At 36.9% G+C, this 101,122-nt stretch overlaps 6 protein-coding genes across 8 annotated transcripts in view; 2 read left to right on the top strand and 4 right to left on the bottom strand.

Moving 5' to 3' along the window:
• Positions 1 to 3,557: 3,557 nt before the first annotated feature.
• Positions 3,558 to 13,184, bottom strand: mep1a.2 (meprin A, alpha (PABA peptide hydrolase), tandem duplicate 2). Its single transcript, XM_088909672.1, has 14 exons — positions 12,615 to 13,184; positions 12,497 to 12,521; positions 12,206 to 12,259; positions 11,664 to 11,704; positions 11,497 to 11,572; positions 10,722 to 10,839; positions 9,868 to 10,043; positions 9,530 to 9,751; positions 9,268 to 9,414; positions 7,981 to 8,196; positions 7,086 to 7,535; positions 6,126 to 6,293; positions 4,790 to 4,991; positions 3,558 to 4,261 (listed from the first exon to the last, which is right to left on the bottom strand). The coding sequence occupies exons 1-14, from the start codon at positions 12,699 to 12,701 to the stop codon at positions 4,108 to 4,110; spliced, it is 2,136 nt and encodes a 711-aa protein (XP_088765798.1). The 5' UTR covers positions 12,702 to 13,184; the 3' UTR covers positions 3,558 to 4,107.
• Positions 13,185 to 18,990: 5,806 nt separating this feature from the next.
• mep1a.1 (meprin A, alpha (PABA peptide hydrolase), tandem duplicate 1) lies at positions 18,991 to 31,103 on the bottom strand. The gene is made up of 14 exons (XM_088909628.1): positions 31,001 to 31,103; positions 30,882 to 30,906; positions 30,554 to 30,607; positions 30,113 to 30,153; positions 26,188 to 26,263; positions 25,356 to 25,473; positions 24,642 to 24,817; positions 23,835 to 24,056; positions 23,327 to 23,473; positions 22,792 to 23,007; positions 21,966 to 22,427; positions 21,530 to 21,703; positions 21,194 to 21,297; positions 18,991 to 20,395 (listed from the first exon to the last, which is right to left on the bottom strand). The coding sequence occupies exons 1-13, from the start codon at positions 31,076 to 31,078 to the stop codon at positions 21,227 to 21,229; spliced, it is 1,860 nt and encodes a 619-aa protein (XP_088765754.1). The 5' UTR covers positions 31,079 to 31,103; the 3' UTR covers positions 18,991 to 20,395; positions 21,194 to 21,226.
• Positions 31,104 to 46,953: 15,850 nt separating this feature from the next.
• On the bottom strand, positions 46,954 to 52,046 carry ankrd66 (ankyrin repeat domain 66). Of its 3 annotated transcripts, none has more exons than XM_088909725.1 (5): positions 51,796 to 52,046; positions 50,764 to 50,855; positions 49,711 to 49,875; positions 48,565 to 48,793; positions 46,954 to 47,397 (listed from the first exon to the last, which is right to left on the bottom strand). In XM_088909725.1, exons 3-5 carry the CDS (start codon positions 49,847 to 49,849, stop codon positions 47,142 to 47,144), a joined length of 624 nt encoding a protein of 207 aa, XP_088765851.1. In that variant the 5' UTR covers positions 49,850 to 49,875; positions 50,764 to 50,855; positions 51,796 to 52,046; the 3' UTR covers positions 46,954 to 47,141. The 3 variants fall into 3 exon arrangements, with proteins under 3 accessions (XP_088765851.1, XP_088765850.1, XP_088765852.1); XM_088909724.1 differs by having other exon boundaries at positions 50,764 to 50,846; XM_088909726.1 differs by having other exon boundaries at positions 48,565 to 48,788; positions 50,764 to 50,846.
• A 156-nt stretch (positions 52,047 to 52,202) lies between these two features.
• pla2g7 (phospholipase A2, group VII (platelet-activating factor acetylhydrolase, plasma)) lies at positions 52,203 to 79,036 on the top strand. The gene is made up of 11 exons (XM_088939285.1): positions 52,203 to 52,330; positions 53,835 to 53,959; positions 55,713 to 55,863; positions 58,486 to 58,579; positions 59,184 to 59,252; positions 72,606 to 72,759; positions 73,870 to 73,983; positions 74,517 to 74,608; positions 75,017 to 75,187; positions 75,713 to 75,861; positions 76,032 to 79,036. The coding sequence occupies exons 2-11, from the start codon at positions 53,864 to 53,866 to the stop codon at positions 76,145 to 76,147; spliced, it is 1,206 nt and encodes a 401-aa protein (XP_088795411.1). The 5' UTR covers positions 52,203 to 52,330; positions 53,835 to 53,863; the 3' UTR covers positions 76,148 to 79,036.
• A 1,560-nt stretch (positions 79,037 to 80,596) lies between these two features.
• On the bottom strand, positions 80,597 to 92,925 carry tdrd6a (tudor domain containing 6a). The gene is made up of 7 exons (XM_088904598.1): positions 86,697 to 92,925; positions 85,436 to 85,551; positions 84,699 to 84,788; positions 83,781 to 83,841; positions 83,305 to 83,393; positions 82,971 to 83,025; positions 80,597 to 80,781 (listed from the first exon to the last, which is right to left on the bottom strand). Exons 1-7 carry the CDS (start codon positions 92,923 to 92,925, stop codon positions 80,597 to 80,599), a joined length of 6,825 nt encoding a protein of 2,274 aa, XP_088760724.1.
• Positions 92,926 to 101,051: 8,126 nt separating this feature from the next.
• sf3b6 (splicing factor 3b, subunit 6) overlaps positions 101,052 to 101,122 on the top strand; it is a 5,218-nt gene continuing 5,147 nt past the window's right edge. Inside the window, exon 1 of the mRNA XM_088937748.1 lies at positions 101,052 to 101,122. This exon is cut by the window's right edge and continues 1,188 nt beyond it. The gene's annotated coding sequence lies outside the window, so the exon portion shown is untranslated.

The following is a 101,122-nucleotide window of genomic DNA, read 5'->3' as shown; positions in this document are numbered from 1 at the left end:
ATTACAGACCAGTAGCACTCATATCCACCATAATAAAATGCTTTGAAAGGTTGGTCACGAGGCACATTAACACAATGGTACCTGAGTGCTTAGACCTCCCTGGAGTTTGCATACCAGCGTAACAGGTCCACTGATGACGCTATTTCCCTGGCTCTTCACACTGCCCTGCCTCATTTGGATGATAAAGACACAAAAATCAGAATGCAATTCATTGATTACAGCTCTGTATTTAACACAATAGTTCCTTCCAGACTAGTCAGGAAGCTTTTACAGGTGCACCATTGATGGTGTGCTCATGTCAGAATCCAGTAGGGCTTATTTGGACCCTGTGTGGGGTTGGAGTGAATAGTTGAGAAAGAGAGTATGAATTCCGTTACTGAAGTCCAAATCGTAAGGCAATACCGTGGTCAAGAAGGATGGCAGAGACCCGTAATCCAGAGAGCAGAGTCTGAAAACTAAATCCAATCCATGAGGCAGGTGCATAGTCGATGGGGAGACTAAATCAGTAAACCAAGAGTCGGGAGAGATTTCCAAATCCAAATCGTGAAGCATGTCCGTGGCCGGTGTCGGTGGTAAGGCAGTGTCCGTAATCCACAACGTTGCTAGACAAACAGGCGAAAGGAGTAGCTCTAGTGAGTGAAACTCAATAGTGAGCATAAAAGGTGTAGCAGAAAAGTTTAGGTAGGGAGAAAGGGAAAAGAGGTTGGATAATTGATTAATTGCATTGAACAGTGCACATTGGAATGCAGCGGCGAGTGCATGGATGCGTGGTGACCCTGACAACTTACATGTGGGATTACAGTGTGGTATGGCAGCAGGTCGTTGTCTGACTGGAAGGCGTTACACGAGGTGATCAGTCCCTCATTGGACTACAGATCCCCTCTATTGTGGAGATTTTTACAACTCATTGTCTCAGGAAGGCTGGAATTATCGCTAAGGATACCAGTCATCCTGGTTTCTCATTTTCTCATTTTCTCAAGCGTTATAGGAGCATAAAGGCACGTACGTCCAGATTCAGAGACAGTTTCTTCCCACAAGCTGTCAGATTACTGAACACTATCCCTACCACTGGTTCACATTGATGTTTTTTTTTTCTAAGATACATGTTATTTGTTTTTGTTGCTGCCGCTGTTCTGTGTTTTATGTTTTTGGTGTTTCCTTAATGTCTTTGTATTGGAGCATTCATACAAATAAGCATTTCATTGCACTTGTGCATAAGACAATAAACTGAACTGAACTGAAATATTCAAACGTGCTTAAGTGTCATCCATATGCTAAAAAAATAATACTGAAGTTGTAGTTATGGCAGCAGATGCCCAAAAAGTGCTTGATCATTTCAAATGATATTATGTATTTAGTTTGATGGAATCTTTTTATTTTACATGAGAAAACTATTAATTTGATATTTGAAGATGATGTAAATTAATATAATCTTCAAATCTCCAATGAATATTTGAAATAATACTCTTTCTGAAAAAATAAAGTTAGAAAAAGGACCCAGGACAAGGATGTCCATTGTTTCCTCTACTGTTTACTCTTGCCATTTAACCTTTGGCAACAAATTAAATCTGTTTCATATTGTTCTAATGTGAACAAATCTGTCCTATTTAAATCTGCAGCTTGGAAAACATTTCTAGCATTTCCATGATAATATTTTTGTTGTACACTATTTTTTGGTAGCAAGTATTGTTAATAAAAATTAATAGTGTAATCTTTCAACAAACCATTGTTTGCCCCCCATTATGCAATAATATAAAGTAGATCACTGTTATGATAGTATAGCTTGCTCTGTACTGGAGTTCGTTTTTCCGTTTTTAGTAGGGTAAAGTACTTTTTACATCTTCTTTTATTACTATTAGAAATGCAGCACTACTGTGCTGTAATAAAAGTTTCTAATTAACAGACAATACAGTAAATTAAGTGAACTTTCTCACTTCCCACTCAACCAACTCACTCTCCTGCTCCTGCTCAATTTGTCTCATTTTCTTTCTTCTTCTATTTCTTTTATTATCATTTTCTATGAGACAAACAGGAACTGAGACAGTGATCATCAAAATCACTGAAGATTTGATTCTTTCTTCTTTCCTGTGCTTGAACCGTACTGTACATCTTGTTCACAATTTTCAGATCTCTACTTTTAAGATTGTAATTGCCTCATGTTTTGTTTCACTTCAATCATTCCCTCTCTGCTTTGATTGTTTGAAAATCCTAACTTAATACAAGCATTTCTTTTGGTTGGTCTTCTGACAAAATGAGGAAGGAAACTGTCTTTCAAAGAAAGCAAGTAAAAAAGAAATCCCTATGTTGGCAAAGAGAGTCTCGTAAGGCAGTGTGGAGAGTAAAAAGTCGAGGAGACTTCTTGCAGGCTCAAAGGGAAGCTTTATTGCCCTTTGATTTTACAATGGGAGACAAGCATAGAGAGGGAGACAAGTGCTTCCCTTAAGAACATGAAGGAGAAAAAGTAAGCATTGTCTTTTAACCCTTATAGGGTGAAAATGTGGGAAAAAGTGACCCTGGGGAGAAGGGGAAAAGTCACTGAAGCAATTCTAGAGCGGGATGCTACAATATTGTTTTTTTAACAAAATGTGAAAGGAAAGTTAAAATCTTCCATGAGAGCTACTGTACTTCTTCCATTACACGTACTGTACATAATATAATGCTGAAATATAAATCATATATGAATTTATGTGTCTGTAGTCCTAATTATGGTTAGGCATAATCCTAATATTGTTATAAGTTTGACCCATATACTCATGAGTCATGTTACGACCCCAAGTGTCTAGGGGTAAAGGAGTGTAACATTTAGAATAATTCTTTTGGAAGCAGGTGGGTTTTGGTGAGGGACTAGGAAGCGTGATAACAAGGGTAAGGAACTAGAGTGGTGCCAAAGGAAAGAAAATAAACAAAAATGGAGCTGGCTAGGACAGTGAGGGAAAGCTAATCTGACTACAAAAGAAAACCCGAAACACACGGTCTTCGGCGTCTTCAACACCCTAGCTAACCTGCACTGACTACCCAAAACCATACAAGACAAATGGCACTCACCCGTACTAAACTAGTGTACTAATACAAAATCAACTAAGTGTGTAAAGTGTACCCAGCAACCTAAACTAACCTTATATACAAAAGTTCACACAAAAACACAAGTGAACCAGGAATACAAATAAGGGAAAACAAGAGTAATCAACAGGAGCAGGGTACAAAAGAACACAAAAGTTGAACATGTAACATTGGGGCAAGGTAATGGCAAAACAAGGATGAACACACAAACAAACGAAAGTACAAAGAAACTAACAAAAAAACAAAGCCGAAGCAATACGAAACACACACACACACACACACACACACACACACACACACACACACACACACACAGAGCAAAACAAACCAACAAACGAAGCCGAAGCAATAACCAGAAGCGAAGCGATAACCAAAACCAAACAGGACCAAAGTCAAACGAAAGGCCCCTTCTTCCTGAAAGCCTCCATGTTATATAGTGAATAAAATGAGTTCTGATTGGCTGAAGGCTGATTGATGATGACATCATACGGAAAGTGTGGTGTAATGGTAGGCCAATGGGAGAACAATCAAGGGTCAGCAGTGTGGACATAACAGAAAAAACACACACAGAACACACACTAGGGCGTAACAACTCACCCGTACTATGCAAGGAAATGTAGCTTTAATAAAACCTTAGCAACAACATTACAGCAGTCACTTACTATGGGACCAGTTCCTGAATTTTGAGCAAACATAACATTTAATTAAAAGTTAATAAAAAGGTGCTAATCGACCATCCCCAAGTTGGAACATCCCGTCTATAAAGTCAATGTAACATTTGCATTAATCATTAATAATCTTAGAAATTTACATGCAAAGCAAAAGACAAGATGAAAATACAATCTGAGATGAATGTTCCTATAAAAAGAAATAATGGTGGAACAATTTAGTATTGGAATTTAAACATCTTGGGTTTCAATTATTTTTCAAACAGAATTTACAAATATTTTAAAAGTTAATTCCAATGGTGTTATAACTCAATTAATGGCTATGTTTCATGCGTGATATACTGTATGGATATATATATATAAGGAAGACAAGTCATGTTTAATAACGTCTTTTAAGGATGATTGCAATGATAGTTATCGTCAAGGCAAGTGTGCCTGTTGCTCCTCCGATCATCACTCCCACAGCGTGCCCATTGACCTGCTGCTTCTCGCACCTCTCACCAATGAAGACAGACATCTGGCCCAAAGCACACCTACCAGAACAAACACATTGTTTTCAAAGAATACATTTCACTCCTGACTTAATCTGTTTACTGAAGGTGTCTCTAATCTGTCTGTTAGAGATAAACATAAAGTTCCCATCAAATTTGAAAAGAAAGTTGAAATTATTGTAAATATTTTTGCCAATAGGTGCACAGTGGGGCAGTGGTTAGTTGCTGCCTCACAGTGCTGGGGTCCTGGATTCAATTCCTAGGGTGCTATCTGCGTGGAGTTTGTATGTTCTTCACATGTTTGTGCGAGTTTTCTCCAGGTGCTCCAGTTTCCTTTCATAGTCCAAAGATATGGATGGCTTCTGTAAAAACTGGACCTGGTGTGAGAGTGTGCATGTTTGTGTCTGTGTGTACCCTGCGAAGAACTAGCATCCCATCCAGGGTGTATCCTCCCCCATGACCCTATTGAATGAAGCGACTAGAAAATGGATGGATTGTTTTTGCAAATAAATTCTATACACAGCTGCTCTTCTGTGCAGAGAGAAAAGAAAAGAAGATTAATCTCCTGACCTGCAGATGGGTTTTCCATTTCTTGTCATGCACACACCGCCATTGAGGCAGAAATTAGGGTGGCAGCGTTCAGTGGGTGCAGATCGTACTTGTCGTGGTTTTGGGATGTTGACAGAGTATAGAGCATCTTCCATGGGGTTGCGAATGCCACTCGGATTCCTCGGCTTAACAGGTACTCCTGTCTTCACCAAGTGAGTCAAATCTTAAAACAAATAATGCAAATAAATACACATTCACAATCCATGAATAGTTTCACGTCTTCCAAGAGGATGAGTTTTAGCTTATACTGACTGATTCTATTCATTTTTAGAACTAAGGTTTCCCAATTTAAACAAGAAATCAAAATGAAATAGCCTTTACTTATTTAATTTTATAAGATCTGTTAATATAATATGAACTATGTGTATATAGTTTGGAATAATAATGTAATTATTATAAAGCACTGCTATTAAATATCTATTATTAAAGGCTGAACTAACTGTATGTAAACAGATCCACATTGACTGTGTTAATTTTACACAGTGTTAGACTTGGGGGGGAGAGTGTAGAGTGTCACTTTGTTCCAGGACACCTCAGAAAACTATTTATTATAAAACATTGTCATTCCTCCAGGCATGCTGTGAGTCATCCTTTGTAAACAATTTAGTGAAATATTAATTCAATATATCATTTAATTTTTACCTGTTGATCTTTTGCAGTTCTTTTGTTCTTCACTATTCTATATAGTTTGTTCTTAAACTAAGAATTTGGTATAATGAGTTTTTAAACCTTTTGTAACATTAATTAAGAATTTATATTAGTTTAATAGGACCTGGTGGAGGTGGAATGTTGGTTAGCACTGTTGTCTTACAATTTCTCAGTTCAGTTTGATTTTGACCTGAGGTATCTTCTGGAATTTGTATATTTTCCCCATTTTCACATAGCCTTTCTCCTTCCATTAAAAATGTACAGGCTAGGATAATTTGTGTGTATTAACTGTCCATGTGTGCTTTGGTGCTCCCTGTGAGAAGACTACTGTATCCCAACCAGTGTGTAGTCCCATGCTGTACTCTAAACTTCAAGTAAAGACTTCAGAGTGTCAAGATCCTTTCTAGAAATAAACCAATAAAGCCTCATTCACACAGTACATTTAAACATCATGAAAATGGTAAATTCTATGTACAGTATGTCTTACAAGATTTACATTTTGTAGATTATTTCTTATTGAATCTAACATTTCTGGTTATATAGATATACTGTAGAAAATGAATAAATAATGTATGAGGATGCATACTGTATACAGATGTAATGTATAATGTTAGTAAGAAAAATGTTTAAAGCATAATGTCAGAAATACCTTCAAAATCTATAAGTAAAATTAGGTCATTGTTTTTCAGGAAACTCCTTCTGAATAACTGTTGATGTGAAACAAAGGTGTTCCATCCAAATTCATGTCCTTTGGAACAGTTACATACTGGATCCCATTCTCCATTTATGGATGGCTTGTTCCACACTGATTCTGTATCTGCAAAATACCATTATGAGTTTATGTAGATAATGTAATCAAATAAAACTAAAACATGCTATGCAATGTACAGTACATGAGAAATTTTAGACTGTTTACAAGTTTTATTAATCCAAAACCATACTATTTAATAAGCTGAAAATGTATAACTTATATATGCTGAATTACTAGTAATATATAAATGAACATGCAGTCTTGCCATAACCTTTAGTATTTCTTCATTTTGATTTGTGTACAAGGAATTAGCTTAGTATGAATCACCATTTGACAGGAAATCATTAGACTGAGACTGGTATTCAAGGGATAACTGCATCAACCTGATGTCACCCTTTCAATGATTGGCTCAATTTGAAACCCTGTGTTTTAATTCAGTATTTTTAACAGTAAGGAGGTTAGATTAAACCTTAAATTTTTCCCAATGCGTAGACCTCAGGACTACCTTGGAAGGAATCGCAAAAGGCAAGCTACCGTAGCTAAGTGTATAATGCTGGATTGATATGTAACCGATTTATTTTGTCAAATTCCTCGGTTTGTTACTCAAGGCATAGTTTAAGGGTAATAGTTTAAAGTCTGAAATGCTAATAAATGCCATCAATGATCAAGGTACCTTACTCCCAATGGATCAAATCAACACACTATTACACAGTGCACAAGTGCAGACACCAATATTGGCTGGAGGTTAACCTGCAATGATCTAATCACTTTGTTCTAGCCAGAATACTCCCATCCAGAGGTAGCTTTGTATTGATAATTCCCATAATGCTGCTGAGCTTTGAAAAGATTTTAACTTACTGGTAGTGAAGCTCCTGCTGACTGACATTCTGAGTCTTACATCAGGGTCTTGATCCATGGCAATGATTGTGACTTGCCTGTTCTGTGCTGGCCACTCCAGAGCTTCATCATTCTCACCGCTGAACAGGTGAAAGTAAACACTTGTGTAGTTGACATATGTTGAATTAATTGGGCCATGAGAACGTAATGTGATTCCAAACCTGTAGCCTTCAGGGCTGTAAAAGATTGGACTTTCCTTTACATACGCTGTTCCAGGAGTCTGAAGAAGACTGGTGAAGTTCTGAATTTGCCAGACAGCACCAGGGCATTTAGTTTCTGTCAGAGTGACATCATCAACAAAAATACCACCAGCTGTGTTTTGGGATCCCACAATACCCTGGAAGATGTAACGAAATTTGCTTCTGACATTTAGATTCACATGAGCAATTTTCCAGGAGTCCTGTCCATCACCTAAAATATGACCATACATATATGTTATTTGGATTGAACAACAAATGATTCGTTTCTTTTTAGTTGCTTTTTTAGTTTTTAGTTACTGACTGTGACTGAAGTATATACAACAAAATGTACTGTAGCATAATAAGTGCAAATTAAATTCTTAAATAATAGAAGACACCTGCAGAATTTACTGAACTTAGCACACAACTTTCAACTAAACACAAGCATTCATCTTTTTTTCTACCTTTCTCTTCCAACATTTTCTACCTATGACCCCAGTGGTCCCTACATCAACAGTCAAGGCCTACCTACCCAGTGCCCCTAGTAGATGCCTACAGATGAAGTAACATTTCTGCATGAAATTATCCTTTCAAAAGAATTTCCTCAAAAAAAGCAAAATTATGTATCTGGTTAATAATATATATTCAGAATATCAAATGTAATTAGATTAGAGTACCTTTGATAGTTTTTACTTTCACAAGTTTCCGGACATTCCCAGAGCCATCATCCATTTTAATCCAGATCACCAGCAAATCCTCTGGTTCTCCTTTTATTTTGTAGAAGAATTCAAGGCATTGTTGGTTTCTCTTTGGGTACAGAATACGAGATTCCAGGAGTGCACTTCTGCCCACTGGTCCATTAGATGTATCAAAGTGCATAAAATATCCAGCATCTAAACACATTTGTATATGCATACAAAAGTAAAAATTAATATGATTCTCCTATCAACCTCAGTAGCAACATAAAAAATAAGGACAACTGGTATGTACAGGACATGTTCTTTGGTCTGGTCTCGTTAGTCCATTGTAGCCATGTCTGCAATGAGCTCCATTTTTTGTTTGTTCTTCTTTTCAGGTGACTTCCCCAGCTTTTTCCATGATATCCCAAATGTTGTATATACAGTACACTCATCTCTCAGTTTTACGAATAATAATTTTCCCTACAACAAAGCATATAACTCTATACCCATTTTTCCATATATAAACATATTTTTGCTAGAATCCCTTATGGTGTGGTCTTTGGACCAGAGAAGATGAAATAAGTGCAGCCTAGCTGGAGCTGGGAAGGGAGCCACTGAAGGGAAGCAGGAATCCAATGGGCTCGGGAAGAAGACCTGAGTTTCAAGTTCCTGGACAACTGGGACTCTGGGTAGAACAGTTTGTGTGATTGAGCCCACAGAGCTGACTGGGTGGCCAGGAGGACCTATGTGAACTGTGGCAAAAGAGGAAATGAGAGGAGAAAGAGACAAAAAAAACTCTGCACCGCCTATCCAAGGAGGGATGACATCAGGAGGAGCTGAAAAAGAAGGGCATATGCTGTATCTTGGTGACTATGGTGAGCTGTTTATCTTTGGACTGCAGGAAAGAGAAATGGAGACAGGGGGCAGACAGCATATAATCTTTGAAGCCCGCGGGAAATGGAGGGAAGTTGGCTCATAATCATTTGGGGTGGTAAGGGTTCTGAAAGTGGATCGCAGACCTGAGTAACCTGCAGCCTACTTCGGAGCATAGCAGAAGGGCTGCTGCAGAAACAGAGAAGAGGCAGATAGGGGAAGGGAAGAAGAGACATTTCTGGGAAAAAATAAAACAAAATGGGAGCAGGTTAACGTACTCAGAAGCAACCACAGAAGGGGCAAGAGAAAAAAAGGATGGGCATACATGGTAAAATGTATACTTTTTTGCAATCTTTTCTCTAGGGATCAATTTCTGTTGATTGCAAAAATACAGAACAGCACACGTCCTACCTCTGCACTGCCCGAGTAGAGTGTGATCCTCTATTCCTGGCACACTCAGAGTATGACCCCAGTTTGCGCTGTCCTCCTCATTTTGTATCATGCCACAGATATTGTTTAACTCAAAGGAGCACTGGTCAAGAAGTGTAATGGAAGAAGCTGAAACGGGTTAAAAAACAAGAGCACACAGCAACACAGATTAGAAAATATGGGACTGGAGTGCTAGTTTTGGTAATTTTACCAGAGTAAAATGTTCTTAGCAGTGACTACTTACTACAGTTGTACATTCGGTTCAGTCTAACCAAATCAAGAGTACTGAAATCCAGACGTTGCCCGATGATGTCATTAAAAGCTGGTATTACAGTTGTAATGGTTGGCACACTTTCATTTTTGTTGAAGGAAAGAGGTCTGTAATGCATTATGGATTCATAATCATACGGCGTGTTCAAGTCAGTAATGAATTCATCATCGTATTTGACAAAGTTGTGTTCTCTTCCTGTAAAAAATAAAGTGTTTTGTAGAATATTATCCACTGTAAGCTACTTATACTTACAAGTCTGGTGACATCTTACTAAATAACCATGTTTGCATAAGAATTAATTAAGGTCTTACCAGGAATAATTTCATCCCACCAAATTTTTACATAATCATCACGGTCTGTCCTGGATTGTTCATGATAAAAACCCAGAGCATGAAGTACTTCATGCTCAACAATTGCCTTTGTGTCACACCTTTCACCAATGGACACATTTTGACCTTCATGGAAATCTCCAACATAGGACCAACATCTGTGGGCATAATATTTACCAACAACCTTTAGTAACTGTTATCTGAGAAAAAAAATATTTCATTAACAATATATTTAAAACATGGGAGGGAACATGACATAATTAATCAATTGTTTAATTTAATTGAATGCAGTATATTCATATTTTTGAGTAATAGTTTTCAGGAAACTTAATGATTGACTTTTAGAAACTAACTTTATTTTTATAGTATTTTATACTATATATATAGTATTTTTTAGTAACCATTTCATGCAGTAACCACAAGCATCCTGAAATTTTTGCTAAATTTGGACAATCTGAGCCACAGAAAACAAGAGGACAAAATGGAAATGTTTCTTCTATAACTGAGTAAAAACTATCTATAAGAGAAGGATAATATTCTGCTTTATGAACAGTGACAAAATGCAATTAAGCAATTTTAATATGTAGTGTATTGGGAATTGTACTGTTGCAGACTAAAGAAACAAGGACAAAATAATCACCTCATTGTCTACCTTCTAATTCTTTATAATTTAAAGTATATCTTAGCTCAGCTTGTTATCAGCTTTTCACATTGGCTTGTGCACCTTATATACCTCTATCATATAAACAAACTTGTACATTTAGATTTGAAAATGACCATTTATTGCAAATCCTAGTGAGAGGCAATGCTGCTATTACATTCCTGGCAAAGCTCACCCATCTAGCTTTTGAAAGGACAGGAATGTTTGCTCTCCTTCATAAGGCTTGAAGTCCACACAAGATTTCAAGCGATACATTTCAAAAGCTTGGAGAATGACACCTTTTGCATTTAAATCTGGAAAATAAAATACAGGTTAAATTACAATTGGTAACTATGCAATGCATACACGGCTCTTGTAAAGATGTTTATTCATCTCATACTGATGCAATTTTAATAAGATGCGAAAGGAACAAGTAATAGGTTTATTCCATGTTGAAAATAAACCGGGTTTAGGAAAGATAGATTGTCTATCTTTCCTAAACCTGAAGAAGTCTCCACAGACGAAACGTTGTCTTATCTTTCTTCTCTTTTCAGCATGGAATAAATCTATTACTTGTTCTTTTGCAGCCTAGACATGCTAATGCAGCTACCCACCTGAAGTATTTTAATAAGATGGATTAAATCACAAAGAGCTGCCTATTTTTTGTGAATTTATGAAGAAATGTTCAGGAGAAGGCTATGAGATGAGAGTGAATGATAATCTTCCATTCTGTGCATGTGTGTATTTCAGTTAAAATTGCCTTTTGATTCCTAAAAAAATTGCCAAAAATAAGGCAAGGAATAAGTTGGAAGGCTATAAACTGACCAGGATAACTCACTTTTCAGGATGAGCTTAATTATAAACTGTGTATATCTGATCATTCCTTTCTTTACAAACACTGGCCAATAATGCTGACCGAGTTTTGGATTTTTTTTTTTAATGCAAAAAATGTAAAAAAATATCTTGTTTACCTAAAGAATCAGTCAGAATGTAGGGAATTGGAAACTTCCATCTAGTGGTTTCATTTCTGAGTGCATTTCTTCCAGGCTGTAAATAATATTATAATAACCAATTACAGTTGATGTTTTGTCATTGTTTTTCTTTGTAATAGATATTCATGTACAGACTGTCTACTTACATCAATTGCAATATCGCCTTCAAACAAATGTCTCTGAGAAGCTAAAGAAAAGAACTGTATTATTATTCTCCTTAATTAATAGTATATTATACAGTATATAAAAAATATGTGCCATTGTAATTAAACGTTATTTAAAGGACGTGTTTCACTTTTGCCTTTACTGTTTACTGTAAAATGCATGTATTAAATACTCTGCATTGTTAATATCATTTAATTCAGAAAAAACAATGTTTGGCTTTCATCAAATTCAAAACAATTTAGTTGCTTATTTTCTGTGAAACACAAATTGTTTCTTGCCTAAACTGGTAAATAATTAAAACATCTTAGAAATTCGAATCAAATTCATTTATTTTTGGTTTAGCATTAGCTGATCACTCCTTTAATATATATTTATGAAAATCAAAACCTTGTGTTTTAAATTCTTAATTGTTACCTGGTAGATGAGAAGCAATTTATAACACATCTCAGGCAAATAACAATAATAGTAATAACAGTGTTATTGGGAGCAGGTTTGAAAATGTTTGAAGAAATTAGTGTGTTACCAAGATTAATGTCAAGGATATCCTCACGTAATTCTCCCGCATCTACATTATTAACTGTTAAAAAAAAGAGAGAAAATCAGTATGTTTAAGTCTCATATTTGTTACCATCTCTACTATAGACACAATACTGTATTACATTTACATTTCATTAAACATTTTATATGGAAATATATATAATCTGAAATATATAGAAATAACAGGTAAACTATTTGAGTAAAAATAATAGCATATCCATTAAAATGTATTTGTACATTTACACATGTACATAAAATATTCTAAAAAACTTCATACCATAAACTGATGGAGCTGCACCAACCTAAAAAAGAAAGAGTTCTATTTATTTTTCAGGAATCCAAAACTTAATTAAAACATAATACAACTATAAAAATATACAATTGAATACACCTACTTTTAATGCAGGACAAAATAATATAAAGGATATGATCTTGAATAGAAACTTCCAAGAGCCCATGTTTTGTCGAAAGAGCTGATGCATGAGATTCTTTCACACTATAAACATCTCCCATAAAACTCACAATATAGGACTTTGCACCAAACGTCAACAAACAATAATGAATAGGTTTCAAAGATCATCTTATACATACAGTATCTACATGCCCAGAAGTACAGAGTGTAGCATACAATAGGTACTACTGAAAATGCATACTTATACAAAAGAGACCTCAAGAACACAACATCCTATTCATCTATATCGACACATTGTATTGCAAATAAGAACATAACACAAAGTCAGTGCATTTGAGGATTTTGAATACTTGTATCACATCCCCTCCTAGACATCTGTGTTCAAGATTAAAAAATAGTCTGTAGTTTTAGCCTGTGAAAAAAGAACATTATCATGATCATGAAAAACTGTACACATTTTTCTAAATCATACTAAATTATTCTACTAGTTTTCTACTAAAACTACTGCTTTATGCAGTATACTAACTAGTCTGTTATACATACTGTATCATCCTCGTCCCTATATTTAAATTTGACACTTCTAAAAACCTAACATTTTGTTTAACTTGTTATTGGTTCCACGTTTTGTCAGGTAGGTATAAACAATGTGTCAAACCTCGTGTGTCTTTTCTTAAGACTACATCATGTTCCAGGAGTTTGTCCAGTCTTAAATTTTATCTAAATCTTTTTTAAAGTTTGCTGTTTCTACAGTCTATGCTAATTCCCCTAATTTGGTTTTATCTGCAAACTTGACAAGTGCATACCAGCATCTAGATCATTCATTAAAAACAGTGGTAATCAACAGTGGTAATGCAATTTTTTTCTGAATACTTACTGTGTACAATGAGAGAATTAATCTTTGATGAGGAGCCTAATCAAAAGCCTTCTGAAAATCTAAATACACTAGATCATATGTCTTTTATGTACTCATTGTTGTTGCTTGTTTAAGAACTCAAGTTGGTTATGCAAGACCTAACTTTTCTTCACCCATGTTGACTATTTCCAAGAATTATTTCCATATATACTGATGGAAACAAGGAACGCAACCCATCCTCCACACTCTAGCCCTCCCGTCTGCGTGACACAGGCTGAAAACTGACTCATCCATGAAGAGGACCTGATGTCACTGCTGACGAGTCCATCACAGCCTCTAATTTGGCCCAAGCCAGTCAGGTGTGACGTCTAGGAGGTGTTAGCAGTGGGCCTGCAGCGTGGAGTCTTACTGTCCTGTCACTGATTCGGGCATTGTGTCTGCTGGCAGTTTCTGCAGCAGTACAGGTGGCAGATCTGAAGCTATCTCTCAGATGGACCAGTCTGATGTGTCGGTCCTGCTCTGGTGTGGTCACTCGAGGGCGACTAGATCTTGGACGGTCATCTGTCCTGCCAGTCTGCTGAAACCTTCATTGTAGTCTTGTCACAGTGACAGTGGAGCGGCTTACTCCATAGTGTCTGGCAACACTGGCACATGACATGCCTGCAGCATGCCAATGGCCTTCTCCCTTGCTTCTGGTAACATTCAAGGCATTATGGAATGCACAGAAAACTGACTGTGTGACCTTTTTCTTGCAGTGACCTAAGCTTTGAATTAAGGCCTTTTTAAAGGTGACCTGACCTCGTTGGGAAAAAGTGCACCTAACGAGCTTTCGTGTGATTGGCAAGTTCTTGTCCTTGGGTACTCCAGTCCTCCAGTCCTTGGGTACTAACACTGTCCTGAGAGACTGGTAAAATAGTTGTGTCTATGTCTTCCGAAATAACATCTCATTTCCTTCAGTACAGTTAATAAATTATTGTTGGGCCCTGGAGTTTAATTTATCTTGAGCTTTTCTAATACCTAAAACATATATGCTTCTTCTGTTCTTATACTGTTAAATAAAGAACTTGCAGTACATTTTCTCTCTGATGCATGTTGTTGACTTCTTCTTTGTGAACATGATAGTGAAATACTAGTTTAGTACATCTACCATTTAATGTAAGCTAGCAGTGAAATAACTGATGATCAAACCGAGTTAATGTCATATATACTGTGTTCTGCAATGTGCTTCTTATCTTTTGTGCACATATTTTACAATACATTTGTATGAAGAGACCTATTATAAGTACTAAGGTCTGGTGACCTTATGAACTAATGTTATCGCTGTTGCCTGTTCTGTTCAGATTGCTTTATAATAATTATCAAGATATTTATGGTATTGATATGGTATGACATGGCATGGCTTAACTTGGCTTTAATTTCACATGAAAAATTCATGTAAGCCTGAGATGTCCTATACAGTATTTATATAAAATACATGTACTGTATTACATACATATTTCTTTCACATATTATTTTATTTAAATTTAAATTCTGAATAGTGGGATCTCTTAATCCAGATATTATTGTAAGAATTGTATATTACTTTGCTTGTTTGCTAGGTAAAAACAATACTTCCTGTTATAGCTTGCCTTTTTTCTTCTTTTCAAAACAGTAGAGAAAAATAGTTTATGGTTGATGTGAACTTGAGTTGTAAGCAATAAGTATGTGATCACATGTATCTTGTAGACATATACTGTATATGTGTGGGTTATATTAGGTGTAACTTTGTAAGCTATAATAGATGGCATAGAAACTTCAAAAGAAGAGGGATCTGACTGCTGTACAATGTACCTGTTTCAACCACATTCTATCAGGAATTTCACTTAGCCAATCCAAATTGAAAAATTTCTTCTTCAACTGTTCTATTGTTAATAGAAAATATGTTTAAGATTATTGCCTTTCTGCATGATCCACGGCTGACATGTGGATGGCCAGATATTCTTCTCCAGAATTTGAAGATATAATGATGAATTAATGATTCCATCAATAACGGCAAACCATGTAGGTCCTGAGGCAGCAACACAACACACCAAGCCATGATACTCCTTCCACCAAGCTTCATGGCAATAATGACGTACTTCTGCTGGAAGGCTGTATTTAGTTTTCACCTAAAAAAAGTTTGAAGTTCAATTTTGGAACCCACTGTTCAAATGAACATTCTTCCAGTTGTGACACTTTAGTGGAAAGACTCGTCGTTGTATATAGCGGAGAAGACTCGCCTTACAATGTGACTACACACCGGCACACCACTCGCTCCCTGGCTAAGGAAAAGAAGCACTCTGCCAGTGCTCAGGCAGTCCACACACACTCCTCACTATTACACAGTGGTCTTCAGGTTTGTCCGTGTGCTCTTTGATGAACTTGAGAGGGGCAGGAATTTTCTTTTAAGAGAGCAGTGGTTCCTTTCTGGCTATCCTTCCATGAAATCCATTCCTGTTAAGTCTTTTCCTGATGGTTGGGCCATGAATATTGACATTAGTCAAAGTCAGAGAAGCCTGCAGATGTTACATGTTACTATGGGGTTCATAGTGACTTCCTGGATGATTTTCCAGGTTTTTCTTGAGATGTTCTTGGCAGGACAACCTGTCCAAGGTAGAGTTCCTGTAGTCTTTGATATTTATCATTTGTATCTTTCTGACAGTGAATGCACAGAGCCCCAAATGTTCATAAATATTTTTTTAAATATTAATCTTTCTCCAGACTGATTGGTATTAACTAATCTTTTTCTGAGATCCTCTGAAATCTCTTTTGATCATGGCAAGACATGTTTCCACTAATCTGTATGGTGAAGACCAAACTAACAAGTCTCTGCCCATTATATAGGATCATTATTTTATATAGGCCCATTATATATATATTCTTTTTACTTATTACCAATATATTTAACCACCTGATACTAATTACCCCCAATAAATTTATGTTGAGTAAACTGGGGATTCACTTTACTTCACCGAATTATGTAATGTACAGTGATTTTTTTTCACCCTTGTACACCATTACATCTCAAAAATATTTAATTGGCCAATGTAAACCATTTGGGTATTTAAGAAAAAAAATAAACGAGCTTAAATTTAATTTAGGTAAGTAGTTGCAATTCCCTTAATTACAGTATACTGGGATAATTCTATACACAATATTTTTTATCAGCACTTTATCTTCAAGCTTGGAAGAATAAAGAGCTCTATATTTTTCCTATATTGTATACTGAAATAATATGCCAAATAAATTATCATTATGAAAATTTGAAATAAGATTACATTATTTATTGTTAGTAGAATATACAAATATTTATATTGTATATAAAAGATATATGTATGACACTTCAATATTGTAACGCAACAGGGGTTCAGGCGGGCGCCCTTGCCGCATTAGGTCGGCCCCTAGAGAGCTAAAGATCTCTCTTTAGCTCACCGGGCTGGGTCCCTGTTGAGTGACGCGGGAGTCCCGGGTTCGAGCCCCCGTCAGTGCGGGGCTGACCTAATGCGGCAAGGGCGCCCGCCTGAACCCCCGTTGCGTTACATTGGTGTCAGCAGTGGGATGGGATAGCCCTTCACCGGGGACGGCGAGTTAAGCGGGGGAGAGTGTAACGCTTACGGCCGACAGGTACTGTGTAAGAGCCGGCTTACCAGAGCAGGTGACGTCACCGCCCTTCCCTGAGATAGCAGGACTACAGCTACTGGGCTGTAGAGAGATCTCTCTTTAGCTCACTGGGCTGGGTCCCTGTTGAGTGACGCGGGAGTCCCGGGTTCGAGCCCCCGACAGTGCGGGGCCGACCTAATGCGGCAAGGGCGCCCACCTGAACCCCGTTGCGTTACAATATGTTTTACCACACTACGGTCAGGCATGTGACAGTTTGTGGTATAGCTGTAATAATGGGTGTCAGCTGATTAGAATGTAGTTTTGTACCTCCATGTCTTCCTGCTAATTAGAGTCTTTTCAAGAGATGTCATAGTTGCCCGTTTAATTTCTTGTTTGTCCTTTTACGATTAATAAAATCATGTAAGTCTCAGTTAGTGCTTAATTGATACATCTTAAGGTGAGGTTTAACTTCTATAGGGTTACTTACCACAAAGGGGCTTATAAAATTAAAACGTTTCTTACCATCTGATTATATTTTACTTATATATTTGCTGTAGTTTGTTGTACTTTGTAGTGGTTTTGAGATTGATAAGATAGTACACAGCTTGTTAAATGTGTGAAATATATTTTATGATAGTAAATAAAAACCCAGTGTCATAACTTTAACATTCCAGTATCAGTCAGCAATTAATTCAACTTTCTAATACCAACGTTCTACATCCAATCTGCTGGTTTTGTCATTGTTATTTATATTTATACTGTATTTAGTATGGTATTAGGAAGTATGGTTTTGGAAACAATTAGTAATGCAATTTTACACAAGCAGCTATACAGTATGTGTGCACATGGAGTGCACTTCTAAAGGAAAGATACAGTAGTGCAATTTGCCTTGCAACCTTGTCTCATCCAGTTATGAAATCTGTGCAGCAGTGCTTAGGACCAGGGTTTTATTACTATAATTACTGCCTCCTAGAAACCCAACTCTCATCTGGAAATCAGCAAAGAATTCTAACACATTGAGCTAAATTCTCTATTATCATTCATAGCTGAGTATTTTCTTGCTCAGATTCTTTCTCGATACACAAAATACAAATTATTTTGTGAATCGAAGAAATGATCTCCTTGTTACACTGTAAACAATTAGAGTGCTCTGCATCTGTTTTATATACCCCCATCAACATTTGTGTTGCGAAACTAAATACGTGCTTCAAAATGGTCCTTTTACTTTTCTGTTGCTGTTTTCTTATAATGTAGGATGGCAAAGTGTTTTGCTATGATCAACACATTTATCATATATTGAGCGTTGAAGAGTACACAACAAGAGATTTGCTACAAATAAGGTTTAAAAATAGCTGACGGCAGTTTATTATTGTGTTGCATTGTTGCAGAAAGTGTTTTGAAAAATGGCTGTGTGGTAGGTATGAAGATTTGTGCATGTTTATAATTATGCATTACAGTGTTTAATACAATGCGATACTGGGAGTGGCACATTTGCTAGCAGTGTTGGGGCCCTGGGGTCAGTTCCAGTACTGTGGTGCTATCTACATGATGCCCATTCTCAGGTACTCTGGTTTCCTCCTGAAACCCAAACACATACTGGTAGTTAATCAGCTTCTGTGAAAATTCGCCTTGGAGTGAGTGTGTACAGGTCTGTGTGGACTGGTGCCCATCAGGAGTGTATCCTGCCTTGCAACCTGTGCTTGCCAGGATAGGCTTAAACTTCCCTGAATTAGATGAAGTGGTTAGAAAATGGATGGATGGGAGATCTTAAGCACTACTCTAAATTTTAAGATGCTTCCATTGTGAGTGCAGACACATCTTTCTCAGGTGAAACCAGTCTGAAGTTCATTACCAGAATAACAATATTAAAAAATTCAACAAACAAGGCTAAGGGATTGCTGTCACTTATTCTTTTATGCATACTGTCTTCATGCAGAAATTACAGACATAAAAAAATACTATATTAATTTCGACAAATGGATTTATGCGTATAACACAGAAATCATGAAAACCAGCAAAGAATTCCATTAATATGGTAAGGTATTTCTCACTACATTTTTCCTCAGACAACATAGTCTGTTTCATTGTTGAAATCTCAAATGTGACTTGTTTCAAATAACCAAATATTCCCTGAATTTTGTGAAAGGGAAGTGTTTATTTTCTAAGCCCAATGTGAAGTAGTGAGTGAATAATATTTGAATACTGCCTGTTAATTGGGAACTAATCTGCAGAACGAGGCACTGAAGGGCTGAATGAGTAATTAGTAATTAGGAAATGGAGCTGAAAGGAAAGGCACTGAGTGGAATTAGTTGCTCCTCTGAGCTAATTAAGAAGCTTATAAAAATGGCTGGGAGGAAAAGATTTCCAGTCTGCTTCTAGGCTTCAGCCTTGAAGGAGTGAGTGTGATAGAGACAGTTACAGAGGAGTTCTCATTAGTATCAGATTAAGCTGGTTTACATGTCTGTGGGATTTGGTTGGCTAGGTATGCTTAAGACAATACAGCTTAGGCTGTACAGAGGGGTGTCACAGGTTGTAGACAGGTAGACTGAGTAACAATTCATTTGCCTGCCTCAATGGAGATATACTGCCACTGGCAGTGCACTGCAAAGAAACGGGCTTGGTCAGCTGGCTGGAGGTGATAGTGGAATTGTTTGGCAAGGTATCGTCTAAGACAAAGAGCAGCTTGGATGGCATAGGTTGACTCCTGAGTACTGCCTGTGCATTACCATCAGCAGATAGATGGCCAGTATCAGAGATGAGAGCAAAAGGACCACAGACCACTGCTATTGTGTCAGGGATGCAAGGTTTGTTTACAGAGAGGCACCCCTGACCAAACAGGATCAGCTGATAAGGTCAGCTATTGGAAAAAGTTATTGGTGAAATCTTGTACTTTGGGAAGAGTAAGAGCAAAGTGTTAAATTGAAAGAATTTTGGTAAACATTGCAATTGGGCAACAAATTTAATAAAATTGAATACTCTTGTGCCTTATGTTGCGTAGTAAATGAAACAAAGTGTATATTAAGAACAGGGGTTCATCAGGTTGAATATTCTAGTGAATATTTAAAGATAACAAAATGTAGAGTTACTGGGATGATAAGAAAATTTATGTGAATTGCTGATAGTTTTGGGATTGTGGTGACTTGTGCTGGTGTTCATCATACCTTGCATACAGTTACAATCATTAATTAATTAAATGATTCAGAAAGATGTGATTACTAAATAATAAAACAATATTTCGAAAAGATGACGACTTTTATAAAGTCTCTCCTCAAAGATACCACAGTCCTGGAATCCTGTTATAGAAAGAAATATATATATATATTTGAAAACACTAGTACATTGGTAAGAGAAAAAATATTGAGCAGCAGTTTTTCAAACTTAAAATTATTCATCTTAATTAAAATTATACAGCTATTTATGTACATTATCTGCCTTTAAAATGTATTCAGACCCTTCCTGTGGTGACCCATTTTGTGAAATTTCAAAATGGTGCATGCTCATTTTTAAACTTAATCATATCTTCAGAATCTGAATGCTCTGAATGTTTGTTTTTAATGCTCATTAGCCTTCATGGTTAAACTTATGCTCGATATCTCTACCTGACTGAAGGAACTTACAAAGACAGATGTAATTATTCAAAAATTATGTGAATCATTATTCAACCATTCAACTAATTGTGTGGCTGGTAGGATCGTTTTGTGCAAATAAATTAATTTAGGTTTGCCATAAATAAACAATTCTGACCTTCCTATCATTATTTCTAAAATATATAATTTTTATTTCACTAAAAGTGTACTAAAAGTGTCATGATTGCATACTTTAACCAACATAATATGAAACTTGTGTAAGGGTATGAATATTTAGCAAGGCACTGTACAATATATTTCAGTCTTCTTGGGTAATGTGTCAATCATACCAGAATTGTTCATTATTGAACTATTATTGTTCAGTATAGAATCATTGTTGTTCAGAAAAATTAAAAAAAAGTAAAACGTTTAAAGTTACGATTTTTATATAATCTGGTATATTATTGCAGGTATTTAATAAGTCATTTGCTTTGCTGCTCTAGAGTATTACGTTGAACATCTTACCTGATGTCTTCTCCATTTAGGAGAATCTATGCCTTATTCTTCCACTATACTTGATTCACTCCTTGGTTTCACTGGTACTTCACTTTTAATTAGTGGTGTCAGATCTTTTAGAAAAAAAAAGAAAGAAAATTCACAAATAGTGTTTTTACTTCCTTAAAATAATACATTTAATAATATACTTGCACATAACTTAACCTGTAGTTAATAACATATTAGCTAGACTCTCTTACTGTATGCTGTGCTGCAATGCAAACTATATTGCTTTTAAATTAATAGAACACAGGCCTAAATTTTAAAGTTCCTCTGGAGGTAATAATGTTTTTTTAGAGTGCATACCTTCAAAGTCTATTAAAAGAATCAATTCATCATTTTTCATGTAGTTTCGGCGATAGAGGTCACTGTGAGGAAAAATGCCATTCCATCCCCAGGTCCAGCTTCGGTAGCAGTCACAGGTAGGGTCATATGTCCCCGTTTTTGAAGGATTATCCCAAAACAGCAAGTTATTCGAACCTAAAATCAAAGGACTCCTTAATATTCTTGGTATTTTAATTTTAAAAATATTTTTATTTTTCATAGAACCAAAGGTTAACGATGGATTAACTCAGGTCATTCGGTCAATCTGTGTCTGTCAAAGCGGTCAATAAAATCTCAGATTATTTTTTATTTATTACATCGGTTGATCAATCATTCTCTGGTATAACAATAATTGTTCCCAAATATTGTCTTATTCCCCAGATTCTGTCTCAGCTTTTTTTTTATAATCCTTGCTCACCTGGTATGAGCTGCTTTCCATTGGTGGTGAAGCTCCTGGCAGATGACAGCCTAAATCGGATATCAGGGTCCTGGTCAACCACAGTGATTGTGACTTGTCTGTTTCCTGCTGGCCACTCCAAGGCAGCATCATATTCCCCACTGGTCAAATGGAAGAAAGCACCTATATATCCATCTGCATAGGAGTTAGGTATAAGCTGTATCCCATATCCGTATCCCTCAGGGCTGTAAAAACGAGGGCTTTGGATGTAATTACCAACAGCAGATGTTTTAAGAAGACTGGTGAAGTTTTTTATCTGCCACACCCCACTAGGACAGCGAGTCTCTATTAGGTTGATATCATCAATAAAAATCCCACCAGTGGACTGAGTTGGGTCTCCTCTGATGCCTTGAAATGCATAGCGGAATTTAATGTCGGCTTTTAGGGGCACATGGGCGATTTTCCAAGAATGGTCTCCATCCCCTGGAAAGGGTTTGAATACAGTTATTGGTGAACATTTATGAACCAGTTTAATGTTTGTAGCTGTACTATCATTTGTCTAATTACAGTTCATTTATTGAAATGGTTTCAAGATATGCAAGTAAAACTGCTACATAAACCCAAAAATACGAACTCTGTTTAAAAAGACCACTATTCAGTGCCAAAAATACATTGTAACATCGCACTAAAGAAAATGTCTTTTCAAAATGGGATGTCAAATCATAAATTTAAGTCTTTCATATCTTAAATCATTAAAATATCTCCAACAATGCATACATGCTGTATGTCAACAATGTAAACGGTTTATTTTGATTTTCAGAAACTTTGCTGTTTGTATTGCACTGACCTGAGAATGTTTGTACTTTCACTAGTTTCTGGACATTTCCTGCCTTGTCGACCATTCTCACCCACACAACCAGCTTGTCCTTTGGACTTCCAGTCATTTTGTAGAAAAATTGGAGACACTGCAGTTTTCTCTTGGGATATAGTGTCCTTGACTCCAGAAAGGCAGACTCATCTGTCTGCCCAATTTGAGTGTTAAAATACATGAAAAATCCAGAGTCTGCAGAATTGTAAGGAAAAACATCAACAGTGCTCTTTTTTTCCATATAATAATTACAAATAATTTTTTAATAAATGCAGATTCTCCAAACCTTCCAGATTCAGAGTTCCAAATGATCCCTCTGAGTCATTATATAGATTCATACCCGCAATGCTTTTATGATTCATTGTCTTTGTTTAGTTTTATTTTGTTTTTCATTAATGCAGTACATGTGCAAGGCATGGATGCTATGTTTTTTTTATTTCCAGGTTTAAATTCTTTAACAATTGTTCACCCAGCTCTCTGTTTTCAGCTCATACTTACAAACTTCTGGTTTTACCTTTGCACTGGCCAAGGAGAGTGTGATCTTCGGCCTGGGGTGTACTCTTGGTATGGACCCAGTCATCGTCATCATTGGGATTCTGGATCATTCCACAGATGTTAATGTATTCAAATGCACACTGGTCCAAGAGAGTGAGAGATGATGCTAAGAAAAAAATGTTACAATATATGTTCTAAGTCAACATTTTAATTTTATATAAATTTATAAACTTTAAATAATACATAAATTAACAGAAATGTGGACTTATTAAATATGCCTGAGAACACAGTTCCAACTTGTCATCACAGTTCTGTGCGAAAGGAGTTCTAATTTGTTCACTCTATTCATCTAAATGTATCACAAGTCCAACAAATTCTGCAACTTTGCTTATGTCAAAATTTATTATAAAATGTATTTATATAATTAGTATTGGAATGATCTTTTTTTAATTCCTTATATAATTCCTCTGCCAAATCAAAACACATGTTCATTTACAGTATGTATTTATATATGAATGAGTACTCACAGCAGTTATACATGCGATTCAACCTGAGTAAGTCAAGCTTGCTGAAGTCCAAATACTGTCCAATGACACTGGTTAATTCTGGAATCTTGGCAGTAATGCTTGGAACTCCTGGATTCTTGTTGAAGGAGTAAGCCCCATAATGCATGATAGACTCGTAATCATAGGGTGTATTGAGGTCTGTTATGAAACTGTCATCATATTTAACAAAATTATGTTCCATGCCTGTGAAATAGTAATTCAATAAAATTATAATTAAAAGCATATAAAGAAGTTATAAATATAAAGGCTGTACATAGTCTCTTTCATTCAAAGATAGAAAGTGTATGTTATCAATGTAATTTGTGCTGATGCGTTCATATACGTTTGATACAGAAGTATATGTACATATGCATATCATACATAAAAGCTGAATATTGATACTTGTTTTTTCATTCTTAAAATGAGTTCTGACACATGCAGTATAAAACAGAACAAGTCAAGGAAATAATGGAGAAGGTTTTTGTTTTCTTGTATACTTAAAATGTAAAGTACTTCTGCAATACATGTGCTATTATGCATCGTATTACAGTGTGTATCCTAAATCGTTATTAGCATAAATTCCATAACAATAGGCTAAAGTTTTTAAGCATTTTAAACTGCATTTTTAAGAGATTATAATTTGGTATTATCTGACATGGGCTAATAAAATTTACTGTGTCACAAATAAGTGGTAGAGTGCATTGTATTGAATTTAAAGAATCCATGACCCAAAATTTAAATACAGTCATATCTGGAAAATGATTAAAATGAACTGTATTAGAAGCTCACCTGGAAGTACTTCATTCCACCAGATATTGATGTAATCATCACGGTCAGTGCGTGATTGCTCATGGTAAAACCCCAAGGCATGCAGTAGCTCATGTTCAATGGTCGCTTTGTAGTCGCATCCTTCACCAAGTGACAACTGCTGTCCTGTCTGTAAATCCCCAACCTGAGACCAACACCTACATCAAAACATTAGGCCAGTGAATTCTACGTACCTGTTGTACAGTTCACTTCAGAATTTTTCCACTCCTATAGGGACAGTTCTAGCTGGACTGAGGATGGAATCATTTCTGAAATCTGAGTTTAAGTGTGTTTGACAACAAGTACTTTACTCTGGATCTGCTGCAAGCACTGCGTTTCTTTCTCCTCTTGGCCTGTGCCAAATGGAGCTACATCAGCTTCATATGACCACCTCATGTATCCACAACAGTTAGCATGTGTGGCAGAATAGAGCAAGTATTAAGTTTGGAGTGCTGAATCCACAGTCATTGGTTGCACAAGTTCTGTATGATCTTATTGTATTTGTACAGAATGTGTAACAATTTCATTGCTTCATAGTGCAGTCAAAATGTGAATGCATACAGTATATACATTACTTCTTTTGCTTTTATTATTCTGACAAATATCCTATTACTATATTCAGACAGTTTTCCTCTTATTACTAAAACCTTTCACATTTTAAGCATTTCTGTGATCCAAAGAGTAGATTTTACATACCCATCTAATTTTTCAAACTTTATGAAGCTTTTTTCTCCTTCATAAGGTTTAAAGTCCACACAAGACTTAAGTCGGTACATTTCAAAAGCCTGAAAAATTACCCCTTTAGCATTTAAGTCTGAAAGATAAAAATATGTATTTATATGTAAAGCATTCAATTACATATATTTAACTTTTTACTTTAAAACAATTTACATTAGAAAAAAACTAGTGAGTATGTGAAATAGAAAAGCGTATGCTATAAAAACAGATCGGGCTGAATACAGATCCCATGAAAAGCCTTTAGTGTGAGTTATGTTATGTTTAGCTGATACTTTGTGATAGTCAAAGTGATACTCACTACCATCTAATTTTGTGTGGACAAGGACAAGGGTGTGCCACTTTCCTCCAGCATTCCAAAAATGTCTTGGTTAGATTGACTGATGTCTCTAAACTGTCTCTAAACAAGCACATTGTGCTTGTGTGTTTGTGTGTGCTTTTTGATGGACTGGTCAGATCATCCAAGATCCAAGATGATCATCCAAGATGTGGTCCCACCTTGTGCCCTGTGTTTCCAGGATAGGTTACCATAATCCCTTATCAGAAATAAGTGGATTTCTGACAATGGGTGAATAGATAAACAAGGGGGAAACAGTATTACGTTACAAAATATTTTCAGATACATTTTATTACAGTCTAAAATGCATATTGAAAGTTGGCCTCATTTTTGTGCGAGAAGTTAAAAATTCCTACAGTTTCTATGAACTTGGACTGAGATGTACTGTATGTAACATTTACTACAATAACATACTCTTTTTAAATTTAGCTTCCATATTTACAAATTAATATTTACCCAGACTATCAGCCAGAATATAAGGAATGGGAAATTTCCATCTGTAGGCAGGGTTTATGAGAGCATTGCGACCACGCTGTAAAAATAAATACATTACATATTATTAATTATTACACTTACACAATAAAATAAACTTTTTTTTATTACGAGCTGTAAGATATGGTTATCATTTACAATTAAAATAAGACATTCTAAAACCATTTCAAGAACAGTAGAAAAAGAAGCAACATAAAGAGATGTACTGCTACAGTCGTCAGCATGTGCTGAATTTGATAATGGACTTCCAACTGTTATGCTGGGCAGCCCCATTACTTTCTGGCAGTAGGACTTACACTCTGAATTTTGCAACTTCGTTAAAAACCTGTTGACCACTTTCCCAATTAATAGTTATATCAAATCATTAAGGTCTGTGTTGGAATGAAAAACATACTTCAAATTTGCATGTCAGTACTGAGCTACCCTGAGATAGCAACTGGCAAAAGTCATTGCCATACCAAAGTCAAGTACAGACCTTGAATTAACAATTACAGTATATGCCAAGATACTGAACATAAAGGTCTCTGAACATCTAATGTTCCAGCTTGTAACCATACAAGCCACTCACCACTTATATAGAAAATGGCTTACAGAAGAACTTGAAGACATTTTTGTACTATTGGCTCTCGTAACTACCTATGACACATTGTGGCACACAGGTGTATTTAAATAGGTATTTCCTATTTAGGCTGTGAAAGCAACTGTGGACTGTAATAGGCAACTCAGAATCTAACCTTAAAATGTTTACAAATGCACATGTGGAAGACAGGACATTAGATTACTGTAGCACTGTGTGCTGGAGTCAGTTCTATACAAATGATCTAGGTCATGTTCATGTTCAAGTTCATGTTGACAGCATGTTTTGCTGTGCTGTTTAACCTTCATCATTCCATTTTCCTGACCATGAGCTCGTGACCACTTTTAAAATTTGCTAACTACCATAGCAGAACGCATACTAAAACACTATGTATCTCACCCTCTGCCATGCTATAGTCAGCACAGATGTGCTGTGCACCTGTTTGGTGCTAGTCACTAAAATAAATTAAAAAATGAATAAATCACTGTTTGCTTCTACTCCTGTCTCCTTGTCCTTGCTGACCTCACTTCTCCACACATCTATTGGCACCGAATAACTTGCAAGCTGGTAAAAATCTTCCAAGCGGCTCCTCAACTACTACTCTACAATAATTGGCCTTTATCGTGCTGCATACCTGACCATGATTGGAGACACAAATTGGACCGAAAAATAGGAATAAATGGAATTAAAGAACACATTCTTCATGCCTGGTGACATACATTGACCAAATCATGGGTGCAGACCATTGTGCAGTCAATTTTCACTGCTGGGTCTATGTACTCTTTGTGAGGTCTTGGGGAAATGTAGACAATTCTGCATATTTTGAGGGCTCTTCTTTCACAAACCTCTGGGGCTTTTTAATAATACTGAACTCAAAAATGAATAAGCTATTTCTTGGTTCCACTGTTTTGTATTTTAGCAAATATCTAAAACACGGTAATTCACTAATTTATAAACAAATAAACATAGTTTGTAAAACTACTGCTCCATGATAGCTCTTCAAAATTTGTTGAACACATTCATCCTAGAAAGTATTGAATTCAGTTATTTAAGATACAGTACAGTTTCAACACTCACAACTGCAACAATACTACTGATGTATCATGGCCTTTTAAACAAATGGGTTTCTATTCCTAGTGTATTAATTTGACTGGTAATCAAAATTAGTCAGATAGAGCAAACTAGAGATAGAGGTATGCAAAATCAAGGTTCTATATATTACAGTTCAAAGTAATTGCAGTGATGAAGAAGGCTAGTGAGTTACTGTATGTATTGTACAACCTAATAAACCTAACCTTTAACATCCAGCCAAAGGGTGGCTTATTCACCAGTTTTATTAATTTATTTATGGGGCACTTTAATCCTGTCAATGATTCTATGCAGAGGTCCATCATTGCAAAATTCTTTTACAATGAATTTTAAAATGCTGACATCAATAATTCAATAATGTGTCTGATTATTAAAAGTTATCTAATCAGTATTTTGGAACTGTTATGCAGGATTTTCAAAATTAATAATTAAAAACCAAATATGGAGGTTTAGCTCATTACATTAAAAAATGTATTCATCCATGTATTAATGCATGACCTTGGGATCTTTGGCTATTCTTAATCTAATCTTAATGCCTGTGGGAACAATCTTAGGTTTCTTCACTGTTAAACATTAAAACACCTAAGGAACACCTAAGGAAAATTATTTATGTGTGTGAATATTTTCTAGATAAAAGCATGGCTGCACTAAACCAAAAGACTTTTGGAGCTTGATAATAACTGTTTTATTATAGATCTCAAATGCCCATGCATGGTAATTGCTGCAGATGCTTAAAATAAAATGTAACAATTACACTTGTAATCACAGTACAGATACTCATTATTCATTATTTTAAAATTGTATCGCCTTTTAGTAAAGCCACTGACACTACAAATTCATTTTCATATCATAGATCTAGTGATATACAGTATGCTTCTGAAATTAAATGTGACTATATTTTTAAATGCATATTTCCATGTCTTGTATATTGTTATGGTTTGCGGTTAACTAATCATTTGTTGTTCCCAGCAAAATTACCTTATTCTCTAGGTTTGATACGGTAGGTATTGTCTAAGTGTTTACACGGTTGTTCTTTGTCCTTGATGCAATTAAACATGGTCAAAAATACATGGGACATTTTTTCTTATACTGTATATTTGCAGAAAGGCTGATTTCCTAGTTGTGTATCCTCAGGCTAAAAGACATCTCTCATGTTTTAGTCGTTGAATGGTTTAAATATTGAAAAAGGATACTATCTGCTTAGCTTTATTTAGAATGGTTTAGTCTGGATTCGAATCCTTGTTTATTACAACACAGGTTCCCTCCTTGCCTTGTTTACATCTCAATTATAGGGAGAATTCTCAGGTTTTGCAGTCTATAATAAAACAGGACCTTGATACTCACAGAACTGTAAAAATCTGTATATAGCCTGTTATATGCTTAGTATTCCTGAGTTCAGAGAGTAAAATTAGAATTGATATTTTCCTGTAAAGCCAGCTGGTGTCAAAACTTAATTTTGGTTGTGATAACTCCTAATTTTATCATTTTAACATCCCATTTTTTATAACAATATTTACAGATAACATATGCATAATTTGTAATTCAGGGGTATATATCTTTTTGTTACTACTCCTGAACAAAGATACATGTTTATTATTTAGAAGAGTAGTCCATAATTGTAGATGACTCTTATGAGACAGTACTGGTCCTATTATGAAGATCAAGAAGTGTGAAACCTATCGTAGAGTCACTTACTCTTAATGTGTTATTACAAACTACAGTGTCAGCTAATAACAGCTTATAGATTTCATGTACTGACTTATGCACAATGTGAAGATTGTGTACATTATTGGTTACCACATTCTAAAAAATATCATTGTCATGCTGCTGATCACAGTTAAAAAAAGGTAAGTTTAATTTCTATTATAAAGGGATGGATTATAAAAATAAGTTAAGGAATAGAATATCTTCAGTATTGAAGAGGACATAGATTGTGATTTAATACAAGTACTTAAAATCCTAAAGGTTTTAGACAAGTCAACCCAACCTACTTCAGAACAAGCAGTGGAAAAAGGGCCTGAGGGGACGAGTAGAATTAATAATGTGCACACCCCCTCCTCAGGCTTGTTCTGGCTTTTAGGCATGAAACATGGTTTAGTTGGGTGCTATAGAACCCTAAAGAAGTCTGGTTTACGTTAGTACTTCTAGTTTCATAATTCTTGTTTAAAATAATTGTAATTTATTTTAACAAATATAGTTTTAGAATAGTTTTATAGTACTTACAGGCAATGCCATGTCTCCTTCAACAAGTGCCGTTTTGGATGCTGTTAAAAATATTTTTAAATCATCACAAAGTTTTTTTCATTTTATACTGGCTTTTGAAGACATTTTATTCACACGGGTTTATTTAATAGTGACAATAATAATTTATTTTAGCCTAAAGACTCCACAGCCAAAACTTTGTGTTTCTTTTCTTCCCTTTTCAGCATGGAATAAACCTTAACTTGTTTCTTTGCAGCTTACACATGCTGGTGCAGCTACTTACTTGAACATTTATCTAAACATATAAAAAAATTCAGTTAAACTAAACAAATCTGTTGTGTACTATACTACTGTATATACATAATCATGGATTTCTAAGATCTCTTTAATTTTATCTTTTGATACTTGATAAACAATTGACGTGGGTAAAAATGTAATAATAAACAATGTAAAAAGACTTACCCCGATTAAGGAAAGGAATGTCATATCGTTTCTGTTCCTCATCAATTGCAAATGCTGGGGGGAAAAGATGTGTTTTTATTTAAACCCTGCATATTACTGATAATAATAAAAAAAACTACAATCACAAAAAAACCTTTACAAAAAAACAGTTTCAACATTGCATATACACTGTACACAAAACAGCGTGTGAGCACATCTATAACATTTACTGTAAGATTTTTAAAAGCATGTCTGTCAATATACAGCATGACAGCATTATTATATAATATTTTTCACACTTATATTCAAAGATATTGCACAGAATAAAAATATAAAAGCATTAACATACATTTTTCTCTAGATGTTCGTCTAATCTGAAAATAAATGAAAAAAGGTTATTAAAATGAAAATATTGTGGCAGCTATTAAAATTCTTAAAGTACAGTGTACACAATTTAAATGACCTTACTGTGAAAGCAAAAGAGAAGGTGAACAGTCCCACAAAGCTGATGAATCTGAGAATTTTCATTTTGTAGTGGGGAGTCATTAAGGCTGACTGGTATTAATAACAATTGGGGATGCTTAAATACCTTTTCAGAAAAGAGTACTTTGAACTAAATGGGATATTGATAAACTGAAATATAAAAAAATGATTGTATTGCCATTTACTGATAGCAACCTGTTTGTAAGGTTAAGGTCTAAATGTACAGGTCTCCTGGTTTTACTGCTGTTTGGGTCATACCAAAGTTCAATAACCATAAACTGCTTAACACTCCCCTGCTCCAAAACAATCATTAGCACTATACACTATGGTTTACATATATGCATGTATATTGTTAGGTAATCTTTTCCATCGCGGATGGAATTCTGCAGGTTTAAGAAAGAGTAATAATAACAATAATAATAAACTTTATTTTATATAGCACCTTTAAAGGTGGGTTCTTAAAGCCATGACATCAACAATAAATAAAAGAATACACAAGATAAAACACAATTACAATACACAGAGGAGACCGTGGATGGTGGTACTAAGTATAGTAGGAGCAGAGGGGTAAAGAATGGAACCAGTTAAGTAAAGGATCTTCTGAAAAAGAAGGTTTTGAGTCTGGATTTGAAGGAGTTTAGAGAAGGTGACTCTCTGATATCCTTGGGGAGAGAGTTCCAGAGCTTGGGGGCATAACAGGAGAAGGCCCTGTCACCCATAGAATGTAGACAGGCTTGGGGGAAAGTTAGGACACCAGGATTAGAAGAGCGAAAGTTGCGAGGTGGGGAGGTGGGCGATAATAGTTCAAACAGGTACTGAGGTGCCAAGCCATGCAGAGCCTTATAGGTGAGCATGAGGATTTTAAAGTCCACACAGACTTTGACAGGAAGCCAAGGCAAGGACTCCAGGATAGACGTAATGTGATCACTTGCACTAGACCTGGTCAGGATTCTGGCTGCTGACTTTTGGACATACAGTACTGCAGTAGATTGTTATGACCCCAAGTGTCTAGGGGTAAAGGGGTGTAACATTTAGGATAATTCTTTTGAAAGCAGGTGGGTTCTGGTGAGGGACTAGGAAGTGTGATAACAAGGGTAAGGAACTAGAGTGGTGCCAAAGAAAAGAAAATAAACAAAATGGAGCTGGCTAGGAAGGTGAGGGAAAGCTAATCTGACTACAAAAGAAAACCCGAAACACACGGTCTTCGGAGTCTTCAACACCCTAGCTAACCTCCACTGACTACCCAAAACCATACAAGACAAACGGCACTCACCCATACTAAACTAGTTTTACTAACACAAAATCAACTAAGTGTGTAAAGTGTACCCAACAACCTAAACTAACTTTATACACAAGTTCACACAAAAACACAAGTGAACTAGGAATACAAATAAGGGAAAACGAGAGTAATCAACAGGAACAGGGTACAAAGAACACAAAAGTTGAACATATAACACTTTAGGGCAAGGTAATGGCAAAACAAGGATGAACACACAAACAAACAAAAGTGCAAAGAAACTAACAGAAACCAACAAAACAACAAAGCCGAAGCTATACAAAAATACACACACACAAAGCAAAACAACAAACCAACAAAGCCGAAGCAATAACCAAAACCAAGTAGGACCGAAGTCAAACGAAAGGCCCTTATCTTCAGAAAACCTACATATTATATGCTGAATAAGATGAGTTCTGATTGGCTGAGAGCTGATTGATCATGATGTCATATGGAACAGTGGTGTAATGGTGGGCCAATGGGGAAGGGAGAACAATCAAGGGTCAGCAGTGTGGAACATAAAAAAAACACACACAGACTACACACTGGGATGTAACACAGATTTAAATACCCCAGCGAGTAGAGCATTACAGTAGTCAATTTGGGAAAACACAAATGTGTTGATCAGCTTTTCAGCCACAGTTAGTGATAATACAGTCTAGCGATATTTCTGAGGTGAAAAAAAGATGTTTTGACAATATGCTGCACATGTGGGTAGTATGTTAAGCCAGAATCGAATATCACCCCAAGGTTTTTCAATTTAGACAGAAGCTCAAATACAGAACCATCTACAGATAGGGTTACAGGATTGGCTTCTGAGTCACTTCATAAGTAATTTTATGAAGTGAAATCACTGTCCTAGAGTACTGTTCAGAACTTGAGACAGTGCTTTCACTTCATAAAATGATTCTATCAATTAAGTAACTAGTCAGCAGCTATATCACCCTGCAACTCACAACTGGCAACCCACTGAAGCCAAGAAGGTGTGAGCCTGGCCAGTACCTTTATTAGCTTTCCTGGGAAAACTAAGGTTGCTGCTGGAAGACCTGTTAGTAGGGCCAGTAGGTGGTGCCCACCCTGCTGTCTGTGTGGGTTCTAATGCCCCAGTATAGTGATGGAGACACTATAATGAAAAAAGGTGCCGTCCTTTTGATGAGATGTAAAACCAAAGTCCTGATTCTCTGTGGTCATTAAAAATCCCAGGGCATTTCTCGAAAAGAGAAGGGGTGTTACTACTCTAGGGTGTTACCCCAGCATCCTGGCCAAATTTCCCATTGGCCATTACCCATCATGGCCTCATAGTAATCCCCATCTACGAATTGGCTTCATCACTCTGTTCTCCTCACCTTAGATAGCTGATGTGTGGTGAGCGTACTGGCACACTATGGCTGCCGTTGCATCACCGATGTGGGTCCAGATTTGGGTAGAGTAGGAAGGAAGATGATGGTGGGGCCTTCCTCCACTGCTCTCTGTAGAGTTCCTGGAGTCCTCACCTAGGTGCTGTGATGTGGCAGTGTTTCCTTCTGTTTCTTCTGTCTGTATCTTTTTGTCAGACCACTGACGGGGGCTATGAATCCCTTATCTAGCTAGAGCTCAGGACTTGATATTGGTAGTGTGTATTGGGAGTGTGTGGAAAGGGCCTTGTGATGTCTTGGTTGTGGGCACAGCTAACAGCTCATGGCTCATTGCAGAGGGTAACAATGCACTGTGTATTCAAACTGTGTTCTAGAGCACTCCTCTCAGTCTGAGGCCCAGTTAGACCTGTCTTGCAATCCCACATTACTTCTGAACTGAGTGGTACTTAACAAGCATCTGTGCAAGACAAACCTTTGATCAAAGGAAGGGAACAATGGGAAAAATCCATCAAGGGAGACACTGGTCATTATACTACGTTCTACTGTCCCAGAAAAACATAGACTCTATAAGGCCCAAACAGTCCAACAAGAGAGATATGCCTTGCCTCCTAAATAAAACAATACAACCACATTCCACAAATTAGGAACTCTGAATTTCCCTTCATTCTGTCCTTCATATCTTGTCTTTCTGGACTGATGATGACCCTTTGAGTTTCCAAGAAATTAATTAACTAGAGTAAACCAGAAGATGTCCTCTGGTCTTCAGCATTTACCAGTCCTGCAGCTGGTTAAACTACCTATTGGTTTTTAAACTCTAAGAACTGCAAATGTTAGCTTAACATCTTTCCAGCGCTAATAACTGAAAGCTTTCTGCAGTCTTTCACATTACCTCTTTACTTTCCAGTTAAAATATGGCCCTCAGTCCTCCAGAGTTCTTTGAAGATGGATCCAATCCCAATCAACACTGGAGCGGTTAATAATTCCACAGATGCTTATGTACTGAAAGACACACCAGTCCAACAAAGTGAGAGAAACTTGATATACCACATTACACTTTTTAACACGGTATACCGTAATAAAATTAAAGTATAGTGAAGGACAGTGTGAGGATGTCACGCCCTCTACATCTAGAGGGTGCTCCTTCTCTGTCCTGTTCCTAGTTTCCCTGCTTTATTTGTTCTTCCAGTGTGTCTCATTGTCTGGGGCTATATATTTCTGCGTCTCCCTATCTTCCTCGCTCGGCATTGGGTTCAGATACCTTGAGCCCGGCGCGAAGCCCCCGTGTTTGCTCTGTTCCTGCCGCTTCGCATAGGGTCTTCCCGTCATGCCGGTCTATCTCCGCTGCTAGCCTCTGGCTTCCATGACAGAGGAGTTACTACAGTAAGTTACTGCAGTAATAACAAATATTCAAAGCATTTTCCAAATCAATTCATGGTATCACACAGATTACCATTGTAGTGTCACATAAAATGACAGAGTCCTGATGTTGGTGAAAGAAGAGTCATTTATTAAGCTTGCAAGCAGGAGAGTAGCTTCCCACAGCCAGTCTCTCCAAATGGTTAAAGTTAGTCTTTTTATATAGTGTAACAAAGTATTAGCACATACATCATATGACTTGCTAACTATTGACTCAGTATTTTCCGTTCTTATGATGGTCTAACAGAAAAGACCTCCTTATGGCACTTTGCCAGAACTCAGCATTCACAAAACAGGATGTTACAAGTTCCACATTGACGTTATGTGAAATCATCAACGGACAGCACTTGCTTTACGTTTCCTGCTGACAGGCAAAGAATATGCAGCTTGATCTTTAAGAGATAAGTTGTTAAAAGCATTTATTCTGGATTCCTCACCATGTTATTATTATTTTCCAAAACAGAGAGTGACCACTAAATAAATATCTGAGTGACAGGAAAATCTGAGGCATGTGAGAAATTGCACAGGGATTTTCTTTATTCTCCAGCACAGTTCTGGTGAAAATAAGTAATTTAATTGATAAAATCGATAGACAAACAGGACAAATATTTATTAACAATAAACAACACAATTTATACAACACACAATGTTATACAATAATATATAAAAATGCCAATGTACCAGAGGCCTAAAGAGTTAGAAAGCCTGGATTTTACACCTGTAATCTGAAAGCACTAGGCACTGCCTTAACAAGCCAAAAAGAGAACAACTCTGCTTCAGTTTTAAAAAGAATATGACTAAATCTCCCTTACGACAACATGGGTGCTCAACAATGACTGGGAATCAATCCCCCTATTCTAAAAATGTATCACCAACTAGGAGAGAATATTTTTAGTCTGAGGATTCCACAATAAAGGAAATCATAGTTTTCTAAAATGAATGAGGGTAACAGACTCTCTAAATGCTGAGATTACAAAACCAGAATCTAGTCTCCAGCACTAATCAGAACAAGGTCCTTTTGAATGGCACAAGCTTTGAGGAAGAGGAGTGTGATGGGTGATATTCCTTTCTTATTCTTGTGTCTTCTCTATCTCATCTTTCTTCTTTTTTTGCTGTCTTCTGTAGCTATTTAAGGTTCTTATGATTTACCATAAAGTTAATTAACCAGAGTAAACCAGCAGGAACCCCTCTGATCATCTGTGTTAACCCGCCTCTTAGCTTAACTGTAGCTAGGTAAACACTTCAGATGACACCCATTGTCTTAGTCTTTCTGAATAAGGCCTCGAGTAGAATGTAAATGCAAACATTATAGTGTTTTATACCACTAGCTCCTAATATGTGTACCTTAGTAATTATTTCAGTCCTTCTGGGGATATAAAAGTGATATCCTGCCTTGTAAAAGACGTTGAGAGATATTGTACTTTACAAAACACTGTTCCTTTCTGATACTTGCAAAATATTATTATTAGAAATAATAAGATTACTGTTATTATCATCTTAATTAATACATTGCATGTATTGCCCTTCTATGATTTCAGCTTGCACATCTGTAATAGTATAGTTCATTATATTTTCTTATTTTAACCTTTGTGTGTAGCCATGGCTAAAAGCTTTAAGTAACAAACAAGAATATACAGTAATAACAACAACCATGAAAACAAGTAATAATTATTTTTGACTTTCCTCATTTCAAATAACACCTCACTTGCTTATTACATGCCCAGATCTTAAAATATTAAAAGATATTGAAAAATCGAATTTATTGAAATGTAGGTACTTTACCATTTGATTTGGTTGTAAAAAACGTTATGCAGCTTACAGAAACCAATAAATAAAATGAAAACACATAATGCCATGATGTCAACCTGATGTCTACATAATCATCTTGGTCAGTACAGACCTTTTCATAGCAGAAGCCCTCTGTGGTTACTTTTATTTTACTTTTACTCTGTGGGAGAGTTTCTGGCCTGTTTTCAAGTCTGCAACGTAGGACAAGTACCTAATGGAACTTTTCAGATCTAATCTTTTATCTGAGTTTATGCTCTATGTTCCTTTGTAGATGTTTATTACAATTTAAATATTAATCAAGTTTTTTTTTAACATCTATTCCTTAAAATTAAACTACACACCAAGAGGACACGTGAGACAAAAGCTAAAGCACTGCAAAATAATACAATTTGTTGCAGTAAGGACTACAGCATTATTTACATATCCCATTTAAGTGCAATAAACTTGTGAAAAACAGGTTAGCTATTTAAGAAGATTTAAAACATACATGTATAGAGGTAAAACTAAATTCTTGTGTCCAGAATGGTTTAGCGCTGAGCAGGACTATAAAATTTCTATGATGATTCAAATAATAACCAGGTAAACATTATAGTATATAATAAAATGTTTTAACATGTGGTGTACAATGACTTTTAAAAAAACTCTATAATATACCTTTAAAATTACAGCACCTTGGATAATTGTGATAATAATTGTAGTACTTCTTCACACTGACCCTAACCTGGAGCAATAAGTGTAAAATACATTACTGTCATTTTGCTTCACTGCAGTTTTTAATCAAGATAGGGTAGTTAACTCAATGCAATTCTTCAAAACTGGTTTCAAGAACTTTGAACTTTTACAGATGTTTTAAAGATGATTTCAACCTAATCTGGATTGCGTAAAAAAAGCACTGTGGTACACTGAGAGCATTTGTATGTGATACAGTATTTCAGCAAGTACTGAACACTGTCATTTACTAAATAAAACATTTATTTTTTAGCATTTCTATCCATATAAAACTTTATATACACATTTTTTTTTCCATTAATATGGTTTAAAATCTACACAGAGTTTAGGCAGTACATTTTTAAATGGATATACATGGCTCCTTTGCCATTTTAATCTGAAACACAAAAAATGGGACCACTGCTGCACTCTTGAACTGAATTACCGACTCATATAGGGGTGCTTCCTATAAGCATTTATTCAAATGTTTGTAAATACATTCCAAATGAAGGTAGTACACTAAGCTGTGCAAAAAACTGCCTTGCAGGAGCACAAATGGTAAATGTACCTTGCCTGAAGAACTCCTTGCATGGACTAACATCTTGATTAAGGTGGAGTTTGAACCACTGATGCTTTAGAGGAATGCGTGATCTGCATGTTAACCGGCGAACTTATGTTTCACATCTTTTTACCAATTCTAAAATGAAAGTTCCCTTAAGACAAATACAAATTAATGGCCAAAGTAGCATTGATAAAATATACAGTAATAATTACAGTTGCATGTTCAAATCTGAATTAAGAAATAATTCAGAAGTTTTTACAAAGCTCTAACATGAGTATGGTCAATGTTTTATCTTTGTTACCTACAGTAAATATACAAACAAATGTGACCTAGTTTTCCAAAATCACTCTTTTTCAAGATTAACCCTAAGATGAATTTATTGAGTGTGGTAAATTCTTTCTGAATAATAACAGATATTTCTGCAATAGAACAGATTTTGACCAATTTTCTATTCATAAAATGCATCCAATTATAATGATTGTCAATAAAACAAAGACACTCAGAACTAAGTTATAAATATCAGAAAAAAAACAATTATATAATTAATTTTATACAAAACAATATAATCAATTTCATAAGTTATATATAATGTTTAGACTCATGAATTTCAATGGGAACTATGATGGAACTATGCTGCTATGATGTCTACCAATATTTCTAAGGAAACCACAAACAGTAGAGCTCACAGTTGGTATTATTGTTCTCAAGTTCTTTTGCTAAGTATAATCTGTATATATACATAATACATCCCCAGGTTGAGTACTGTACAGTATATAGAGAATCTTCAGATATTTTTTTCAGTTTTGGTTTGATAGTTAATAACAAATGTAAAGTTCACAGGAACAGGTACAGTATGTCAATGATTTAAGAGTTTGGGCATTGTATTAAAGTTGAATTGGGTATAGCAAATACTACACCCAATTAAGAGAAGTTAAGGGAAGTGAAGAGGCTCAAGGAAGGTTTTGATCACTACCCTAAGCTCTCTGTATCAGTAAAAAAAAATGAAACCAAGAAGTTTAACCATCTAAAGTCGTCTCTGCTATGGAAGCCTTTTAGTGCCTGTTACGTCCCAGTGTGTGTTCTGTGTGTGTTTTTTCTATGTTCCACACTGCTGACCCTTGATTGTTCTCCCTTCCCCATTGGCCCACCATTACACCACACTCTCAGTATGACATCATCATCAATCAGCCTCTCAGCCAATCAGAACACATCTTATTCAGCATATAACATGGAGGTTTTCAGCAAGGAGAGGCCTTTCGTTTGACTTCGGTCCCGTTCGGTTTTGGTTTTCGCTTCGCTTCTTGTTATTGCTTCGGCTTCGTTTGTTGGTTTGTTTTGCTTTGTGTGTGTTTATTTTCGTATAGCTTCGGTTTTGTTGTTTGTTTCTTTGTACTTTTGTTTGTTTGTGTGTTCATCCTTGTTTTGTCATTACCTTGCCCCAGTGTTACATGTTCAAGTTTTGTGTTCTTTTGTACCCTGCTCCTGTTTATTACTCTTGTTTTCCCTTATTTGTCTTCCTGGTTCACTTGTGTTTTTGTGTGAACTTTTGTATATAAGGTTAGTTTAGGTTGTTGGGTACACTTTACACACTTAGTTGATTTTGTATTAGTACACTAGTTTAGTACGGGTGAGTGCCATTTGTCTTGTATGGTTTTGGGTAGTCAGTGCAGGTTAGCTAGGGTGTTGAAGACACCGAAGACCGTGTGTTTCGGGTTTTCTTTTGTAGTCAGATTAGCTTTCCCTCACTGTCCTAGCCAGCTCCATTTTTGTTTGTTATTTTCTTTCCTTTGGCACCACTCTAGTTCCTTACCCTTCTTATCACGCTTCCTAGTCCCTCACCAAAACCCCCCTGCTTCCAAAAGAATTATCCTAAATGTTACACCCCTTTACCCCTAGACACTTGGGGTCGTAACAGTGCCACAGAGATTTTTTTTAAAAAGATGTGACATTGTGTTTGAATGTAATGAAATACGAGAATGCAACTGTCAAAATTCAAAAACAATTCAAGGACTCTACACATATTACTGCCATAACAAACAGAGTAATGGACATACAGTATGAAGAGACTCCTACTGATGGTGATGTGTTACTGTCACGACCAACACGTAAGCGAGCTAATCAGCACCAGCAGCGGATTACTACTAACAAGCGCCGCCGCACGAGTTAACACACCTGCAATTGCTCTACCGTGCGGCACGCCGGGTTATTTATACCATTCTTACCTGATTCCCGTTGCTCGGTATTGAGTTCTCTACTTGTTGCTCAGCCTAGCGTTCTTACCCCTCTTTTGCCTTCCTGGAATTCTGCCTTCACCTTTTGCCTTCGGACTTCGGATCTCGTCTCGCCCCTTGGATTGTTTGCTATCTTTGCCTGTTTTGGATTTGACCCTGTAGCCCTCTTTTTGACCACGATTCTGTCTCACGTTTTTGGATTGTTCGCCACCAGTGCCTTTACCGGATCTCGACCTACCTTCGCCTTCGGACTACGACTCAGCTCCTGGATTTGCTCGGTACGCTTACTTACCTCCCTGCGACTCCTGCATCTGCATCGGATCCTTTTCACCTCTACAGAGCAGCGTTACAGTTACCAGCAGTATTATCTCTTTGAAGCACAATAGATTTTGCATGGACATGCAAGGTTATCTTATTTAAACACATTTTTTTCCAAAGTGCTAAAAAGCTTCCATACTTTCCTTGGAGGATAGGAGGTTATAACTACAGAATGCACAATGATCATGAATCACGTAATTACAACTGATACAAACTAAATGCATTACCTTATTTGTATTAATACTAAATTAGGTGTACTGCCTCATATTTTATAACACAAGAAGAAAAACTTTAGTATATTTAATAATGAAGCTTATAATGATGAGATTCTGACTTTACACTGACATTTCAATTTCAATTCCAGCTTTATTATCCCCTGTGGGAAATGTGTTTTATAGCAGAGTCCCAAACAACAATGCAACAAAAATCAACAAACATCACCAACAAAGAATACAGTGCAAAAGAGACAGTTAATTTTACATTGTTTAAGATTGCAGAAGGGATGAAAGATTTCCTGTGTTTATTACCATTACACCTGGGGACACAGAGTAAATTCCTAGATCAGAGGACTGTCATAGTAAAGGGAATGTGCCACAAACTATAATTCTTATAGCTTTCTTTACAAACCTCTATCTGTAAAGGGCATTTAGGTTGATCTGATTTGCTCCTTATCTCTACTAATTGTCCCAACCTATTACTATTTATGGTACTAATGTTGCCAAACTAACGCTAAGATGTTACAATAAATCATTTGTAGACAAATGATAAAATAGGCTGCAAAGGAACAAGTAATAGGTTTATTCCATGCTGAAAAAAAGAAGAAAGAGAACACATTTCGGCCGTGGAGCCTTCTTCAGGTGTGAGAGAGACAGGGCAGTCTCTCACACCTGAAGAAGGCTCCACGGCCGAAACGTTGTGTTCTCTTTCTTCTTTTTTTCAGCATGGAATAAACCTATTACTTGTTCCTTTGCAGCCTACGCATGCTGACGCAGCTACCCACCTGAAATGATAAAATAGTTCTGTCTACTACAAAGAAGTTGAGTTTCCTAAGAAAACAAAGTCACTGTCTGTTGAACTCTTTTTATAAATGCTCTTCCAATATTTGTCCAGTCTTAGGTTTTTGTCTATGACCAGCATTGCAAAGTACCTGGAGTCATTGACAACCTTCACAATATGGTTGAGGAGTGTTTCATTTTTCCTCAAATCGATGATTAGTTCTTTTGTTGTCAAAACATTTGTAAACATTAGTAAAATCATTTCGTAAAGGACCATGATGATATTCTGGTTACCTTCATAAGCTGACTAGGGCTATGCCATCAGCAGACTAAATGAGATGTCAATCGTTGGTGTAAAGCATTTTGAAAATAACAATATTATAACTATATACTGTATTCTAACTAATAACAATAACAGCAGTGCAAGAAAACCCATTTCCACAAAGGTCAGAAGGTTTTTACATGATCAAAAAAGCCAGTATATAGTGTATACCAAGCTGCTTCTGTCTAGTAAGATACTGAGCATCAAAAGAGACTTAATACTTATGTGACAAATTCACAAACATATTATTTATTTCTATGAAGGCAGTGACATTTAATTATACAGACATAACAGGTAAATTCTTTATACTGAGTAACATTCATCAACAGTGTCTACTTTGCTAGTAGATAGATAGATACTTTATTGATCCCGTGAGGGAAATTGCAGTGCAACAGCAGCTTAACACACACAACACAGCCACAGTGTAACGAATTATATAATAATAGTACAATACATACAATACAATACAAGAGTTACTCACAGTCCGGACGCACAAGAACAAACTAGAACAGAACAGTACACAGAAAATCGTATCACACTCATATCACACATATGAATATAAATATAGATGTAACTATAGATATAAATATAAATGTATTGCACAGGTCCCTGGCATATATTGCACAAAAAGTGGTTGTAAACGGGAAAAAGAAAAAGAAAAAGAAAGAGAACAGATGTAGCAGTAGATGTGTAGATGCGTTTAGTCCAGAAACAGGTCACTGTCGATGTTGCCTCTGCCAAGACGCAAGGTGGATGCGTTGTACAGTCTTATGGCAGACGGCAAGAATGACCTCCTGTAGCACTCCCTGTCGCACCGTGGATGAATCAGTCTATTGCTGAACGTGCTCTTCATTCCTGCCAGCCTGTCAAAGAGGGGATGGGAGAAGTTGTCCATGATGGCCTCTAGTTTGGACCTCATTCTCCTCTCAGCCACTACCTCCAAGGAGTCCAGGTCAAACCCAATGACAGAGCTTGCTCTCCTGATGAGCTTGTTCAGCCTTTTGGAATCTACTGCTCTAATCCCAGAGCCCCAGCACACCACTGCGTAGAAAATGGCACTCGCTACCACCGACTGATAGAACATGTGTAGCATCTTACTACACACATTGAAGGACCTGAGCCTCCTCAAGAAGTAGAGTCGGCTCTGTCCCTTCTTATAGATGGCCTCGATGTTCTTAGACCATTCCAGTCTATCGTCGATGTGCACTCCCAGGTACTTGTACGAGTCCACCATCTCCACGCCACTCCCATGGATGTAGACAGGAGTAGGTTTGACCTTTTTCCTCCTGAAATCTACCACCAGTTCCTTTGTCTTTGTCACATTCAGTTCCAAGTGGTTCACCCCACACCACTCCACAAAGCTGCTGACCAGTCCTCTGTACTCCTCCTCCTGCTCACCCTTGATACATCCCACAATTGCAGAGTCATCTGAGAACTTCTGCAGGTGGCATGACTTTGAGTTGTACTTAAAGTCCGAAGTATAGAGGGTGAAGAGGAATGGAGAAAGAACTGTCCCTTGAGGTGCCCCTGTGTTACTCACTACCTGTTCAGACACACAGTTCTGAAGTCTCACAGACTGTGGTCTGCCTGTCAGGTAGTCAGTGATCCACGAGGTCGTGGAGGCATCGACTTGCATCTCCTCCAGCTTCCTCCTTAGAAGTAAGGGCTGGATGGTATTGAAGGCACTGGAGAAGTCGAAAAACATGATCCTTACAGTGTTGCCAGCCCTGTCCAGGTGTGAGTAGGCCCTTTGCAGCATGTAGATGATCGCATCCTCCACACCAACACTGGGCTGGTAGGCAAACTGTAGGGTGTCCAGTGATGAGCTGACCAGGGGTCTCAGGTGGGATAAGACCAGCCTCTCCAGTGTCTTCATGATGTGAGAAGTCAGTGCAACTGGTCTGTAGTCGTTGAGGACAGAGGGGCGCCCTTTCTTTGGTACCGGGACCAGGCATGATGTCTTCCAGAGCACCGGGACTCTTTCCAAGCGCAGGCTCAGGTTGAACAGTCGCTGGAGCACTCCGCTCAGCTGATCAGCACAGGCCCTCAGAACTCTGGGGCAGATGTTATCTGGTCCTGTGGCCTTACCCTCGTGCAGCCTCTTCAGCTCCTTCTTCACCTGGTCAGCTGTGATGGTCAGCCTGGCCTGGGGGATGGTGCTCATACTGCTTTCAGTGCTGCAGGTGTTAATGGCGGAGGTGTTGGAGAGTGGCAGCTGTGGGGGATGGGTGGGTGAGTAGCCGTCGGGGGTTGTGGCTGTAGGCGGCCATGTTTGTGGGGGGATGGAGGAGGTATTGGGCAGTCGCAGCTGTGAAGGGTTAGGGAGCGTGTGGCAGTGGGGGGATGGGTGTTGCGCCACAGAGGACCCAGAATCAAACCTGTTAAAGAACTGGTTCAACTCGTTGGCCATCTCCAGGTTCCCTTCTGTTGCACCCCCAGCCTGTTTGAAGCCAGTGATCTCTCTCATGCTGCTCCATACATCTCTCACCCTATTCCTTTGCAGCTTGTCCTCTATCTTCTTTCTGTATGCGTCCTTGCTCTCTCTTAACTTCTGCTTTAGCTCCCTCTGTACACGCTTGACCTCTTCCTTATCTCCCCTCCTAAAGGCTCTCTTCTTGTCATTCAGAAGAGCCTTCAGGTCGCTGGTGATCCAGGGTTTGTTATTGGAAAAGCAGTGTACGTCTTTGGTGGGGATGGTGTTATCTACGCAGAAGTTAATATAGTCAGTGACACAGTCCACCATACTGTCTATGTCGTCCCCATGTGGTTCGCACAGCACATCCCAGTCGGTGGCCTCCAAAGCACCACGTAGATCCTCCATAGCCTCCTGAGACCATCTCCTCACAGTCCTCATGGTCACAGGTTGGCGCTGGACAATAGGCGTGTACAGTGGTGTAAGCAAGACAAGGTTGTGATCTGATCTGCCAAGGGGGGGAAGGGCTGTGGAACTATATGCATCCTTAGCATTGGCATATAATAAGTCCAGTGTTTTGTTTTCTCTGGTCGGGCACTTAACAAACTGGTGGAAAGTAGGCAGAGTGGTGGAAATAGATACGTGGTTAAAGTCCCCTGAAATAGCTATAAAAGCGCTTGGGTGCTTTGTTTGTAGCCTGGCTGTGACTGTGTTTATGACGTCACACGCTACCTCTGCATTTGCCGTAGGTGGAATGTAAACAACAACAAAGATGGCGCATGTAAACTCCCGCGGCAGATAGTACGGACGCAGTCCTATGGCTACCAGTTCGATGTCCGGGTTGCAGACGCGCTCCTTAACATGAGTATGTCCAGGATTACACCATCTGTTGTTTACAAGCACCGCGAGCCCCCCTCCTTTCCTCTTACCGCTCTCGGTGTTTCTGTCCGCCCGCACCGTCTGAAAGCCGCCGATGGTAACGTTCGAGTCCGGAATAAGTTCCTGCAGCCACGTCTCGGTGAAACACATGATACTGCATTCACGATACTCCCTCTGGCTTCTCACCAATGCTCCCAGTTCGTCCATCTTGTTCACTAAGGACCTCACATTTCCCATGATGATCGAAGGAAGGTAGGGTTTAAATCTCCTTCTCTTCGCCTTTCGCGTCGCACCAGCCCTACAGCCTCGGCTTCTCCTCCTCAGCTCCTCCGGCACCGATGGCTTCTCTCCAGTGAGTAGAGCCGGACGCGCTAGCGCGATCAGCTGGTCCCGCGTGTAGACAATGCTTCTGTGGCTATCAGCATTGCAACTCGATAGCCACAGAGGTCCAAGTATCAGAAAAAACAAGAAAAAGTTTCTCAGCTTCCTAGTATCCATCATGTTGTGATCGCAAATCTAGTTGCCGGCAAAGGTATGAAGAAAAAACACTAACACACTAGCATTAACTAACTGAAAGAAACAAAAAGACAACAAAAAGACACAGAGCTGCTGTAGCAGGCTGCCACTAACACGGCGCCATGGCAATATCATAGTGTCATTCTACATCGCCGAAAGTAATACAAGCTGTACATCTCCAACTGTTCCTGCAAGAAAACCCTTAAATGTCACTTTTTTTCAGTCCTGGAAGGAAGAATAGACCAAAATTGCTAAAAGCAAATGTGAGAGACTGATAAACAATTACAGGAAACATCTAATTGAAGTCATTGAGGCTGAAGGAGGTGTCACAATTTATACTTGTTAACACAAGAATATTTATGGTTGCATAATTTTATTCAACTCATCCAAATTTCTATTGAACTTTAACAAAGATCTAATTACCTTTTAAATCTAAAATATATGAGAATAATAACCAATCTAAAGGGCTTGCAATGTTTTTCAGGGTACTCTAGTCCAATAATCAATAAGCTTAAACCCTTTCATATTGCCACTGATTTAGTTACCATATTGCTTTTATTACTCAATGCCATAACAGTTAGAATAGTGCTATTCTGTCCCTACATCTGTTTGGAATAGAAGATTAGCAGCATAGGAATTTCAAGTCACCTCTATCTGTAAGGTGAAAAAAACATTTTAAGTGCTATGTTGTGTCAGAGTTAAATGCATAAAGTAACAAAATAATGAGCAGGATCCTGATATTGAAAGAGTTAATATCACAGCAATTCAATTTCAGGTTTCTAAATATTTCCTTGTGTTTAAATCCCATTTTATTAAAGAACAGTGGTTATAATCTACTTTTCAACAGCAATCTGAAACATGAAATGAAGAATTTTAACAACTGTTTTCACTCCGATTCCTCTAGCTTTTCAAAGTTGTGCCTCCCTAGTGAATAAGGGGTAAATATATTTCTAGTTTTGTAACTGTAATGTAAATCTGACTAATTTGAAATATGTTTGTTGATCCTTTATATTTTGAATACATTAAATTAACATACAACATTAAATTAAGTGTGCCTCTCTGTTAAAAACCAGCCCAGTATGTTTCATGTCAATTACAATCACTGCATACAATTTAAATGTATAATTAAATTAAGAAATACAGAAAAGGGAGAAAAAATGTTTTACTGTCAGTTTAATTTAAAGCATGAAAATCCTTTAACATTAACCACAAATATTTTTCTTATTTTTGGTTAATATTTTGCTTGCTAAAAAAACAACTAAACTATAATGTCAGACAGGTATAATCCACAGTTGAAGTGCAGGTCCATCTATTTTAATGTCATTAAAAAAGTATGTAGTGTATAAATTATCTCTTAGTTTTCTGTGTTCTTGAAGAATGCATTCTGAGACTTGCAGTAAGAATTTTCTTTATTGGTAAACTAAATTTTGGATCTGTTTTGTAGGCTAATTTGATACCTTCAGTCTTTTTTAAGATTTGGCCTTGGACAATTTTGTTTTCTTCCATTTCTTTCTTCTTTTCCTCCCATTCTTCATCTGTGTCATCCAAAGGTGTGCCCCTTAACTCTGCCATTTGCCGAAAGTCCCTGGATTCAACCTCTGCACTGTAAAACAAACAAAAACCTGTCGAAAGACACTCATATACAAATAAAACCAGAGTTATCAGGAAAGTGGACTTTGTTTATTAAATGATAATGTCATCGTCTTTGTATTTTTGATGCATTCAGAGAAGCCAAATATCTGATAGAAAAAAACAGCAACCTATTCACCACCCAAGTTCTTTAAATATTAATAATAATTCCTAACACTTATATGGCGCTTTTCTGGACACTCCACTCAAAGCGCTTTGCAGGTAATGAGGACTCTCCTCCACCACCACCAATGTGCAGCATCCACCTGGATGATGCGACGGCAGCAATAGTGCACCAGAACACTCATCTGCTCACAGCAGCTATCAGTGGGGAGGAGAATTGAGTGATGAAGCCAATTCATAGATGGGGATTATTAGGAGGTCATGTCCGATAAAGGTCAATGGGAAATTTGGCTAGGATGCCAGGGTAACACACCTACTCCTTTCTAGAAACACCCTGGGATTTTCAATGACCACAGAGAGTCAAAACCTGGATTTTACATGTCATCCAAAGGACAGTGACTTTTTACAGTATAGTGTCCCCATCACTATACTGGGACATTAGGACCCACACAAACCACAGGGTGAGAACCCCCAACTGGACCCACTAACACCACCAGCAACTGTAGTTTTTCCCAGGAGGTCTCTCATCCAGGTACTGACCAGGCTCACACCTGCTTAGCTTCAGTGGGTTGCCAGTTGTGAGTTGCAGGGTGATATAGCTGCTTGCAAAATCATGACCACAGATACAAAGGAATAAGACCACTTTCACAGATAGATAGTAATGATGATACTAGCAAAAATTTAATGCCACAGATACTTTATATACTTTAAAGTTGATAATAAAGCTGACATTAAAATTGTGAATAAAGAACATCATAATATGGTGTTTGGAAAAGCAGAGAAGTTATTTTCATTTAAGAAATAACCCTGAGTATTTAAATCAATCAATTGTATTTTTACATACTGTAAGCATTGTGTGCATGATATTTAGCTGCTCATTGTAAAGTGATAAGATGAAACAGAATTAAAAACAAGTCACCTTTTGATTATTGTAGATCTTCCCTATTATATATGCAGGCAACATGGGTCATGTTGCTGATATAGTATGTACAGTATATGCAAAGAAAATGCTGCTTACATTTCTAAGAACTTAACACAGTCTTTATGTCCATAAATTGCTGCCAGCCTTATAGGCTTGTCACCAGAGACGTCCTCCTTATCTATTGGGCCATGCAGAGAGTGCAGCATTCGGAGAACCCCTAGTCTTCCTGATTCAGCTGCAAAATGTGCTGGAGTCCATCCAGAGTCAGTCCTGAGGCAGGGACGAGCCCCATTTTCTATCAATATCTTTACAGTTTCAGCCTGCCCTGAAGAAAAACACCACATAATTAAAAATTACTCCACACAATACAAGGCAAATTACTGTTGGGAATTGTAGAAAACTTGCTATAAACTTGTAAGTGCTGTTGTTTTTGCTCACAGCAATGCAAAAAAAAAAGATGATTTCATCGTTAGAGATCTCATTACATAGATTCAGATGATCTACTGGAGATTCACTGGAGAGGCCCAGCCTAGCAGATTATAAAGGTAACCATCTAAAGACTTGGAAACCTTAACCATGATCAACAAAACAAATGGCATGTTCAATTTAAAAACAGAGTGAAATTTATTTATAATGATGGTATCCTTCAACCCTCAAGGACCAGAGTCCCCCCTCATTTAACAGAATACTTGCATTAATAGACCAATAATTTAAACTATTGTTCTTAATCTTTAAATAACGGGGGGTTAGGGGACAATGCATAAAACTAACTTGATTTAAACTGTGCAGAATCAGGGTAGGAGAGCTCTTAATCTATGGTTAATTTATGCCCTCTAGAGGGGATTTTGTTCCATACTCTTCTGTTACAAAATGTACAGTTAATGTTGCATTTGCTAAGCATGCTAAGCATAGGTTTTCTGTATTCTTTATAATAGCCTAAAACAGGCTGTTGGTTTTTAAATTAAAACCATGTGTCATTTTTTGCATTTTTGTTTCTTTATGTATGTTTGTCATATAAGGTACTGAACATTAAAAACAAATGCACATGGCCTAGCATGTTTTCACTGTACTTTAATTTGTACTTTTACTGTAGGCTACAATTATTCATTTTCATTCATTTATTCATTTTCAAAGACCATTTATCATGATTAATTTTATTCCAAAGCCTGGTCGATGCAATCAAATCAAACTGTGTAATAACAAAGAAGAAAGCAACATGTCAAGAAAGATGGAAATGCTTACCTTTGGCTGCTGCCCAGTGCAGAGGAGTCCTACCATCCCAGTCAATGTCTTTATGGTTAGGATTACGTATATTCCTTTTAAGAATATCCTCCACTAGGTCATAATCCCCAGCTGCAGCAGCCTGGTGAAGCTCAGTCATCTCTCATCATAAATCCACAAAGCCGTCTTTTTGAAAACAAAAGTGTCATTATTGTTGTGTCCAACAAAGGAGACACGATCAGGGTGTGTATGAAGCAGGCATTACCTTTATTACGTGTGCACATGGGAGCCAAAGCCGATGAAGCACTGACTCAATTCATTGATACAAAAGGATGCTTTTTATACAAAATCACAAACAGAAAACCCACCCAGAACAGTTCCAGTACAATTCCAAGCCATATATGGTGTAAAGGCTGCTAGCGTTGGTACTGTACGTGATCAACTGTAAGAATATTTTTGGGTTCCTTTGTTTTTTGTTTAAGCAGGCAGTATGTACTTCTAGATTTTGTTAATCATGTCTTAAGCAGATATCAGGCGCTCTCAGTTCTGGTCAGGCTGCCCGAAGCTGGCTCTGTCCTTCATGTTCCAGGCACGTAGCCAGCTCACACTTAAGTTGCAGTTAGTAATTTTCCATAATTCTAGCAGGATAGTTAGTAAAATGATGATAGTAAATTATTTACAAAGTAAAAGAAAATTAGTGAAATAAGAGAAATAAATGTTTGATCCTTCATCATCAAAGTAATGATAACATGCCTGTAAATTAAAATAATATTATTTTACCTCTACCTGTAACTGCAATCATTTAGTATTCTTATTGATTGATGCTGTTACATCTTTAATAAATGCTTTTGTGCAACTGACCCAGTAGAACATAACTGTCAGTATTATTTGCCACTTGTTTTTATTAAGATTCATCATGTTGTAAATTCATTGTGACGTACTGCAGATCGTGAAATGATACTATGTAACCAAACTTTCTTGGCGTGTCAAACATTAAGAAGCCGTTCACACTGTCACTGTAAATGCCCCATGTACGACAGAATTACCCTTTGGTAAAAAAAAAAAAGCACTCACCTACAGACATTGAGAAATGAAATCTGTCGTATGTTCTACTTCAATAGGTTATTCCAGCCCGAACTCTGCTTCCAGTTGAATTTCTATACACCCTCCAGACAAATATCAAGAAGAGTATTTTGGGAATTTAAAGAACATCCTCCTTCCATGCAAATATACAGTATATAAAAGACCATATCCTTCTTGGCACTTAATGGATATTACTTTTCTTTGATCCAGCGTTTTCATTTCACTCGTATTTTTTGCGTCATGAGGTTAATACCGCGAAAGGCTTTAGAGAAGTACTGACTAGATATACTGTAGCAATCCCCAACTAACCAACAAGCTTGCAAACAGGTGGCCTAAATGTTAATTTCTACAAAGTACTACATGTGCCACAAAAACGTTAAACCGAATAAATGAATAAAAATGTATATTCACTAAATTACAAATTAAATCATAAATTACATTGCTCACACCAACACAGTTCAGACTCCTCTTGGTTTATCAGCTTGTACCGATTACTTGTTATGGTGTTATGGTGCAGATTATTTATTTCTTGCAAAATAAATCAGATGACAAGAGTTTAAATGGTAACATTTTGCTGCTTAAATTTACAAAATAATAATTTAGCCGCTGTCTCCAGCACCAGATTTCAGAAGCACAGACCGATATAAGAAGAAAAGGACGAGGCAATCAAAAATAAAAAAAATATCCCAGTCCAGTGATTTGTTTGGGCTGCACTCATGGTAACGAGAAAATCCCGTTCACGAGTGCTGGAGCCACCAAGTGTCAAAAAGCAGCAGAATACTGTACAATACAGAGGACACAAGATCTTTAAAATAAAAGTTTTAAAGACCGAAATAAAAGTTGATGAGGAGTTTAAATATTGTCATAGGTATAGCGCGTTTAAATTTCCAGAACATAGTTCAGTTTATCTATGCAAACTGTCGTTTACATTATTAAATATTTGAAAACAAAACGTCAAGATGCATAAAGTGCATAATCCCAGGATCTCCAAGAGGTACAAGAGGACGTGCAGCGGTTACTTACTAGTTCATTGCATTGACGTGGTTCAATGGCACATCCCTAGCTGGGCTATACAGAATCCTGTAGTTTCTAAACTGGTACGTAAACGACGTGACGACGACGTCGTTTTCATATTACAGGAAAAAAAATCTTATTATATTTAACTCGATTTATAATAAAATCCTCAGAAGTTAGTTTTGCCTTCCTCAAGCAAACCTGTTAGTCCACAATTTTTCGGTTCAACACATATCCCTTGCACAACCACAATACAGGCCACCCACACATTTCGCAAGTTACTGTACATTTTAGAAACAAGATATTCAGCCCGCATCTCTGCACTGTTTGCCGTCTTCTCCGATTTGCCAAGAACAAGGAAGCGGTGTCAGGCCCCTCCCTCAGGCAGTGGCAGGCCTGACTAGTGGGAGCACTCAGGCCAGTTGGTGAGAGACAGGCGAGTTGTTGTTGTGTGGAAATGATTGGGGTTCTCCCTGGAAGGTGGAATTAATTTTTACCTGACTTTATTACGGAAAAGTTCCCATTTTTTTAAGGAAGAATACAGGTATGCAAGTTGACACCTTTAACATGATTTTGTGAAAAATTTGCTATGCTTTGTCAGAATCGATGTGTTTTTAGTGAAGTCTATTAACTAGGTGTTTAGTCACATTGAACGTATGGGAAATGTAAATCAAATTTTAAATGCTGTTACTGGAGACTTTTTATTTGTAGCTCAGTTGGCAAGCTTCTCGTTATCGATTCCAGTCCAGCAGGATATTTTCTTATTTAAGAAAAAGGTAGCAGTAAAATCAGTCCTTCGCAGATGAAACTGCTCGTGTTATATAACTGAACCTTAAAACTATGTTAAATATTAAATGATTAATCATGTTTCTTGGCTTATAAGTGATGAGACATGTTGATAACTATTAGTACCTTTGGCGACATAGGTAAAATAATGTCACATTAATACATTGACATGATCAGTGCCACCGTGTATTGTCGTTTCATTTTCTTAGAGATTAGTGTAAAATGAATAAGTGAATGGAAGATGATAAACCTTTACCTTATTGTTCTAAATGTTAATAAGACTAACTGTGCAGCAGGGCATTTAACTAGTGCAATCTGAGTGAGGTACAGTGCCTTGCTTAAGGGTACAACAGCAGTTCCCACATAGCCAAAGTTTGAATATTGCCAAATAAAACTTCTGTGGTAATTTGAAGGTGCTTAATGGATGGCACTGTTTACTTAACATCATGGAAGAGCTTTAGAATACAGAGTTGTGTTCACACTGCTCTTGCATCTCATTGTACCCTAGAGGAGTTGTTTCATCCTGTGTTTTCGTATCTTCTCCACTGCCACTCTGCATCTCGCAAAAATGAACTTGTGTTCTGTGTAGGTGTATTTCTGTATCATTTGCAATTCTCTTATGACCAGAGAAAGTGGTCTCAGGAAATTTCAAGGCTGAAGTTTACATGTCTTTATAAAAAAAAAGAGCTTTGCATTTGAAAATTGATTTAAGACAGTTAATTTTACTGTAGAAAACTGTAGAAACAAGCAAAAATATAGCTTTTCAAGTGTTGCTACTATAAAAAGTTAAATATCTGCTTTGAGAATAGCAGATATAGGAGCAGAACAAAAATGTATCATAAAATATATATACCCCAAATAAATGACAGGTTATGCAAAATCATTCCGAGCTCCATTAGGGATTCATGTTACAAAGAGTTTTTTTTTTGCAGTCTCCATGTTTGTGTGTCTACAACATTCAGTATTAGCACTAATGTCAGAGAAATCAAGGAATTAGAAAGGGTTGCTAAAAAAGAGATTGGTGAGGTCTGAAAGTTTTATGATAGCTATTGTCTGCAGAATATATTATACTATTTGCTGTACCAATGTAACTCCCAATGTATTTTTCCTAGTATGTCTCAAGTAGTTTCATGTGCAGTTGTCGACTGAGAGTCATTTTGTTCTCATTTGGCAAAGTTCAAACATTGTGATCGTGAAAGGATTTAATCACTAAGCAAAACATTCTGAGACACCTACTGATGGATGGCGTCTTTGTTTGATAGGTTTGTAATACCAGTTGTGCAGTGGGGACATGGGTAGTATCTGGAGTACTTCCTTGAGAATTCCACCTGGAAAAGGACCAAATCATGTAGGGTGTACAGATCTTATGATGGACCACACACCGCAGGTAGGTTCACAAGATTTTTCTTGTTTAGTTCACATGTACAACAGAACAAAGCCTGAAATGGAAAAGTAAATGCAATTTCCTGGACCAGCAAGTTCCAAGAATTTAAGAATATTTACACATAGGAAAACTACAGTAAAACCTTTTTTTCAACATGTAAAAAGTAAAATGAAACAATCTTATCTAATATTTTCAGGGCATTTATATTTTTTTACAAATAATTTAGTAATGCACTTTTTAAGGTAGGCTAGATTAGTAGATAATTTTGTTACTATTAATCAGTTTTACTTTATAGTTCCCAATAGATGCCCAAAATTGTAATGAAACCTGATGATAGAATCTGATCTTTATTTTAAAAAGTAAGCTTGCATAACACATAACACAAAGAATTTGGAGGTTCTGTTTCACTGGAGATTTTGTAAAATGATGGAAGTTTTAACCATTGTCATTCTTTTTGGGAAGATTTGATACGGTATTTTTCTCAGAAAAAGCACACAGCTTTTTGTACACATAGATGAAGGACATGTCAAGACAAGAAGCAGAGAAAACATTAATTTAGCCTGAGAACTTAATACTGGATATGTATTTGGAATAGACAATGCTATTACATCAATGACACCACTTCTTGTCCTACAGACACTGAAATGGTGGCATGATTTTGTATTTGAAAACACAGAGCTATTTAAAATAGTATAAAATGCACAATCTTTTCAATGCACTAATTCACTCAAATTGGCTAACTTCATCAATAACCATAGCTTTGCAAAGTAGAACTTAGAAAAAGTTACAAAAATGGCTGCCAGATTGACATTTCTTTCTCCCCATTGTCGATACGCAGCCTTTTAGCAGTCAGATCTGCTGATTAAAAACCACTGTCAAAAGTAGTAGTGATAATTATACATATTCCTTAGTATTAAGTTAAATTAATGTTCAAGTGGGTAGGTCCTTGCTTGGACGCTTTCAGAAGTGTTCTGAGTTTTGTAGTTATTTTTATTATTAAAGACTCTGTTTAGGACTGGATGGTGGTGCAGTGGTTAGCATGACTGCCTCGCAGTGCTGGGTACTGTACTTTGCAAGAGAGGACTCCAGTCACAAGCACAGGGAGAACCAGATAGTACCCCAAGGAATTGAACCCCTGAGCCCCAGCACTGTGAGGCAGCAAAGCTACCTATTTTACCACCATTCCACTTAGATATCTGTTAAATATATCATACAATATAGAGTCTTACTTCAGTTGTTTTGATAATGTGAAAAAAAATGCTACTCCAATTTATTCAGTTCACATTTATAGTGTGATCTTATCTCACACATTTACATTAGGCTATGAAGTTGTTTATTTCATTAAGCAAATCATAATAATTGGAAACTTTTTCATTTAAACTTTTTAAATGCCACCACTTCTAAGAATACTTACAGATGTTTATTAATTACTGCAAAACATTTCTCAAGTGCCAAATGAGAAGTACAAATTGAATTCTGATCACCACCAGAACCAGACATGGGTTTAATGAGATACTGTACATTTTAATGAATAAAATGTTTCAAGTATTAAATATTTGTTCAAGGAACTGTTTTTTTAAAATAATATTCTTAGTTCAATTAAAATTGAAATTTACCTGTAAAGTGTTAATATTTTTTGCTGTGATTTTATCAGCATTGGCAAGCTACATAACTTCAATAAACATTTTATGTCATACAGTACTGTACCATAAATTTGTTGTTGGCCATTTTCAATGTGCTTTACCTTTTTTAACAGGGAGCTTTCTTTCGGCTATACTACCCTTGCGAAACACCAACAGGCTATGAAATGCCACGCTGGATCCCCAATAAAGAATACTTTAATGGGCTTGCTGACTTCCTGAAGTTAAACAGATGCCTGTCTGAAAGGATTTTTAACTATCTTTATGGCAAGCAAATATACACATTTTATTTGAAAAAAAGTCTGTGGTTTTTATGTTGCTTATGACACTAACCCAAATTCATATACCATACAAACCAGAAAAACAAAAAAAATGAAATGAAATTAGGAGAAAGTTCATCTTCTCATACTATGTAGTTTTTCTGCACTTGCTGTATAACCGATTCATGAACTTAAATTAGTGCTTCTGATCATCTGCAGATTGTAAATTCCAAACCTAGTAATGGATGCCTTAATGTTTAGAAGCAAAGGCTGCCGGTGTCCAGTGTTGGGTCTGTAATTTGCACTTGTTTGATGGGTTGAAGTTTCGATTTATAGGGGTCAATGAAGTAAAGAGATGGAATTAACCCAGAAGAAGAGATAGGGTGTTGACTCAGCTGGTCAGATTAAAGGCATTGTTATTGTTGTATTTTTAACAAACAGGGGACTTAACATGCTGGAGAGAGAGGGAATAAAAAAGGATACAATTTGGATCCATTATTGTTGTGCTCTGTTGCAGAATGAGTTACTTAAGTTAACACTGTAGTCCCTGTTTCTCATTTCATATATGCATTTATTAAATACAATCCAATTTAACACAGCAATTTAAACTTTGAAAATATTAAAAGTGAAGTCCATGTCAAAATAGTTTATATCAGTGGTTCTCAAACTGTGGTACACGTACCGGCAGTGGTACGTGGAGTGCCGCCAAGTGGTACGCCAAATGACCCTGGAACTGTGTCGTGTGCACTGAAAAATCGGGACGGGTTTTCATATTTTGTATTTTAATACGTGTCGAATACGCAGCGTACGTACTCCGATACAGTGCGCGCTAATACTTCAGTGGACATAAGAGATACTCTGTAATTCTATACCACTCTATAGGAATGCATGCTACGGACGCAAGTGACCAATTGTATTTAAAAAAAGCTACTGTATCTCCAGCAAATAGGGAGAAAGGAGAATGTGCATGATTTTGGAACAATGCCAACGTTGTAAACACAGGAATGCATAGAAATACGTGGTACGAACGCAGGTAATCTTGTGAGCACACGAAAGCGTGATAACAGAAAAATATTTAAGAACTGTTCTAATTTGAGAAAAATACACCGAGCGTCTCTGTGTTTCGCTCCCATGCGCATGAAATAAAAACTTTAAATAAATACGGAAATAAAAACGGAGACGCAGAAAAATGCAAGCTTGCAGATTGCTAAAGCAGGTAAGCTACACTATTTTTGAAGAACCTTATTTACCGTTGGCAAAAGAGCTGACACGTATTATGTGTAGAGAAAAAGCTGCTAAACAGCTCGACCTGCTGCCCCCCTCCCCCTGAAAGACACAGTCACTCATAGAATTATTGAAATGAAGGATTATATCAAAAGTACACTGATAGAGCGCGTTAAGATGAGCAGATGTTTTTCACTGCAATTAGATGAGTCTGTAGTCGATTTGGCCAATTTGCTCGTTAATGTTAGATACGAGTTTGAGGGTACGTCCTATGAGGACTTTCTGTTCTGTAAGACGCTACCAACAGGAACTACAGGAGAGCACATATTTCAGCTTCTGAATGAATTTATCGAAGTTAATGGCCTCGACTGGATAAAATGCGTCTGAGTTTGTACAGACGGTGCTAGAGCAATGACAAGCCGACATAACGGTGTAGTTGCACGAATTAGATAGGTTGCTCCAGAAATTAATGGACGCATTACAACATCCACCGCGAGACCTTTGCGTCAAGAAAATGCCTGACGATTTAAAATCTGTTAGACTCTGTTGTGAATTGTATCAAGGCTCGAAAAATTAATTCACATCTGCTTTACTCAACTAAACAGGCTCACCCCTCTCACTGAAATGGTGCTTTTTTATTAGTTGTTGTTAATGTTTTTTTTCTGTAAAAAACTTTGAGAAGCCACCTTTAAATGCGCTATATCAAATAAAGTTTATTATTATAATATTTATTATATGTATGTGTGAGTGTGTGTGCACGCGCGCTCATATTGGTCATTGAGAATTTCTGGGGTTCCTATGAGATGATGACTTGTAGGTGGTACTTGGATGCTTTGGTTGGATTAGGGGTGGTACTTGGTCCAAAAAGTTTGAGAACCACTGGTTTATATAATTAATATTTTAAGATTTATTTTGGAAGAAAAAAAGGTTTTGAAGGCTTTATTACTTTTACTACAGTGTTCAGTATAAAGTCTACACCACACAATACAGTGCAATACACTCCAGTTCACTGTGCTGTTATCTCTGGTATTTTCCCTTAGAGATATGCATCATTAAAATTGAGAAATAACAACTGGGGAAATTATAAGATGTTTCAACTCTCTAGACCATTTTTGTACCTTTGTCAGCTTGGTTATGAAAACTACTCTGTTAGTCTAATGTGTCCCCGTACACATTACATGAATATTTTGTAACTTAAAAAGAATGTGAAGTCCATGTGTGTATAACCTTTTACAAAAATGAGAATATTCTTTATTTGCTCTTTTGACTTATTTATAGATTTTACTAGCTTAATTACTATACTATAATTGTGCTACTGTAAATAACCATTATACTAATAGTGATAATCAGACTCCATATTTCAGTTTCATTCTATTAATGCAGTGCTTTTATTTTTCCCCATCAGGATCTTTTACAATTCCCACTGCATGGAATGCACCTTTTAAACCTGCAGACAAATATCCACTAATTATCTTCTCTCATGGACTGGGAGCTTTCAGGTATTTTTAGTCACTTATTTGTTCAATAGTGGTTGAACTGCAGTTGTTGAAGAGTCTTTTTTTTCTGCGACTATTGATTCAATTTTTTTTTTCGTTTTCACTAAACTAATACTTATCTGATGATATCAATAATGTGTTATGTTTCTATACAGTACTTGTAGGAGGAAATGCCTTGCTTGCTTTTTCGTCATATATCAGTACAAAATACAGAAATGATTGTCTTATACATTTTATGAGAATGAAGATATAGATGGTTTTTAATTAAACCATAAATCTAAGAAAAAGATGAAGCACACCATGAAACAATTAGTTAATATAGGAAATGAATACAGTTCTCAGGGTGTAAGTTAGAACCGAAAAGGTGTGGTATATTCTGCTTCCTTAGGTTCTTCTTACTTACAGTACAAAGACTTTCTGCATTTGAAATATTTCATGCAGATCTCTGTATACTGTATATATTGACTGCACCTGTCAATTGGATGAATTGAGCTGTAGTTCAACTGATTGCCAGTATTGAAAGTAGGCATTTTGTCATTGCAAACTTATTTGTAAATGCTCAATAAAACTTGTAAATTAAGGGGAGTGCCTTTTTTTTTCTTTTTAGGACTCTTTATTCAGCTATTTGCATAGAAATTGCCTCCCGGGGTTTTATCGTTGCCGCTGTGGAGCACAGGTAAACCTTTCAAGAATGTCTTTTCATCACAATTCAGCAATGGAAATATTACTTGGTTCCACATTCTCAAAGAAAATTATGACTTTGGGTAATAGAGACTAAGAGTAGTGCCTGGGAAGAGAATTATGCCGATTCAACAGTAGCCGTTGTTAAAGAAACATGCTAAATGTTTCTGGGTCATTGACTAAATTGAACAATGGCACAGGATACTCCGTAAATACAGATGACTGTGGTGTTATTTGTCTCAAAATAAGTGTGCTGGAGGTCTGCAGACAATAGTATAAACTAGGTCATCACATTTTAGCAGAATGGACTGCTAGGACCATATGGATAACATAAAGGCCCTAGTGTGATGTGTCATGTGTGATGCTGAATAACCTCACTCTGTAGAGTAATGGCTGTACTACACTAGCTACACTGTTCAGCTGTGCATGTGCTTTGTCACCATTTGAATGTACATAATGTCACTTAACATGACTTTAGTATGATTTGACAGCATGTATGATGGGGGGAAAAAAAAACAATTGTATCTACAACAACCCTGTAGATAATGCAGAAAATCTGACAGAGTTGATGATGAAAAAAAATTAAGATTTGAATTTGAATGTCAAAGTTTTATTATTTCATTAATATTAACATTTCATTTAAAAATACTTATATGAATAAAAAAGATTTTTTTTTTAATTTGGCGGTAGGATGATAGACTAATTCCAAAATTTGTCATTGTCTCAGAAACACAGAGTGGAACCTCCTTCAGCTTCTGAGCTATAACTATAATTAGTTATATGATGGGTGTATATAACTAATTATATGATGGGGGTTCATTAATTAAGGAAGTGTGATAAAAAGAATATGATTCTAATTATAGAATAAATAATAAATTTATAGAACAATTCCTTTCGATTACATGAAGCCAAAATGTCAGTTATTTAGTGTCAACAAGAATTTTTTGTACTAGTTAATGTAGAACTTAAAAAATTCAACCAAATTAAATTAATAAGGTAGTAATAAAGAGATGTATTAGTTATTAATTAGACATTTAATATTTTTTTACTTTATATAGAGAACATAGCACCTTCAGCTATGGAGTTGTTGCAACTGGCTGTGACTATAATCAAACAAGTAATGACTACACATGCTAATAAACCTCCCAGTGCATTTGTATAAGTCTGGGGTCTCTCTGGAAGGTTTATACAGATATAGCCATTCAAAACAAGCGGGCGATACCGCATTATTTTGCGGTGCACTTTACGCAGTCTACCGCGAGTTACCGTAAATTCTCCTATAGTACCGCAAGTAAAATAATAGTATCTGGAATTTCCGCAAGGTGGAGCTAATAAAGCTCAACCTCTCATGTTTGAGCTGTCGCCATCAAAGTCTTTAACGAAGATATTACTAATAGTATTAATAATGAATGACCTTGACAAGCTGTAAACTCAAAGTATTGCCCTGGTCCACATTCTTTTTTTCATTGACCGTCTCTGTAAAAGTAACACCGCAGCATTTCGCAATCACGCATTTGTTTCCAATCATGCAAAGTACGGTAATTTTTGAGAATCTCCGATTCACCATGCCTTTCACATGCTCATAAAAGAGATTGATTTAGGAACATAAACGTATTACTGTATGCAAACTGTACTGTATACAGTATGTATATGTATATTTAATGTCTTTACTGTGCCCGTTTAAGTATTGAATATTTATATGGAATTTTACCACTGAAGGGAAATCTTAGTAGCTGAGCATAAAAAGAATAGGAGCATACTGTAACGCATGTGAAGGCCATAAACGATATTAATTTTGGAACATAAACATACAGTATATGGCTGGTCTCGGTACTTTAAAGAAAACATACACACCAGTATTCCATTTCTCCCTAAACATTTTAAGCATCGAAGTCTTTAACTAACGTGATACCGGAGTCAACAAGCATACTTTTAGAATTTGATTAAAAGGAAATATAATATGGAATCGCGTATCTAAAGAAATTAATAACGATATAATTATATTCATGTACCGCAACACAAGAATAGTACACGCTGTACGATGTCTGTTGATAATGTTTGTAGGGCTTTTTCAACACTCCTCATGTGACTGTGCCAGTGGCGCTGTGGGTTAGGTTCCTGACTCCTACATCACACGTTGTGTGTTCAAATCCAGCTGGAGCCATGACTTTTTTTAACAAACATTTCTTTGAAAAAATAAAACGTTTCCCTGGCTCAGAGATTAAATAAAACTTCACTCGCACCAAACAAATTTATATTTCTAAATATCACAACATGATCGAATTTAAGTCATTTTAATAACAATGAATAGTCACCTATGCATTACAATATAAACATTTATATTGATTTAAATCGCGTTTATATCGCCTTTATTTAAAACCCATAAATAAAGCTGATACTGTTTAGACTTTTAATTATTTAAAACTGTATTACAGCAGCACAATGCACAATGCAACGTAAATCGCTATCTTTGTCTTGTGCGTAATAATGTTCACCTCTCTGTCCAGCAAATTAACAATAGTAATAATAATGAAATTTATTGTATATGGCGCCTTTAAAGGTGGCTCCTCAAAGCGCTTTACAGGATAAAAACAATAACAACAATACTGTTAGGCTGGGCAAACGATTTTTTTTTAAGAAATACAAAATGAGATATAATGATGTGTTCCGGCTTAGACATTAACGAAGAGCATAACACGTGGGCGGTGTAGCGGTCGGCTCTGGCTTTCCCATCTATACCGATGCACTGCAAGTACAACTCCCCTCTCTGCGGGAGTGCTGGCTGTGACGAATTAAACCGGTTTCACAGGTATTTTCAAAGTAGAAGGGGGCGAGATTTTCCAGCAAAAGACACCTCCCCCCCTCCAAAACCCAATAAGTACAGTACTTACTAGTTAAGAAAGCTAGGCTCCTCAATGAAATCGCTTTAACATGCTAATGCGTTGGTGTAACAGTCCGGGCGTGGCAAGCTTCTAATGTCAACCTGACTACGGCGAAAGGAACCTTTCTTTCATTTGAAGACAATGAACATATTTTAGCCCTAAATTAATTAATAGCAAACATGGTTTACATAAAAGACATTTTTCCAAGAAAGTTTAGCCTTTGTCACTAATGAAACCACTAAATAAAGACATAAATATAGAAATCTTAAGATTTTTAAAATACATGTTTTTGTTAAAATTTATTTAAAAATAAAAACGATTACGCCAGTGGAGAGAGAGAACAGGGGAGGGATGTTGGTTTTGCATAAGGGGCGGGGCTATGGAAATTAGGTCTATTTGGGAATGTGGAGTTACATGTTCTGGCTGTTTGTGAATTATCGTTGTTGAGTATGGAGTGTTAAGTTATTGATTTTGTGTAATGCTTTATGTTGAAAATTGAGGTGGATTTTGTTTATGATAAAGAGGATAAACTGGGATGGGAGGAGGGTTTGGTTTTGCATAAGGGGCGGGATTATGATAATTGGAGGAATTTGAGAGAGTTTAATTGTTTGATATACTTGATTTTGTATTGTGCTTGTTATCTATGTTTTTGGTTGGTATTATGTTTATATGGTTGTTTTTGTTGGTTGGTCGTTATTATGGTTATTATGTTTATTGTGTCATTTTTGATTATCGGATGTAATAATCAAAAGAGAGAGAGAGCGAGCGCCTTCTTTTTACTTTTGTAGCCAAAGGGCCTTGCAGATCAGATTCCCTTCCCCCTACGGAAAGACAGACACATGTTTTCACAGTTTAGAAGCCAGTCTTCAGACGCAGGCGAGCGAGCAGCCCCTAGATAAAACATCAACTTTATTTAAACTCCAACGAAAGTATTAATGGTTTTTTAAATCACATTCTAAAAGTATGCTTGTTGACTCCGGTATCACGTTAGTTAAAGACTTCGATGCTTAAAATGTTTAGGGAGAAATGGAATACTGGTGTGTATGTTTTCTTTAAAGTACCGAGACCAGCCATATACTGTATGTTTATGTTCCAAAATTAATATCGTTTATGGCCTTCACATGCGTTACAGTATGCTCCTATTCTTTTTATGCTCAGCTACTAAGATTTCCCTTCAGTGGTAAAATTCCATATAAATATTCAATACTAAAACGGGCAGAGAGATAGACAGACAGAGAGAGAGAGAGAGAGAGACACCAAGGGGTGCGGAACCAGGGAACTATTTACATGGAAAATGGGCGATCTCCCCAGACTGTATGCCCGTTTTACTGTTACCTGGATACCTCTTGGGGGATATCCTCTATATACTCTTGGGGGGAATATCTTCTTGGGGGATATTCTAACAACAAGTGATTATAAGACGATCTGTCAAAGTGCAATGAAATACAATATGCTGGACAGTATGCTTCTCAAAGCGCTTTACAGGATAACAACAATAACAACAACAATTTTACAAGTCCTGGGAAGAAGAAGTTCAGGTGGGTAGCTGCGTCAACATGCGTAGGCTGCAAAGGAACAAGTAATAGGTTTATTCCATGCTGAAAAAAAGAAGAAAGAGAACACAACGTTTCGGCCGTGGAGCCTTCTTCAGGTGTGAGAGAGACGGCAGTAGGCAAAGGTAAAGTAGCGGGAGAACAAAGGTTGGGAGGGAGGAGGAGTGAGAGGCGGAAGCAGGGGACAGAAAGAGAGGCCAATCAAGAGGTGTGAAGTCAGAATGGGTGCAGAGAGGTGTGAAATGAAACTTCCAATGAATGGAGAAAATTTAAAAGAACAGTAGTCTGTCGTTAAGAGAAGGGAGAATGTGTGATCCTAGCTGCAGAATAATTTTGGTTTCGGTGGTCTTTCTGATGTATGAGTTCGGAAAACCGTCTTTGAGAACACAGACAGAGAGATTAGAGTGGTCGTGGCCGTCAGAGGTGAAATGAGAAACAATGGGTTTGGAGAGATCTTTAATCTTCACAGCCCTGACGTGTTCTCTGAAGCGGTCTCCGAGTCTCCTTCCTGTTTCACCAATGTAGATGGCTGGGCATTTACTGCAAGAGATACAGTAAATAAGGTTGCTGGAGGTACAAGATGCTGTCTGGGTGATCCGGAATTGTCCTGAGGGGCCTTGAATGAGTGTGGTGGTGGATGTGTACTTGCAGGTGATACAGCGAGTTCTGTTGCAAGGTGATACAGGTGATACAGCGTGTTACACCAACACATTAGCGTGTTAAAGCGATTCCATTGAGGAGCCGGGCGCGATAATTGTTTTGTTCCTTGATACAGTATCTGATCTGCAAGGCCATTTGAAACAAAACAAAAACTAAAAATAAGATACAATCTACAGACATTCACAACATAAACATATCTTAAAACATTTACATATATTGTTAAATTATTACTTTAGATATATACTTTAGGTTACTGAAACAGCCATCTTTAACCATTCCGTGTCTGAGTCGCTGCAGGTAGAGACACGTTCGAAAAAAAGTTCATCCCAGCTACAATACATTATTTTTAATATTTTTGTGGTAAGAGGGAGCAAAACATCAGTATTTACTGCTAGTAATTAGTGTACGATCTATAGTTGAAATCTGAGCCTACATAAAAAGAAAAGGCATTTTCAGAGAGCAATTACGCTGTGTTTATGTAGAATAAGTGATTAGGTTTATGAGCAATCTAATTACTTATTCGTTTAAAACGCTATATAAAATAAAGTTTATTATTAATTTGCTGGACAGAGTGGTGAACATTATTATGCATAAGACAAAGATAACGATTTACGTTAAAAGACATTTAATTAAACACAGGTTTGTGATTTAAATGGGAATGGGGGTGACGGGAACTCTTAATCTAAATAAAAATAAAATAAAACAGGTTTTGATAGTTAATAACCACTTTTTATGCACGAAACACGGGTGATTTTTCTTCCTCCTGATCAGTTTAGAAATCTGTGTACGCTGTAAGGTTTTTACTTCTTAATTAAACTTTTAAAACACACGTTTCGAATAGAAAGAAATTCTCTTCCTGGTACAGTATGTATAGCAGACCAGCACGTCTTTTTTCTCCAATCAGAGGGGTGTCAGATGGTGTCAGCCAATCACCATTCTGAAGCCCTACCGTAATCTCTGGTATAGGGAGACCCCAGAATTCTGTCCCATCGTGTAGATAGATGATAGATACTTTTATTGATCCCGTGAGGGAAATAAAGTAAATCATTTTCATTTTAGGAAATTATTAAACGCTCGGTTAAAAGCAAAGGAGATTGTCTGTTATAGTGGACATAAAAACAAGAATTTGCTGCGGCGTTATTGGAAACCCAAATTTAACAGAAAATCGCTGGCATTATATCCTAGAAGACACAGACCGGCGCCAGACCGGGAGAATGCCCGGAGCGTAAAAGAAAATGCCTGATGAACTAGGGATTGGACAGTTTCCAAGTGCTTGTACAATCGATGGAAATGTTCAAATAAATGTGCAAAAGAAATAAACAAAATAATAATTTATTTCTTTATCATATTGGCTAGCTAATGTCCTCTCTTTGCTAGTTAGTGGCTGTGTTTCTACATTGGGTAGCAACGGGTGACTGTTCTCAGGCGGAAGATGTAAACAGCTTAATTTTCGTGTTAAATAATTTTTTTAAATTAAAATTCATTCTATACAGCAATCGCATATTTGGGTACCGTTTCATAAAACTTTCATGCTTAAAATGTTTAGGGAGAAATGGAAGACTGGTGTGTATTTTTTCTTTAAACTACCAAGACCAGCCATACACAGTACAGTTTACATACATACAGTAATGTTTATGTTCCTAAATTAATATCGTTTATGACCTTCAGATGCGTTATGCTCCTCTTCTTTTTATGGTCAGCTACTAAAATTTCCCTTTAGTGGTAAAATTCCATATAAATATTCAATACTAAGCGGATTAAAATGTGCACAGTAAAGAGATTAAATGATTAAATCTTTTCACTACCAACCAATGCACCACGAGTGCCCCTGTCGGTCATTTTGGCCAGCCAATCACTTACCGCGGTGCCCTGCGGTGGCTTGTGGGTAGTTTACCGTACTGCGGGTTTGAACCGTGCATTTTGAATGGCTGCATCTGTATATAGAAATTATGTGTTTAGTCTATAAAGCCTTAAGAATCTCTGCTTATGTAAACTGCCTTGCATGTATGTACAGTGCCTTGCAACTATATTCAGAACCTTCCATGTCAAGGATGCTGGTAAGGGCTACATATGTTTAGCATCCCTGCCCAAAAAGGATGTGCTGGGTAGGATTATATACTGCTGTTACTAGAGATTATAGTTGTTATGTGAGAGACAACAGCGTAACAGTGAAAGAAAAAAATAGAAATTGGAACAGGAAATTACGAGAGTGCTTTTATGGCTGTTAAGAATCAGTTAAATGCAATTACTTGCTATCCTGGAGTTTGAATATACAATTTATTAATACAACACTAAAACATGCATTGCAAAAAAGCAAGAACAACAATATATGTGTGAATTTCTCTGTCATGATACAAATGATCGATCATTCATTCCATTCATTTAGGGATTAAAAAAAGATCAGAAGTAATAACATCAAGGTTAAATGCATCAACTATAACATTTTTTACTGTATACCCCTTATTTTAAATTAGTCTCATATAATTAGTAACATTAGTGTGAATATTGAAGTTTATACTCAAAGACTCACTGCCTAGGCATTAGTTGTAGAGTTTAAACTTTCTGCTGAAGATGGAGCTGGTCTGCATTTGTCTCAGCTGTCTAATCCCCTTCAGCCAGTTAGTTCTGTGTTCTTTAGTTTGGTACAGAGCTCAGCTCCTCAGGAGAGTTAGCATTGCACTGGAGTTTGTTTTTAAAACTAGTCTGTGCCCGGGATCTGACTCAGGTCTGGCTGCAAGTGAGACAGGTGGGAAGAATGTCTGGGCTCTGGGTTTCTTCTGGGCTATAGAGCCATTACCAAATATACTCTAACATTCAGACAGTTGAAAAAAGGGTCCAACCATCTTAATTTATTTGATCACGTAAACTTTACAATTGTCTTATGAGACACAAGATTTCTTTTGTTGCAGAGAGAAGGTTGGGCTGATTTCTATTTATGTACAGACTCACTCTATCTTAGTCAGGTATCTTGAACTAAAGTTAAAAGTCCTGATTTGGGCAACAGTGGCTACAGACAAGTGGTTGATGATGTTGTCAAATTGCCCAGGTTCAACTGCGAGAGCAGAGCCAAGAAAGAGAGTTGTGTAGTAGTACCTTTTGAAACCTGGAAATGATGTTTTTGTGATTGGATGTGTTGTCCTCAAGTGTCTTTCTGCATGCTGCATGTTTCTCATTGTTTGATCATTCTTTGGGGGACAGAGTGTGAGCTCTGACCCAGGGGCTTATTCAAGAGGATATCCCTTGCAATATACCGGACTGAGAGGAGATCTGTTGAACAATTGATCATTAAAGAGAATGAACCATACCATTTTATAATATCTAGGTCTGCGTTACAGGTTTGTGATATGCTGCTTATCGAAGAGGCCCGTTTCTTACTGGTTTTCACAGAGGCCTGAGCTGCTAGGGTGATTTTCTGGTCTTTAATTTTGAGCGTAATACTATGCCTTGGTGTTACTCTGATGTGTATATAAACAGTATGGGTTACATGGTTTACATTTATGGGTTAAGGTTAAGTTATGGTTATACAGGTTACAGGAGATTGTTATAATTCTGGTTGACTGTTTATGGTGGTGGGTGTGTTCTCTGGTTACTCATTGGTGTGGAAGAGGAAAGGGTCTGATTCATGGTTAAGGTTAATGATTAATAGTTTATATGTTGCAACCTTTGTTCTCTGTGGAATGGTTTATGGTTATTGTTGTTAACAACCCTTCTTGTGAACTTGTTAAGATAGGGTTGTCACCAAATGCCTGGGTGTCCAGTCCTGGAGTTGGTGTGATCTAGATGTGCTTAAGAGACTTCAGGTTACAGTTTTTCCAAAGCAGCAAAACAACAGGTCAGTAGAAGAAAACCCAGCTGCAGGTCAAATTAAATTCACGTAGCTAGGAAATGCTGAGTCACAAGGTCTGAATGGCTGATGGAAGAGTTGCTATGGTTGTCACTTCAGTGATAAGCGGGGACAAGGCTACACCATCTCAAATCCCACATCTAACAGATGTTGTTCTTTTGGTTATGAGCTATATTGGGTTTGCATCTAACAACATGCCTTGCATTTAGTCCAAACGGTTATATTTTAGTTTTGTCAGACCGTAAAATATTTTGTTATATGGGTCCAGAATTTCTGCAGTGTTTTTCGCATACTTCAAATGGGATTTAAGATGGATTTTTTCAAGTATCTGCTTCTCTTTTACCACCATGCCATACAGTACAGGTTTGTAGTTTGCTTGGGATGTTGTTGTCACACGTGCACACTTTAAACAGTCGTGGTCATAAAACCCTGTAGCTGTTTCTCAAAGTTGCCATTGGTCACTTGGTAGCCTTTCTGATCAGTTTTTCCTTCTTGCTTGGTCATCTAGGCAGGGTGCAGTGGTGCCATACACTTTCTACTTCATAATGATTATTTTGGCCATGCTCTGGGGGATATTCAAGACAAGACCAACTCAGATTTTCCTGAAATTCACATAACATTTGGTCTGTGGAGGAAGAATCTGAAGCAAAATATTTAAATTAATCACAGTTTTTTAGATGAGATCATTTGGGGGCATTGGCATTTTTTCCTTACTAGGCTTCCTTGAAAACATTGCTAATCTATACATAAGAAAACGTACGACAGAGAGGTCATTCAGCCCATTTAACACATTAGGGACTCTTAGTGCATATTTCATACAACATATAAAACTTTTGGTATCATTTTAATGCTCTTTGTACAGTATGTCCCAGTAGATCAATTATTTTTGGAGTTTGCTAAGAATTGATGAATATTATTCCACAAACACATGATTTTATTGCAAAATTGTAATCATTTTATAAAGAAGTAAATAATCCATTAAAGGAGATGAATATTTTGCCCTAGGTGAGAATTAATGCTTTGTTCTTATGGATGCTGCACAAGGTTTTCAGGGAAGCGGTGATTGGGCACCTGTGCATCTATTTGTGTGCTATAATTGCAATTTTCAAGAACATGTCAGTGTCACAAATTGCAGGCTATAGACAACACGATAGTGTGACAGTGCACCTCTTTCATAGTTTGCTCATTAGTCATCTGTGTGACGTGATGCAACTTCCACCCAAATAACATTTTCTATGTCTCAGATTGGGCTGCATTAACATATAAAAACAGTAAACACTGTCAATTTTTTCATGGTGAGGATTTTGGAATCCAGTCAGTGACATTTACTAGTCTCAAGTACAGATGCACTTGTGAGACTAAAACAATCATGGGTATTTAGATGTTTCATACATATAAGTAAAGATCCGAGATGAAATTAAAGACATTCCAATAGCTTAGAATCTAACTTTGCAAGGTTGTCGTCTTTTGGCTCAGAACATACAGCTTTAGAAGACATCAGGCACTTTGTCTCAACAGTATATAACAGGAAGTGGTGGTTTGGCAGTGTGCTGGGGTTTTTCTACAATGCACTTAATTGACCTTTCTTCATTCAGCATGACCTGCTTGCATATTTTCATATCCTAGAATTCATGCTAAACTTGTGATATCTAAGAAATATTTTGACAGTATTAACTTTTATTACTTTTTATTACTTTTAACAGTAATAGGAAGAAAGCATATGTTAGAAGATGACATGGGTAAAAGCAAATAAATATTATACAATTAGCTAAAAACAAAGGCCAGTAATAATAATTAATAATTGCGTACACTTATATAGCACTTTTCTGGACACTCCACTCCTACATTACATCGACCACCACCTTGATGATGCGACAGCAGCCATAGTGCACCAGAAACCTCACCAGTGGGGAGGAGAGGAGAATAATGAAGCCAATTCATAGATGGGGATTATTAGGAGGACATGATTGGTAAGGGCCAATGGGAAATTTGGCCAGGACACTGAGGTTACACCCCTCCTCTTTTCAAGAAACACCCAGGGATTTTTAATGACCACAGAGAGTCAGGATCTCGGTTTTACATCTCCTCTGAAGGACGGTGCCTATTTACAGTATAGTGTCCCCGTCACTATACTGGGGCATTAGGACTCACATGGACCGCTGGGTGAGCACCCCCTGCTGGCCCCACTAACACCTCTTCCAGCAGCAACCTTAGTTTTTCCCAGGAGGTCTCTCAACCAGGTACTGACCAGGCTCAAACCTGCTTAGCTTCAGTGGGTTGCCAGTTGTGAGTTACAGAGTGATATGGCTGCTGGTCTGTAGTATACCATTTGCCCAAATACACTCTTGGGTTCTAAGTAATGTATTGTTTATTCAGAATCCCATTCTATTTGTTGCATTACCTTAAATGATGACTCCTCCCCCTATTAGTTATAGCCTTTACACTAACACATGAGGGGCCCTAATCTGTAATTATGTGCTTAAAGATTAGAGTCTGTAGAACATCACACCAAAAAATGGTCTTTTTGAAAGATTCATATTTCAAAATTATGAATATTAAAGTTTAATACTAATCAATATGTGACAAACCTCAATGATAACCAATCTACCAAGACATTCAAAGAGTAATAAAATGACACTATGATTATGTATGTTGCATATGTAGATCAAGTTATGATGTTTTCAAGGAATCCTAGATTTGAACAAAAAAAATGCATCTCAGTCTATTAGTATGAACTTTCACTTCAAATATTTCCTTCAAAGAAAAACAATAAATTGTTCATGCCAAATACAGGTTGATTACAGACAGAATAACACATTAAAAGACCACCTGTTGTTAAACTGTTAAGAGAGATGTGACAACTAGCTAAATGGTACTTTTTTCAAATTTCCTCTTGTTAGCACTGATAAGATTTTGCTGCATGAACTAAATGTGCAAATATGCATGATCCCTACATCCTGCTCAGACCACAGAAACAACCATGTGCTTTCTTGTTGAAAGCCTTGGATGTTAGTATGAAGGTTACTAGCAATTCAAACACAAGTAACTAGTGTTTCACAGAAATTGTTTTTTTTTTTATTGTCATATCCTAAGTTAAAATCATACACTTGTGTATTAATACACACATTCATCCAGAAATATGACTTTTTTATAAACATATGTAATAGAGACATAGACTCCAATATCACCCCTAAACTCTTGCACTCATCTACAGTAAAAACTGTAATATTGGGACAGTGAATTGAAATTTGTTGTTTGCTGAGCACTATTGAAAATTATATTTGAGATCAAAATACAAATGTAACACAACAGTACAGAATGTTAGCTTTTATTTCTGGATATTTTTGTGCATACATGTTAAACCATGCAAGAACAAAAATGTTGTTGTATTAAAACCTAGCAAATTTCTGGTCAGCAAAAGTATTAACTTAAATACTGAATGTCTCTTCACTGTCCCAATACTTCTAGCACTGTTATAGTCACTTCTAAGCCATTTCAACAATATTCTGGGTCATCAGCACAATTTAGTGTAATGAATGGTGTTGCTAATTGTACTTCCAACTGAATTATTATTGAGATTTTATTTGTCTTCTAATGTACTGTTAAGCAAATTGCATTGTCTTATCTTTTGTTTGTCATCCGCTACCTTCTGTGGGGTTACAGACTGTGCCCAGGCTGAAATGGATTATTGCTCTGTCCATTAGGGAGAGCCAGAGGCAGTTTTTAGAGTTTATAGTTTGGCACTTATGGTCATGTACAGTAAGTGGGTCTGCTTTTGACTGAGATCTGAGCTTACAGTCTATGCTGTGTTTTTTTTTTGTGTACAGGAGTTTGTTTTGTCTGCTAGATGTCTGCTTACTTATGAAAATCTACATTTTCTAAATATTGTAATATTGTGTCTTTTTGAACATCTTTCCAATTAAACTTGCACTTTTTTAACTTAAGATTTTTTTTTTTGCTTCCTGGAGCTACGGAAGGCAGGTTAATCACATATAAGTATCAGTCATAATAACTGAGGGTTTTAACTTATGCCTAGGTCCTTACCAGTCATTCAGAATTAGCAGAAGTTGCTTTACAGTGCTTTACAGAAGTTGGTTGGAATCATAGCCAGTTGCACAGTTGCAACCACTTTGCAGCTGAAGGTGTTGTTTTCTTTTTATGATCTCTCAAAACAACATCTTTAGCTGTTATTATGATCTTACTAATTTGCCCTTACATTTATTTTCTAAATTTACTATATTCATATCAACAATTACCAAAGAAAATGATGCTGAGAAATTCATGTCTATACAGTATGTACTAGGTTCAAGAATTAGGCAGATTTGTATGAATTTCTGTTCTCCATGATAAGGGATCCTTGTGTGGTATAATGTAGTGAAAGTAATTCAGACTATTTTATTCCAATTCAGAGATGAATCTTCTTCAGCCACATTTTATTTTAAAGAGAAATCAAACACAGAACAGGAACAGCTGGTGATATCCCCAAATAACCTTGAAGAGGAATGGATATATTATAGAACTCTGAAACAGGGTGAACCAGAATTTTCACTCAGAAATAAACAGGTAATGTCTACTCCATGTAAAAAAAATATCAAAATAAAATGGTAACTTCCTTGTAAAGCTATTTCATCAAAACAGTATGTCAAAACAGTAAGTGCACAGTATGTCTTTATGTAAAATGAACTCAGTTATGTCTGAAATCAAGAAGACTTACATCAGATATGCTTATCATGTTTAAACACATTTACTGTAAGTCTTTTTACTTATAAAGCTACTGAGTGTAGTTGTGCCTCAGTGTCAGCTGGCAGATAACTTGCTGATATGGTCAGTTTTGTACATATCAGGTGACAGACAAGGAAACCACTTCTCTCTCACACAATAATGGAAGCACTTGACCAGTTTTGTGTGGCAGTCTTAGCTTGTCCACAGTTTTGTACAACTCATGTTCATATGAGTCACATGACATTTCTAGGATTTACAGCAATGACCTAACAATCACATAGACATGATACCTCATAACTGTTTTCGCAAAAGGATTGTGTACACAATTGAGAGTGTTAGATATTACTCTGAATTAATTTGTATAGATTAGTATATATTTTGAACTTTGATAAAAAGGGTGACTCAAAGAATCTTAGAAAAGCCAGTTTGTTATGTGGTTGGAGTGAGGAGCTACATCAAGATACACTGTAATGTTAATGGTTAATTCCATGCAGAAAAGTAGAAACACAATGTTATAGCTGTAGGGCTTTCTTCAAGTGTGTAATTGTAAATAAACCTTTACTTATTCAGATGTTATGTTTTATCTTATTCTTGAAAGTGAGGTAGTATCAGTTTGAAATATGGTGGCTTGTCTTGGCTTCAGGGCTGGGGTCGTTCCCCAGTTTTTCCAATGAGTGCAATAAAAATTGTACCAGATTTTGTTCTTCAATGAGAAGCATGAGTTTAATGAGTACGGTAGATCACTTGGAATAATTTCAGAATTTAAAGTACAGATCAGGTATACATTTGTACTTTTTGTCAAGTTGTACTCTAATTAGTTGTAGTTCTAATTTAATTTTCTTCTTAGAAATGATAACCAGAAAGATGCATTTTTCCTGAGCAGCATGATGTGCACACTAGATAAATGAGTGTATTTTATTGCTGTATATTTTGATATAATTTATTCTACAGGTGCAACAAAGGGCTAATGAGTGCATTAAGGCTTTGAATCTCCTCACAAACATCAACGCAGGAGAACCAGTTACCAATGCACTGCAGTTACAATTTGATTGGTCCAGGTTAAAGGTAACAAAAACACCCCCGCAATTATAACTTCAAAACAGTGATGTAACATACATTTTACATAAAACATTTAAGTCATTTTGTTTTAATTCACTGGGACCCACTTTCATCTTTTGACATAGTCTGACTTTTTTTCATTTTCTTACAATTGAGAAAAGACCATTTTCGGCCCTCGCTGTGCGTGCCATAACAGGATCTTAAGAAATAGATGGTCTCAGGATAACAGACACACAAAAATACAGCCATAAGGTTAAAATAACAGTGCAGATTATTTACAAGAAAAACAAAGCAGCACCAAAAACAGCAAAAAAATACCTAAACTTCTTCCCAATGTACTTTTCTATCATGCTGGATAGCTAAACTGCTTAGTGGTCTCCCAGCTTTGATTGGGTGTAACCTTGTTTTGTTCCCAAGACTTGACAAGATCGGGAACACTGTTATCTTCATATATAGTTGTGAGAGCCATCAAATTCTTACTTGTGTAAATGTACACAAAAATGTACTTTGTGTTAATGCTTTGGTGTTGTTCTCCACAGGGTTCAATGGATTTGTGTAAAACAGCAGTGATGGGGCATTCCTTTGGAGGCGCAACAGTTATTGAATCTCTCTGCAAGGAGCAAAAATTCAAGTATATTTTATTTGTAATGATATTTTTCAGTGGCTTCAATACCAGTAAAGAGGGTGGTTGGAGATTGTTTAATTTCATTTTTTAAAAATGAACATTCAGACTTGTATAAGTAATAATTTAAAAACTTTTTTAGTGCTTGAGTGTTTGCTTAATGTTACCTTAATAAGGATAGGCACACTATGGCAAACTGACTTCAGTGGTCAGTTTTCAGTATTTGAATTGAGAGAAAATTCTGCTTTATATTATTTTGTGCATATAAAAAAGTAATATATAAAATATAAAAAAATACCACTATCCATTCCATCATGTGACAATAGCACACATTATTCATAGTATTAAACAACATTGTATTTGTAAACAGTATTAACATGGTCACATTAAGCTGATTTCATACTGTCCATTTTGTAGATGTGGTGTTGCTCTAGATGCGTGGATGTTTCCTTTGGATGACGAGGTTTACGCCGGAGTGAACAAACCCATAATGTTCATCAATTCTGAGAAATTCCAGTGGGCCGGAAACATAATTAAGATGAAAAAACTCGATTCTCCAACCATACAGCGGAAAATGATAACCATCAGGTCAGATAAAAAAAGGAAAGATTTTTGAGAAAGATTTAGAAAAAGTAGAAACATGGCATGTTTTGAAACAGTACTTCAACATTATAATAAAGTATTTGAATCTTCTGCTCAATAATTAACTTTGTAGGTCAGAAACATTGAAAGAGGCAAATAGCAAAATTACAGGCAAAAGCAAAACTAAAGCTATTTAAGTTCCTTTTACTATTTATATCTTTAACAATATCTAAAATTATTCAAATGAGCTTTAAAAAGAAAACCACTAACTGCTTTTAGAAAATTAAAGCCTTGAAGAAGTTTTGATTTTTTGTACAATTTAAGCAGTAAGACAGAATCACTGGTAATTATTAACTTAGAGTAAATTACAAATATATTGTAAATTTAAAGTTAATTTGGTAATACCCAGTTATGGCTCAGACAGATCATCATACTGCTATACTAACTAAAATGTAAATTAACTGTAAATTGACAGTTTCTTGCATTGCACTTATTCTTTCCTGTATTTATCATTTCATTTCTTCTTGCCAGGGGATCTGTACATCAGAGCTTTCCTGATTTTACCTTTCTCACTGGTAATTGGATTGGGAAACTTTTAAAGCTTAAGGGAGAAATTGATCCTGAGGTAGCTCTGGATCTTTCCAATAAAACCTCCCTAGCATTTCTTCAGAGACATTTGGGTAAGCATAAAACTACAATAGCCAAACTATATTTTTGGATTTTTAAACTTAATAATAGTTAATTCCCCTCTTTATTTCCTTTTTCCAGCACCATTTTCTTGCATTTGTAATCAACCATCTTGATTTTCCATCCTAAAAATATCAATAAAAATAAAACACTCTCTTTTCAGTTCTGGAAAAGGATTTCAATCAGTGGGACCCGCTAATTGATGGAAAGGATGACAATCTTATTGCCGGCACTAATGTCCACCTGCCTCCGTCTATGGAGATGGAAGAACATTACTAAATACAAGAATTTCTACATTTTTATGTGGTCTCACGGGGCCTCCTTTCCATATACTGTACCTCGCTGAAACTTTGTTCCAGTTACTGTTGCTGTCAAGCTCCAAAGGGTAATGTGCCTTTTTAAATATTAAGCCTTACATTAGACAGGACTGATAGATTCAAAGGTAATGGCCAGTAAACTTTATACGCAGGACTGGACTCGATAATGTAAAATGATCCCTAAAATTAGAATTACATTTCCAATTAAAAATATTCAGGATGATCTTTAAGTCACAGAGATGGTGGTTAGTGTTTCTGCTTTACAGCTCTTGGGCTCTTGACTTGATTTTAGGTTGGCATGCCTTCTGTGTGGAGTTTTCATGCCCTTATTGTTTGCATGGGTTTCCTCTAACCTCCAAAGATGGGCTGCCCGTGTTTCCAAATTGCTCCTCTTTCTCCAAGAGCCTTCTATGAACATCAAGTCATCTTGGCCAGGGTGAGAGACGTTCTTCTAGGTTGCTGCAAACCTATCCAGGATAAGTTGCTTTCTGGTAATGGATGCTTTGACCACAAGTTATAGAGCAGTCAAAGAACCCTGCACAATCTGGGCAGAAGGCAGGGGATTACAATAAAAAAAAAGTCACTGGGTACCCATACCAGAGGGCTAGTCAAGCATGAAGAAACAAGCCAATTCTGATAACTAAAGATCCCTGTCCAAACCTTTTGGAATCCAGTTTGAAAGAAATGTTTTAGGCAGACTTTCTGCAATAACTGTTTGCAGTTATGTTCCATGAGTTTTACATTGCCATCTGGAACTGTATCTAACCTACATGTGCATAGTAGTCAGGTTAAGCAATTTTAAGAAGGTTTAGGATGAGCAAGGTTATAAAGCATAAATCCTCCATCTACCTCAAACTCCTGTTTTGCATTTTATCTGTAATCTCTAGTTCCCAATAGAAGGCAATCTATTAAAGTGTAGTGCTGTCAGAAGAGAACACTTGGCTGTGGGAGACAGCAATTACTGGTATTATGAACTCTCCAAGTCTAATTTTACCCGAATTTGATTTCTTTCAAGTCCTATGAGGTCATCTTAATCAATTCGATAGATTTGTGTTACATTATGCCAAAACAGTCCATTTTGATGCATATAAGGATAGCACACTGTTTAAACTGACACCATAAATGCCTTCTCAAGCAGAATATGGCTAACTCCGGAGAATTTCTCAAAATAACTGACTGCTTTGGTAGTGATTGACATTTACCCTGGCCACAGGCAGTTGTAAAAAACACTATACTTCCATACTGCTCTATGCACTATGGCACACACTAAAAAGCAAAAAGGCTGGTCAATAGGCACATTATGAATGAGTAAATACAGTACGTGTTTTTTTTTTCTATGGTAAGTTAACAGAAAGGTGCTGTTATAGTTTTTGCCACCATGCACCCTGAAAGGAACATCATTTCAAGATCAGTGACAATCTAAAAAAAATAATTGGACCACTCATGTGCCAGACTAAAAAGAAGCACACTATCTAGTGATCACATTATGTTGCAGCTATGAAAGTTTCAGAGATGAGCATGAGCCTTGCTAAGTCACAGCCCCTCAGTCAGGCAAACTACTGTGACCATTTCTATCCAGCAGATATGAATCACTGGAACAGTTGCCTCAGAGAAGGCACCTTCTGAGCTGTCTTTCCCCTACCTAATGCCTCAGCTGCATTACACCTTGAAAAAAAAGCAGACCTCAGTTTTTGTCTGGACAAAGTTAACAGCAAAGGATGTAATCCAAAATTAGTAGGCCAGGCAGAATTAAGCCCTATAGTGTTGAGATCCACAGCAGTTAATGGAATTAAGCCATTTTTCACCTACATGGAATTTGACCCAATATGTGCATTACTGGTTAAATCAAAATGCCGTCTTTGAATTCATACAGTCCAACTTACATCATTGTTTGAAGTCCACAAAACCTGACGATGTTGCAGTGAATATAAATGTACTTAAAATATTCATTGCTATAACAAAACAATATGCAATATATGTAAATATAGTATAAAATTAAGAACAAGCTTTTGAAGTACACAACCATATTGTTCTTTACACTATGCAGCACAGGAAACATTTTGAAAAGTCTTTCACAAAGATGATTATGAAGAAAAAAACATCACATTAAAATGTGCATTGAAGAGCTATCAATTATGTTTGATTCTTACAATGTATTGTTCCTGAATATCAGTATTGTTAGTTACTGACTGGTGTTAGCAAAGTAAGAAATTTTAATTTATCTCTTTAGTTGTATTGTTCCATCAGATATAACAGAAGAACCATTTGTTACAGTATATACATGTATTGCTAGGTCAGTAACATGCCATATATTTTAAGTTACCCAGATTTCACATACCTGTATTGTCAGTTTTTAGAGTATTATTCTTTAAAAAAACTGTAGCAGTTTTCATGAAACCATTGTCTGTGAAACCACAGCAAAATTGCTCTTAAGCAGTGTTTAAAAAATACTCAACCTGCCATTTTTAAGCTTTTCATTACTTGACATCTTATTTTAAGAAGTTTTGATTTTCAAGATCTTAATTTGCCCTTGAAGAGTTCTAATTAAATGTATTTAACATCCGGTCATACTAAATGATTGTTATCCCCATCATAATTCCCTACCGGTATATTAACATCATTCTTTAGGACTGCATTTTAAGAGTTGCACTGTTAATTCCAAAACACAAATTAAGTTACCCCCCCCCCCCCCGACAAGAAACACTTTTTAGAAACCATTATGTACTTTTTACCAAGGTTTTGATACAGTTTGGAAATCTGACAAAAATTAGCTATGCATTGGTGCCAATTTTTAGTTTGTTTGTAATAACACTACTGTACATGTTTTCTAAAATAAAATGATTTTACCCCATTTTTTACTATTATTCTATGGTATCTTCTTAAGACTAACACTTATTTACAGATCTAAGCATTCAAGATCCTAAAGATTGACAAACGGGTAATCCATTCATCTCTTTTTATGAAGCAAGATCCTACAAATCAGAAAACAATTTAACATTACATAATAAAAGACTGACAACTATTTTCCAATCTCTGCTTTTTATTTGGCTTGACTATAAATAAGACAACTTTTGTCAAGAGCATGACAATTCAGTTTTGGCTTCAAGATCAGCAACAAAATTAACACTGGAAACCATGCGTGTACATGGTACAAATGAAACAGCACACAGAAGAAAGCAACGCTCATCTTTCTTGCAGTCATTCAATGTGCTTACATGCAGTGACAGTTCTATCCAAATAAGCAATTTCTGCTATAGACTCTTGAACAAAAGGCTACTTTCCATGAGCACTGTAGATTTTTTTTTAATATTCAAAGCAAAGAAAACCATTTGTATCCACTATAACATAAGAATTTAGAGGCAATAGATGATACAAAAAGGGATCGACACTTTCATGTTAGTTTCTAATAGCCAAGAGCATTTTGAATGCAAAATTTCTCAAATGTTATGACAACTTAGATGTGTATTGTTTTGTTTTCATATCAATTGAATGCTTACTGAGCAACTAAATACTAAATACTCAGTTATCCTATGAATTTATTTTTAAAAATGACAACGATTGTAGGATGTAATCAGACAAATGTTTTTGTAAATACCATTGGAGTGAGAACATTTCAAGGTATGTTTGTTTAAAGTAAATTTAAATACCATAGACTTTAAAGTTATGAATGCGGTTTTCATTACCCGCAATCCCTGTCTACATCATGTTTTGCTTCTACAACAAATACATAACCAAATCAAAATTTAAACCAGTGGTATTTTCTGTTTTAACACTATTTTCTTACAAAGTTGTGGAAAAAAGCTACATTTATTTTGACAAATAACCCAAGAAAAACTCTTATGCAATACACAGCTGACAAATTTAAACATTAAATCAAGCTTTGCAAAAAAACAGACTTATTTTGTACAGAGCTCTGTTCTCATTCTGTACAGAGTATTACATCTTCTATGCTCAGGAAACAACTACTAGACAAGATAGCCTTTTATGTACAAGTTGTACCTTAAGGATATTGAATATTACACTTTAATCACTAATCTAAATGCATGAATATGCTGACTCAAAATGAAAGCCAAGTCCAACATTAACAGTTTACATTAACAGTGTGTCTGACAAAGCATCTCAACTTGGGTGGAAAAAATGCTGAATTATTTTGTCAGTGTAAACTAACTTTCTAATCAGTTTGTATAGAGGTCCCCAAGAAAAACTTTAAAAATATAGCATGTTCCCCAAATTTGCAGATTGACAGGTTTCATTCATTGAATATATATATAGAGAGAGAGAATCTGAGACCAGTGGCAAAATACGGATTTGTGCTTTTGAACATTACAGTTCATTATACCCAACTAAAACCACGGAAAATGAGGTGATATACGTTTCAGGATAGGTTTTAAAGGCTAATTTATAAGAAAATCTACTTTGGATCCAAATCTTCATGTTTTTCTTCATTGTCCACACCCTCTTCCACTATCCGCTCTGACATTTTAAGGGGAAACTCCATTTTCATGTCAAATGTGGTCATTTCATCTGCAGATGTTTCTTCATTGACTTCTAAGTCAGGCTCTCCCACAACGGTCACTTTATCTAGCTCCACATCTTCTGAGAGAAAAACAATCAGAAAAGTCACGTGAGATTTTGTACTCTATTTTTACAGCAAACTAGATCAATGTTTAATATAATTCCATGTCAGATGTTCAAAAATACAAAAGGTCCAATAATAGTTTTATGTTTTCCTAGCATTTTAAAGTTTACCCTTTAAAATTAATCTTACCTCAAGGTTCAAATTGTAGAAATATTACAGCAGTGGTTCTCAGTTTTTGGACCAAGTACCACCCCTGATCAAACCAAAGCATCAAAGTACTACCTACAAGTCATCTCATAGGAACCACAGAAAATCTCAATGATCAACATGAGGATGCACGTGCACATACAATAAAAATAGCACTGAGCACTTGTACCGCATTGTAGTAGTTTTCCGACGCTTGTTAACACTAACAGTGCCGTTTGTCAGGATCAGCAAAAGAGCTAATGTTGGTGCCCCATCGTTGTAGGAATGAGAAACCAAATGATGAGAGCAAAACATGACAATGTATACAGCCAATTCCGTACGAGTTGTGTCCTTTAGCTTCATGGATAATAATACTTTAGGAATAATCAATTACTAAAACCCCCAATTTGTAATGATTTTGAACATGAAGTTTGAGGAGTTAATTGATTAAATCAGCTAGGGATCAATCATCCATTTCAGTGACCAAAATGAGATTGTTCCAATTGTTTAGGAATTGGGTTTTAATGCTGCAAGGCTGTGGCTTTCCGGGACAAGGTTCGGCTCCCCCTTTCATACAAACAAAGGCTTGGTCCAAGCAAACGTTTTAACTGTTACATAGGGAGCAGCAGACTGGCACCCTCCATGTCTATTTACATTATCGGAGATGACATTTTACCTCCAGATGAAGTAAAACGGTTCTCCAAAAACAAAAGAAAGATTTCAATCTCCTATTTTGGTAGGAGGAGCACATTGTTGAGCAGGCAAACAGAAATTGACAAGGTGACAGCTAGAATCCCCAAGCAAAGATTTTTCCAACAGCAGGAATTATGGAAGCAGCTAACTGAAAATAGTGGAGAACATCTTCTCATTACATAATGAGAACTGAGGATGAGTTTACAGTTAATTTTAAAACATTTTAAATGAAAGTCACAATATTCCCAAGTTAAATAACAGGACTATGTCACTTTAGGGTTTATCTTACTGCTTACACTGAAGTCTTCCAAAAAGCAAAAAACAAAAGAAAGAAAAATGTATGCCCTTCTGTAAATAATGTTTGTATTATAGGTCAGGTTGCGGCCAATTACTGATTATGCAGATTGCAGGATCTTTAACATCAGTCATAGTACTCCACCTGTTTAGCCACCACTGGAATTAATATTAGCTTTACTTTACATTTGCAATGCACATTTTGCACCAGGTTACAGACCCAAGATCTGTTACAAAGGTGAGAAGGTCATTTAGCCAATATAGTCTATTTTGTCAGAAGTTAACTGATCCAAGGATCTCATTCAGTTGTTTCTCGAAGAATGCCCAAGTAACAGATTTAAAATGGCTACACAGCTTGCAACAGTTCTCACATACCTCTGGCACAGCAGTGCCTAATTTTCTCAGTTTAAAATCTACTTCCCCATGGTTTCGACTTGTGTCCTCTGCTGATTCTGAATATGTCCACAGGGATAAGTCTTACTGGTGATGCATTGTTACAGTAGTAATCCTGCTCAGTACAACAGGAACCATGGGCTCCGATATTTGATGTACAGTATGTACTTAGCGGCGAAGCCTAGGGTGCAGAGCTACCATCTGTTGGATTATGACCAAAGGGCCTACATTTTGTATCGGCACTCCTTATTCATAACAATAACAGATCAGTAATTCCACTGCTCAATACGGAGAGATATTTCACAGAGGAGGTCCAAAATAAACTCATTCTGAGCAACACTAGAGACAATTAAAAAGCATTAATGACTATACTTCAAATTATGAAAGAATTTAATTGAAAATCAAAATATAAAAGCTGAGCTGCACACTCATATGTTCAAGAGAAAGTAAAAGTTTAAAGCATTACTATAGTTTTCTACATTCAGATGAGCTTCAAAAGTATTTACTGTATACTACCCTGCATACTACCCCACTCCATCTTTGTGGGGAAAGCCCACAAAAATAATACATTTACTCCACTGACCATAAGTTGCAAAGGACATGCATAGGACAACACCATAATATCTATACAAGCACTTACCAGGAACTTCCCCCGATTCAACACCAGCAGTGACTGCCTGAGGGTCACCCTGAACCTTGGATGGAAACATTTTAGTCTATCACTTGTTGCCAGCATAACATTCAGTATAATAATAGCTCAAGACTACAGAATATAATTCCGATATTCAGATAACAATTACTTTGTAAGGAAAGGCGTACATAAGGTATTTATATAATTACAACTTTACTCTTCGAACAGAAAAACTGAAGGAAAGGAAAATTTAAAGAAAATAATTGCTAAAAATATTTAATAAAAGCATATTAAATATTTGTGATGTAAACTAATTTAACCGTTTGCAAGTTTAAAAGGCTACCAATTGTTGTTCTTCAGTGCAGAAAGAAGGTATTGTTGTAGTAGCATCAATTCCACTGTCAATCTTTTCATCATCTTGAAAAGACACATCTAAAATACAAAGAAAATGGCCAAGTTATAGGAATGCATACAATCTTCAGCCTCCTGACCCACAAACAGTAATGTGCTCACCTTCAGATGTAATTCTATTCATAAATAAAAATAGAATAATAAGAGTTTAGATTCTGTGTCCTCCTTTCACACAATTGATAAGCCTTTACAACAAGAGAAAAACCATCTACTTAAATGGAAATCCTAGGTCAGGGGGGTAAAAAAGGGTCACCTTTCAATTGTTACATTTACAACCTTTAAAACAGCTGATTATGCTTGCACACTTAACTGGTTCAATTAAAACATTAAGGTCTGAGATGGAGTGAAAAAAACTCGGCAATCAAGCACCGGAGTTGTTTAATCCCGTCCATCCCGTCACAAGCTTACCTTGTTTGGCAGCATATTCTGAAGAAACGAGATCCACTTCAGCACTTGAAACCTTTACTGGCTGTATATTTAAAAAACAAAAAAGCAACACCCTACTTGATCACATGCAGAAACAAGTTAATGGTAGATTATAAATTAAACTAAGCGGCCTACACATTTTCAATAAATACTCTTTACGGAATAAATATGACCCAAATCACTGCAGCTTCTCAGGATAAACTTTTACATATGCACCTTCCCCAACACCATATGTGTGCATTTAAATAGCATCTATCATAAGATGCATCACATATAGAAATGCAATCATTTCATATGCCACAGTACAGTACCCTCCTGGATGATGCCTGGCAGCCAATATGCACCACCAGCCCCAACTACATTCCAGTGAGACATCCCTTCAGTAACTGAGAGAAATTTAGGAAACCATATTGTCTAAACCCAGAGTGGAATTAGGTTTGGACATCCAGGTTAGCACTCCTACTCATTCAACAATGTTTACAAGATCTTTAATGAGCAAGTAGGCAGAACCTTGGTTTAATGTTTCATCTGAAGGGTGGCATTTCCTACACCAAAGTGATGCTAACTGATATGGAAATTCATCTGCAGAAGTGTGCTGCCTATAGGTCCATTAACAATCAGGTTGAGATCCTTTTGAGAAGTTACTGCAAATAGTTTTTCATATAATCCCACTACATCTGTTCGTGGATTTAAGTACAACTAAATGAACAACTGCATTCTCCCCATGTCAGTGGAAAGTTTTTAAACACCCTATATATAAAAGGGTTAGATTCTATAGAATATAAGTCTTCATTTCTTTTATAACCTTTCAGGTATTGAGTACACCTCTGTTGATCAAATCTGAATCTTGTAAAAACAAGTACAACTTGTAACATTAAAGATCATAAGCTTTCTACCAACCTCAGCATGATGAACTATTCCTTCAGGAATGTTTTTCCAGATATTTTGCAAGTCCACTATAGCTTCTGCATTCGATTCCAAAAGCAACACCTGTATGAAACAATAGTTTTATATTAAGAAAATTTACTACAAATGTTGATGCACAGTCACCGACACCAACTGCTACCAATTAAAAACCATTTGAGGTCTAAACGTGGTTTGGAAACTTCAAGTAAACTAGAAAGAATCCATATTCTTTTAAAAATAAAAAACAGCTTAATATTTCAATTCTTAAGCCTGATAATGAAGAGCTCTCATTTATTTGTATAGGTTTCTTTTAATCCCACATCTTTGCTTAAATCCAAAAATCTTATTTCTAGTACATTCTTCCACGTCAAGTAGTTATTACACATAAAAATAGAATTTATAATTGAATAATGCTTCAATGCTTTTCTGAAATATAATGAAATGCCAAATCAAGTTGCAGATTAACATTAACATGGCAAGACAAAACAAATCTTTTAATAGGGAAGAGCCAGGATTTAGTAGCAAGCAGAAATCACAGATAACCATTTCATAAAGTAGCAAAAGTCTAAAACATCCTCCTTGTTTCAAATATGACTCCCAGAAACTACATAATTCCAGTTTCTAAATTTTCCCACAGTAAAATGAGATTAGGAAACAAAACACTTATCTATTTCAAACATGCATAGACCTTTTAAAGTGCTTCGTTAGTTTTAGTATTTGGGCTTACGTACCTTTATCCGGTCAACATAGATCTTCAGAATTCTTGCTTTGCACCAGGTGTTATACACATAGGACCACACAACACAGTTTGAGCCAAGAGAAAATTCTCCTTCCACTTGACTAAAACCTAGAAATGAATGATTAAAACCACTTCAAATTAAGTCCTAAATACAAGTACCATACAGGAAACAAAGTGCTTAGAGTTGTTCTGCACAACCACCTTTGTTTTTAAGAACAATATACTAAGTTGAAAAATGTAATCAATGTTACACTTTCTAAACAAATTTGTGGAAAATGCAATGAAGTTAAGTTCTGGTAGTCTTAAATGTCATCACAACAAACGAACAGAATATCCAAATGTAAAATCATAACTGTGTTCTGCTCCAATCAAGTGGCACTGGAAGGACTACACCTCACTGCAGGACACTAGGTAGGAAAGCACTAGTCTTTTATCCTCACAGCAACCATTACAAAAATCATGACTAAAACGCATAAGAATTCAATCCCTCAAAAAAAAAATAAGCCTACCCATACATCTTGCTGGATTTTTGCAGACTCCTATAGGGGAGACTTAAAACATGTTTTGCAAAATTTATAACTTAGTCCATAAATTTCACATTTATTATTCTTAACCATGACATAAAGGGTTGGGCTGAGATAAATTCAGAAAAAAAATCAAAATAGTGTTAATAATGTTAATTTTTCAGAGGAGTTAGGTATTCCTAGTATTTCTTTTCTTGAAAGCTCTATATGAGCGATTTCTTAAGTTGAATCTCAGGTTTCCAATTTCTTTTCAACCCTACCAGAGATGCAGCTGAGCATTTATTATTTTTCCCAACTACATCACAAGGTACACTCATTTCTATCATCATTTACCACAAATTTCTGCTGTTAAACGTTGACAGATTTTGCAAAGACAGCTGCTGCAAGGAGAAAATGCAGAGCTGCTTTCTGGTAAAGAAGACTGCATAGCAGAAATGCTTTCTAATTTTCAACATGGAAATAACCTCTACTTGTTCCTTTGAAGACAATAATTCACTGGACCCAACACCTCTTTTTTCCCCAGTAAAATCTATGATGGTTGGCTAATAAACAGCCCCTCTTCTGAAGGAATTAAATGACCATATTTGCCCCCTTTATGATCAACATTAACCCCTGTTTATAATGAGAAGTTTTTATATTGGCTTTAAGGATGATGTATAAACCTTCTGCTTTTGGAAAAACACATACTGCAGCTTAACATTAAGCTTTTAGTGGGACCTTTTGACTAACCTGGTTCAGTTCTTGGCTCCACATTTTGCACCCTGTGGACCTCCATCTCCGTGGGGAAATCTTCTGCCTCTTTCAAATCAGTAGGGTTTGTAGACAAGGGGTCTGTTTGACATTGTTTGAAAACCTCCTCATAGATGTCACTGCCCTCTAACTGTTCATCAAAGCAAAGATCTTCTTGGGAATCCAAAAGCTCATCAAAGCTTTCATCAGCTGGTTCACCCAGCTTATAACTTGGGCATTCCGTAAGGGAGGATGTGCTCAAGGTTTCCAAGGGCTTGTGATTTTGATTTTCTGCATAGAATGTTTTAACATCTTCTACAAGTTCTATGCTGCAAGCAGCCATTGCCAAATCTTTAAAATCTCCAAGACCTAATTTAGCTGCTTTTTCCCGTCCATTTTCTTCTTGTGAAGATGGTACTCCTGCATTATGTTGATCCAAGCCTTCCGTAAGGTTATCTGGATTGTTTTCTAGTGGATAGTTATATGGAAGATCTTGCACAGGTTTGTTTACAATGAGGGTTCCATTTTCAGACAATTCTACAGTTGGGTCACACAAGGCAACAAGCTTAAGGTCTGCATCTGCGTCCACATCGCACACCATCTCCTCTGTTTTCAAACAAGCGTTATCAGTTGCATCCTCCACCATGTTTGTAAATACTTCATTTTTTTCTTCATTACTTTCTTTAAGCAGACATTGACCTCTTTCAGGTTCACCATTTGTTGAAGTCGGTGTTCTAAATTCAAGCCCTTCATCAAAAACAGTCTCTTGGTGTCCCGATGCAGAAATTTGCCATGCAAGTTCAACACATTTTTCTTCACCACTTTCAAGATTTTGTTCATACTGAAAATTAAGCTGAACGTTTGGTTGTTGCAAGGCTCCTTCAGTGACTTCTTCCACTTCTTGCAATTCAGTTATGACTTCTGTTTTATATTTTAAATAGTATTCATCAGGAATATTAGTAGGACTTGTACTCTGCTCAGCATTCATTTCAACCTCTCCCTGAAGACTTAAAAAATCCGTCACAGTTCTCTGGACTGCTAACTTGAGTTCAATGACATCTTCATGTTGAAGTATTTCAGTTGACTCCAATTGTGGGAGCTCCTGTTCCAAGTCCACCATTTCATCATCACTACCAGCAACAAAGCCTTTCCAGTAATTCCTCATCACATCAGTTATTAATTGCCCATTGCACTGAACTTTAACATTAAATAAAGAAGGTTCATCAATTTCAGGCTTTTCACACTTCAAAATGGTGACTTCCAGAGGCTGATCTGCAAGAAGTTCATAGAATTTATCTATGGCACCAATATCCCAAGAACCACAAGAATGATCAAAGCCTTCCAACAAGCATAAAAACGCTTGTGTAGGAATTTCCAGTAGCTCAGAAGGTACAGGTCTTACTGAATCATGGTCTACTTCAACTTCATTTCCATAATCCACAAACCGTATAGAGAGGACATCTTGGGTTTTCGATTTCACTTCAGCACGATACCAATGCTCATCGTCTTTAAACAGTGCAAGACATGGGCTTCCAGGAAAGAGATCCTCTATAAATTTAGCACTTGCATCCACAGAGTTTCCCGTTTCATCAGCTAATTCAGCGATAATTTGAAGGCTATCTGAATCTGCAAACTGACACCAGAAGTATTCAGGGCTTACCAGAGAAGATGCATAGACCTCTAATGTCTGCCCCTCTGAAATGTCACAACTTTTATACCGTGATGGCAATATTTCTGCGCTGGGATCATCTGCTGGCTTTCTGGGAAGAAAAGACTTTCCCGAAATGGTCCCTCTTGAAGGCTTCGGTTGGCTATCAGGATCCTTTAAAACACCACTACCCCAACTCACTGCAGAACAATGCTCCATTAAATAATCTGCTAACAAGGTACTCTGGTCCTGAAGAGAGACCTCCCAAAGTGATCCTGACTGCTTTATGAAATTACAAGTTAATTTTTTACCTCCTTCACTTTCACCAATAGCTTCTTTGAAGTGCATCAAAGCTATCTGTGGCCACTCTGATTCGCAACTAGCACTTTGCACTCCACTTAGCAAGCAGTGAACACTGAGCCTAGGGACTTTCAAGAAGGATTTATCAAGCCAACGGATATTTGAAGAAGAAATGGTTGCCGTGTTGCCAAAATCTATAAATTCTACATCCAGTGTGCCATTTCCATATGTATTTTTTACAACTGCACGATACCAAGAATTATCATCAGGAAATTCCGCGCACACTAAATCATCTGGTTGCAGTTTGTCAATATCAACACGTGAAATGGCTGGCAGATCTCGGTTTAGTTTTTCTACAATCAAATATATTTCCTCTTCCTCTTTTGTCAACTGGACAAAGAAGCTAGAAGGGCTACTGGAATGTGACACATATACTTCACATACCAGGCCAGGTTTTATACATTTTGAAGGAAGGTCCTGAAGCTTAGGTATAGGCAAAGATTTAATATTTTGTACAACATTTTCTCTTGAACCAAAAGGTGCATGAGAGTCCTTTCCATGTTTACCTTTACTTTCCACAGATTCCACAGGAGGGGCATTACTGCACTCCAATGTCAATGGACAAATCTGGTCCTTATGTTTGTTTTCAGACGTTCCATCATTTATTTCAGATGCCCACTGAACAGCAACACTACAGAACTGTTTAACTTTATTTTGCTGCTCTTGCTGGATGCCCTCATCACGGGACTGAGAACGTATAACTTTTGCACTTCCACTATTATCACTGCTCATCTGTTGCATTGATCTAACTTCACAGGTATCCCTAGTCTTGATGGTTCTTGAATTCTTGGAGAATGAATCTGCTCTCTTTCTTAAACTGGTACCATGTACTTCCAAAGAAATGTTTTCTTTAGTGGAAGTCTCTCCAGGAAATGTTTCTTTAAGCTTTGAAGTCAGTTGCATTTTTCCATCATAGAGGTCAACCATGAGTTTTCCACATGGCTCTTTTGACACTACTACAGCTCTGAAACTATTGCCAATGACAACATTCTCAAACCAGACATTAACATAAGCTGGTACATCTGCTGCAATATCTGAAAGGCCACATGCAACAGCTTGGACTGGGACAGACATAAGTTCACTAGCTTCAATAGGAATTGGAAGTAGGTCAGATTTGTCTACTTCTTGTGTATCACCGTAATCAACAAAATACACCTGTATTGTTGGGATGTAAGATTTAATCTGTCCTCTGTACCATTTTCCATCACTGTACTTTGCAAAGCACACTGTGCCAAATGTTTGGGGACAACCTGTGCACTCCAACTGTTGACATAGATAGTTTACTTTTTCCGCCAGCTGCTCCACTATGTCAAAATTTTTTCCAAGATGACAATAAAAATTGCCAACAGTTTTCACATATGTAACAAAGACTTCCTCTTCGCCTCCAATTTTAATATCATGTGAAGAATAGTAATAGGTATCTAGATGGAATGGTGGCTGGGGGGCTTTTTTCAGAGGTGCACGCTGGGCTAAACCCTTCTGAACTAGCAAGCTGCAAACACTCTGAAATGGTGTTTCAAGATCTACCACGTTGAATACCACTTTGCTGGAATCATACATAACTGCATAAATGGTACATTTCAAATCCAAACCAGTAGAGTCTGCAATATCTACAAAGTCCTGAAACCCAGATTTTGCAGCATCACTCCAATTCAAAGGATCATGGCCAAAAGCTTGAATCAAGTTGTACAAACTGCATCGAAAAGCCTGGCCTTCCATCTGAAGAAACAATGGATTTATAGCTCGTAGGTCTTTTATGAAAACCCTCTCCATTTTGCCATAATCTATGTACAAAACATCAACTTCTAGTGAAGAATGTTTTTTGATTACTAATGCTCTGTACCATAATCCATTTTCAGGGCACCGAGCTATACAGGCAGTTTCGGATGGCTGGTAAAGTTCGGGAGAAGTAGAACAGTGACTCTGAATGTCTCGCATCATTAAATTAAGACTTGATAGATTTTTGTAAATCTGGCACCAAAAATCATTTGGACTTTCAATATGTGATACTTTTACCCCTACAGAACTTCCAATTGGAAAAAGGTGTTCTTTGAAGACAGGCTTAGTTTCAGAACCTACTGCAGGAATGCTGCTGGACAAAGGACAAGAATAGTCTTTTGCTGCATCCAAATGTGAATTCTTCTCTGTTGAACTTTGCACTTTGGGTCCAGGAAGAGGCACCCTTCCTTGTTTGGAGACAGGTTTCTTAAAATCCCAACACTCAGCATAACCAGCACTGCACAGTAATTTATTTATACTTTGCTCTCCATCAGCTAATGCAGATGTTAAATGGACAGCATATCTGTCTGGGAGTTTTGCTGACACACAGACTTCAAGTACCTTATCTGCAACTGCTTTTGTAAAGAAAATAATTGCATTTCGACTCCATTTATCGTCCTTAGGATAAATGCCAGACAGGCAACACTTCAGTGCTAAAGCAGGTAGCTCCTGGTATTTTGAAGGAAGAACTTTAAGGTTGTGCCAATCCACAATTTCTGTGTTTCCATAATCCACAAAATAGACCTTCACCTGCTGTCCAAGGACTTCATTAACAACAGCCCTATAAAATGAACTGTCCTTTGACTTGGCAACACAGTAAAGTCCAACTGTAGGAGTTCTGACAATCCCTTCCATTTCAGGTGCATTGTCATAAAGGTTACTAATGCTGTTCATCAGTTGGTCAAATTCAACACTATACTCATGTTTACGAATCCAGAATTCAGAGGGGTCAACTACAAATTCTACAACTGCTTCACAAGAAGCATTTACTTTCAATTTTCCTGCTGCTGACTTTGCCTGTCTTCCTTCTACAAGAGTTTTGGGGACTAGACAATCAACTTGACCTCTTTTTCCCAATGATGCTAGAGATTTTGGAGATACTGTTTTACAAATGGCATATTCACCAGGTGATTTCTGCACTTCTAACAAACACTTCTCTCTCATTCCAAACAAGTTATTTATATTCACGTTTTCATCTCCATAGAGGGTCACATAATAGACACCTTCTGAATAGTTCTGATATTCAAATTTTGCAATCACAACCTGGTTGAGAAGTAAGGATTTCAGATATTTAACCTGAGAAGTTGACCATCCAGCACCTTGATCACTTATGCCCAGCATTGAACACGCATAAGTAACAACAGGCATTCTGAAGAACTCGGGGGCTAATGACCTGAGGCTACCAATAGGAACACATTCTTTCATCCCATAATCTACATGCAACACCTCCACAACATTCTTGCACGGAAAGACTTGCTGCAATACTGACCGATACCATTTGCCATCGCTGCCTCTTGCAGCACAAGCAGAGCCTAATGCTTCAGATTTGATCTTCCCTATACCTGATCTCCCTTCATAATGCTGTGTTATCTGCTTCGTCATTCTCTTTAACTCTTGAGAAAAAACTCTCAGCTGGCAAAAAAAACGTGAAGGATGCACTAACTCTGTAATGATAACAGTCTCCACTGTTTCTGCTTGGATTTGTGGATAGAAGTAAACCTGTGTGCTTTGAATAAGCTCCGCTCTGTGGGGAGCAGTGCTCTCTGTTTGGTCTTTTCCTTTATCAGATGAAAACAGCTTATTTTCTGGGATGGCAACTGCCCCAGTAAGCGACTTCAATGATCTTTCAACAAAGAATTTAAACATTTCACTGGACAACTTCTTGGCAAATCCCATTTCATACATCTGTTTGGATATACTAGGGATGTCAAGGAGGAAAGTTCTATGGGGTATCAGCACATCTTGGACATATCCTTCAAATCTTCTACCACGCAGAGAGCTAAGAAACTCTAAAGCCACTGGAGACCATTTATTCTCTGGTGAAAGAGGTAAAATATTTGCAAGAACACAGAATTCCACCTCAGGTGGCAAGAGAAATAAGTCTTTTTGACCCCAAGCCAAATTATAAAAATTAACAGCAAGTGTCTTCCCTTCATCAATAAGGAACACATCATAATCTTTCCCATGTCTGGAGACTATTCTAGCTCTGTACCATGTTTCAAGTATTTGTACCAAACACAGATCTCCAGGATTTCCTTCTACTCCACTAAACCTTTCCTTCGGAAACTGAATGTCTGCTCTCATTCGCTGATATTCTAACTTACTTTCTTGATCAAAACTACCCCATAGCTCCACCAAAACACAAAGTGGGTTTAGATTGACCCTTGTAATATGAACAGTAATGTTTGAGCCAGGTGTTGGAAGTCCAGGAATTGAATACATTGTGAAGAAAATGCAGAATCCACACAGCCAAAGGATTTTACAGAAGATATTTGTTCTTCTGCATCTCTGTAAAAAACAAAAACAAACATTTTGTCAAAAGTTAACATCACATGCAATTCTAAACAAAAACACATCACACAAAATATGCTTCATCTTCAAGTATAATATTACTCGCTGCCATTTACACTTTAATCTGCAATTGAATAACCTCTCAATTAAAAAATACTTAGGATGAAGGTTTAGAACATTTACCAATGGATCACTATAGCATTCAACTAAAAACCTGCAAGCTTCAAATACTCACTAACAAGGTGGAAACATATCTAGTATTAGAGGAGATCTTGAATGTGGAAAAAATTACTGAAATTGATAAGTTTATAATGTGTAAAGAAGTACTCTAATAGTTTCACATTTTCTGATGATTTACAAACCACACTACAGACAGTGAGTAGAAAATAAGTACTATGATTATATCATTAATAATCAACATCTCGATATAAAGGTCCAGAATTAGAACACATGTACAAGCAGTTCATATTTTCTATATTATAGAAGGTCTCACACTAGTTTGACACCGTAATTATGTAAAAACAGGTTTCTCTTGTTAACCACAAACCTGTAAACTGACCTGCACATGCTCCTTATATGCTTAGAGTTTTGATAATCCCAAAAATGCCTGCAGGCATCCCACACTATCATATCAGCAATCATTAGGTTATTCACCAAGGATTCAAATCCCAGGTCACACACTGCTGTGGTATCCTTGAGCAAAGTTATTTACCCAAGTTACTTCAGTACAAAAGTATATAAATGGGTACAAGGTACATTGTGGTGAATAAAATAAACCATAAAATCTGTAGTGGATGTAACATATTTAGACATTTAACCTTCAATTAGTCATAATAGTAGAAAAAAATAAACTTACTGGACAAAAATTGTACTTTATGTTATGTATGTATTATGTTTTTAAAAAAACAGACAGCACCAGTGGTTGAATCACTGCCCTTTCACATGATCCACTTTCAGTTTAGTTGTAGCTGTCAGACAGAGAGCCTTAAATTTTCCTCTAGGCTATTCTGGTATAGTATGGAACTCATGGTAGATTCACTGATAAAGGTGTCCTGGTCCTGTGACAGGAAAGCAGACACAAACTATCACCCCCCAGGTTCCTCTGGTCAAAGGCAGCATTTGGTTTTTACCAAACTCCACTTTTGACTTGTTTGTCCAGAGAACACTGTTCCAGAAGTCTTGTTCCAATGTGCTGCTTTGAAAACTTAAATGGTGTAGAAATGTTCTTCTTAGAGAGGAAGGTTTTCCTTCTAGTTTTTATTAGTCATTCTTATTCAATCTTTTCCTGATCATGGACTCAAATGCTTGGAGTTTTCTAAGACTTCTAGGAGCACTAAACAGTCAGATCTTGAAGAGAATGTGGTAGGACAGCCACTCCTGGGTAGACAGGCAATGGTCTTGAATTATGTCCATTTGTAGATTATCTTTCTTACCATGGTATGATGGACTTCATATTGTTTGGAAATTGCTTTAAACCCTTCCCAGGGGTGAACTGTAGCTGCTTACCACTCTCCAAACGGTCACATTTCTTTTGTTCTGGACACGATTTTACCACAAACCTGAGTACTTAAGATCAAATTGAGACTTTCAGATTTAATATATAGGTGGAACCACTTCCTGAGTATCAACTAACCATTTGCACATTTTGGTGAACCTGACGATGTGTAGAATCTTAACTGAGATGGTAGAAATAAGGATGCAGTTTTTCCCCACACAGACCTTTTGTTTTAAATAACGAAGAATTTGTATACACTCCAATGTGGTTTGTTTTACCCACTATTTGTACTTGTTGAGGACCGGGTAAAGATCAAATGTTAACCATAAAATCTTAAGGAGGTGTAACGTTTCACCTCATTATAAATCACTTTTGACAAAAGGGTCAGCCAAATAAAAGCATAAAGAAAAGAAACTGACAAATTTTTTAAAAAAAAATTGGTACTAGCAAGCTACTATACAGTATGGGCAGACATCAACATTTATTAATCTCCCAAATATATCATAAACTTTCAGCTTTAATTAAATTTAACTTAAAATTAATGTAAACTAAAATACTCCAGATGAGGACACACAACCTACTCAACCTATCCTAACAATTTTACGGTGCCAGGAACCAAGCACAGCTGTGTTTGGGATTGAATCTGATCTGATCATAGTGGCTTTGACTCCACTGAAAAATGACAGAGAACATAATGAGACAGTTGTGATGCTTAAGAGAACACACGTAGTGTTTTTTATGCTAGGCTTAGGCTACAGTTATGTGTATAAACACTGTAAAAGTAAACCTCAGGCACTTTCATGTGCTATATTTGTTGCCCTTCATCTGAGTATCTTCCAATTTAGGTCTGTGGATCTTTACCGTTCGGAGTAGCTGGGTCTCCACAGATTTGATAATGACCCAAAATTTTTCCAAAGATTAAGTGATGAAGCCTCAGCTGCGATCCAAGGGACCTCTCTTTTATATATTCTTACATTTTACCACAAAACAACATACTGAAACCACTGTATCCCTGTTCCTCAATACCAATGATGCCCTATAAGAACCATGTGTATGGAGTTCCTTCACCGTAAATACTCAAATGAGTCCAAGATTTGACAGATCACACTTAAATCAGTCACATTCAGTTTACGTATATGCATTTGCCTAGATTGCAGCTTGCCTCTTTCGCAGAACATTTCTCTCTAAATCGCCCAGATCTCTCTGTTGCGAACTGCAGGCTCTAGGTGCATTAGAACATCTAACACTGATGACACCTTACTTCATGATGAAAACATGAAATGTAAATGTATTGTGGTTGAAGGCAATTTTAGTTGAATATTATAATAAATTTCACAAAATTACTGTGTCCGTCTCACGGTAATATCATATTTCAGAAACAAACTGCTGAAGTTTCTGCTGCCATTCCTACATTCGGAGCTTACCCATGCGAGCCAGTGTTCTCTTTAGTACGGTACTAAATACTTGGCCTACAGCAATTGTACTAATTTGGCCCCGCATTTAAATATCTTGTAGAGGACAGCAGTTGCTACTAATGGTTCATTGTAATTAAGGATTTTTTTTAGTACGGAGCTGGGAAACTAACAATGTGTTGTAATTGGGATTAACCTAGTGTACGGAGCTGCGTATTAACAATCAGCTCATCCCCAGTAAATACGCCGTTTCAGCTCGTTGCAATTGGCCCAGATATCGCAAGAGTAAATACGCGGATCATGTCAACTTTAATGTGATAATATCTTGGTCTTTAATATGTACATCAGTTAAATACACTCAACATTATTACACACAACGTATTTCGTTTCAGCCCTTGGAATTTATGCCTCATAGTACCTTCTGTCTCATTCTTATTTGCCACTCTGTTTTCACAAATATATTCCAGTTTCATTCGGACGTTTCTTCGTTGTATCCTCAAACATTCAATATTTTAAAATTAAAGTTCTTGTTTCCTACGGATGTTGAGGTCTAGAGCGAAAGAGGATTAGCTGGGAGTAGTTCACGCCAGTGATAACTGCACATTAATGAGTTAAAGCCACGGAAACTCCACAAACTAACGGTCAGGGTGCAGTGAGCTTTGATTATCAAAGATTAATCAACGCGGATTACTTTTTCGGCATACAAAATCCACAGCGTCTGATTAAAATTAGAAATTCAACGTCTGGATTTGTGGCCAAAACTGCACCTACCTCAGTATATTTCTCCCACCCACTAATGGCAAATGTATCCTTTTCTTAAACTGATTTTGTCTATCAGTGTGCAGTCGCTAGGCCTTTAAGTTGTGTTGTTAAAATGTGAATATAAACCACACATACTCACCGTTTCCGTGCACTATTGTCAAATGGACTGACCTCACAGCCCGCCAACATCTAAACTGGTCTCCTCTTATTATCTATCCAAGCCCTAACACGTGACCTAGAAAATGCATTCAAGATCACTAATACAAACCCACGTAAAAATACGCCGCTTTACTTGTTTTCTTTATGTAATTGTTTTAAAGTTCAAAGTAGTAAAGTCACCGTGCACCATCACTTCAAACATCAAAAAGACGCTATTACTCAATAAAAGACACGACTCCTAAAATCAGTTTTTTTTTTACAAGTTTGGACTGATCTAATTGTAGCGCGCGAGGGGGATTCTTTGTGATTTTTTTTTTTAGTTTTTAGAAACTCTTCTGATGATATAAGATATACTAATGTTATTGGAGAGGACTGTACAAAAAAACTTACATCAGTGAAAATGGAAAGGATGGGTTTTACAAACCGGTACGTTTGGACGCAAGAACAAATATCATGATTTTTTTACTGCCTAAAGGTTTTATAAATGTAAAACACGTATTGTGATGTTTATATGCTGTTACCATACGTAACATATCCTCCTTTTTAGTCTTAAAACGTCCGGGATTTTTCCTTATTCTTTTCCCCCAGAGGTTATCGATTCGAAATGGTTATTGGGATTAAGAGAGATGACCGTTCGAGGGAGCGTCTGTTTGTTGATTTATTACAGTCGTAGACTTGTCTAGCCCCGTTCAGTTTTCGTTCTGAAGAGATCAATATAGTGGTACAAATATCACCAACCAACCTCCCTTCAATCGACTGTCCTCTGTTTTCAATGTTCAGATATGGTAGCCCTTGTCATCTTCAATTTACAACATTGTTGCTGAAGCTCAGTTACCCATGATCACGTTTTGTATCTTTCGCCATTATTAGAAATACACGATTTGTGGGAAACATGTAAATTAAATCATTGACATTTAATCAAAACTACAAAGTTTTTTTTAATTCTGAATACATGAAGCATTGAGAATTAAAAAGTTGTCCTGTTTATTGTACTTTTTTGCATTCTTGGACTAATCTCTAGATTACTTTGATACTGTTTTAGCACCAAAAGAATATTATCATTTATCCATCAATCTATTTTCTAACTACTTTTTCCTATTCAGGGTCAAGTGGAAGCAGGGGTGTATACCAGCAGGCAACAGCACAAGGCCAGGGTACACACTGGAGGGAACACCAGTCCATCACAGGGCACATACAGACACAAACAGAGACACACACACACCAGGGCCAGTTTTCCCAGAAGCCAAATAACCTACCAGTATGTCCTTTGACTATGTGATGAAACTGGAGCACCCAGAGGAAAAACACATGAACATGGGGAGAACATACAAACTCTATGCCAATGGCACCCTAGGTCTGGAATTAAACCAAAGATTTCAGTGCTATAAGGCAGCAATGCTAACCACTGTGACACCCTTGAACAGACATGATGTAAGCAAATCAATTATGCTGATGAACATTTTTTGTGAAAGGGGTTTATCAATAGATGGTCTACTCTTCTATGAAAGACACAAGCCAGTAATATGTAAGGCCACAGCTGGAATAAATACAGGTATAAGCTATACTGTACATCTACAAGGCAAGGTTTGCTCCAGGTTGCAGATACTGTCTTTTCTGATTCTGTCCCATTCCTCTCCTGAAGCCTGGACAAGGATGTGCCTGTTCATTGGTCTTTACCACATGGCGTCTCAAGTTCAACTTCAAGTTTTTTGTCATATGTACCTGAGTAGAGTGAAATACTTACTTCCATGCTTTCCTTACATGCCAAATGACATAACATTGACATAAAACATTACAGAACAAATGACATCACCTGAGGTAACGTAGTTCATCCTCCAATGAACTTTTGGCATAAAAGGCATTGATTTCTCTAAAAACGGGATATATTGCTTCCTTGCTGTGTGTTTGCTCCCTGATTTGCACTAGGCTTAACACTCAATGGATTAAATCATCTTTCCAAACTGTTCCCAATCAACTCACTAATGAGGTGATTTAGTGGCGAACTTGGGGTCAAGCCCTTCTTCTAGCAGAGGGCAGGAGTTAGTCCTGAGTACAGGTCATAATAGAGCCTCTGCCAATAACCACCATGGTCAGATGTTGACCACCTGTTCCCTTCTGGTTTGTGCTGGGTGCCCAATTAAATGCCAGGTCCAGCTTCTGAACATTAGAGCTGCAGTGATGTTCTCCAGTGACTCCTGGGCAACTGGTGTGCCAAGAGCACCAGGAGCAGCCACTGATCCCAGTCATGTTGGTGCCAGGGTGGTCTGCTTGGTGGTCTTGCAACTGTTGAACTGCTCCACCAGCCCATCATTCCATGCTGACCTTCCTTCTCCCACTAACCAATGAAGGGACACCATCCAAACTTACACTTTCAGGTGACCCTGGCACATTATGCTTTTGCTGCGACACTCGGTATTGTGCTGTGAGCAGGTGTCAATAGAGGAAATTTCCCTACTGGATTAATAAAGTATTATCTATCTATCTAAATGACCAGTGTCAATGAGAACTCACAGTTCCACAATGACGCATGGGATGCACAGATTGTTCCCACTGCTGATCAGGGCCCTGTTTTATGGTCTCCACTGTGATAGAGTCAACGGTCTAAAATATGTTTTCCTTATTCTCATTTCTCTGATTCTCTGATGCTTTTTTTTCTGGTGCTTGTACTGTTGCTGCAGGTGTCCTTTATTGCCACACCCCCAGAAAAATGATCATGTAACTTCTGTCATTTAGGTTTTTGGTTTGTGCACAGTCAAATGAGTCTTCATTTTCTACTGTCCTCCTTGGTGATGGTCAGACAAGATCCTCCAAGGATATCCAGGGCCAGGCTGAAAAGCTCACTGAGGATGACTGAGTGACATAGGTTCTTTAGACATAGATCTGTGGTTCTGTCCAGTCAGATAGCATTTGCAGCAAATGATCCGAGACACATTTAAGTTGCTTTGTTTCTGCTGGTGTCTGCTGGCAGTGCTTTTGATGTTTGTTGATATGTAAGCAGTATGTAACAAATATACCCCTGCGTATAATAGGGATCTCAGCCACCCTGGCTGGGGGAGTTCTCCTTTAGCTCAGCGGACAAATTCCCTATTGCGCGACACTGGAGACCTGGGTTCACGCCCACTGAGGGACAAACTGGCAGGGCAGGAGCGGCAAGGAAGGAAACCCCAAGAACCATTACGTGTACAATAAAGTATTGATGTTGTCTGTTGTAAGCAGAAATTGGTTTTAATTTTTCTTGCTGAATTGGCAGCTTTCTTCCTCACCAACTGTCAGAGTCACCCCAGTAGCCAAAGTTGCTGCGCTGCCTTATGGAGTCACATATAGCTCACAATGCCATCAAAAGCTTAGCACTGCTCTAGTGAACATTTTGGAAAGCTGCTGTCTTTTCCATCTGTCCTCCTGCATAGAGGTATGAGCTTTTTTATCTTAAAACTAATAGTTCACCCTCTTATGTCCCTTTGTCAGAACGTAGAAAATGGTGTTATCCCATCTTCCTTCTGGCTGATACAGGCTACTGTAATGGTTTTTTGGGTTTCCGCCCTTGCCACTCCTGCCCTGTCAGTTCGTCACTGCCTGGGCACGAAGCGGGGTCTCCGGCATCACACCAACAGGGACTTGCCGACCGAGCTCAGCGGTGTATTTGTTACACTAGCAATTAATCTGGAATGTGAACGTTGTGACTTTTAAAACAATAGCTACAATCAAAATTGCAATACAGATTCTTAATTTAAAATGAAAATGAAGAAATACTGCAGCTCAGATAAAACTGCAGATAGATCAACAAAGTTTTCCCGAGACATTTAAAGCACAGACTTCCCAAGCTCGGGAACAGCTCCTCTATGCTGGAGAGTATACTGTACCTCCTAGGGCTGCAATGTAAAAATGGATTGGAGGATTTTACACAAGCATGAATCTACAAAGCAGGATATAATACAATATATTTTCATAGATTACCTATCTACATTAATACACGTGCGTACAATTATAATAACACCGGTGATTATGTCTCTGTAAATAAAATTATCCACTACTTTAATGCATGGAAATTATTTTTGGAATTTCATGGAATTTACACACGAGCAACGCAACTCTCAGACGTTTCACACCTCCTGGCTAGATGGCGCCAGAACATGCAAGGGGGATTAAAACCAATTTACAAACCTCAAATTATTAATGTCTATGTCATGACGCTCTGTGGTTGTTTTGAATTTGCGGCTGCTCTAACGCTTAGCGACTTGTGGAGCTGTGTGGCTGTAAAGACTTTTCAGCTTGGGCGAGATGTTTCGTTTGAGTGTGACTT

The sequence above is a fragment of the Atractosteus spatula genome, chromosome 2 (assembly GCF_055471065.1).
Source record: "Atractosteus spatula isolate fAtrSpa1 chromosome 2, fAtrSpa1.hap1, whole genome shotgun sequence".
Classification (NCBI taxonomy): domain Eukaryota; kingdom Metazoa; phylum Chordata; class Actinopteri; order Semionotiformes; family Lepisosteidae; genus Atractosteus; species Atractosteus spatula.
The sequence above is the reverse complement of the archived record's forward strand: the minus strand, read 5'-3'. Positions and strand labels throughout refer to the sequence as shown.

Excerpts from the sequence above, each read along its gene's own strand:
- pla2g7 (XM_088939285.1), top strand. The coding sequence starts at position 53,864 with ATGGGTAGTATCTGGAGTACTTCCTTGAGAATTCCACCTGGAAAAGGA. Across the intron at positions 53,960-55,712 it reads TGATGGACCACACACCGCAG|GGAGCTTTCTTTCGGCTATA; the intron begins GTAGGTTCACAA and ends CTTTTTTAACAG. Across the intron at positions 75,862-76,031 it reads ATTTCTTCAGAGACATTTGG|TTCTGGAAAAGGATTTCAAT; the intron begins GTAAGCATAAAA and ends CTCTCTTTTCAG.
- ankrd66 (XM_088909725.1), bottom strand. The coding sequence starts at position 49,849 with ATGACTGAGCTTCACCAGGCTGCTGCAGCTGGGGATTATGACCTAGTG. Across the intron at positions 48,794-49,710 it reads GCACTGGGCAGCAGCCAAAG|GGCAGGCTGAAACTGTAAAG; the intron begins GTAAGCATTTCC and ends GTTTTTCTTCAG. Across the intron at positions 47,398-48,564 it reads TGTGTTAAGTTCTTAGAAAT|TGCAGAGGTTGAATCCAGGG; the intron begins GTAAGCAGCATT and ends TTTGTTTTACAG.
- mep1a.2 (XM_088909672.1), bottom strand. The coding sequence starts at position 12,701 with ATGCATCAGCTCTTTCGACAAAACATGGGCTCTTGGAAGTTTCTATTC. Across the intron at positions 11,705-12,205 it reads TATCCTTGACATTAATCTTG|CTTCTCAGAGACATTTGTTT; the intron begins GTAACACACTAA and ends TCTTTTCTTTAG. Across the intron at positions 6,294-7,085 it reads CAGCAGGAGCTTCACTACCA|ATACAGAATCAGTGTGGAAC; the intron begins GTAAGTTAAAAT and ends GGTATTTTGCAG.
- tdrd6a (XM_088904598.1), bottom strand. The coding sequence starts at position 92,925 with ATGTATTCAATTCCTGGACTTCCAACACCTGGCTCAAACATTACTGTT. Across the intron at positions 84,789-85,435 it reads TCTATGTTGACCGGATAAAG|GTGTTGCTTTTGGAATCGAA; the intron begins GTACGTAAGCCC and ends TGTTTCATACAG. Across the intron at positions 83,026-83,304 it reads GCACTGAAGAACAACAATTG|GTTCAGGGTGACCCTCAGGC; the intron begins GTAGCCTTTTAA and ends TTTCCATCCAAG.
- mep1a.1 (XM_088909628.1), bottom strand. The coding sequence starts at position 31,078 with ATGACTCCCCACTACAAAATGAAAATTCTCAGATTCATCAGCTTTGTG. Across the intron at positions 24,818-25,355 it reads AAGTTTGAAAAATTAGATGG|GTGTTGGTCTCAGGTTGGGG; the intron begins GTATGTAAAATC and ends GTTTTGATGTAG. Across the intron at positions 23,008-23,326 it reads TCTCCTTGGCCAGTGCAAAG|ACTCTGGATTTTTCATGTAT; the intron begins GTAAAACCAGAA and ends ACAATTCTGCAG.